Source organism: Cornus florida, unplaced genomic scaffold (genome assembly GCF_030987335.1).
Source record: "Cornus florida cultivar Cherokee Brave unplaced genomic scaffold, ASM3098733v1 CherokeeBrave_3.0.0_Hap2_Chr10, whole genome shotgun sequence".
Lineage (NCBI taxonomy): Eukaryota > Viridiplantae > Streptophyta > Magnoliopsida > Cornales > Cornaceae > Cornus > Cornus florida.
In genome coordinates, this window is record NW_026775580.1 from 80,903,985 (window position 1) to 81,047,516 (window position 143,532).

General features: G+C 34.7%; 13 protein-coding genes across 22 annotated transcripts; 5 read left to right on the forward strand and 8 right to left on the reverse strand.

The window, feature by feature from the left end:
• Positions 1-7,269: 7,269 nt before the first annotated feature.
• LOC132277959 (uncharacterized) lies at positions 7,270-8,505 on the reverse strand. Its single transcript, XM_059779796.1, has 2 exons — positions 7,791-8,505; positions 7,270-7,613 (listed from the first exon to the last, which is right to left on the reverse strand). The coding sequence occupies exons 1-2, from the start codon at positions 8,503-8,505 to the stop codon at positions 7,270-7,272; spliced, it is 1,059 nt and encodes a 352-aa protein (XP_059635779.1).
• Positions 8,506-16,425: 7,920 nt separating this feature from the next.
• Positions 16,426-17,471, forward strand: LOC132277960 (F-box protein At5g07610-like). Its single transcript, XM_059779797.1, has 2 exons — positions 16,426-16,794; positions 17,016-17,471. Exons 1-2 carry the CDS (start codon positions 16,426-16,428, stop codon positions 17,469-17,471), a joined length of 825 nt encoding a protein of 274 aa, XP_059635780.1.
• Positions 17,472-19,413: 1,942 nt separating this feature from the next.
• On the reverse strand, positions 19,414-21,836 carry LOC132279023 (phospholipase A2-alpha-like). The gene is made up of 4 exons (XM_059780938.1): positions 20,998-21,836; positions 20,850-20,892; positions 20,595-20,720; positions 19,414-19,864 (listed from the first exon to the last, which is right to left on the reverse strand). Exons 1-4 carry the CDS (start codon positions 21,112-21,114, stop codon positions 19,689-19,691), a joined length of 462 nt encoding a protein of 153 aa, XP_059636921.1. The 5' UTR covers positions 21,115-21,836; the 3' UTR covers positions 19,414-19,688.
• A 148-nt stretch (positions 21,837-21,984) lies between these two features.
• LOC132279024 (phospholipase A2-alpha) lies at positions 21,985-24,297 on the reverse strand. The gene is made up of 4 exons (XM_059780939.1): positions 23,941-24,297; positions 23,805-23,847; positions 23,534-23,659; positions 21,985-22,291 (listed from the first exon to the last, which is right to left on the reverse strand). Exons 1-4 carry the CDS (start codon positions 24,052-24,054, stop codon positions 22,116-22,118), a joined length of 459 nt encoding a protein of 152 aa, XP_059636922.1. The 5' UTR covers positions 24,055-24,297; the 3' UTR covers positions 21,985-22,115.
• Positions 24,298-25,976: 1,679 nt separating this feature from the next.
• On the reverse strand, positions 25,977-27,667 carry LOC132278997 (protein neprosin-like). Its single transcript, XM_059780913.1, has 5 exons — positions 27,481-27,667; positions 27,107-27,268; positions 26,948-27,001; positions 26,632-26,778; positions 25,977-26,502 (listed from the first exon to the last, which is right to left on the reverse strand). Exons 1-5 carry the CDS (start codon positions 27,649-27,651, stop codon positions 26,128-26,130), a joined length of 909 nt encoding a protein of 302 aa, XP_059636896.1. The 5' UTR covers positions 27,652-27,667; the 3' UTR covers positions 25,977-26,127.
• Positions 27,668-30,366: 2,699 nt separating this feature from the next.
• On the reverse strand, positions 30,367-36,985 carry LOC132279022 (sodium transporter HKT1-like). Its single transcript, XM_059780937.1, has 3 exons — positions 35,479-36,985; positions 32,667-32,894; positions 30,367-30,837 (listed from the first exon to the last, which is right to left on the reverse strand). Exons 1-3 carry the CDS (start codon positions 36,705-36,707, stop codon positions 30,639-30,641), a joined length of 1,656 nt encoding a protein of 551 aa, XP_059636920.1. The 5' UTR covers positions 36,708-36,985; the 3' UTR covers positions 30,367-30,638.
• A 10,023-nt stretch (positions 36,986-47,008) lies between these two features.
• LOC132279128 (protein SMALL AUXIN UP-REGULATED RNA 51-like) lies at positions 47,009-47,932 on the forward strand. Its single transcript, XM_059781058.1, has one exon. The coding sequence runs from the start codon at positions 47,249-47,251 to the stop codon at positions 47,723-47,725; it is 477 nt and encodes a 158-aa protein (XP_059637041.1). The 5' UTR covers positions 47,009-47,248; the 3' UTR covers positions 47,726-47,932.
• A 2,237-nt stretch (positions 47,933-50,169) lies between these two features.
• Positions 50,170-53,154, forward strand: LOC132279027 (uncharacterized). The gene is made up of 3 exons (XM_059780942.1): positions 50,170-50,564; positions 50,905-51,160; positions 52,377-53,154. The coding sequence occupies exons 1-3, from the start codon at positions 50,457-50,459 to the stop codon at positions 52,733-52,735; spliced, it is 723 nt and encodes a 240-aa protein (XP_059636925.1). The 5' UTR covers positions 50,170-50,456; the 3' UTR covers positions 52,736-53,154.
• Positions 53,155-53,778: 624 nt separating this feature from the next.
• Positions 53,779-64,638, reverse strand: LOC132279026 (ethanolamine-phosphate cytidylyltransferase-like). Of its 2 annotated transcripts, XM_059780941.1 has the most exons (11): positions 64,514-64,638; positions 64,226-64,308; positions 63,387-63,812; positions 62,461-62,696; positions 61,891-62,069; positions 60,041-60,112; positions 57,175-57,242; positions 56,974-57,094; positions 55,943-56,008; positions 55,735-55,857; positions 53,779-54,294 (listed from the first exon to the last, which is right to left on the reverse strand). In XM_059780941.1, the coding sequence occupies exons 3-11, from the start codon at positions 63,737-63,739 to the stop codon at positions 54,223-54,225; spliced, it is 1,290 nt and encodes a 429-aa protein (XP_059636924.1). In that variant the 5' UTR covers positions 63,740-63,812; positions 64,226-64,308; positions 64,514-64,638; the 3' UTR covers positions 53,779-54,222. The 2 variants fall into 2 exon arrangements, with proteins under 2 accessions (XP_059636924.1, XP_059636923.1); XM_059780940.1 differs by lacking the exon at positions 64,226-64,308.
• Positions 64,639-68,577: 3,939 nt separating this feature from the next.
• Positions 68,578-78,816, forward strand: LOC132279030 (2-methoxy-6-polyprenyl-1,4-benzoquinol methylase, mitochondrial). Its single transcript, XM_059780944.1, has 9 exons — positions 68,578-68,687; positions 69,069-69,176; positions 69,403-69,529; positions 69,629-69,690; positions 74,201-74,359; positions 74,501-74,645; positions 76,073-76,144; positions 76,422-76,530; positions 78,355-78,816. The coding sequence occupies exons 2-9, from the start codon at positions 69,083-69,085 to the stop codon at positions 78,454-78,456; spliced, it is 870 nt and encodes a 289-aa protein (XP_059636927.1). The 5' UTR covers positions 68,578-68,687; positions 69,069-69,082; the 3' UTR covers positions 78,457-78,816.
• A 3,292-nt stretch (positions 78,817-82,108) lies between these two features.
• On the reverse strand, positions 82,109-96,902 carry LOC132279032 (pumilio homolog 5-like). Of its 5 annotated transcripts, none has more exons than XM_059780950.1 (12): positions 96,764-96,894; positions 95,267-95,351; positions 94,449-94,604; positions 93,395-94,050; positions 91,244-92,712; positions 91,014-91,155; positions 90,800-90,907; positions 87,989-88,201; positions 87,766-87,876; positions 85,043-85,237; positions 84,224-84,395; positions 82,109-82,744 (listed from the first exon to the last, which is right to left on the reverse strand). In XM_059780950.1, the coding sequence occupies exons 4-12, from the start codon at positions 94,040-94,042 to the stop codon at positions 82,722-82,724; spliced, it is 3,081 nt and encodes a 1,026-aa protein (XP_059636933.1). In that variant the 5' UTR covers positions 94,043-94,050; positions 94,449-94,604; positions 95,267-95,351; positions 96,764-96,894; the 3' UTR covers positions 82,109-82,721. The 5 variants fall into 5 exon arrangements, with proteins under 5 accessions (XP_059636933.1, XP_059636932.1, XP_059636935.1 ...); XM_059780949.1 differs by having other exon boundaries at positions 94,449-94,611; XM_059780952.1 differs by lacking the exon at positions 95,267-95,351 and having other exon boundaries at positions 94,449-94,611.
• A 2,640-nt stretch (positions 96,903-99,542) lies between these two features.
• LOC132279034 (mitochondrial outer membrane import complex protein METAXIN-like) lies at positions 99,543-109,756 on the forward strand. 2 transcript variants are annotated; one of them, XM_059780955.1, is made up of 7 exons: positions 99,543-99,688; positions 102,743-102,964; positions 105,466-105,800; positions 105,991-106,067; positions 106,262-106,322; positions 108,291-108,456; positions 109,349-109,756. In XM_059780955.1, exons 2-7 carry the CDS (start codon positions 102,802-102,804, stop codon positions 109,537-109,539), a joined length of 993 nt encoding a protein of 330 aa, XP_059636938.1. In that variant the 5' UTR covers positions 99,543-99,688; positions 102,743-102,801; the 3' UTR covers positions 109,540-109,756. The 2 variants fall into 2 exon arrangements, with proteins under 2 accessions (XP_059636938.1, XP_059636939.1); XM_059780956.1 differs by having other exon boundaries at positions 109,352-109,756.
• A 993-nt stretch (positions 109,757-110,749) lies between these two features.
• On the reverse strand, positions 110,750-117,844 carry LOC132279036 (protein ALTERED PHOSPHATE STARVATION RESPONSE 1-like). 4 transcript variants are annotated; one of them, XM_059780957.1, is made up of 5 exons: positions 117,742-117,844; positions 114,753-116,038; positions 113,192-113,403; positions 112,054-112,277; positions 110,750-111,661 (listed from the first exon to the last, which is right to left on the reverse strand). In XM_059780957.1, exons 2-5 carry the CDS (start codon positions 115,882-115,884, stop codon positions 110,968-110,970), a joined length of 2,262 nt encoding a protein of 753 aa, XP_059636940.1. In that variant the 5' UTR covers positions 115,885-116,038; positions 117,742-117,844; the 3' UTR covers positions 110,750-110,967. The 4 variants fall into 4 exon arrangements, with proteins under 4 accessions (XP_059636940.1, XP_059636943.1, XP_059636944.1 ...); XM_059780960.1 differs by having other exon boundaries at positions 114,753-116,011; positions 117,742-117,840; XM_059780961.1 differs by lacking the exon at positions 117,742-117,844 and adding an exon at positions 117,644-117,735 and having other exon boundaries at positions 114,753-116,011.
• Between the last annotated feature and the right edge of the window lie 25,688 nt (positions 117,845-143,532).

Consider the following 143,532-nt stretch of genomic DNA (forward strand, 5'->3'; position numbering starts at 1 on the left):
TATTAGATGTAAATATTATTTACATTATTCTTGGATTGGAAACTTTTATTTGATTATGATATGGATTAATGCACCATTATGGGATGGGGGCATATTAGGGACGGATTAACTTAAGAGTTAAGTCCTACCTATTTTTAATAAGGGAATGGATTAACCATAGTGTTAAGTCCTACTTATTCGTGTCAGGTCAACGGAATAGTTGGATGACATATTATTAAAATAATAATTGTATTGGTTATTATTTTTTTTAGTTGGATAGGACGGATTTTAAATATATAATTATACGCCATGATATGAGCTTGAGTCTCAAGATCAGTGGTTAGGGTGCGTATATTGCCAGGGATGTGTAGCTAGATATAATATAGTTGTGTACCCTGGTAGGTATAGGTACTCATGCCCACTGTATGTGCGTTTTGCATGTTGCCTACTATTCAGGTTGAGACAACTCTATAGTCTAGTGAGGTTCCTTTAGTGTGTATATATCTATATATGGACTATTTAGTTATTGTTGAATTAATTAGGATGTGTATGTGTATCGGGTCTCTGTTTGGGATGTAGTAGATTAGAACTTGTTTGTGGGCCTGACCCACCATTATTTTTCAGGTGTTCGTCAGTTCCAGTCTTAGAGATTGTTCGTGCCGAGCAGAGACAGCCATTCACTCTTCCGATTCTACGTAGGACTCTTCTTCATTAGTTACTTACTATTTTTATTTCGATTCCGTTATTTCAGTTAGGATATTATTAGGGGTCCACAATATGGATTCCCGAGTTGTAGTTTAATTAATTACTATTATCAGAGATTGGAGGATTTTAGTATGGGATTTTTTTTTTAATTAATTATCATTTATTTGAGGATTTTTAAATGAGGATTATTTATTTAGTTTTCTTTTCAGCTTCTTTATTCATTCTTAATTCATCTTGTATTCCAATGCTTGTTTAAATATTAATTGTTTGATATCCCTTGTATTCTGTTCTCGGACTTGATCACCCGTGGCTCTAGAATCGAGGGGTATCACAATTTCCACTATTGTTGGTTTCAATTCCATTAGTGGTTTTCCTCATGCTAGAACACTCATCATTTAAGTTTTAAGCAAGTGCTTAACTTTAATTAATGTCATCTGTCATGTCTTATTTGTTGAAACTCAGGCTTATCTTGATTAGTGGTTCAGACTGAGGTTTGCTTTACTATTGCTAGTTTTAAATTCCTTTTGAATGGGTCGGTTTCGAATGAAAGGAAGTTTATATTATAAATAGATAAGAGAGTTGGCTATTAGAGTTGGATTGAAGAATCCATGGAGGAGGATCATTTTGGTATGGATCAGAAATAATGCCCTTATAATTTCAAATATGCACATTTAAATGTAAATTTCAGAAGTTTTATCCTTTAAATTATCAAAACCATCCTCTGTTTCGAACTATCTTATCTAAATGAAGTGTTCTAGTTTCATAAGGACCTTAGCATGCCCATGTAGTGCAGGGGAAGTGAAAAATTTGGAAACATTGTCTAAGCACATGATGCATGGAGAAACAAATAGATAGATTAAAACATGAAAATATGAAATGGAGACAGACTACTTGAAATGGTTTACCAAATATTGGGGTTATCTTGACTTGCTGATTATTGCATTTCTAGATGGTACGCGATGAATTTGATATCTCTCACCTGAAGTGTGATGAATTTAGCATACTTTTAATTCTTGTGGATGGAAAATGAAGGCAAGTCAAGGCTTGTGTTACCAATTCCAGGTAAAATGATCTCGTATGGTCTTTGTGACATGCTATCAAGGAGCTTCCTGAAATAACATCAGGAAATCTTCCTTAATATCACACCATTTTCATCAAAATACAGACTAGTGCTTTAGAGTTTAGACATAGGTTGAGACCCGCGGCGGCACGGAATAAGGAAGGGTCCTTAAATTTACCGGGGGAGTAGTAGGAAGGGTCCTTAGATTTACTTTATCGTGAATTTTTTATAGGATACAAATTTCAATGTTTAAGTTTTTTAAAAAATGTAAACATGTCGAAGTTTTGAAACTTGCACGGAATAAGGATTGTAGATCTTGATATTGGCTTATAGAACTAAGCCAAATCACTGTATATTGTGTTTAAGACCAACGGATTTCAACATGAACGGCAGAATGTTACCCTTTTTGTATTAGTTATGAAAAATACTAGATCAGGAAGACAACAAGTATTTTGTGGTTTCCGTTTGACTCGGTAGCCTAGGGCGTGTTGGTCTATTCTTCGTATGATATATTGCTAGTGCAGTTATGTGTGAATGTGGAAGGTGGTACTTGTTTGGTCTTGTATATATTTTCATAAGCTCGGTATTTGGTTGAAATAAATGTTTTGTATGCACATGCCTTCTACTGGTTGCATTAGCTAAACCCTTGGGTGCCCTTCCCCAATATAAAGTCTGAGAGTGGAGTCCGGCTGGCTCTGTTATACAATCCTTGACAGAATTTACATGCTCAATTCAGTTTTCTTTGATGGCCTAAATGAAGCTTGCTTTACTCTTTATTGTTGTGTTTTCAAAAGATGAGATTCTGAGTTTTTCTGTGCTTACAGTGATTCTACCTATCAGGACTTTCTCTTCTCCTAACAGGGAAGGTCACCCACCTTGCTCCATTTTACCTTTTTATTTTATGTTATATACAAAATTATCCTTATTGTTGGAAGAATGTTAATATTTATTTGGTATAATTGTATAAATTTGGATTAATCTTTATTTGGTTTATATTCTTAAATATGAGTTTTGGAAAATTAGGGGGAAAAAATTTGAGTTTTGGGGCAGGATTTTTTTTTTGTTAAAACTGTTTTGGGACAGGATGCAACAAAGATTGACCTTTGCCCCAAGTTCACCCCATTGCCATCCCTACTTTTTACATCGTTTCGGCTCATATTTTCAGGCATTCAAAGCATTTCCCATGTTAAAGAGTAATGTTAACTAGTTGAAATGAAGACTCATGTTGAAAGATTTAAAATAATACAGCTGCACACACTAATTTTTTTTTCCGCATTAGCGAATTATATTCAGGTTGCAGCTGAACTGAATTTTTTTCAATTTCAATTCCATGATTTTAAGTATTTGTTCTAGGAGCAAATTTGATAACTTTTCGCATTAGCGAATTAGTGGTGTTCAAAAATTCAAAATTCATGAACATTTACTCATTTGACCAAATTCATTTTTACTGACCCTGAACATGGGAAGTGAATCTTTGTTTTGCCAATCTTATTTTTAGTAGGATGAAAAGAAAAAGTTTTTGAAAAGTAGAATCCCTTCACATTACTTTTACTGGTTTTGTCAATCTTATACTGCTGCTATGGTGTTGATCAATACATGGAGTCACTGTCTTGTGTTTAGTTACATACTCTTGTGTATCTGCTAGACTTCTTTTATGTAGAAATTTTGAAAGAATATTTATATGAATTATATTCTTAAATTAGGTAATGAGTTGGAATTTAAACGGGCGAGGCGGCGAGGGAATTTAAACGGTTGGAGTTGTTTGCTACAAGATTTTTAGACAAAAGAACTTTAGTACGGAAACACAAGAATGACTGCTGCTTGTCCCAAACTCGTGGTGTTGCCATCCCTACTTTTTACATATTTTCGGCTCTAGTAGAATGGATGCAAAGGATATTTTCCTTTGTTAATTAAAGGAACTCAAAGCATTTTTCATGTTAAAGAGTAATGATAGGTTAATTGACAACGTAATGTTAGAGTAATGTGATTAGTCGATTTAACCGGCAGAAGTGTAGATTCATGCCGGTTAAGTTATCATGAAAATTGTTTTTCCATGTTAAATGGTGTGCCCTAAAGGCATCAAGTCATAATTAGTGTAACAACTTTGCTTTGATTTGAATATTGTATTTTAACGAAAAGAAAATACAAATACATTTTTCATGAATGTGCCACAAGAATTAGTAATTTTCTTATAAAAAAATAAAAAATGGTACCTACCAAATTTGTTTACTCTTTTGAGTTTATTTTTTGGGTCTATTTTTGGAATTAATAATTTATCCATTTCAATTTTGTTTTTATTTTTTTGGGCATTGATTTGAGGCCATTGTTATGGACAATGCTTGTCCTAGGCCATATAATAAGGAAATTTCCTTTTTATAAGTACTTGGCCCAATGAAATTTAACCACGTGTGTAAATTTTTTTTTAAAAAAATTACCATTTTTTTCTGGATAAAAATTAATCCCCAACATCTTTCTCTCTCTCAAACTCTTCCCTCTTCCCTCTCCACTTTCATGGTTTCTTAACGCGAAACTACTTTTGGGTGTAGAACTGAGAAGATAAATATCAGAGAGGATAAAGAACGGAAATTGCTTCATCTTCTTATTGCATTCACCTAATTAAATAGAGGTGTAAAATAACAAACTGAACACAAAAGCTGGAAGTGGTTCCGCATATCTGTAACAGACTTGCATCACTACTAGGATACTCCTAAAGACTAGATAAACCAACAAACTCCTAAAGACTAGGACTAATAGAGATTTATTCAAAATTAAACTCTTAACACCCTCCCTTAAACTAAAATGTATTGCTAACATTTAGTTTATAGAGTTACATCACACTGGATCCTCCATCAAACAGACACCAAGCAATTGTCGTAGCTTCATGAAAAGGGGTAACTTGAGGGCTTTGGTAAGAATATCTGCAAGTTGTTCTTCACTTCTACAGTAGATTAGATCAATGTCTCCATTGTTAACAAGATCACACAAGAAGTGGTACCGCACATCAATGCGTTTACTTCTTCCATGCATAATAGGATTCTTTGACAACTTGATTATAGAACTATTATCACAGTAGACTGAGGTGGGGCTATTTGGATGGTTGTGTAGTTCTTCAAGTAGCCTCCTCAACCAAATAGCTTGACATGCACAAGAAGCAACAACAACAAATTCAGCTCCGGTAGTGGACAGAGTAACAATTTGTTGCTTCTTTGATGACCAAGACACAGCACCAGACCCCATCTTAAAGACATATCCTGAAGTGCTTCTTCTATCATCTGGATCACCTGTATAGTCACTATCAGTGAAGCCAAGTAAATCAGATTTTCTTCCAATCTTGTAGAGTATGCCAAAATTGATGGTCCCTTTCAAGTATCGGAAGATTCTTTTGGCAGCAAGAAGATGCAATTCTGTAGGATGTTCCATGTATCTACTAATGAGACTGACTCCATACATTATATCTGGCCTAGTCGTAGTCAAATACATAATACTTGCCACGATCTGCTTGTATAGAGTGCTATCAATCTTCTTACCTTCATGATTTTTACTTAGCTTCATGCCAAGTTCGACTGGTGTAACAACCGAATTGTAATTCGCCATTTGAAATCTGTCCAAGATTTCTTGAACATATTTCTTCTGTGAAATAAAGATTTCATCAGAAGTTTGTGCTGCTTCAATGCCAAGGAAGTAGTGCATAAGTCCAAGATCAGTCATATCAAACTCAGTCATCATTGACTGTTTGAAATCAGCAAACATAGTACTATCATTACCAGTGTAAATTAAATCGTCCACATATAAGCATACCATTATCAACTCACCAGCAGATCCAGATTTAATAAATAATGTGGGCTCATATGGACATTGTTGAAAGCCTGACCTTGAAAAATATGCAACTATGCGACTGTACCAAGCTCGAGGAGCTTGTTTTAGTCCATATAGCGCCTTCCTTAATTTGCATACCATTATCAACTCACCAGCAGATCCAGATTTAATAAATAATGTAGGCTTATATAGACATTGTTGAAAGCCTGACCTTGAAAAATATGCAACTATGCAACTGTACCAAGCTCGAGGAGCTTGTTTTAGTCCATATAGCGCCTTCCTTAATTTGTACACTTTCTTCACATTCCTTTGTTGCTCATACCCCGGGAGTTGATCAACATATACTTGTTCTTGCAAATCGCCATGTAGGAATGCAGATTTTACATCCAACTGGAACATGGGCCATGAGTTCTGTGCTGCCAATGCAAGTACCAATCGAATGGGATCAAGTCTTGCAACTGGAGCAAAAACCTCTTTGTAGTCGATGCCAAATTCTTGCTTATATCCTTTTGCAACTAGGCGAGCTTTGTACTTGTCAACTTTTCCTTCCCCATTCAGCTTTGTTTTGTAAATTCACTTGACCCCAATTGACTTTTGCCCTTTGGGAAGATCTGTCAATTCCCAAGTGTTATTTCTCTCAATGGATGCAATCTCCTCATCCATTGCCTTCTGCCATTTTGGGTCTTTGACAGCATCTTGGAATGTAATGGGATCACAATCTGAAAATAGAGCATAATGGGTAATGGGGTCATCAAATTGATTAATCCCAGTTACCTCATAATCTTGCATCCATGCTGGTAAACTCTTGGAACGCTGAGGTCGTGACTGGTGTGACAATGTAGGTTGATTTCCTCCGAATGAAGATGCTGATAAATGAGGCGAAGTTGGAATTTGTTGTTGTTCTGTAGGAGAGGATTGTTGTTCTGAAGGAGAGGACTGACTTTCTTCATTCTCAACATCAAAATTGACTGGAATGGACTGCCCTGAAGTATTAACAGCCCATGTCCATGTTCTTTCTTCATCAAATACAACATCTCTGCTGATGACGATCTTCTTGCTGATGGGATTGTATAATTTATAGGCCTTTGAATGTTCGCTAACACCGAGAAAGATACATTTTTCTCCTTTGTCATCGAGTTTCTTCCTCTTTTCATCTGGAATATGAGTATACGCTATGCACCCAAAAATTCTAAAGTAGTCGATGGCTGGTGTGCGTCCAGCCCATGCTTCTTCAGGTGTCATGTTTTGGACAGCTAATGTGGGACTCCTATTCAATATATGAATACTCCAATTCACTCAACATAGTGATCATTTCCCGAAAGGGAAAGCATGGAGAGCAAACAGGACTTTGGAGCTGGTCCATTCAGATATTTGTGGGCCTATAAATCCAACATCTAATGGTAACAAGAGGTATTTTATTACGTTCATTGACAATTATAGTCGCAAAACATGGGTTTATTTTTTAAAGGATAAATCTGAAGTTTTTTCATTATTCAAAAATTATAAAGCTCTTGTTGAGAAAGAAGTTGGGAGAGCTATCAAAACTTTTCGAACTGATCGTGGTGGAGAATACACCTCACGAGAATTTGTAAATTTCTATGAGATGTATGGCATTAAAAGGCAACTTACAGCAGCCTACACACCACAGCAGAATGGCGTGTCCGAGAGGAAAAAACGTACAATCTTAAACATGGTGCGGAGCATGTTGACTAAGAGAAGTGTCCCAAAACAACACATTCTTCACAAACTTGTGAAGGAATATCAATCTGTGGAAGGCCCGTCACCATATTTTTCTGATATAAAGTCTTCAATCCAGTGAAGTTCAGATGCCCATAGCGAAAATGCCATAGCCATGCTGAATCTTTCACCTTAACAGAGAAACAAGAATGAAAAGCATTCTGGATATATATCGGAAACATCCGATTTGCCATCATGTTGACCTGAGCAATTAGACCCTTATTTGGATCTTGAATTCGACACATTCCTACTTTAATGACGATCTCATATCCCTTCTCTTGTAGCTGCCCCACACTAAGCAAATTGCTCTTCAAATCTGGAACATAGAAAACACTAGAAATTGTCTGAAAAATGTTTTCTTTGGTCCGGATTTTGACATTACCTTTTCCCATGACAGAGACTTTTGAGTTATCTCCAAATTTCACCGTATCTCAAAAGGATTCATCCAAATCAGAAAATACTGACTTGTCGCCACACATATGATTACTAGAACCTGTGTCTAAATACCACAAGTTATGGTGTGTTTCTTCCATGGTATGACACGCCATCAGAAGAGTGACTTCATCTTCCTTCTCTACAAAAATTGATTTTTCACCAATTTCTTTTTGTAATTTTGTCCGACATTCATTACCATAATGGCCATACCTATGACATCTGTAGCACTCGACATTTGATTTGTCAAATGGCTTTGATTCTTGATCAAGTGATTGCTGATTATCACGCCCTCTACCTCTGCTTCGGGAATCAAAAACATGGTGATCTTCTGATTTGTAATGTGTGAGTCTGCCTTCTCTGCTACCTCTACCTCTTCCTCGTCCTCGGCCTCTTCCTCTGGATGTTGAAGAGTGATTGTTAGTTGTGACCTGCAATGTTTGCTCCTCTTTGACATCATGATTGATTCTTTGCTCATGAACCAACAGTGAACTCTGCAGTTCATCAATTGAAAGTACATCAATATCATTCGATTCCTCAATTGAACAAACGACATAATTGAATTTTGAGTTCATCGATCGAAGAATTTTTTCAATTATTGTAACATCTTCCATCTTTTCACCATAGATACGCATCTTGTTTGCAATCGCCGTCGTTCTTGAGAAATAGTCAGAAACGGACTCTCCCGGCTTCATATGAAGTGTTTCAAAGTCAGTGCGAAGTGCTTGAAGGTGTGCACGTTTCACCCTTGCATTGCCTTGATGCTTCTTTTTCATCGAATCCCAAATTTGCTTGGAAGTATCTTTCGAGAGAATAGTTTCCAGGATCGAACGATCAATTGCTTGGAATAGCTAATTCTTCACTTTAAGATCCTTCACTTTTTGTTTTTCCAGCTTCATTTTCTGTGCTTCCGTCAACGCCGCTCCACTCAACGATTCAGCAACACCAATTTCCATAAGATGCCAATATTCTTTGGATCTCAGGAAATTCTCCATCAACATACTCCAATGGTCATAGTGACCATCAAAGCGAGATATAGCTGGTTGCACGAAATTTTCAGATGCCATTAGTGATTGCTGCTGCAACACAAGAGTGAGTAGAGAGAGGCTGCTGCTCTACTAAGACCCACTACACTCTTTTGAACTTATGGCTCTGATACCACAATGTAGAACTGAGAAGAGAAATATCAAAGAGGATAAAGAACGAAAATTGCTTCATCTTCTTTTTGCATTCACCTAATTAAATAGAGGTGTAAAATAACAAACTGAACACAAAATATGGAAGTGGTTTCGCATATCTGTAACAGACTTGCATCACGATACTCCTAAAGACTAGATAAACCAACAAACTCCTAAAGACTAGGACTAATGGAGATTTATTCAAAATTAAACTCTTAACATTGGGACGGTCAAAAATTGCCACAACAAACCACCACCGGAAGCCCACAAATAAATTTTTTTTTTTTTTTGAAGTACGAGACACTATAAAATTATTTATTAAGGTTCGCCCATGATTTGGACATATAATATATTTTTATTATTTTGTAACTATGTAAGATAGATATTATATTAATATTATATTATTGAGAAGTGTTAATTACAGTCGCACATGTTAGTCTCTTTGAACATTTATTTCATTTGTTAATTGTCTTTTAGTTATATACGAACTGTGTATATAATTACTATATATATATCGTAATTATACATATATATATATATATAAAGCGGCTGTTATGCAGGGAGAGAGAGAAATTGAGTATCTATATATATACAGAGAGAGAAATTGAGTATCTATATATATACAAACAGCCGCTTTATATATATATATATATATATATATATATATATATATATTGACACACACACACATTTCATTCAAGTGAGGAGAGAGAAGAAATAATTAAAAGGGCACTTTTGTCCTATAAATTTAATTATAAATGTCTCATAACGGTGGAAGACATTTAATTACTTAGCGTGTAATTTTAGGAATCCTGACTAATTAGGGTGCAATTGTGCAAGACAATATTATTTTGTCAACTTATAAATTACTTTTTTGGTAATTAATTATTGGGGAATTGTTCCTTACTTTGATACAAATAGCAAATTAGAGTTACAATTGAAACGCTATTAATTATTGGGGAATTGTTCCTTATTTTGGTAAAAAGAGCAAATTAGAGTCGCTTTCGCTATTGTCCGGATGCACAGTTTTGCACGTTGTTCGTTCCGTTCCTCATAAAGGATTTCGATGTTTGGCTTGATCTCTATGATGTTTGCTCTCATAGATTGCATTCACATTTATATCATGGATCGATGTATTTACATTTAACTATTTATTTATACATTATAGACATGTGAAAATAATGAAGTTCAATTTCTTGGAATTATAATTTGTGTTTAATGTACCACAAATATTATAGCATGTTTACTTGTGGTATGAGAGCTTATTGTCACGCCCCGCCTATGGAGGTTGTGCCACGCAGGCGACACGCAGACGCTGAGGAGGACGCTGCATGACAACTGCATGGCAAGTGGAGTTTCTAGAGTCTTTCGGAGTAGTCTAGAGTTGTGTGGAAGATTCTAGATATGTGTAGTATATTCTAAAAGTGTGTGGAAGGTTCTAGAATTCTCCAGAATTGTGTGGAGTAGTATGGAGGGTTCTAGAATGTTGTAGATATGTATGGAGATGTGTAGAAGGTGGAAGAAGATTCTAGATAATTAATCTCCACCGTTGGTTAGAATGCATCCTAGCCATCCATTAGGGATGGGGATGCCTATAAATAGGAGTAGGACTTCATTTTGCAAACAACAAGTCCTAGAGTGAGTCTTGAGAGCCTTGTAGAGAGCTTGAGTGCTAGCCTTGTACAAAGCATTCTTTGAAGTAATAGAAGTGTTCTTTCCTTGCCAACTTAAGTGCCTTAGTGTGTGTGAGTGTGCAAGCCAAGTGAGGAGAGGGCGAGGGCAACTACAACACTAGTAAGTGCACGAGGGGAGTGTGTTGGCTAAGGTGTGCACGGGAGTTAGGCTGACCAAGTACTTGCGAGAGTGAAAGCAACGTCTTGGTGCCGCACGGGAGCAGCTAGAGTGGTGCTGAAACTCTAAGCCCGTGACAGTTGGTATCAGAGCCAGGTTCGTCAAGGGAGCTTTGTTGGAGTAGACATGGCTAGCGGAGGAGACCACCAAGTCCACGTCTTGGAGCAGAGCTTGGAAGAGAAGCTTGCCACGCACTTGGTCTACACGGAGACCAAGTTTAACAGGCTCGAGAGAAAGATGGCAGAACTCTACGAGCTGATTGACGGCATTGCCAACAAGGCGCGAGAGAAGGAAAGGGACTTGTATGATCAGGTAGACGACTTGCGCGTGGAGATTGCCGAGTGCAAGAAGGAGTTCTCTCAGGCGCGCGAGGTCGTGGTGAAGCCAAGGAAGAAGAAGGCGCCAGAGCCCAAGGAGTACGATGGGGCAAGGAATGCGCGCCAGATTGACAACTTCTTCTGGCACATGGAGCGGTACTTCGAGTGCATGGAGATTGAGGATGATGAGGAGAAGGTGCAGACAGGCACCATGTACCTCACGGACACTGCCGCTTTATGGTGGAGGCAGCGCTTCACCGGTAGAGGCGCAAGAGCAGTTGACACATGGGAGGAGTTCAAGAGGCAGCTCAAGAGGCAGTTCTATCCCGAGTGTGTTGAGGACCTCGCCATAATCAACCTAAGGCGCCTGAAGCAGAAGGGCAGCATAAGGGAGTATGTGAAGGAGTACTCCAACTTAATGCTGGAGATCCCAGAGATGCCAGAGCGGCAACGCGTGTGCTTGTTTATTGATGGGTTGCAGTCTTGGGTAGCCACAGAGCTAAGAAGGAGGGAGCCTAGAGACTTGGCATCCGCAATGGCTATAGCGGAGCGCCTTGAAGACTTTAGGCGTGATGATAAGAGGGCCACGTCTCCCAAGAGGGACCACGGCAAAGGTGGGGGAGACCAGCGCTTCAAGAAACGGGGCTCGCCCAAGTCTAGTGATGATGAGCACAGCGATGAGGAGAGACGCCCACGCCATGATAAGGGCAAGGACCATGGAGAGAGGTCTAAGGCTAGTGGCAAATGGGAGCGCCGCGATAAGGGTAAGTGGGAGCCGAAGTGCTACTTGTACGAAGGGCCGCACATATTGCGACACTGCCCCAACAAGAAGACCATGAGCGCCCTTGTGAAGGATAAGGGCAAGGGCAAGGTGGATGATACGGGCAGCGATGAAGATAGGTGCATGGGGGCTATGCAGATGCTGAGTAGCATGGCGCATGACACCAAGAAAAAGGGTAAGGCGAAGAAAGTAGCTGGGGTGCGCTATGTGGATGCGCAGGTTGGTGGCAAAGCCGTGCAAGCGTTGGTGGACATGGGCGCCACACACAACTTCATTACCCCAGAGGAGGCGCAACGACTTGGCTTGGAGATGCGCAAGACGGAGGGATGGATCAAGGCCGTCAACTCCGAGGAGGCACGCGTGAGTAGAGTGTGCAAGGAGGTGGAGCTATGCATGCAAGGATGGAAGGGCAAGGCTGACTTCCAAGTTGCGGAGATGGACGACCACGACATGGTGCTGGGGCTGGAGTTCATGGACAGAAACAACGCCGCGCCACTACCATGCCTGGGTGCGTTGATGATACTTGGAGGCGAGGAAGGCAAGGCCGCATGCATGGTGCCGCTCGTAGGCAGGAAGGAGAGTCCAGAGGTGGCAGTCAACACAATGAAGCTCGTGAGGACTTCACATCTCCCAAAGGGCGCTCGTACGTTTGGGCCAATGACATATGTGCAAGTGCTGATGACCTGTGAGAGGCTGGGTCAGCTGAAGAAACCGTGACGAGGGCGTCACGGAAATGGGTGGGGGAGAATGTCACGCCCCGCCTATGGAGGTTGTGCCACGCAGGCGACACGCAGACGCTGAGGAGGACGCTGCATGACAACTGCATGGCAAGTGGAGTTTCTAGAGTCTTTCGGAGTAGTCTAGAGTTGTGTGGAAGATTCTAGATATGTGTAGTATATTCTAAAAGTGTGTGGAAGGTTCTAGAATTCTCCAGAATTGTGTGGAGTAGTATGGAGGGTTCTAGAATGTTGTAGATATGTATGGAGATGTGTAGAAGGTGGAAGAAGATTCTAGATAATTAATCTCCACCGTTGGTTAGAATGCATCCTAGCCATCCATTAGGGATGGGGATGCCTATAAATAGGAGTAGGACTTCATTTTGCAAACAACAAGTCCTAGAGTGAGTCTTGAGAGCCTTGTAGAGAGCTTGAGTGCTAGCCTTGTACAAAGCATTCTTTGAAGTAATAGAAGTGTTCTTTCCTTGCCAACTTAAGTGCCTTAGTGTGTGTGAGTGTGCAAGCCAAGTGAGGAGAGGGCGAGGGCAACTACAACACTAGTAAGTGCACGAGGGGAGTGTGTTGGCTAAGGTGTGCACGGGAGTTAGGCTGACCAAGTACTTGCGAGAGTGAAAGCAACGTCTTGGTGCCGCACGGGAGCAGCTAGAGTGGTGCTGAAACTCTAAGCCCGTGACATTATGGTTTAATGTCATTATTTTCCACTAATGTTGCATAAATAATAATTAATATCATGATTTTCTGAAATGATTTCGAAACAGAAAAATCTACTCAAATCAATCTTCCATATTTGCATCGATTTACAGCCTAGTTTTGACTTATTTGGAGCCTGATTCACAAAATTACTGTTAGACACAATGAAAATATCTTTATATATATATATATATAATAAAACTTTTTTTTTTCCGGACTTTGAGATCTCTCCATCATGTATGTCTCTATGGCTACAAAATAATAATTTATTTACATGTTCAATAAGGTCAAATTTTCAGATTCACATATTATTTTATAAATTCATATTTTTAATAAAATAAATAAATACATGTACTACGAGCAGTAATTTATTTAGAATATTCATGTAAAATCATAGGTTGGACAAAGTCAATCAACCAAGCATCGGTTTTAGTGTTTTGGACATAGCTTTTGACCAGAAACTGGGAATTGCTCAAACTTAGTGGGGAGGGAAAAACCCCCTCCAATAAGAATAGTCCATGTCATCACACTACAAATTTATATTAGATATAACAAGATCCCGATCATTATCAAACCCAAATTGGGAGAACCCAATCCAGAACAAGCCCAGGTAAAGTCTTGCTTCCAAATAGACCGCTGACTTAGGCCATTCGGCCCATTTACTAAGCCTAAATGCATACAATCTCATTCAAACCCATTGAAAGCGTCAACAGCCCGAGGAGCCAAGGTTAAACTCTAAGCCCATTTACCGAATCATTTGGATCAGCCCACACGCAGCCCAATCTCAATTAAAGGTAGACCAGTCCTGCTAGACAAATGATTCAGCAAAGAAAGCAAGTTCTGTGCAAGGAAAGTTTTGCATGGAAAGAATTGTAAAAAGGAAAGAATTATAATTGTAAAGAATGTCATATATGGAATGGGTTGAAGGACAAGCCATGCGAGTCCTACCATAATTCCACCACCTTGTTTCTTATAAATAGAGGCCTAGACCTCCAATAAAATCATCGAGCATTATATGCTTATCTCTGAGTATTATATTAATAGAGAGAAATTTTGCACCTACACTCAGTCACTTTAGAAAGAACACTTAAAACCCATAATTTTTTAGTCTAATAGTAATTTTGTGAATCACATTCCAAATATGTCAAAACTATGTTGCAAGTCGAGATTTGGACTTATTTTTCTTTTCCAATATTATTTTCAAAAATCAATCATGCATATATTTCTTTCCGATATTATTTTCAAAAATCAATCACGCGATGTTAGTGAAAAATAATAAGTTCTTAAACCATATGTTCTGATACTACATGTAAAACTATAATTATTCGTGCAAACGTTAATTACAAATAAAACATGAATCACAGATATTTTAGAACTTCATTATTTTCACATATCCATAATGTATAAATAAATATAAATCATAAATATAAATGCCTCGTTTCATGATAGCAAACCTAGTAAAGATCAAATCAAACGTCGATGCCTTATATTGAACGAATAACGTACTAGGACAATAGGCAAAGCGTAAAAACCGATGTCTCCCTCTTTTCAACTTTTGCACACATAAACTACTTTTGGGATCGTCTAAAATCGCCACCACAAACCATCACCCCCACAAATAAAAACAACTCTTTTTTTTTTTAGGTACAAAACATATCAATGGTAGTGTTTTAAAATCAAAGATTCTTTTTTCTATTTTTTTTTTTTTTTTTTAAATATTATAGTTATAGTTTGTGACCTACTGTAACGGATATGCGCTTACTCATTTATCCAAAAGTTCAAGTTATTAAGTAGTGCTCCATATCTATCCATTTATACTCAATTACTTTCTCATTCAGATTTGATGTAAGACAAATATCCCTTTGTAATACCTAACCTCTACCTTCAAATAACAGAGTTCACACTCAACGTCAATGAGTTAACTCGGTTTATCCATCTATCTACCAACAACTTCACAAAAGAGAAGCATGAATCTTGGGTTTTGGATAGTAGGGGATTTGCTTCATGATAGAAATAGAATCATGATCTCCGTTCTGTCTTTGTTTATTGTATTCTCTTTGGTACTAAAGTTTTTAGTATTTGTGATTTTAAAGTTTTGTTCTTTGATCAAGTTTGATTTTGGAGTTCTAAGAACTTTTTGGAACTAAAATTAAAACTTTACTAACATTTTATTCATCTTAACCAAATTCATATATAATAATTAATAGCAGACCTGAAGATGACAAGTGAATCTATTGTTTTGTCACATTTATTTTTCCTTGAAAAAAAAAATTTTTGTTTTTTATTTTTTAACATTCCAGAATTTGAACAGAACGAAAATAAAAAAGTTTCCAAACAGTAGAATCCCTTCACCATACTTGTAGTTTATTCATTTTTCCTCCTTTTTCTGTCTAACGGAACACCAGAGATCCTACTTCTAACCCACCCAATTGTGCATGATGATTGATTTATATATATACAAAATTACAAATGTCATAGTGGAGAGCCAAAAAAATGTCATTGGCGAGATAATCATAATTAATGTCATTAAAAATATATTTCTTAATATGTATAATCAAATGGACTCTTTCTTGTTATTTTTTCTTGTGCAATAAATGTATACTTATACACAAACATTAGGATTTCAACTTAGGTTGTTGGATGTACAACTTGAAATCTTCAACTTCAACCCAACTCTAGCATGACGTTTAAATGTTTAATCAAAACTATTTAACTCAAACTCAATTTATCTTTTTATTGTTAAACTCAAGTTAGGAACTTGAACTGAGATTTTGGATTAAAAGGTAAGATAATTCAGATTACCCATATAACAAATTTGAAAATTTAATGTGATATTGAATTAATTTCAGATTAAATTATTTCTAAACAAGAAAAAATTTAAAATATTAATATAAATATTTAATAAATTACAATCAGATTCTTTAAAAAATAATTTTTCAAAAAAAAAATGATTATAATTTGAATATTATATATAATATATTTAAAATTATACATATATATATATATATATAAACAATATTAAAATTGGGTTTGAGTCGGCACCAGTTGTTAGCATCTCAATCCAAATCAAACCCCCCTAAGGCAGGTCACAGAGTCTCTGAACTCTGAACCCACTTGCTGCTCAGCCACTGAAGTTTCAGCGATGCCCTCAGTCAAAAGAATCGGTAACACACCATCGGTTGATGTGATCGCCGGCAACGAAGACCTCTTATTCGAAATCCTCGTCCATTTGCCTCCAAAATCCCTCCTAAGATTCCAATGTGTATCCAAACACTGGCTCTCTCTCATCTCCAACCCCCAATTCCGCAGCCACCACTCCCGGCGAAACCCTAACTCCGTCGCCACCGCCCTCTTCTATTACAAAAAATTTCCATTTCCGGAGTTCGGCTTCCTTTCTCTAAAAGCCCTAGAAAACCCAACCAATAACACCCCCTTCCATTTTCTCGATTTCCTCAGCACATTCAACGAAGTTATTTACGCACATTCTTGCAATGGCTTACTGTTTGTCGAAGTAAGCGTTGGTTATCTCAGGAGTCGTTTCGTCTGGAACCCCACAATCAATCAATCTATCAAACTTCCCAATGTAGTTAAACCTATGTATTCTTGTATTGCACCTTTCAATTTAGGTTTTGATCCTTCAAAATCACATCACTACAGAGTTGTTTGCTTTTGGTTCATGGTTTCGTCTAAAAATTATCATTTTTCAACTTACAAATCGTTTTGTAAACCCAGCTGTGGAGGGACTCCGGTGAGTCTCTGACGCACGTAGGTGATAGAGTATCCTATTTTTACAAGAAAGGGGTGTATTGGAATGGTGCGATTCATTGGGTCTCTACATCTCAGCCTTTCTTGTGCTTTGATGTGGATGAAGAGCACTTTAAAGCAATGCCCTCGACTTTGATCCCGAAGGGGAGAAGCGAGAGGAAGATTAAGTATTTCGGGGTGTCTGGAGATCATTTTCATCTGATTGAGATATATGGGCCTCGAAGGACTGTGTTTGATGTGTTGGAGATGGAGGGAGACTACTCGAAATGGGTCGCCAAGTTTCGGGTTGATCTTGATGCATCAATTTCCATTGATAACTCACCAAGACCTGGTGGAAATTTTAGTATACTCTCTCTTTTTCTGGAGGAAAAAGAAGGCCGTATGCTTTGGAAGAAGCTTGTACAGTTTGGGAAGGGGTTTTGATTGATCAAAAAGAAGAATCTACTTCAACTGATATGCCCTTAGGCACGGCCATACATAACATAGAAATCACACTTGAAGGCTTGTGTTATCAATATCTGGTAAGTTTTTCTTGTATGATCTTGGTGACATGAGTTTTAGGGAGCTTCTTGATATAACACCTGTAAATTTTCCTGATCATGAGACACCTGGAATTCTTAGTGCCATAAATTTTTGTTTTCGGTCAGGATACAGATGGCATTGTGTTTGTCAATACATTGAGTCACTCTCTTGTGTTTAGTTACACACTCTGTGTATCTACTTCCGTACTTTTATGCCAAATTACTACTTTCTAGTTTGTAATCAAATTTTTTCTGTTTGTTGTTTGTGTGTTACTGTAAAACTTATGGAGCCCTTCTTGTCCAAAAGTGAAATCTTAAATTACCTTGGACAGAGGTTCCACTATTGTTGGTGTCAATTCCATTTGTGGTTTTCCATTATTGGTTTTCTCTGTTCTAGACTACTTGTCATTGAAGTTTTAAGCAAGTGCTCAACTGTAATGTCATTTGTAATGACTTATTAGTTGAAACTAGGCTTATCTTGATTATTGCTTCAGACTGAGATTTGCTCTACCATTACTAGTTTTAAATTCCATTCGTTTGAGTGGGTCGATTTCAAATGAAGGGAAAGTTCATGTTACAAATATATTGGAGAGTTGGCTATTAGAGTTGGATTGAGAGTTCAGAGGAGGTGGAGGACTAGAGGGGGATCCTTTTTGGCATGGATTAGAAATAATGCCCTTGTTATTTTAAATATGCACATATATACATGTAAATTTCATAAGTTATATCCTTTATATTATCAAACCCAAATCTACTGGTTTCAAACCATCCCATCTTAATGGTGTGTTCTAGTTTCATAAGAACTCGGCGTGCCCGTGTAATGTAGGGGAAGTGAAAATTTTGAAAACAATGTCTCAGCAAATGCAGCATGGAGAAACAAATAGATAAAAACATGAAAATTGTGAGATAGCGAGGGACTACTCGAAATGGTTGACCGAGTATTGGGGTGATCTTTAATTGCTCACTACTGCATTTCCAGATGGTATGTGATGAACTTGATATCCCGGCCTGAAGTGTGATGAATTTAGTGTACTTCCACTTATTGTGGATGAAAAAGAAGTCAAATTAAGGATTGTGTTATCAATTGCAGGTCAAATTATCTTGTTTCGTCTTTGTGACATAACTATCAAAGAGCTTCCTGAAATAACATTGGGTAATCTTCCTTAAATCACACCATTTTCATCAAAATATGGATTGTATTTTGTCAGTCAATACTCAATACATTGAGACACTATATTCTTGTTTAATTGTTAGGTAACTACTTCATTTTCATGCCAAATCACAATGTAATAACCCCCTGTTTGTTTTTCAAAACATATGGAGCCCACATATCCGAATGTGGAATCCTTACCTCGGATAAACATAGTTAATCTCTACTATTGTTGGTCTCTACTCGATTATTGCTTTCCCTGGTGCTAGAATAATCATCCTTGAATTTGTAAGCAGTTGCCTTGTGCGGACATATGGACCATGCATCTTTGGTTGGTGAGGCCAATGGTGTAATGTCTAATTCATTGAAACTGAGGCTTGTCTTGATTCATGCTTCAGACAGAGATTTGTTTTACTGTTGCTGGTTGTAAACTGAGGCTTGGCTATTACAGTTGGATTGAGGGGTTCGAGCAGGAAGATGGAGTAGAGGAACATTGACATAAGGGAGATATATTTGGTTGGGATTTAGGAATTAGGATCCATGTGTAGTTTCGAATCCTTTTCGGCATAGAGTACAAATAATGCCCTTCACATTTCTTTTTCAAATTTGCACATATAGGTCTAGGAGGATATGAGTTTGGCACCGGACAAGTGATGTTATTTCACAAGTAGAAATGTGATGTAGAAATGTGGAGTGCGAAAATCATTTTCTATTACTATCTTATTACTAAAAGCACAACATAGATACAAAAAAGTTGTGTGTTTTATCGACTTTGTTATAGATAATGGCAGATAGGTACTTAACAATGTATCATTGAGGTAGACCAGGTCTGGGTGGGCTTCAATTTCTGAAACCATCCCAACCCGAGAATTGATCAGGCAATGATGATAGCTTCGCCCAGCCTGTAGATCAGAAAAATATGACATTTCACGGACCACTCGAATGCTTGGTTTAGTATAAAAAGGGAAATCAAGGCTTATGGAGGTATCTTCCAGCAAGCAAAGCAGCATCCATGACATATATGATGAGTTTAGTGACCTCTTCAACTGAGCATTTGTTCCCTTCAAATGTTGGGCCTTTTTCTTTCTCCGTCTTAGCTACACACTTTAGGAAGTTCAGGCTGCACTCTTGGCTTAGATACTCCTCTGCACCACCATCACCACCACTTAATATATATATATATATATATATATATATATATATATAATATGAATTACATTCTTTACAAGTAGTAAGTACACAGGTGCACACACATACCTATGTCTTTTGTTCAACTAAAGTAATTGTCTATTATCAATTTATTGTTTAGTTGGTTTAATTAATTTTTAGATTTTTTGTCCCATGATAGAAGGTTGACTGGTTGAGGTCTGCTTTCAGGCTAACATGTATTTATAGGAATACATATGTTTACAGCAAATGCAGAAATGTCAAGAACACCCTTATCTTGTAAGTTAGCTAAAAAAGATTATATGGACAATGTGGCCTACAGTTTTCCAAATAACACATTTCTAGATCGGAGAGGATCCTTATTCGAATAAATAGGGGTAAATATATTAGAACCTTTTGTCAAGTTGAATAACTTATCCAAACAATTTCCACCACTTATTTTGAGGAAAATCATTATGTTTTTTAAACTAATTCAATTTCTTCATATATTCTTTTTTAACCTAAATGAATAAATAAACAAATAAATATGTATATATTCCTCTTTATAATTGAAATACCCTTCTTTGAGAAGGACCAATTTGCCACCAAGCATGTATATTTCATTAATTTGACTAATTTAATTGGGGAAATTTAGTCATATAATTATGAAGTGTATATAAAAAAAAAAAATAAAAAAATAAAAAAAAAGAGTGAATGTGTAGGACTCACGTTTTTTAATTGCTATGCAGTTATCATGCTCCATACAACAAGCGTCAAGGCCATCACATGGTTTCTCCCCTGCGCACCCGGTATACAAAACTCCACAGTATTTCCCATATCGTAGAAGTGGAGGCACTATATATCATCATTCAATAATCAAATAACAATTTTTTATTTTTTCTCACAAAAATAAAAATTACTATAATTAACTCATTAATTATAATTCAATCAAGTGCCCCAAAAAAAAAAAAAAAAAAAAATTACCTGTGCAAAATTCTGATAAACATGTTTTACTGCAATTATTAACCTAAAAAAGTAAATAACGAGAAAGAAAGAAAAAAATTATTCATTGGAAAAAGAAAAAGGAAATAAAAAAAAATGGCGGGATGAAGAATGACGGTGAAAATCTAACCAGAGGGAAGCTGACGTGAGCTTGAAAGCCCTGGGGTTCGTGGGCATGAACACAAATAGGAGAAAAGTTGAAGACAATGAAAAGAAATGAGAGAAGAATTAATTTCAATGAAGCCATTAATCTTCTGTGAAGGCGCAAAGAGAGAGGGAGAAGACAATCCCTCAGTCCTCTTCTGGGCTTCAATTACATATTTCAATTTTCTTCAACTATTCCTCCTCCCTGTGCATATGCATCAGAGCCTTCAAGCAAAACCAGGCTTCTCCATTTTTCAGCGTACATATACACCTATATGTACTATATATAGTTATATAAATCCTATATATGAAACTATATATATATAAGGTATGTGCTATATTTACAAAAGCCAACGGTTTCCAAGAGGATTAGCACAAGATAATTACAATGAAAATCATAAATCCCATTAATAGTTGCTTTCTTCAAGTATGTTTTTTCTCGGATGATATAATAGAGATGATTTATTGCTTGTTTTGTGATAACATTTCTTAGTTTATTCTAGACGAAAAATTTGTGATAACTTTTTCATGATTTGGATAATATTATGGTTTTGTGAAAAGTGCTACCACTCCAAATAATAATAATAAAATAAAAATATACTTTATATATATATATATATATATATATATATATATTCTGAAGGGTCACCCACGGCTTAAAACAAGTTGTTATTCTATTTTACACTCCTAAATTTATATATTTTTACATTTATATTCATAAAATTTTAAAATTATCCTACTAAAATTATAAAAAAAAAATTCCCTCTAGATAAATTTGTCTCTTCTAATATAAATTTTTAGATCCATCCCCGACTCAAAGGACACTTTCATTGGAAATTTGCTCGGGGGATGTATACACATGCATGTTGCAGCTGATGTGAATATAAAATCCAATACAAGTTTCATTTGCCATACATACATATATATATATATATATATATATATATATATATATATATGTATGGTGGAGGAATTAAAGTAATGATTGGTTTATTAAAAAGAAAAAGAATTGAACAAAAATAGAGAGGAATTCCACTTTTTTTTTTTTTTCTTTTTCCCCTTAATTTTGTGCATGAAAGGAAACAAGAATAAAAGAGTAATAAATCAAGGTTTGTGAAGATATCTTCCAGCCAGCAAAGCAGCATCCATAACAACTGTGATAACATCAATAACATCATCAACTGAGCATTTGTTCCCCTTAAATGACTGCCCTCCTGCACTCTTGAAATTGCTTGTGCAGTTTATTAATTTCTGGCTGCACTCTTGGCTTAAATAGTCATCTGCATCCATCACAACCACACCATTTAATTTATATTACTTCAATATAGCTTATATATATATATATATATATATATATATATACACACCCTCCACTCCACTAAATCAATAATTGCTGTTCAAATATATAACAATAATTTTTCCTAACTTGCATCACATGACCATGATATACATCTTTCCTCACAAGAGAAAGGTCACTGTCCTCATTAATTGTAGTAGGGACATTTGACTACCACAACCTTTAACTAATATTAAATATAGTTTCTTCTTTCTTACTTTCTTTTTTTTTTCTTTCTTTTAATTTTTTTTCAAAGTAAATTTTACGTTTCACATCTTCCGTATCATAAAAATTACATTTTTTTGTCTGAAACTTAACTTTTTAAGAATATGATGTTTAGTTTTATACTACTTCCATTCTATATTAGATATCTACCTCAAAAATTTTGACTCATTATGTGAATTAAAGTTTTCAAAATGAATATTTAATTTAATACACAGATAATATATAAGTATATAAAAAGAATACGATTAAAACTGACTTCAAACCTCAAATGACTCGAAAATAAAAGATGATAGTAAATTAAAATTTTCGACGTGGACAACTAATATAAGATAAAGGAATTATTATTATAATGGTAAGATTTACATAAAGTCTTATTTTAAATTTTAATTATTTTTATAATTTCAAGACAAGAAAAATAAATTAGGAATATTAAAAAATTAATACATTAAATTTTGAGTTGAAAAAAATGATTTTAGGACACGGTTTTGCGAAAAGGAGAGAAAATCATTTTTTCTGTTTTCTTCCTGATGCTTTTCTATTGTATGATTGTATCTATAAGACTATAGAATATAAAAGAATAAAAAAAAAAAAAAGAAGCTACCTTTACCTTTTATCACTTTTTGTCTACCCTCACTGAATGTTTTTTCATTTTGATAATTGAAATGATGATGCCCTTGTAAGGAGGGACCAGATTGCCCGGCCATCAAGCGTATAATAATTTGACTAGGGCAATTTTGTCATTTACTTACAATTGTTGCCCTATCACCTAATGCTCTATAAAATAATTACTCTGTATGTATTAAATATATTCATGATGTAGACTTGCACATAGATTTATTAAGAAGTCAATTGTTATTAGAAGTGTAAAATGTTTATTGCCAGCTGGAAAAAAAAAAGAAAAAGAGAAAAGAAAAAAAAAAACGAATGAATCTGTAACAGTAGTAGTCATAAATGAACTCACTGTTTTTAGCCTGTATGCAGGCATCATGCTTCATACAACAAGCATCAAGGCCATCACAAGGTTTCTCTCCCGGACATCCGCTATACAGAAGCCCACAGTACTTCCCATATCGTAGAAATGGAGGCACTATATATACATACATACATACATATATTAATATATATATATATATATATATTATTCAAAAATGAAAATCTATTTTCAGTAAATATCATAAAAATAAATTGACACATTAGCTAGCTACAATTATTCAAACACATAAAAGCTGTACCTTTACAGAATTCTGATTCACATTTTCTACTGCATTCTTTACTCTACAAAAATGAATAAAGAAATTAGAAATAATAATTTGTTGAAAAAAAGGAAGAAGAAAAAGGGGAAATCAAGAATGATAATGAAGAACTAACCAGAGAGAGGTTGGCATCTGCGTGAAGGCCAACGTAAAGGGCATGAGTGGAAATTGAAGAGAAGTAGAGGACAAAGAGGGAAAATGAGGGGAGAGCTAACTTCAATGAAGCCATTGATGGAAAAGAGAGAAACGCAGAAAGAGAAAGCACTGAAATGTGAAGAATTAAGCTTGGGTTTGCTTGCAGGGCTCTGATTTATAGGAAAGAATGGTTGGATACAAGAGGGAGAGGTGTGTGTGTGACTCTGTGTGAACCACTGTGGGAGGGACTCACTCCCCGTGGTTGGCTTTTGTCTTGTAACGTCTCGTGACCTGTTTTTGTAACGTTGTGTGCTTCACACTTCTCTTACTCTAGTACAAAAGAAATATATATATATATATATATATAGGAGTATATAATTAACATGTGACCTGTTGGTATTGGGTTCCTTTTGGTGATTTAGGACTTTGAACCAACTCATTTAAATTGAAATTGAGTCCCAATGTGGTGACAGATAACTAGACGAGCTTGTTTAGGTTTATATAAATGCTACTAAAGGTTGTCTAGTAACATGAAAACATATGAAACTAGTAATCTTATGATGATGTCAATTTATAACTTCTTAAGAGATTATAAATGTTAAAATGCGTGTCTAATCTGTTTGAAAGACGATAGTAAAAGAATTTTATATTTTACTTTATGCAAGTATAAAATCTTCTATTAAGAAGACTCCAAATCGAACATATTTTTCATATTTTATTAGGATAATTTTCGTGATAAAAAATATGGGCTGAACTTGAAATTTATGTTATCATGACAAGTTGCTAAGATTAAGATATACGGTTTTATTTTTAATTTTAAATTATTTTTCAAGTTAAAAACATTTTGAATATTTTTGACTGAAATTAAAACTTTGAAATTGAAATTGAAAAAAAAAAAAAAAAAAAAAAAAAAAAAAAAAACTTATAATATTAAATCAATTTTTATTTTTATTTTTATTAATTTTTTTGTGTCCATTCTACTGATTCCAAAACTACCCTCATCAATTGCAACTAAAAGACGGCCTACAAATAGGAAGGGAAAAGCTTGAAGATATTTTCAAGCATATGTCGTCTACCCTCAAATCAAATTCTTTGGCAAAAACTGAACCCTTCAAGATATTTTGGCTTTGGTGTTAATAAAAATATTAAAAAAAGATATTTTGAGCATCTTGTCTCCATCAAACTGTCACCTACTACCATATTACTAATGTCCTAAAAAGTAAAAACCCTGAACTCATAGGGCATTATTACAATAAGTTCTAAATTATGCTCCTTTCATGCCTTCTTTCTTTATCGACTTAATTTATGGAAAACAATAATAATGACAAGATAAAGTGAAATCTCTCATCACACAATAAATTAGGCACGAATTAGAATCATACAAATCATGTGGTAGTTATCATTCCTTTTCAAACTACATCACCATTCGAACTCTAATTTGCTTCTCTGACGATGATATTTGGAACCTCCTCTTCTTTTTCTTTATTTTTAGGTGGTCTTTATGGTACTCACTCCAACAAAGAGTATGCGAGGCATAATCTAAATTATATTATTTTTCTAAATGAGTATCACTTTCTAAATTATATTATTCTTCTAAATGAGTATCACTTTCACGTTCAGCGTGTGTTTCTATTTTTGCGTTTTGTGCGTTCTTTTTCTCTCAGTTCCTTTTGTATGATTTCAATTTTGTCGATTTCATACTCCCGCTCCTACACACGGCGTGACATAGGACCTAACAAAGGAAGAAAGTGGGGTTTTAATTTCTCTCCCACTGTATTTTTTACTTCAACATACTTTAAATTAATTTTGACTGGTATCACTAGGATGCTTTTCTGATAGCATTAATGTATACCTAAATTGAGAGAGACGACATTACTTTATGGTACACAGACTATACATTCGTGGTAGAGGTAAATCTCGATGATGATGATCATATCCTAAATTTGAAAAACTATTCAATGTGACATCCATGTGCGGGTGTCATGTAGGGTACACAAATGAATCACGATTTGGATATCATTGTCAAGCATAACATTGTGTTGTTATCACAGATGTACTGAAAATTTCCAATTTTCCATCACAAAGAGTAAATAATAAAAATTAATAATTAATTTCTAACTCTGGTTTATTTAATTATTTTGGGTAAATTAATTATTTCTATGATTTATCATGGACATCTTGCTGAATACCCTGGACCCCCATAGAAGAAACTGATGCCAAAACCAGTGTTGTTCATGAACTGTAAATCATAGCACTGAGGATTGGACACATACTGAATTAAATCTACCGGATCTCTGAGTGTGTTTGAGCTGTCTATGAATTTAACATTGCGAAAATAACTTGATCTTTCGTAACCTTGAGACGAAAATCGGCCACTTCCCATTTCAGTTGTTGTGTGATGCCCTGCAGATTTTCGATTGATGATCTCCCCACCCCAAGTTAGCCTCGAAGCACCGTCCGCGAAACCTTTGAAGAGGGAGGCAGGCCAGTATCCGACTACTAGGTTTTGCACCATCAGCCACCAATTCCCAGTCTTCTTGTCCTGAAAAATATTTCATTTTTGCAAAATTATACAATAAATTCATGTTACATTTTTATTTGGTAAAATATTAATTCGTGTTACGTGAGGAAGATATCAAACATGTATATATATATATATATATATATATACCTTGTACACAGTTATGGTTATGTCGAATGGCATTCCTCCGTATATGGAGGTACCTGGTATGGCAGAACCGATGGCGAAATTTCGACTTGTTTGCACAAAACCAGGGCAATCAAGATCATAGCAACCTGTGCTTTTGTAGTTGTCTCCCTGATTAATTGCGACAAATAAAAATATATATATGTTCTAAATCAAAACATATATGAAATATGTACCAACACTTTCAAAAAAGAAAATACATTGCAACACACATTTAACACAAGTATATGAAATACACATTGCAACACAAGACTCACAAGTATATAGGAATTAAACTTACTGTCCAATATATGAAGAACCTTGTCATATTATCGTGATATCTCCGAGGATTAACCTAAAAAAAAAAACTATGATCAATATTTTGATTATACTACTTTAATATTAGTCTCTCTTTCTATAGATCATTGATCAAATATGAGTGTCCTTGTGCTAGACTTACAGTCCATCCAGCTTCAATAGTGTTCGATCCTTGTTGACTTTGTGATCCAACCCAAATTTGAGAGAGGCTAAATTCAGTCAACTCTGTTTTAGGGTTCCACACACTAACTGAAGCTTGCCCCCCATAGCAATTTTCATCGAGTACTGCGTCGGCAACGGCATACTAATTCATGTACAAAAATCACAAAAATATTTCAGTGACTTTTTTTTTATCTTTGTATGTATTTCAAAATGAAAAGGGATACTATTGTGGGCGTGTTCGTATTTGTTTGAGCTTTTGAAAGAAAGAAATGTGTATATAAAAGTACATGAGAAATGTAAAAAATTATGAATTATGTAAGAGTTCGGAGAATTTAACAAAAGTACCGTGCGTACCTCATGTGTGAAGTTACCTGCTCCAACAAGCTTGTTGTGAAAGAGTGATGGATTGTTTGGATGATAATTATAATGTTTTGGAGTTCGTCTAATGGGGATTGTTCCTTGTGGGCATTGTTCATTCTTATGCCAAAGTTGAATAAGCTCTGGTTGTGAGCTTTCTGGTCTCATTCCACTTGGATAAGAGCTAGGCTTCATCTATTGATCAATAACCAACATATATATATATATATATATGAGCATTTTCATCCTTTAGATATTCAATCCAAGTGTATTAAGCTATTAACCAAGTGGTTAAACACTATAAAAAATCTATGTAAATTAAAATTGGGAGATTCTAATCCAATAAGTTTCTTTTCAGGTCATATGGTTTAATCACGAAAGTAACATCTGTCATAAAATGAGATAGAGAGGAATCCATGTGAGTCCCTCTCTATTGCATTCCACGGCTGGGATGCAATTGGCCAAGCATTTCGGCTGAAATACTGAGCCTAACACTTTTTAACTTTTTTATTACTAGTTGTATTTTCGTCATGAAAATAAAGAAACTAATTTACATGTAAAAATATATTTAAACTAATTATGTTTAAATAGTTTTCCAATTTAAAATTTTGAGTCAAAACTAATATTTGCAGTGGTCTTCTTATAAAAAAAAAAAAAAAAAAAAAAAGATTTTGTTTTTTCAGAAGAAGACGTAATCCAAAAATAATATGCAGGAATAGGGGCACATTTTATGGGACCTATCACTATTAAAAAATAAATAAATTGAAATTTATTTGGTAGTTGAAAATGGATTGAGTGAACAACGAAAGTAAAACAAGCAGTTCTAGCATTTATAAATGAAAAACATTCCAAATGAACCAAAAAAAATCTAAAATGCAGATAGGCAAATTACAAGTTAAACCTGTATACTATCAACAAGGGGATGATGCAGTGTAGGTTGTCTATAAATATCGACACAATCGATCATATCCCCATTTTCGGTCTGCATAGAAAAATAAGAAGGTATATTTAGTAAAAGATTCAATGGACACAGAAAAAACACATATGTAGAGATTTATATGTACATATATGACCTCTATGGTTTTAACTGTTCCATTATGCTCCAAATCCAAGAAATTTAGAGCCATTACATGTCTACCTTGGGTGAGCATGTGAGACTGTATGCATAAAATGGCTACCAACGCAAATATGCTGTTCACAACTACAATTTTAGGGTTCTTATTAGCCATTAATGTTCAATCTTGCACAACAACTATGCCTATATTCTCTCTTATCAATCACTATATATAATATGCAGAGTTTAGAATGGACAATAAATGTATTAATTGACAATACTTAGGTGATACTTGTTTCCTACCCGTTGGTGTGAACCAATAATAAAAGAACATGTCTTCTTTCATTAATTATAGATGGTGCATGTACCCATGAATTTGAATATGTACACCATCATTCCTAATTTGGTAATTAAATAAGATCTATTCATTTATTATTGGTCCACATTAGCGGTGATGAAAGCGTACATTCTCACTAGTGATGTGTTAGGGAGCCATGGCCCTCCAAAGCTTTTATAATGCCCCTAAAAAAATTAGTTAATTCACAAATAAACTTCACTTATGATCCTAAAATTCATTAAAAATTTTAATTCTTCCCCCAATAAATTTTTTAAAAATACATATATTGGCCCAAAATAGAGAGTTTGAAAATAAAATTTTAAAAATTTAAACCATTTTAACCATACTCGAAAGAACAAATCTTGTGAAATAAAATTTAAGTTTATTCGTATGGTAGTCCTTATCTAGAAACATATACTAATACTTTTAATTGTCACTTGCTAAATGACAATTTATGCATGTACTTCTTGTATAAGATACGTGTACTAAATTAATAATTTTGTTTTCTTAAAACCTATGAAATTTGTTTAATTAAAATTATTTTGTATCTTAATCTTTCATCAAAGTAATAATGATATATATTTTTCAATGCAAAATCAGAGTACTCAAAATGTTTTTTCAAAATTTAAGTTTTTGAAAAAATAAAACAATTCCTGAAGAAAATTTGATTTAGGTTTTTTTTTTTTTTTTTTTTAATTTTTGGATCTTTTAAGGTATATGTGACTATATATTATAAATACAATTATATTACAATTGGTTTTAAAAAAAAGTTCAAATTTTAATTATATAATACAAGTTCAGCCCCCAAAGTAAAATTCCTGGCTCCACCGCTGCTTCGTTTTTTTTTTTTGAAGACAAGAATGTCATATTTGAAGTTAGATATGCTAAGGCTCGAAGTCGAGTTCCCAAAGATATCGGAGAGCAACTCAACCACTGAGCTACGAAGGTGTTGGATCTCTATCCTACTCTTCTCCCTTTCTATATTGAATACAACTTTTAAATCTTTTTAACTAACTAACTAACTAACTCTCCCTCACTCTTTCTCTCCTCAATTAAGTGCCTAAATTAAATCTGATATGTGATCTCCCTCTTATATAGCTTCCATTAAATTCATATTCTACTTTTTTACTTACAACACTAAGCTTGTTAATTAGTTAATCCTACTACTAATTAACATAGATAATATTAATACTGTGACAAAAATTGAAGCAAAATATTCACTTCTTGAGTCCACATATATTATTTATTCAAATGGATCCTGGAGGTATGTAGACTAGTATATCATTTCATTAATTAATTAAACAACATTTGTGATTATTTATCATTGATTGTAAACAACCAAAACCTTGCTAGCGGTATTTTCTCACCTCCTCACATGTACAATGTGAGTGTGAGTTTTTTTACCTGAATAAATATGTACAGAGAGAGAGAGCCAAACAGAATAGAAGTACGGTTTATCCTTTCATTTATACCATAATATATATATATATATTAGTTTGAGAGATTGATAATCAAACTTTATGGTACACATAGCAAACTTTATGTATATTACACTCAATAATTTCTCCATCCATATGCTTCAAACTTGGAACACTATTTTCATAGACTAACCTCTCTAAACCCTAACCACCACGTACTATATATCCCATTCCCCATTCCAAGAAATTAAGAAAAAGTAGAAGAAAAATACAATATGGTACGTACACAAAGGCCTACAACTTAGTACTTGCATGCACCTGTACAACACATTAATTAATACTTTTGTTAGGATAAAATCCAAGCTCTGCCACCATTCATGTTGAATTTCTTCAGCCGTCCAAAGAACATGACCAAGATGAGGATCAGTTTTCCCTTGTTACTCCATTTTCCGACGAGTCCAAACCATGCATCTTTGCAATAGTTGTCTGGTTTGAGTTGCCGTTTACAGCTGTAGCCGGTCGAGAACCCAACATTTCCATATGCACTACAAAATCATCATACAAGCTTGAGTTCAATATTGGTGCCTTGAATTACAGTGTATAATACAGCTAGCATAATCTTGTAATTATATATGTATATATATTTAATAACACAAAATGTAAATTAATCAGCTTCTTAAGAAGTCATTGTTTACTACTGCATATATACTGGTCTTCTAACAAGTTTTGTCAAATACTACCTAGCAGGAAAAAGAAAAAGGACCTTTTCAAATATCATATGCATATAGTCACCGTATGATATTTCTCAATCTACAGTATCAGAATTGCTTTTTTTTTTTTTTTTTTTTTTTTTTTTTTTTTGTTTGCAAATATCATAATTGCATTTTGAAGCATTGCTTCTTATACAACTTTGATACAAGGCTTGTTTGGTTTGGGCTTATGCCATATTCGGATTTATAGAATGGGCAAAACCCAATTAAATGAGGGTTAAGCCATGCTAGGCCTTAATGTGTCCAGATCCACCGGAATAGGCTAAACCCAAATAAATGAGCTTTGGGCCATGCTGGGCCTTAAATGTGTCCAGACCCACTGGAATTTGTTAAACCCAATTAAATGAGCTTTGGGCCATTCTTGGACTTAAATGTGTCCAGACCCACTTTCTTGTGATTTCCGCCGATTTCAGTATAAATTGGACTTTAACCTGCTTAAGTGGTGGGCAATGGCCCATATAAACAGGGACTGAGTCATGCTGGCCTTCTAAAACGGGTTACACCCATTAGAGTGTGAATTGGGCCATGCTTAGCCTGCACAATTCAATACAAGTTTTTTACTTTTTTTTGGGGATGGCAATTTGACTCGCCCCGCCCCGTCCCGCCTGGCCCTGTTTTTGACAATTTTGGGAGACCATTTTACTTATTTGAGCGGGAATGATTTGAAATAATAAAAACCCAATCGGGTTTGGTGCGGGGGCGGGGGGAGGTCTCCCCACACCGCGTCGCCCGTTTAGATAGATAAACTACATAAGTACCCTTATTTCATTAGTATATATATTTACCACTATATATTAAGTATCCCATACAACAGTATTAAAATAACCAATGAATTTGATTAAAAGGAAAGTTGCAATGGTGAAGAATTGAAGATGAAAAAAAAAAAAAAAAAGAGTAAATCTATTTCAACAATAAATAAATTATGATTTTAAACGGGGCAGGGCGGGTATTCGCGGGATAGAAATGTTAAACGGTTACGGGGATGGGGTGAAAAATTCCCCCGTTTTGCGGTTTTGGGAGGAGACGAGACCGGGATTTTTAAACGGTTGCGGGAAAAAGAAGGGTACACTTATCCAAACCCACCCCCGTTGCCATCCCTACCTCTTTTTTTTTTTTTCTTGATATGATGGCTCCGGGGGCCATTCGGTCACAAGGATTGATAAGGGAGTCTATAAAATCTTCAACACTGCATTAGTTAATCCACAGTATACATCCTTTTCGATGTTATTGCATCACCTAGGAAAAAAAAAAAAAAAAAAAAAAGAAGTTTGGTAGCCTTTTTATATATTATTTGAATGATTTCACTTGTGTATTATATATATTTTTATATATATAATATATATATATATTAATCTCTTGTTCATCCATGAACAAGAAATTTTCTCCGCACCAAACATGGTGACCATTAGATATGATTTAAGTCTAAAAAGTATAATTACCAAAAAATATACAATTATCATATGGGGAGAAAATTTCTTACTTACGAATTAACAAGAAATCATTTATGCTTTTATATATATATATATATATATATATATATAGAAATATGTGTTATTAAGGTGGAAATTAAAAGGAGGCAGATTTGGGAAAAATTAAAATCTCACCTAATGACTTCTATAGTGATGCTCAACAAATTAAAGTTGAGGGGGTCTTCCTTGAGCTTCTCGCTTTCAGTGATACAAATGAGAACGATGAAGATGGCCAAATAAGAGAGTTGTGAGAATAGTAAGTTGTCTACAAGCTTCTTGCTTTGCTTTATGCTGCCTTTTTCATTTCTTTGTTCCTCTTCACCGTCCTTGATTGGTAAAAATGAAGTATACGGTGGAAGATACCTGTCAAATAAATTTTTTTTTTTTTTTTTTCAATTAGTCATTAAATATATTTAATGCAGTTGATTTTATGATTGCTTCATTTCACTGAAAGAGAGTATAGCAAGCTTTCTATCAAAATTAAACAGGATGCAAAACAAGTATATATATTGATCAGTTTAGAAGGACTACAAATTAAGTTATGGATAAGAGTGTAAAATCACAAGTCATGAAGCACCGACACGGTTGTTAGTGGCTATGTATCGGACAGGTATCCGACATGGACACACTTATCCGAAGTTCGGATACGTGTCCGACACTCCTTTCCCTATAACTAGACATTCTTATGATATACGAAAAAACGCTCCAGGAACACGAAAAAAGACCTTTACTATGATTATTCACCAACCGCACTCACCCAACTAATGCCTATCATTAATCTTGCATAAAAAGAATTTTCCTTTTTTATGAGTTGGAGTTATGCTCTTTTCCATTAATTATGCTAATAATATAGTAGGGTATTGAATTATTGATTAAATCAAATCAGAATTGACATATTTGTCTGGCCTAAGAGGTTGTTAGCCTTGGATTAGGCTTTCTATTGGGCTCGTGGAAATTCAATTTCATGAGCCCAATGTCCAATTTTCGCAAACCGCATGAATCAGTGCTGTTGTGAAAAGTGGGCCTGAAATTGCGGCTCGCGGAAGCTATCTCTATTTTTAAAGACCAGACACTTGATCGCGGGCCTGACTGCATGACTTTATTTTTATTTTTATTTTTTGAATTGGTCGTAGTATTGTGACATATTCGTTAGCCAAAGTTAGCCAAAAATTAAAACGCTTCGTTAGCCAAAGTTAGCCAAAAATTAAAACGCGTAATAAATTTGAAGAGTTAAAAATTTGAATATGGCATTAGAGACGTAGGGGTGTGGTAAGTGCCAATTAAGTTTCATGACTTTAAGGGAATCAGTACCAAAAATGGGGTTAAAGGAAGCTGATTCAAAGTCTCACTTCCATCCACTCATGGAGCAACAACTCATACTGCCATTTGTGTTATATCTATGTCTGACATATATATATATATATATATATATACACGTCTGAACTCTGAAATAAAGAGAATATTAAGATCCGCCTTAACCACGTATTGTCATAAAAAGGAAAAATAAATACGAATCAGAGACTCACATTCAAAACTGGTTTCAGAATTTATACTATATGTATTGCCTACTAGCGTTGGAATAATTTGAAACCCTTTGTTGGAAAGATACTTGATTTGGTTATTCATTGAAAGAAAACTAGATTTAGAGACGGGGTTGGTGCATGTGATAAAATCATAAAATAATTAAATATTATGTTTGAAAGCACGGATTTGAATCTTAAATCTTTGTAATTTCTTAAATAAATGAAGGAAGTTGTAATAAGTAACCGGGTAAAGATTTAAAGGTAATTTATTACAACATCTTGCAAAAGAATAAATCTAAAAAAATTTCACGTGACATTATAGAGAACTTGAAGATTCTCATGGTGTTGAATATTATGAATTGACACTATCACATGAAAACATCCCTCTTATGAATTGGGAAATTTTTTTTTTTGGCTAATATAAAATAAATAATTCATTGTTTTCAAACATAAATACCCATAAGGCCATCAGTGTAATTAAAATACATATGATATATATATATATATATATATAACATAGTATTTAGAATAATTTATTAAATTTTAATTTCAAAATACCAATTCATGAACTAACTTTGATGTATTTAATGTGTAAGTATCAATTAAGTTAAAAGTGGAGCATGAGACACTAGCCATAAGGCCAATAAAAAATGAAAATTAATTTGTGAGTGAAGCATGAGTCATTAGCCATAACAAATGAAAATTGATTCATAGTCCAACCGTTAAATTACGAGGGATGTTTCGTTGTCAAGCGAGGGATATGGGTCCCACGATTGCCGTCATGGCATTAGTGGCGAGACCCCTCAAAGCTTCCATAACAAAATCCATGACCTAACCTGCCAAGAAAACAAAAAATCATCTATGACCTAACCAACTAGGAGACTGCCATTCATAAAGAATCATTAAACTAAGGACTAATTAGGTGCGGTGAAATGAAATAAAATGAAGTGAAATAGAATAATTTTTTTTTTATTTTTCTATTTGGTTCTAATTTTAAAATTGGAATTATCATTTTCCACTATTCTTAAAGAATGGTCATTTTATCAAAATTATTCACCTTCTAATAAAATGAATGACTATTCCATTATCTTCTTATTCCATTTCCACCTCCAATCTCACTTCATTCCGATTCATTCCATCACACCAAACTAAAACTCACTTCAAATAGGGAGGTCAAAAACCAACAGTCGACTATGTGTTTTTTTTGTTTGCCTTTTGATGCATGTGTAATGGCCAAAAACACACTAGCTAGGTTAGCCACTCAAGTTCTAAACTTCATATATATATATTTATATAGAGAGAGAGAGAGAGAGAGGTTAGCCATTCAAGTTCTAAAGAGAGAGAGAGAGAGAGGGAGGTTAGCCATTCAAGTTCTAAACTTCATATATATATATATATCTCGAGAGAGAGAGAGAGAGACTCACATCATGACCACGAACACCACCAAGATTGCTGGAGAGAGAGATGAGATATCAACAACAGATTCACCAGAATGCCTTGAATTCATAACCACAAACAACGAGCCCACTATCTTCTGATAAGAACTCAGACCCTCCATAGCTTCTGAGTTCCACTCCATGGAGCAAAACAATATGAACTGTACCAACACCAACCCAAAAACAGTGACACCCAAGAAACAACAACGCATCCAAGAAAACAAGTGACCATATCCCAAACTCCTATAATTTTTCAACACATAACCAAACTCTTCTCTCCTTGTAATTCTCTCCAAAACCCATATCACAAATCTCAGGCAAGTTGGATATAAAGTGTTCCCGAGAAGGATTTGAGTAATGAGAATTAAGAGAAGACCCGAATTGTTTTTAAAAACAATCATGTTTTCATTTGTGGGCACAAATCCACAGTTTGCAAATGTAGAGACTGTTGTGAAGACTGAGAATGTAAGTATGTGAAGACCTTTGTTTTTTAGCACTTGCCTTGCACTTGGGACAAGGCTTGTATAGAGAGAGATTAAAGTAGAACCACTTATATGAACCACTAGGAGGTAACACAACACCACATAACCCAAACACTTGATAGAGTTATACTTGGTGTTTTGTTTTTCACCATCAAATTGGGGATGATTAGCCAACCCGGACTCGATTCGATCGACACAAGTGGGAGAGTTTGAAGAATCAGAGTGATTGACAAGGGTGTCGACTCTGTTGTTTTGTGTATTTTCTTTTTTGTTGAACTTGGTCCTCATGAAGTGAAGTCCAAGCATGGAAGTGAAAACCTCCCCACCCAATAACATCAAGATTGTTAAAATCACGAGTTGGGTATTGGAGAAAACCTCCATTTCAACCGTTGACATGCTCGAGACTGTGGCTGCAGAGACAGAGGTGAAGAACACATCCAAACCCTTGGGCCTAGACGTGGCGGTTCTCGGCTTCGAGACCTCCAAAGCCAAGAATCCAAACAAAGACAAGATGATGAAGTAATTGAGCTGGATCCAAAATGGATTTATTTGAAAGATCAGTACGCGGAAGGCTGATGACACGAAACCATGACAAGAGTGATAAAAGCGAGCTAACTTAGTCCACCAATGATGTTTTTCAAGACCAGAATGTTTCATATTTTGAGTATAAGGATGGTGAAAACAAGTTGATTTGGTCAGTGAAGACTTGAAGAAATGACCAATGATGTTTTTCATGAGTAATGGGAGTGACTACAATCAACTGATAAAATTAACCTGAAATGCGATGGTGCTTATAAAGCAAGAGAAGCTGAAGCAGAGAGCTCTCGAGAACGAGTGGGATTTCACTGTACAAGAGGCCTCACCGAGCAGCTGTAATCGCAGTGTGCAGCAGTAAAGAGGAGTGGGATGGCATGGCAAATATTTAAAAATGTGGAAGGAACTTTGTAAAGGTTCCAAAGCATATGGCGAATATAGGAGTAGTGAAATGAAAAGAGAAGACACTTTGTTGAGACTTGTTAGAGAAAAATTCCTTTTAAAGGAAAGTGAGATGCAATTACTTACCAACCATTAGGCACAATACAAATGGAAAAACATAGTGTGTATTGCAACATATTCCTAATCAAAACTAAAAAATTCGGTGCGTGACAAGTTACTCTCATCCTAGCTCTATTCGATGTGAGATAAAAAAAAGTCTGAATCCTCTATTGTGCAGGTCATCGTTGTAGGATTTTTTAACACATTAAATCTATCTATTTCAACCAGATTTAAACACGGAGTAAACTAAAGATTGCAAAACTGATTTTATAAGAGGTTGATAGCAGAAGGAAGACATGATAGGGAACATGACCATGGACAAGTACGGATGGATGGATATGTGGTCCATTAAATGAAGAATGGTTGGGGTTCGTTCTTAACAGCTTTTGATTGTTAAGTTGATCAATTTTTATGATTCATTGTGAAGGATGACAAGATTCGCACTTCACCCAAACTGGGTTGTGAATTGTTGCCATTTTTAGTTGACTTACAAAAATGTTGGCTCCCCACTTCATCACCCTATCCTACATGGCATGGGTAAGTGGACTTATCCTTATTTCTCCCTCTTTTCTTTTATATTGAAGAACTGTAAAGAAGAAAAAACAATTTAGTGTTCTCTATTTCTTAGAAAAAATTTTTTTTTAATTTTTTTAACCAAACAAATTATATATATATATATATTTGTTTTGGTAAGGTAAATACTCACACACTTTTCACAAATTGTCCACTACTCTCTATCCAATAATCTTGTACAATCAAATACCTACTATACTTTGTATCTGTTTCGATAAAGATATTACATTTATGGCCATTTCTTTTGTGTGTCCTTTTGTTACACATATAATACATATAACATTAAGAATGCAACACACTTAACACATAATTATTAAATCGAGAGTAGAATAAATGCAATACCTAATACATAAAGAATGCAACACATAAAATTTTACGACACTTATCACATTGAAAATGCAAACACTTATTACATAAAAATATAACACAGCAACAACATTATTTTGAAGGATGCAATACACAAAGTAATGATCACTTGAAAGTAAATGACAGAGCCTTGTCCTGGAGAGGATTTGGGTTTTCATTTATCGGCAAATGTGTATCTGCAATGGCCAAGTACCCCAGTAATGGCGATGTTTTTAGAGAATTAAAATAGGGTAAAGTGCATAAAAGAAAGAAAAAAAATTTGCTATATAAAAAAAAAAAAATTGCAAATACAATATGGTATTCAATTAACTCTTTGAATTTTTAAAATTGGGCAAATAAGGACATTTTGTCCATTTGCCGTTACCGAAGTAATAAAATGGGAAATATCCACCAACAGAAAACCCTCTCACCTCTTTCTACCTTTCTCTCTCTACACTAGCCTTCGTTTTCTTCCTTCTACCCTTTATGCAATAAACTCAGCTTTCTGCAATAACCTCGTGTTCGAATAAATGTGTTATGCGGGTATTTTTTACGTCGTTTTTGTTTTTGTTCGACTAGATCTGTTCATATTTATTTTGTTTTCGGCTTGCCTGGATAGATATGTTATTTTTCTCTGGCTAGATCTATGATCTAGGCCGATTTGGGTTTTCCCCATCTAGATTTGATATTTTTCTCCTTGATTAGATCTTGTGCAGGGTTTTGTGTGCCGGAGCGCCTTGCGGTTGTAACTTTGGAGCGGTCGTGCTGATAGCCAGACCTTTCGATCTCTCTAGTTTGTTGTGTTCTCCCATGGTGGTTCCATTTGCAGAGTGTTGGGTTTTGTTTCCTCCACAAATTTGGAGTCTATTCTTAATTTATTTGCTTTGCTGCAAGATTTGTATGTCTTTTCTGGTTTAACTTTATACCTTTGTACTGCCATCTTGACTTTAGGCCACTGTGCATTTGAATGACAAAAAAAAAAAAAAAAAAAAAAAAAAAAAAAAAATTGTAATAAAATGACAAAAATGTCTTTATTAAAAAAATGAATAAAATATAAAATTGAGATGATGTGAAAAGACGGAGAAAGGATTTACTCTTTTTCTCTCAACAAACACATTAGAAGTTTAAAGTTACCATTGTTAGGGATTTTATTTAAATTTTATATATCAACTAATATAGAATAACTACAAGATTAATAACTAATTATAGGAGGCGAGTGATTACAGAAGAAGAAGAAGAAAAAATAAATAAAAAGATTTCATGGGTCAAGCTTAAACAAAATTATTCTAAAGTGACCAGTTGACCAATTAAGGATAAAGTAAAGAAAAAATAAATAGTTACCAAAATAATTTAAAATTTAAATGTTGATAAATGACCATTTGAGATTAATTTCACCCAACCATTTACTACACATGCGCGCCCCGCCCGCCCGATCCAGCTTGGGCTTAATTGAAAAGTTCGTTTAATATTTTATTAAACGAAATTAGGCCCGTGTTTGGACTTAAGTTGATTAACTGGGCTTATTTAAATGGGTTTTCATGAAAGGGTGTGACTGGTCCGAACTAGTGCATTAAATGGTTGCACCTGGTTTGAACCAGTGCTTCAGTTTGAACTAAGCCATCACATCCAATGCAGGTGATGGTTCAGGCTACCCGAAAAGGCACCTTGCTGCCTATAAATACCCTGCTTGAAGTCATTTGCAACTCACTTCAAAATTCAATGTTCTTCTTCTCTGATTCTAAATTTTCTCCTCTTCGATCTCTCTTCTTGCATACATATAGCAATAGTGTGAGTTTAAGTTCGGTCTATAGGAAAGAGTACTACACTGAGTTGGTTCGTCCATTTCTTCGATTTGCAGTGCTACTACCGAAGAAAGAAAGGTCGTTGTATCCAGGGAGATAGACAACACCGAGTCCGTCAGCACCATAGCGAGGCGAATCTATCTTAAGGATATAGAATCAAATTTTATCATCGACCTATTATCAAATTCTTTTATTTTTATATAGTTAAATTTTATTATATATAAGTATATTTTATTTAAAAATTATATATAGATTATTATTGTTTTATAATAATAATTATATATATATATATATACACACACATTATATTTTTACATAATATTTAAATAATAATATTATAGTATATGATACAATATTTTATACCCATTAAGCATTTGTACAAACCAAAATCTATAAAACCCAATGCTCATGCTTTGATCATATATCAATTCTCATTTTCGCTCCTTGCCCTAGTTCAGGTAGTACCATATTTCATAACTTAAATTAATCCCACATTATTGCAAGATCTGAGAACTTATATACTTAGTACTGACTAAACTTATTTTTATTATAAAGAAAGATACTAGCAAGAGTTGGACATGTGTGAGATGATGTGATGCAATGGACGATAACAAAATTCTACCAAAATAAAGTAAACTCATAATAGAACCAAAAAGTTGATATATGTGCTTAAATGCAGCGTTTATAGTCGTCTGTTGTACCACGTTATCATTATTACGGTTGTAATGAATAATTTCTCGAAGATCACACCCCGAGTCCAAAGGGTTGGCTCAAGTGGGTAAGTCACTTGACCCTGATGTCTCAGTGAATATCAGGTCTAAGATTCAAATCCTCTTCGGTGTAAACAATTTCTCAAAGGGAAGGTGTGTGAGTACACTAGGAAGACAAAAATATATATGTGTGTGCGTGCGTGCGTGCGGAACCTAGCACTTACACACACTCTCTACGTATAGGGGCTCGAACCCCTCCCTCTTCCTTGAAGATGAAAAGGTTATACCTCTAGATCAAATAGTGGATAACCAGACGAGCCCCAGTGAAACAAGGGTCATTCGTCCCGTATCAAATCTGGATGAAAAAGTGATTGGGTATAAATGGGTGGGTATGCAGCACTACCTAATAACTTGAACTTTTGGGTAAATAGGCAAGCGACTACCCGTTACAGTTAGTATCAAATCGATAAAGTCAGACGTAGTCCTTAATCCGATATCATGCCAAACGCCGACTCATAAGACGACCGAGTTTGCAACCCGGGTGGCCCACCTGTTACCCCTAGCTACCACTACCAAAAATTAATGAAAGCATGTAAAATATGGTTCTTAGTCTGAAAAGTATATATTCAGTTCTATAATATATAGTACAGTGCTCATTAGAATGAGCTTCAACTGTAAACAGTTTCAGCATGTTAATTCTTCTATATTACATTTAAAATAAATAACCTGATAAATAAAATTCTTTGAAGTCAAAAGGAAGCAGCAATATCACCTTATGTGGTAATTAAAATGCGACCTTGACAAAAAACAAGTCATTCATCATACGGCATCTAAGAACATCGATCACATGTCAGGCATAAGACCAAAACACGGACAATTTCAACAGGCACAAACTAACTCAAAACTAACTAACACCTCTTATAGCGAACATCACCTGTCTTGACAAACCAAAAAAAGTACCAGTTCTATAAGGAAACCCCACGATTACAAAAGAAAACATATCTAGATAAAGACCCTAAGACCGAAGCAGACGCCACCACAACAACCATCCTAACCCAAAGAACCCCTACTAAAAACACTAGGACTATCAGAACAAGAAGAAGACTAGACGGTATCAATGAAGGTGGGAGTACTAGCACCCACATGGGTGCAACACTATCACTATCTTTTCAAATATATATATATATATATACACACACACACATTCCTGTATCTATGATAATCAACCTTTTCATTACCACGCATTGTTTGTGACTCTGATATTGCCACGTTATTGGTATCCCTTAATTCCCTCTGAAACGATTTTAATAATATTCGTCACAAGATATATATATATATATATTCCCTCCGTCCCATTCATTTTTTTATTTTAGGATATTTCGACAAAACATCTCATATTTTTAAATTAAATGTACTATTTTTTTATAACATTTTCAAATTATACTTTTAACTAAACAACTGCACTAATTATATAATACTATTTTGTCTTTTAATAAAGATATATTTGAAACTTCACTCTTACTTATAAAATAAAAAATTATTAAAAGTTCACTATCATAAAAAAAAAAATAAAAAATAAAAATGAATTTTCCATACAAAATATGCATTATGGGATTGGGGGAGTATTCTATATCAAACAAACCAACCTTATCTATAATATATGGTCCCACTTTTTAATGAACACAAGCATATGCTAATCATTGGTAGTGAATATGTGCTTATAGGTATTGATCATATATGTCTTCCAATTTTCTGTGGAAGGATTTAAATATTCCTCGAGCTCCATCGAGGTCTATATATAGAATAATCGTTGTCATAAACAACATGTTCAAAATTTTAGTATGGTTGAGGATTGCAAAGCATTATTGTAATCTATGAGAGACCTCTATCAATAATATATGGTGTTTACTTTTATCACTTGGTGCTTTGCTTTTTTATATTAATAATTTTATATTTGTGGTTAAGAAAGTAATAGGGTCACCGAATGATTTTTTCGAATAAGTCTAGAATCTGACGTGTTTTTGTTCACCTTATTTATTTAAACTGTTTCCAAAATATAATTATTTGACACGTAATAAGTATAACCAACTACGTCAAATTCACTATTAATTCGAAAATATCTTTTCAATTCCCTTATCATTACTCTTATGGTTATACATGTCATGGAAAGTTATAAAAATAGCTAGTGACAACCGAAAAAGAATAATATTAATTTATATAAAAATATATATATACTAGAATGACACTTTTTTAAAATATTGGTGAGCGGATATTGTATTTAATTAACTGTGCAATATGCAACGCTGGCCATTATTTTCTCAAATAATGTTGGGTTAGAATTTAGAGTATCGTTGCTCTTTGAGCATCATTCTAAAATATTTAATATTTTTTATTCTTGTGTATTAAAGTTGTTGTGAATCGGATAGATTATAGATTAAATTCACAATCTACTCATTAATTTACAAAAACTTTCAGGAATAAAAATACTTGAACTACTTATCAATTTTGAATAAAATTACCATTTAAAATTTTTACTTCTATTTTCTAACCAATTTTTTAAATTCTTTTTGGTAAGAGTATAAATGAATGATTTAGTGATTTAGAAGTTCAAAATAAAGAATTTCAAAAGTAGATCTTATTGAAAGTTTGCAATTGATAGGTTTTTATTTGAGTTTTCAAAGAAAAATAGGACTTAGTAGTTTTTGTTTTTCCAACTATCTAAAAACAAAAGTCCAATATATTTCTTCAAGACTCAAATACAAACCTTTGGGAAGGGCTTTGCGCCCTAAATAGAACTTCAAAAAATATAAGAATTTTAAAAGTAGAACTTGGTGATCTCTTTGAAAGTTTGATTTAGCGATAATTTTTCCAAGTATATAGACGGTCTATAATAATATGTTGGTTAATTTCAGTGACCCCAATATCGTATTGAAACATTTTTTAAAAATTATTATCATTTATACTATAAATGTTTATTTTGTCTTTCACTCAGACCCCAATTGTCACTTCACAGACTCTATTCATGTAAAATTACTTATATACCTTTTGACTTTGTCAAAAAAAAAACTCTTTAATCTTAAAGAATTATATAAAAAGACTAATATATCCCTAAATACTTTTTAAATTTACAAAATATTTAGGGTTATTTTAATCTAATATCATATAATACCGGGAAAATTGTAATTCTATTTTCTACTAGTAACTCTTTAACAAAACAGAACGAAGTCAACCCAACCATATAAGGGAAAAATTTAATCCATTTTTGTTCTGCCATTGTTATCAAACAACTATGTTGACCACATTAATTTTCATTATTATATCAACCAACTATTTCTCTCTCCAACCCCCTCGTATACTCATATAACACCGGGAATCACTCTCCCTTTCTCTCAAACATACGAAACAGAACACCAATACAATTTGAGGGAAAGGGAAGAAATATTTATTGGTGGACAAACAATGTAGTCCATTATAAATATCAAACAAAAATGGAACCAAAATAATTTCAAGCCTTTAAAGAAGGCTTTTAGCCCTAAGTGGGTCCACAATCATTTCACAAGAAGGATGAAGCCCAACACCATGCATGGCCCATTTATGAAGGCTGTGAACCCCTATTTTGTCCCACAAGCATTTGAGAAGAAGGCCTGCTCAGGCCCAATACCACACCTCTATGTTAGGCATCACATGAATGAAGCACTTTATCGGTCAGCAGGTCAGATCACAGGAGTTCATTGAGAGCCGTCAGATGGAAGGACCACAATGTGAATCAAAGGTTTATAAATGCTTGAACGTTAGGATGTGTGCCCATATTGATTAGAAGGACCATGCTACTAGGCAAGCTTTTTGTATTACACTGGAGCAAGAGCAAAAGGCAAAGGGCAAAGACTTAGCAAATCAAGGTCTGTCACGCACTGGAAAATGGTCTCAGCTTAGGGAACCAAAATCCTAAAACCTAAAGCCACGTTGAGAAATTATACAATACCCGAGCTTCTTTGATGTTGGAGAAAGATGTAATTAATCAATTATAATTAATTTTTTAATCATTTACATAGGTATGTGTGGGCTCCACCATATTATGGTGGTCATACACTCACTGATCCACGCCTCTGTGAATAGTTAATCGATTTTTAGGGTAGACTCTACCAAATTATGAAGGCCACACACTAAATAGTTGAAAGAAATAGAGCAGTACCCTTTTGACACATGGTATCCCTTTCAATTAAACTTTTTATTTTTTTCTATAATAGAGAAGAATTTTCAAGAAAAATGAGAAATTTTCATTGAAAGAGGGCATCGCAATCCTCTCATAATATTGTATAATTTCTCATAAAGGAGGAGATGAGGTCCAAGAGCCAGAGTACCCCAAGGCTATGATCCTTGTTGGCTGGTTTGAGCATAGTGTTTCAGGATTCACTTACACATAAACGATCCTTAGTGCACATTTTTCTACTTCAAATCTCATGCCTAATAATTTTAAAATTGACAGAAAAACCTTCAAAATTACAAATTATCTGTACTCTACATTTCTTTATGGACTTGACGTGACGAATAATGTTATTTATTGAAACTGTAAATTGAGTATTTAAAATTTTAGTACGAAATTTTAAGTACTAATTATAAATTTTTAATTCTTGTTTAAATTTTTAAATGTTTGGTGGTAATAAGTGAAGTCTCTCCACATAACATCTTATACATTCTAAACGAAACTTAATCCCTTTAATGGTATCTAAATTTGGGTTATCAAATCGATTTGTAATGCAAAAGGAGCAGGAGGTTAGATTTATGCACAATTTATTTCATACTTCAAATTGGGATAGAATTAATTAATGGGTTTGCAAGTTTCATTCTCTCTCAAACTAACTTCTTACATAAAATTTAATATATGTGTATTTCTCAAGTAAATTTTTTTTTATCTTTCTTTAAAACAAATATCTAAATTTATTTACTAACCAAGCAAGCTAGGTTAAGTATGCATCTCTTTCCCAGTAATAATCATGCATGTGATATTGTCAATATAGTTAGTATAGCATTTGTAGCGTTATAGATTTAAAACTGTTGTGCCTGCATCAAAACAACTCGTTTTGATGTACTTTAAACTACATAACATCTTTTTGTAATGAGAAAGATCCAAATAGACTTGTCAACAGGTCTAGTCATGACTCGATATGACTTGACCTGATTAAAAATCAATAAGAAATATAAATGATTTGTTAAATAACCTAATTAAATTCAAATTCATTCTGATTAAATGGATTATTTATTATTGAACAACATGACGGTGGTAACTTATGTTAAAATTTTCAAAATATAGATTAGAAAAAGTGAACCCAAAAAATGTGAACAGGAGAAAAGAATAGAAATTAGATATTTGATTTTTATAGTTGGAGTAAAAAAACAATAAAGCGAGGAAAAAAATATAAATAGGAAAGAAAAGAATTAAAAAATGAAGCATAATTGAAATAACTAAGAGTAGGTGTGCATGATAAATTATTAGGTAAATAATATTTTTATAGAGTAATGATATTGCGAAAGCACTCTCGCAATAACACTAACAAGCTCTCTCATCTTAGTCACTTAATTTGTGTGCGTTGAGATTCAAAAGAAAAAAAACAAGCAAAAAGTAATTCACGGCGCACCACTCTTCTCTCACAATTGTTTTCTCTCTCTTATCTTTTCTCTCTTCTCTCTCTTATTCAATCAATTCTTCACGAACTATAATCATCTTCATCCTCTTCGAAGAAAACCAATAACATTACTCTTAATGAAATAAATCAAATGATACAACGACAGTGAGTACGAGAGTATTTTTTTTAAGTTATTTAGAACATACTACATTAATTTTATTTTTCTATTTCATGAATAATATATATATATAACATATTATTTATATTATAGTATTTGATTGGATAGGATAATGGATATTTGATTTAAGAGAGGTTATCCAATTTGACTATTAATACATTATCAAATTAAATATTCATTTCATATATAAGTTACCGGATAGATTGACATCTAATCAAAATTCCAACAGAACAAAAAGGCAAAGTTAATTTAGGTCAATTAGGATCAATGCTCCAGCCTCGAGCTGAAAGTGATACTTCAAAAGTACCACGGATGAGTGTCCAGAGTGTGAAGTGCCATCATGCCTCATGTACCTTCACTTCACTATAGACACACTTCTTATCATTTATTTATTTTTATTATTATTAGGGATTGGGGAATCGACGTTGTTTGGTGAGAAAGTAAAATTGTCATGTCTGCAATTTCTACACTTCAATTCGCGACTGGGATGACCTACAGTGGATATGCATATCTTCAATGGTTTATCGTACTGGGGAGAACAAAATGAAAAAAAATTTTGCCTCAAAAAGTCTTGGAAGAGGATTGTTCTTGTCAGAATTTACTCTAAATATTTAGTTGCTTAAACTTTCGAAAATAAAAAATAATAAAAAAGAAAGAAAAAAGAACAAAGATGACGTTACTAAGTATGAAAAATTATTCCATCATAATAATTATGTCGACATATATTAAAATCAAATCAAATTAAATAAGTTAGTCAAAGATAAATATTTAGCATATGTGCATACATTTAGAATCAGATGCTATTTTAGTAACTTAATGAGTTAATGATGCTTTATTAGGTAAATTTAGTTAATTACAGAAATATAAAACTCACTTTAATTTGAATTTAATATTATTCCTCTTTAAGCTTTTTCTCTCCCTTCTCAGAGTTTAAATTCTAGTGTATCTCATCATCTCCCTCTCTCTCCTCTCCTCTGTGGTCAGTGAGCTTTCTCTCTCTAGAACTGCAATGTCTTCTGCCATCAAGACGGTCAACAAAATTATCCAAATCGTGCGCCTCAAACGGGTGGTCCAACGGTGGAAGAACGTAACCCTGAACCACCGGGCCATTCTCCCCCCCTCCGATTCGGACTCATCCTCCGATACCAGGTCGACCCGTCCCACCCCACCTGGGTCGCTGGCTGTTTACGTCGGGGCCGAACGATGCCGTTTCGTGATCCCGACCCGGTTTCTGAAACTCCCCGTCTTCGTGTCTCTGCTTGACAAGGCCGAAGAAGAGTTTGGGTATCAGAGCGATGGTGGGTTGGTTTTGCCCTGTGAGGTTGGGTTCTTTAGAGAAGTGTTGAAGCTTCTGGAGAAAGACGAGCACAGGTTCGGTAGGTTAGGGTTGGATGATTTCCTCAGTGTGGTATCTCTCGATTCTTGCAAGGATACCAACAACGCTTCTACTGGTTTCTCACCCCTGTTGCAAAAAACTAGTGTTTAACGATGATGGCTAGGTTTTTTTTTTTTTTTAGTATATATGGTTTTGTTTTTGGTTTCAACCATCTTTGATCCCTCAATCTTTAATGTTGCATTGATGGGTATCAATGAGATGTTGAATTTTTATTTTAGTTTTTTAATTTGGGGTCTTTTTGGATCATGACATAGATATTAGAACAATTTTGATAATGATGATGAAAATATTTCCCAATTTAATGAAATTTTAATCTTTGATCTTTATTACTATGGTTGTGTGCTCAGTTTGCTCTTTCTCTTTATTTTTGGTGGATCTAATTTGGATTTGGGGTATAAAAAACTTTTTCACTCATGGGTTGCTCCTAAATTTGATTTTTTCAATTTTTGAAAAATAAAAAATAATAAGAATTTTGTAGCGGCAACTTACAGCTTATTGGACTTGAGATTTCAATTGTGATCATAAAAAATGGTCCGTCAAACAAACTCATCTCTTCTTTGTTTTTTAACGAAAATCTAACTAAATTTTGAAGATTTTCTTTTAAACTCTTCCAAAATTGTGTAGAGTTGTATCATGTAGGTATGATTCTAAATTGTTGTAGTAGATCTTAGAAAAGGTTGTTTAGAATGCATCCTATTCCTCATCCATTTTTAACATAAACCATTCTAGATCTGTGATAGACTCTTACAACTGAGATAGACTAATTAGCAACAATTTTTTGTTTTACTAAATGGTATTGTTTAAGAAAATGTATTTCTTTCTTTTCTCATACATCAAAAGTCTCCTTCTTTCATGCCCCTTCCTATATTTATATGTCACACTTTCTACCCTAATTTCCTTTCTTCATCTCCAAGTTGGGCTGGCTTGTTTCCGACTGACTTCGTGTTTGTGGGCTTCTCAATGGGCTGTTCGGGTTGAAGCCCAACACATGTCATTTCAGGATGTGTTGGGAACAGATTTGATATTTAGGGGCAATTCTGCCTTTCACCTCTCCCTATTTTGCATTTTAATTTGTTGAGTTTTTTTTTTTTTTTTTACAACTGTGAGTTGAAAGATAAGCCGTGTTAATTTTTTATATTTAAATCTATTTAAATATAAAAAGGATGGATTAAAAATATCACAAAATTTTCATATATATGGGAGTATTTGCCCAATAATCGTTTCTAATCTAATTAATTAATCAAATGATCTGAATTTAAACACACGGAAATAGTTATTTGACATTTTTCTCTCAAATATCAATTATATTGTTTTTTTTTTTTTAATGGAGGGTGTGTTTTCATAGTTTTCTTAAACACTTACTAATTAACAATTAGTATATGGCTAAAATATTATTTTATAACAAGTTGCGTTAAGTTTTAAACTTGGAAATGCTTTCAGAGGATGTCTTCTACTTAATTATCTATTTCATATGAGGTAATGTCAAATATTAAATATGTTAATAGTTTGTTCATTTTCTTTTAAAACCTTTTGTCAAGTCGCATTGACAAGGGTTATCTCCCCAACTGGAACCTCTTAGTTATTCTTTTTCAAGTCGCATTGATATATATATATATATATATCAGTCTCACAATATGATGAGGTCAAATGTGCATAGAAGTCATGCAGTCACTGGATTAATTACATATATATATATATATATATATTATTGGCATTAATTAGCCATTTACTTGGGTTCTTTCTTAATCACATATGTGGAGAAACAAGCAAAGGCTAGCCCTATTTCTCTCCTTTCTCATTTTTTATTCCCACATGCATTTACATTATATATATATATATATATATATATATATATATTTGGTATTTAATTGTCGTAAAATATTTATGAAAAAATAAAATATTAAAATTTAACAAAAATAATTTATTCATCAATTTTTAACAAATTATTTTACATGCCCCGTCCAACTGACTCAATCTCAATCTTGACATAAAATTTGCTAAATACGGATAAAATAAAAATAAAATAATATTTTATTTAAAAAAAAAATTTTAAAAATATTTTACATTGAAACAAACAAAACTTTAAAGTTAGATCACATTCACTTTGTTTTTTTTTTTTGGTCTCAATTTGTATTTTTTTTCTTAATCCAAACAAACACAATAAAGAACACAAAGAGCAAAGCAAACAACATCCAATAGTTCGTTATTATAAAATTAGAAAATCCAATATCTTGTGTTTTATGACAATTTTATTTTTCATGGTCTTTTTTTTTTATTTTAAATAATTCTCGAATTATTCGTATAATTAGAAAATTTTATAAATATAGTATAAATAATAAAATAAAAAAACCTTGCTGATAAAAGCACGTGGCACCTGTCTGCAAATCTTATGTAATGACAAATCATGATTTAGGTGTCACCGAAAATATAAAAGTCAAATCGGTCAACTACTCAATTAACCTAGCTCAGGACACGTGTCATTTCCACTAAGCGAGTACACGGATCAATTTAAGCCCCGCAAGTGACCGTGTATTGGACTCTCTCCTACCCCTACCTTCTGGAGAAATCCAGAGAGAGAAAGAAGTCTCTCCAAACCCCTTCTTTAATTGAACCTCAATTTCCATAATTTAACTTGCGCAAAACAATAATATCATCATCATCTAGATTTTCAGAGAGAAACCACAAATCTTCGAGAGAGAAGGAGAGAGCATCCATTGTCGCTCATATATATAACTTTATATATATATATATATAGAGTACAATCGATCAATAATTTTTAGGGTTTAGTTTAGTTAGGGCTTGTTTTGTTGGAGGTCAAAGCATGGCGGGGTACTTGCCGTTGAAGATGAAGAGGAAGGAACTCGATCGAGTGAACGACGATTTCTCAGATTTCTCTCTTTCTTCGCCTGCCAGAAAAATCCGTCGATTGGTAACTAAAATTTCTCTAATTTCTTCATACAAATTGTGCAATTTCTCTCTCTCTACTTTTTCTTTGTATCAATATTACAATCTCTCTTTCCTTTTACCGAAAAATGCAGTCTCTACCCGTTGAAGGTCTTTACTTATTTTAGGGTTTTCCCGCGAATTTTATTAAACATTAGTATAGATTATCGTTTTTCCTATAATTAATTGGCGATTTTTTTTAGTATTTCTGTCTTCTTTTCCGTTCAATTTTCCATCGCTTTTTCCCTGAAACCAAGCATAGGAGCATAGCCTTTTCGATGAAATCTCTCTTCTCTGACTGATCAAATGGATTGAATTGATTTTAGGATACCGATTTGCCGCCAATAATGGAAGAGGACGAGCCAGAGATACCTCTGGTTTTTCAACACTCAATGCCCCAAACGCAGCACCTTTCAGATAGTATGGAGAAAGTGGGAGGTCCAGTCATAGAGGAATTGCCTTGTGAGCCTGTGAATGAAGAGAGGGCTATTGTTCTCTTCAAGCCCATGAACTCACCTTTGATGCAATCACCTTCAAATTTCTCTGTTTCAGTCAGTCCTGACTTAATTACTGGGTTTAGAAGTAAGTTCTCAAACCTAATTTTTGGAGTTATTTTCCCCAAACATGGATGACACATTCATAAATACTTCCTATTATTGTTTAATGGAAGATAAGGTTAAATTTAACTGTTTTGGTTCCTAAGAAAATCTGAGGCGAGAGTAGAAATTTAAGTTTTAGATAGTAATAGAATGCATATAATATGAGAGGCCCTATGCATGTTCTTTTCTTTTTGATTACTATATAACTAGAAAATCTGAGGTGAGAGTAGAAATTTAAGTTTTAGATAGTAATAGAATGCATATAATATGAGACACCCTATGCATGTTCTTTTCTTTTTGATTACTATATAATTAAGAATTTCAATAATGTTGCACTTTCCGTACCTTAACCTTCTGATTTAATGTAGTCTCTATGTATACAATTGTAAAATCTTGAACTTGTTGACAGTATGAACAATAGCTAAATAGCTGGAAACTAGAGTTACCCTTTTTTTTTATTTTTTTTTATTTTAAGTTGTTACTCTCACACACATGCCTCCATTGAGGCTTGAACCCCTGACTTCCTTTTGGGAAGCAAGGGCCTAATACCTTCTGAAACTAGAGTCACTTGATAGTATTTGAGAATTTATAGTCTCAGCTTTATGAATATTGAAGTTTTAATGTAGTGGTTAGTGTTATTAGGGAACTAAATGGAGATTATTAAGGTCCTAGGAGGATTTTCTTTGTTGCCACTTGCGAGTGTCAGCTCTCTAAACTCTGCAAGCTTGGATGTTGCGATTGAGTTGTGTTTCTCTCTCCATAAGTGATGAATGTCACAACTCGGAATCTCTGATGGAGTGAGGATCTAGTATTTTGAGGTCTAAATGTATTGAGGAGGATTTTTGGCTGTCCTTGTATTGAGTATTAGATGTCTCAGAAAGGATTTTTAGCCATTTAGATGTACTTGTAGTATTCAGGCCTAAGAAATTTCAGAGCAAGCAAGAGTCAGCCCCACGGATGGCTTAGAGCATGAAGAGCCAGGGCTTGCAGTATAGTGGAAAACATGTCTTGATGTACTTGTAGCATTGAGGCCTAAGAAATATCCTACAAATGAAATTGAATCGTGGAAGTTAGATATCACTTCCAAGGATTGCTAGTTTCCCTTTTAGGACAAATTGATTATTGAAAGACATACTGTTCGGTTGCCATTGTTAATTTGTGAGATACGGGAGTATTTATTTAGTTGGTGTGCTGTGCAGATCAAGTTGTTTTCTGGTCCAAGGAGTCTAATCCAATCAAAACAGCAGAGGATGAAGCTGCAGCAAATGGCAATACCGCAACAAGTGAATGCTTGGCTGTTGTTCCATGGAACCCATCTCAGTTCCCCCCAAGACAAAATGAAGCTCCGCATGCACAAGCTTCTGAATTGATGGAGGCTGAAGAAATGGAGGCAACAACAATGGACATTGAAGACGATAACATCCCTACAGAACAAGTGCAAGGTAATGAATTCGGTGGGGCAAATGTAACTGAAGGATTACACCATTGGCCGCAACAGCATTGCATGATTCCGCAGCTTCCCCAGAACACATCAACTCCTGTTGTGTGGTTCCGGTGATGGAACTTCTTGGATGAGCAGCCGGTAAATATGCTCTTGCATTGCAATCTATTCTGTTTTGGGTTTAGTTGTCTTCAAACATAGATTCGATGAGGAGGATGATCAACCGAAGAATGGTGCTAGATGTTTGATGTTGTGACCATTGGCTCTGGAATTGGAAGCTGAAGTTTTTGTAGAAATGAAAGTATCACTCGGTTACTTGATCTCAGCTTGTCTATTGAGCTGCTACTTCAAGCGATGTGCCTATGGAAGGTTATTGTGTTGTTTTTTTTATATTTGTTGGCGAATGTAGATGATGTTTGCCTGTTGTAGTACTTTCCTTCCTCGATTTGCACATTGTAGAATCTCTCTTTAGTGGTGTCGTTGAACATGATTATTCAATCTCAAACAAATATGAACATTAATTCCGTTTCAGGTCACCCTTTTGGATCAACAACACGGAACAATTATCCTAAGAACCCTAATGTCATCAAACTGTGATGAAATTCTCTCACTATATCAATTGAGAGTCCTACCTTTGTTCATTGAGTGCCCCGGCGGCGCGGGCTACAAAGAGCCCCTCCGTGCTAGTTCTTACTCGCACTCGCGCCTGTTTGATTCAGTTTTCTCATTATACATGTCCCTTAAAAAAAAAAAAAAAAAATTGAAAATTAAAACTGATTAGAAACTTGTTTAGTTTTAGCTCTTTGAAAACTCGGTACTAGAACTGCAAACTGTCTTTTATTTAGCTGTTTTCTGAGTTTTTTTATACGTAGTAATTATTTTCGAAAAAGTGATCGAAACCCATTATCCCTTCTTGACGAAGACTAGACATAAGAACTTCATATCCATTTTTACCATGTTTCGAGAGCTGGAAGAGCACTCTTGGCTCTTTACTAGCATTGTAGGTGCGTGTTACCGCTCATTGAGCTTGGGTCAACCAGACCCAGAAATGTAGCTAGGTAAATGTCGTGCCTTTTAACTATCGAAGCGTGTTGTTAAATAAAGGTAAAATTTAAATTATCAAACATGTAATGCTTTATCCAAAGCTTTACATATACACCTACCTAATGGAGTTTTTTTTAAAGGACACTCTCGTATACAAAAATTACAACGTTTCCAAATTAGTGAGTACATGATTGAACTGGACCAAAAGCCAGCCGCCGTTGGAACACAATGTAGTTTCAACCAAGGCCTCAATAAATCAAACTATGGGCATACAGATTCTCAAGATTAGTAAAAACCAAGCAAATGGCAAGATCGCCATGTCAACGTATCTATACTTCTATTCTTAGGGACAGCACAATACAGGAGAACACTACATCAAGCTTCGGATGAGGGAATATCCTTCATTCCTTCGGTATCGGTACTCCTCCTCCATATATCCTTCACGAATAAAGTATAAGGGATGATTTCTATCTAGCAGCAACAGTGATTTCTATGAAGGCTAAAGGTTTGAAGGAAAAACTGTCAATGATACCGCCAATTGAAATCTGCGCTCGGACCTCTCAGTCTCCTGTGACATATTTCTTCTCTGCGTAGTATTTTTTCTCACTTGCTTCCTTTTTGGCATTGCGTTTCTGCAGAAGTGGAAGTGAATCAGTTCTAGGAGCTCCCAAATCAAAATAATCAGCTTAATTCCAATATGCAGAACACCATGGAAAAAACTGGCAAATTAAAGTATAAAAGACGGATGTCTTAACATACATCAACCATGTATCATACAAGAAGGGATGAAAGTAACTTCTTCAATTACCCTTAAAAAACTATTAAAATTCCAACAACAGTTCAGAAAGGGGGGGAAAAATTAAAAGAGAATGAGGAAACTAGAGAAAATTGAGGAAGTATTCGATACAGAACTTTTAGAGCACCTTTTAAAAAATAACTATGAGAAAATAAAAAATAATAAATAAATAAATAAAAGAAACAAAGAATTTGTAAGTGTAGGCCCACTTGCAGATATGATAAGCTGATTTTACTTCACAACAATAATGATAGCACAGCACAACCCAAAAGTTGAATATGATTAAATTGATGCAACCTAAAAGTGCTTTCAAGTTCATGCATCCTCAATACCTGTGTATGTCTTAAAAGGGATTCTTATCACAGTCACTTTCTTTTTAATATAATCAATGATGTGAAATATTTATATGTATATAAAAAAGAAAGAAAGTGCATAGATAACCACTCAAACAGCAAATATGTTGATCTGTTGCTGATTTTGGACAATGTCCCAAGAAGTTAAGAACTCCAACCAATGTTTTTTCAGCCAAATAAGATATACTCCAAAGGTAATGGTTCAGAATTTGGTTAGTGATCATTGTACTAGTGTAATCTATTTCAATATTCAGCGGTTTGTACTCTTTGGGAAAAGGGCAGGAGAATGAAAATGTAATTCCATCTTGACTTCATCTTTCAACCCCTTTCACTCACCCTCTTTCTTATTTCATTAATGAACAATCACACTGGGCTCAGTCAATTTTTGACTGGCTTTCTTTATCCGTGGGAAGTCAAGATTTTATTTTGCTTGCAGGTAGTACTTTTCACCGAGATTTGGATGCAAAGACCCTTGAGAAATTCCATTCCTTTTAGTCAGTATTTATATTATATAGTAGTAAAGTAAGAAAAATGAAGGTTAGCCATGTGAGATCTATACTTTGCTTATGCCCTTTAAAGCTATTGTAGACTTTCGTTTTAGATTGTATCCGTGGCAGAACCTGTAGTTGGTGATTGAGAAAGATTGGAGGAGGATAGTCTAGTGTGTTGCCTAATGTGTATAGGTTCCATGACATAGCGTACTTTAAGATGTAGTTTGCCTTTCCTTTTTCTTTTTCTTTTCTTTTTTTTTTTATCCTCTTTCTTTCTTTCTTCCCTTTTTTGTGTGTGTGTGTGTGTGTGTGTGTGTGTGTGTGAGACGAAAATACACTGAAACAGTTCATGGAAGGGTCCCTATAAAAAATCTTCAAATTTCTAGCAGAAAAGAAATCTTGGAGTAATCAAGTGAGGCATATAGGGATTACCTTGTAAAGCTCATGATTCACAATTATCCTTTGGGCTACTGAAGTGGTAGTTATATCCTTTGGACTTTCAAGCATCCGAAAAATTCCCATGCTCTTGGGAACAGCATATGGATCAGCTTTACCCTGCATTATGTAAATTATCTGTTTAAGAAAATGGGTTCTAGACATTAACAAAGCAGCTTGAAATGATAAAAGTGTGTCAGCTTACATTCAAGACAGAGTCGTTCTCAGAAACTGTCCCATGCACAACCAAAGAGATGTTAAAAGTTTTTATCTGTGCCAGAAAAGCAGACTTCAGAAGCAACAAGAAGAAAAAAAGTAACAAAGCTCATAGAAGAACTATAAACACTGTTTTTGAAAGAGCGAGATGATACTTCTGAAAGGATTATGCATGGGATTTAGAAACAAAAGAGAGAGAGTTATAACAAGCTCCTAATTATTTCACAACAGAAACCTGCAGTAAACAAAAGTTGAACGGTCAAGAAATTCTGAGTCCAATTTTAAGGCTTTACAAGGAAATTCTTCTCCGCTAAATACAATATGTTACCATCTCAAGAACAGAAGTCATGTTTTTTATTTAACGAATAATATTTATGCAAGTTTATGTTCAAAATCTGACAGCTGTGCCAATGACATATTAACATCTCTTAATTCAGCAGGCATTTGTCAAATATATGATAATTGATGAATTGTCCAATTAAGATTTGCACTCTCATAATGACAATAAAGTGCTCGGTATGCACTTTATAAGGACCTAATTAATATTTTGTTGACAAGTTCCTGAAATTCATTAGAAACTTCCCATCATGGGATGTGTATATATCATGGTATTAGTAAACCAGGACGTGTAATGTAGTCTAACAACCCTAACACACTTTTTAAGCATGGTTATTGCAGAAGAATCATGATAGCCGGTTGCAACATCTAATCCTTAAACTATGCACATTATATTCTACATAAAAGCTCACTTCTAAAGCTGGAAGCATAACAATTCTAATGCAACATATTATTATGAAGAAATAAGATTCGTGATTGTTAATCCACAGAGGAACTTCAGGTTCAAATGGCCAAACAAGACCACTAAAGGCAGTAATGCATATACAACTACAAGAGGAAAAAAAAAAAAAAAAAAACCAATAGTTGCCAACTTGCCATTCAGAAAAATTAGCTCCTATAGCTTAAAACGCAATTGTTTATAGAATGGCACTAAGTTATGTAAATATAAAATACTAAACACACCATATCCTGGGTAACTTCCCACGGTGCTCCCATGATGACTTCATCTACATAACGGCAGGCCAGTACACTAAGACTACGCTCATGTAGATGCATTATGGGATACTGAGTCCCTCGATTTTCACTGCATGAAATATCAATGGTTAGGTGCAGCAATAAACCATGAGGCAAAGGAAGATCAAGCATGACGATAAATGACAATACCTGACAGTCTGGTCAGTGTGGAGTCCCACGAGTAGAAAATCTCCAAGTTGCCTCGCATTCTTGAGAATCTGAGTATACAAAGAAAAAGGTGACTTCACTGATGAATATTATATAACATAGTGATAAAGAAGAACTTTGATGTAAACTTCTGAATTACGAGGATATGCTGCCATGACATTCCAAGATCTAAAATTACCGAGAAAAATGGTATGTGTCCCACCTGACACCATAACTCTGTTTACTTTTCGGCACTCCCCATGAATTATGTTATCACTTATCAGGAAACCTTATCATACCCATGCATGCAGAGAATCAACACGAGCATACTAATATAAGCATTGCACTTTCTGATGTTTCAATCACTTTGTAAATATGTGGCCAGTGGTAGTCCTGTCAACCAAGGGTGTTGAGAGGGCTAGATAATTTACAGGTAAACCTCTAATAACAAATCAAAATAATGGATTCATTCCATATATATTAAAATATTCAAAATTTTAAAAATATCAAAATATTTCAGGTGATATATTTGTTGGAATTGATACTTTAGATCAAGATGGATCATATCTTGAAAATTATTTCTTTTGAGTCAATCGACTTTTGTGCTCCTTAGTGACCAAACAATTGGATTTCTTACATAGACTTTATTCATCTTAAGTAATTGCCTTCAAATCAAACTGCATTTTAGCACTTAAGATCTTGACTTTTTACCATTGCAATCTTAAATTTGAGAAAAGAGAGACAAAATTTGAAACACCGGTAGCTCAGATACAAAATGTGAGCATGCACATATGACACTCTTGAGGGATACCACTTCTTGAAGATCATCCACCATGGAATGCAGGCCAAACATCCATTTAGGAAATTCTTTTCTCAAATGGAGAGATCAGGAAAAGAAGCACTAGAACACAACATAACACCCAGATCAACAGCTTGATCTTAAGGCATCGATCTTGATGGTTTCTAATATGGGGAGAGCCAGATTGTACCAGAAGATGGACCCTCATAAAGGTCACAATATAATAAATAAGTTCAGATAGATGATTTTGTGGGGACGTATGGACTAGTATTTTTCACTACAGATACACACTGTCAAACACAACTCCATAAATATTAGACATGAATATGGTCAGGCACTTAGTCACAGAGTAAGGGCAGGAAATTTATTATGTACACTTAGTCACACAGGGTGAGAGCATGAGAGCGGCAAATCCTAAAAATTTATTAAGAGCACTTGGTCACACAGAGTGAGAGCCAGAGCAACAAAAAAATTATATTTTAATAATTTTTAAAAGTGATATAAATATTACGTCATGACATGTAATATTGTATTACACAAGGACTCAATTATAAATTACCTCATATTTGGTGGGTTATTTAGAAAACGAAAAGAAGGAAGTGATATTTTGTTAAAATCGTGTAAAGCAATGATCCACAACAAATTGAACGAAAGCTGACGAAAAAGAGCTACTAAAGAAAAGGATGCAGTCTCTCCCTTGGCCTTTGCAGAGGATATCAGGAGTTGATTTCGGAAGGAAAGACTTTGTTACTTTCACAAGTGCCCTACCACATCATATTTGAGATGGGTTTGAAAAAGGACCCACGAGAGCCTTTTGCACCAAGGTAAGTAATACAAAACCCAGCGTCAAGTAACAAAAGGAACATGTTTATCATATGAAGTCGTGTTACAACAGCAAGCAATGCTACGTATTCTGATTGTTCACGAGTTCAATTCTTTTGAAACACAATCAAACATTAAACTGTTTTGTTACCCTTCAGTAGGTCCCAGATTTCACAGAATATAATTCATTGTTTGTGTGCCTTAAGGTGAGGGGAGACCTGATCCAGAGGTTCATACTTGGGAGTGCTAGGATCTGTCTTCCAAGGAAAGCCGATCCACAATCCTAAAAAATCAATCTGCAGATTCCGCCTTCAGTCTGCAGTGAATTGAGAGCGGGAGCACTGCACATCTTACGCAGACTAGGTGATTTGTGCTATGCATTAGTGTGTCAGTCAATTTACTACGTTAACCATATAATGTTTCTATGTTAAAGTTGGGTATGCAAGCAGAAGAACCAAAGTCGGAAAAAAATAAAACACAGATGAACCAAAGAGAATAAAACAGCAATGAATAACTATATTATATGTTACTAAACAAGCAGGTATATCAGCATTCTACCGCAGAATTTTGGAACACGTGAACTGTGAAAACAGATTAAAAAAAAATTTGTTTCCCATAACAGGTCTTCCATCATCAGAAGCGTAGAAAATTTCATTGAACTTGTCGAAGGCAAAAGTTCTCTGTTCGACTTTTCTCAAACCGAACACTGGCCAGAAAGCAAACTAAAGAAAGACCTTCCTGGGGACTTCCCTCATAGAATAGCTTCTCTGAAACACTCAAATTATTTTATGTAAATATGCAAATTGATGATATGGCACAGCTCTTGAATGCATTGCAGCGTCCTTAGCATTATTAAAGTTGGATCTAGATTGTAGAAGGCAGCAGTCTGTAAAAGAGCCAAAGTTAGAAGCCAAAAGTCCATGGGAAAGGGTACACTCAGCCGTGAAGTCCTAAAACTTGGGTACAATTTTGCAGTACATTAACATAAAATGCACAGAGGTCATGCCCAACTAGAATGGTTGAAGGCTGTTCAAGAAGAAAAATGCTACAAAGATGGATCCACTAAACCAGGGAGGATTACAAACATCCAAATTCCCATAGCAAGATTAAATTTTCAAGATTAAAAATGCAAAAGTGATAGCACAAAATGGATGCGTACATTTTGAAATCAACTCAAACAACTACAAAGCGTAATAATAATAAAGCAAAAAAACGCACAAAACATAAAGTTGAGACTAATAACCATACCTCAACATGTCCAGCATGAAAAAGGTCAAATGCTCCATCAATGTACACCACACGAGCATTTGGTCCAGGCCCCTGAAAATAGATAAAATAGCAGAACATTCACATGAAAATCTTCATAAACATGTGGAAATATCTTTGAAACCATTTAGGATGGAGAGAGAGAGAGAGAGAGCATTAATGCATCCTCCTCCACCACCTCGATCTGTTGTACTATATATGCAAAATACAGTTCCTAAACTGTGAAGATAGAAACCCAATTGCTCGAATCATCCAACTAAACGTTAAAAAATGCTCAAAGTTATGTTAGTTCTTGGAAGATTGAGGATGTCTGATGGAATTATGGGACTGTACTAAAGACAAATGCGAGTTGATTGTAGTGGGTGCCATTATAGCATCTCATCAAGTTTCCCAGTTATTTTGGTAGATATAATTTTATCACATAACATTCTAGATAATATAATTGTAACTCAAGCAGCAGCATCCTGTTCAATTCACCCTCATATGGATCTACTAAACATCAATTTGACTTTTCTCCATTTTACTCCCACTTTTATTAGAATTCAATCCATATAATCTGTTTTATCCCTGCTCATCCTTATCCAGAAGAGTTGTGAAAATATAAGTTACTTACTCAGCTCTTTATTCTCTCTCTCCCTTTTTCTTTTTACGCAATTTATAAGGAAGAAAATTAGCAAAGAGAGTAAGAGGCACACAATGAGAGCTAGAGGAGAGCAACGACAAAATAAATAAATAAATGCCCTAAGTTTTAACATAGAATTTATTCATACTCTAATTTGATCAGTTAATTATATCACCTGCAAACAGAATACAGCATAGAACTTCAATGGTAGATGCTCATCATCCATGATTAAGCCGTTAAGGTCAAATTAGTAGACATATTAAGGATATACCCGGGTTCAACTCCCGGCAAACACATACATCCATAATTTTGAATTATTCTAATATTTTGAATAAAAAGAGAATTCATGTGGCAAACCCCATCCATATGAGATAAAAGGAAGGATGATGATGATTAAGGATTTGATGTGTGATAGGAGGAGGAGCAAGAGCATATACATTAACAAACCAAATAAAGAAAATGTTGTGATTCCATATGATGCGGGAACAAGTGATAGGTTCCTAAATGGCAGACACTATTAAATAACATTGGACTTCTTACATGTGAAAACGATGGACTATATTCATCTGAAAACATAAGTTTGATCATATAGGCCTTCTTGTCCAATATTCAAAGAGTTTTCTCAGTACATTTTGTAAGATTCTCCATTTGGATTATTAAGAAAAGTTAAATCTAAAATAAAACCACTTTGCACTCCATTCATCAATGTCATCAACCAAGTCTTACCGATTGTTTGGATAAATCAATTTTTCTTTTTTTTTACTTTTTATCGTTTTGAGAAGTCAACTACATAAATCAATTAACAAATATTTGTTCTTTCAATTTTATCTTCTCTTTTCTTTTTTCATTTTTTTCTTTTTTTTTCTTTTTTTTTTTTTTTCCTCCTTTTTTGTGGACGGTCTTGCACCATTCCTTCTGCCTAAGGACCATAGACAATTTCCTCAAGTTTTGACCTGATGCCAGTCTTGGGGGCATATGAGTCAAATGCTTATGTAAATCATACATGACTAATATGGATTTATTATCAAAGGAAACAAAAGATGTGCGTCTATTTGTGCAGAAAAGATGAAAAAATAAGGATCTCCAACCCAAATTTTTACTTATAAAAAAAAAATGAAAAGATGAAAAAAATAAAGTTACTGTATTTAAAAAGGTTACCATACGCAGCATCTTTATTATAATGATGTTTGAGAAATAACACAAAACATACCTTGCCATTTGAAAATTGCATAATCCGTCTAGATGTAGGTAGAAAATGAGATATGTGGACACCCTTGGCATGACTTTCCTCATCCTGACTGCTTTTCATTGTACGAGGTTCTTGTGACAAAGATGATTCATGACGATCTTCATAGACTTTTGTATCCTTAGCGGAAGCAAGTATTCTTCCTACATACAAATAGTTATATAGTTAACTAAGTAAAAGTTTGGATCATCTTTGGCCAATGAGTAACACCGATAATAATATATAGAACAACTTCTTTTCTTCTAATACAGTGTGTGAGATCTAGACAAATGAACTACGGTGATGATCAGATGCACTCAACCCCAATAACCTTGAGCACCTGTGTAGAGTGCATTGGTTTAAATCATCAAATTTAAAGGACTGGGAAAACAAATTTGATTTCAAACCAACTCCCAATATGTCCACAATCTCAAATGAGCTTAAGCTTGCTAGATCAACACATGAGATTACCAAATACATATCATGTCTTTTTCCTACCAAAATAGCATTGTTTGACCGAAATGATTCTGTGATAGAATAAGTGAATAATAGTACCTACAATATCTGTGCTGGAGACACCTTCAGTGCGTTTGATCTGCTTATAATGACCAGCTTTCTTAGCCGCAGCATAAGCATCGGTTCCATCCGGAAGAAGGCAAGGATCATCACCATGTATAATATAGTCAATCTTATGCTCATTAAAGAGACGGTGCATGAACTCTTCAGTAATTGCATAAGGAGCATTGGGAATGACTTCATCCACCCACTTCAACCCACTAACAAGGACCAGCCTGGAAAATATATATATATATATATCACAAGAAGTACAAGAATCACGTATGGAACAATCCTATCACATTCAAAGAATCAAAATGGTGATATATACAGAAAAGTTGATCAAATAACTGCTGTGAAAAACTCATCAAATTGGTTCATTTAGGTTCTCTTTAATAGACATCTATCAAATGATAAAGCACAGAACTAATTTATTGCTATCCTACAAATAAGGATCCAATGACCACACCAGGAAGGGCCATCTTAGGTGGAGAGTACAAGTTGCAGAATTTTAAATATATGTGTAATTCCAATCCCAACTCCATGTGAAGTGAATAGAATGCAGCAAAATACCAATTAGTAGAACATGTAGACCTCATATCAAGGGAAATGAATTATCTGCATGTGATAGTTGGATTGAGTTCAAATAATCAGAAAGCTAAACTTTCCTTAATTCGTTTCTATGCATTTAGAAACATATTACCAAAACTCTAGGGATCATTTGCATAGGATATGTAAACGTAAAACATGTATATATTAATTTGTATATATGCATATAGAAACATATTAGCAAACTATCACGGGACAATTGCCTCTAAGAGGGAAGTTGGGAATCAGAGAATGGTAGTTAAACCTTCAACAAATTACTGAAAAAAAGAACTACATGTTTTCGCATGATAAATCAAAGAAATACGCGCCAGAATTACCTCTCATCCATGGATAAAACAGGTGGACCCTTATTGGCTATAATCTCCTCATCACTCACAACTCCAACCACCAATTCATCTCCCAAATCTTTTGCTTGCCTCAATGCATTTGCATGGCCATAATGCATGAGATCGAAGCATCCATCCATGTAAACCCGAACGTGTTTCTTCCCACATTTCTTCTTCTGGAAAATCCTCAAATCGGGCAATAAATACGGCAAACCAGGGACTGTCATCCCACCAAAATAGCTCGTGGACAACCCAAGCAACGCAGCTGTGAGCATTATACCACCAAATAAATGTGGATAGTAATACGCCCCATCCCAGATCCAACTGTTGGTCTCAAATTCCATATTTTCCACCCCCTTTTCTTCTTAAGAGCTCCTCAAAACCTCTTTGCTCAATAAAGAGGAGACACAACACAACCTAAGGAAATAAATTAAATAAATAACTTGGCTGTTTCAGATTTTATCAACAAACATTCATTTTTAATGGATATTTCATTTAAAAAATATATCATACAACCCAGGGAGAGAGACAACAAAAATTTAGGGAAGAGAACAAGAAGATGGATCATTTACGCAACTTTTACAGCAAAGAATATAAAACACAATTACATGAATCGATAGAAAAAAACAGCAATTAACAATTGTGTAATAGAATTTTCTTGGAAATTACCAACAAGATGTGAACTTTTCAACACCGACCAAAAAGGAAACCAGAAATCCCGAAAGAAAATGCAAAATTCAGGGAAATGCGAGATGGGTATTCCATGAAATTAAATTATTTGCCTAACACGGCCTCACAGAGAATTCAGAAGCATAAACAATTGAACTTACATCAATAAATGTATGCAGACGTATGAACAAAGAGACAAAAATATGTAATGGGTTATCACGGAATGACCTGATTCTGAATCTAGCTGAAGAATTGAGAAAGATAATAGAAATAAAACAAAAATGAAAGTAAAAATTAGATTGAAGAAACAGAAGATGGGATTGTGAATTTCAAAAAAAAAAAAAAAAATAGAGAGGCAATTATAGGAGGAATTAATGAACATTGAAATTAACGCCCCTCAGAAATCAAAAATTCTGCAGAAAAGAGCATTTGCCCAGATCGAATCTTACCTTCTCCTCGCTTGTGTTCGTGTCTCCTCTTTCTCTCTCTTCTCTGGACGTCCACTGGCTTGAAATTGTCAGAAAGAAGGACCCTTCCAGGTTCCTCCTAAAAGAGATGAAAAAAATCGAAGAAAATCTAATTTATTTTGAGATATGTTCGTATGGTGGCGAGTGCATCGGAGAAAGGTGGTGTGGGGCCAGTCAGATGAGGGGAAATAGGGACCTTTTTAATTACAAGTGGCATGGAAATTTAAGTCCACATTTTACACGCATAGAAGAAACACGAAAAGCATGTTCCCAGATATGGGTAATACAAACTTGTGCGTTAAGTAACGCGTTAAAAACACGTCGAGGGTGAATTTATATCATCCTTCACCGTGTATGCAACGTGTTGTAGGGCTTTGGAGCCCGAGAGCGATATTGGTCAAGAAAGATAGTGTATATTCGATCATTCTATTTATCTTTTTTATTATGCATTCTATTCAACTAAAAAAAAAATAGGAGGGAGATACATTTCATTTTCTAGGGTTTTGTCATCCATCCTCTCCCTATCTCTTCCATTAATTTTCCAAACAAAGCATTTGAGATGTTTGTTATTTTTGTTTTTTAATTTTATATTATTATATTTAACTCATGATATATTTTAAATTGCATTGAATTCTAATTTTTTTTTCTTTTTTTAATGTGCCACTATAGTCTCTCAATCTCAGGGCGAAACTATTCATGGGCTAACCTAAACTATAGCTCAGGTCCAATTAAAAAAATAATAATAAATTAATACTACAATTCCTATAAGCCCATGTACTACTCTTCCTCTTCCTATCTACCATTCAATCTAGCCCAATCCATAGTAAAATATAACAGGCCAACCCAGCAAACCAAACACATTTTTAGTCTATAGAAAAAGACCTAAACTCTTCGTGTGTAAAGCATACATTGATACACAAATCACAATCCAGTGTAATAAAGGCAAAAACCCTAAGTCGCATGATCAGGTGGTTCCGGCGACAGTCGTTTGAACAGTGGAAACTACTATTCCTCTTCCACTTCCTCTCAACACGCAATGAAAACTCCATTTACAGGTGATTTTTAATTTTCATCGTTACTAAATTGAGTACATTTTAATCTAATTTTCCATGTCTAGAGGTGGATGGATATCATGGATTATTATTGTTAATTTAATGAAATATTGGTTTTTGTTTTGTTAAAAAAAAAGGCTTAATTTGTTGATCGGTTGATGACTTCATGAATTATTATTGTTAATCTATGAGCACTGATCAAACAGTGTATCACTACAAGATGCATCAAACCTTACTTGGTATTTGGTAATCCTATGAGCTAAATTTGTTTTTGTTTTATGAACTGAAAGATGAAAAATCTGAAACCGTGGCAGCTTCTACGAGTACGAGTACCCGTCGTAGGACTACAAGCTCTAACGAGCAGCGACAAGGGCCTCCTTCACAATTCCAAGAGTTGAGCAAACGGAGGTTGATGATATGTATTTTTATACGAGATCCTGGCTTGCGTCTTCAAATATGGGAACACCCCGTTAATTTACTCCATCATCTTAGTTTTCATAATTTGTCCACCATTTATAATTTATGCAAAGTGTTAGCTGAAACAAGAAAGAAAGACACATATTATCCGATTAATAGATTGATTCGTCTTATATTAACTCTTCCTGTTTCTACGGCAACAATAGAACAAGCTTTTTCGGCAATGAAACGTGTCAAAACTAAATTTCGCAATAAATGGCTGATGAATTTCTTGCAGATTGCATAATTCTCAACATTGAAAGAGAATTTACTGAATATATTAATATAGATTCAGTAGTCAATGAATTTGACTCTCTTAAATATTGGAGGGTTCATCTTCAATAACTTATGTTCATTTTTAATAGGTTACTTCAGAAAATGTTATATCTGTTTATCATTAATTATTATTATTATTATTATTATTGAATTTATAATATATTTTTGTGATAAGAATTATTGGGTTCACCTTTTAATTTTCTAATCTTTAACCCCTTTGCAATCATAAATCCGTCCTAACGTAATCTTATCCAATATATATATTTAAATTTCATGACACTTTTAATCATTTCAAATTGTGTCTGCGTGACTAATACAACACCCCTACATAAAGTGTCTATAGATGCTATCTAAATAAATTATATGTATTACATCAATAAGATTTAATTTAATTTAATTTAAATTTTTATTTAGGAAAAAAAACTATAAATTGCTAATCTACCCACATGCCCTCCTCATCCACTTTCCCAATCCTAAATCTACTTATTTTCGTATATATTTATTCTTCTTTTGCAAAAGACTACACACAGGGAAAAAGACACAAGATCTATGTGACAGAGAGAAGTTAACTAAGTGGGCCCAACTGTCTCACTCGGAATCCCCCCTCCTCACATGTGGCTAGATTAGGACAACGAGAAGCCCAAACAAAACACAAAATGTTTCCAATCTGCAAAATGAGATTAGCTTCCAAGTTTTTATTTTAGTGTTCCTTTCCCAAGTAGAAATTATAGGGATACCGTACCCAAAATGGGGTAACTATATCCTTCCTTCAAATAAATAAAAATATTTCTTTTGTCCACATAGCACCAATCATTTTTCAGACTCAGTATCATTGTGTTTTTAGTCACGGGACAACCATTTTGCGAATAAGGTAATGACCCCTTTTTTTTTTTGGTTTCTTTTAATTTCCATTTGCAAGAATATTTTGCAATTCACACTAAGTATAAAAGAAAAAGATAAAAAGAAGAAGGCAGTATTGATTTGGTTAACGTGAATTAGCCTGAAAGGAAAATTTTAAAAACTTTTATAGTTTTGTTAGTGGGAAAATAAATATTTTCAAGGAAGTAATATTCCTGCAATTACTTTATTTTCCTTAAAATGTTTTTTTCTATAAAATACACGACATTATATGTTAATTTTCTGTTATACCCATATCCGTTTTTTCTTTTTGTTTTTCTTATACTCATGAAATAATAATTTCTTTCACAAATTAAGACTCCTAATTAGACTATAACTATGACTCTTCAAGTTAAAATTCTTCACTATACTTGGGGGGAAAAAAAAAAAAAAGGTAGACTAATCTAATAGCATAATATAATGCAAACTCCCCAAAACAACAACACAGCAAAAAGGAACCACACGAAACAACTAATTATCAAAAATTTATATATACACACACACACATATATATACACCCGCACATATATATATATATATTTATTATTCATAAACCAACTGTATTTGTTATTTTATTACTATTTTTTTAATATACTTATTCCATAGTGTATATTACTTACAATTGAATTCATAAGGATATTTTTGACATATAAAATTATTTTATTTTCATTCTCTTACTATCCAAACTAATGAAACAATATTTTCTTCTCACAAATTTCTTTAAAAATTTTCATGTTAACCAAATACATGATAGAAACTTAATTTTTTCTTTTCTTTTACTTCAATTTCTTTTTCCTTCACTTTTCATCATCAATTTCTAAGGTAACCAAATGGACCTAAACTCTATTTTTGACAAATGAGGGATAAGAAAAACACTAAACTCTATTTTTGACAAATAATTTTATGATTGGAAATGTAACAATCAAATTGCACAACGAACCCAAGTTGCAAGTATGGTGAATATTATGTTCAAATATGTCCCTTTCATTCCTGGGTTTAACTTGAGTTGAAGCTTGACTTATTGTTTTCAAAAGTTCATACTTTAATTAAAAATAAAAAGAGTTATTCATGAACTCGATCTATTTTATTGACATATATATCTAACCTTAAATTAATCAGTCCATACACGTTTATTTGTAGAAGTCTAGCGTCCACAAGCTGCCCTTCACAACTTTTTTAACTCAGACGTGTTCACTAGAACTGGTTTACTGGATGAATAAACTCTATATTGGGTTTTTGCTAGTGTATTTGTGAGATCAGGGGTAAAGTAGTCATTTCACATTTCTATTAATTGCCCCTTTGGCGGCGACCATAATTTCCCTGTTTAATTGAAAACGAAGGAAAAGTGAACAAGTACTACTTATATTGAATAATTTCTTATAAAAATTAAATTTTCTACTGATACGAAGCAAATGCGCTGAATCAAGATTCACAAAAATATCCGATTTGCAACTTTCTCCCTCTCCCCGATTCAGGTATTGTCTCTTTTTCTGTTCAGAAATCACTACTTGTTTTTTATTTTTAGATTGAGTTTTATCTTTTGTCATTTGAATTTATTTTTAATAAAAATTTAATCTCTTCGGGGCATGAATTTCCCCGACACTTTCAATTTTAGGGTTTCTTCCATTTCTCAAACTGTAAAGTCCCAATAAAACAATCACAATGCATTTGGGTGTTTGTGTATATCATCTAAAAATCCCGTATGTTGCTCTGCTATGAAACTGCAAAGCATTCCAGTTTCAATTGTCTGATTTATATTCTCAAATAGAACAAGTTCCATTAAAGAATATACACACACACACACACACACGTATATATACAAACTCTTTTGTGAGAACTGAATGGTAATCAAACAGGTTTATTCGCACCTATGGCACTGAGAATGATTAGTCGGAATTTAAGGAGTAAACTATTGCCCAGGTTTCCTCCTGCTTCTATGTTGCATTCTCATGCTACGAGCTTCGGTATGTCTATCCATCTCTCTCTTTCTCTCCGTGTTCTGTTGCCCTCTGTGTGTGTGTGTGTTTTTTTTTTTGTATATGAGTAGGTTATAACTTTCTCATACTTTCATCGGCTGTGTTGAACCTATTATATGTTTTATTTCTAAGTAGGTTATGATGTGCCACATTGTATCAGTTTGTTTCACATCATCAAGTTTGGATGATATGTTGACATTCCGATTTCTTTCAGGATTTAAAGACGTGCCTGAAGAAGAGAAAAGCCGAATGGTTGGCAACGTCTTCAGCAGTGTTGCTTCAAACTATGACCTCATGAATGATCTGATGAGTGGAGGACTACATAGATTATGGAAGGAGAGGTTATTTTTATGGTGAAGAACCTTTGCAATTTTTTTTAATTTGCAATGCGTTACTCTTTGTTTTTTTACAATCCATATTATTTGGTAACTGTTTTTCAGATTAGTTTCCAAATTGAACCCATTTCCTGGAATGAAGCACCTTGATGTGGCTGGTGGTACTGGTTAGTTATTTTTTATTCAATAATTGTATGTAATGTCATTCTTAGGTTAGCGTGGATGAGACGCAGGCAATACATTATGTGCTTTGAAAGAGAAACTAAAACATAGTCTTGGAACAAAATGATTAAAACTTTTTTTTGGGCAGCAGGGAAACAATACAACTCATGAACTACTCCATTAAGGAAGTTCAAATGTTAAAGTTTGTGGATCAACAACTAGAGTGAAACAGATAATTAAGTAGCACGGGCTGCAATAAGATTTATTTAGAAATTAGCTTTTTTATATTGAAGACTTGTGGTTTCACTTCATTTGGATGATACAAGGTTGTAAATTAGGATTCAATATTGACTTTCCTCTACCCCCAAAACAATCAAAAATAAACCTGTATGTACATGTATATGTAGTTCTAGTAATGCCCTAATGCATCTGTAATTTAAAGATTCAATTTTTTTAGATATATCTTGCACAACATATAGGTCAGTTATCATATTTTTGTGAAGTTAAACATAATTGTGAAGTCTTTGGGGTGGGAGATTTGTGGAGTGGATTGCTTTGGATGCTAATGGCTCCTTGGGGGCATCTTGATCATGTGGGATAACAAATGGGTGTCTAAAGTGGATGCTTAGGTTGGGCACTTCTCCGTTTCATGCATTCTTGCTTTGGTGGAGGATGGTGTTCATTGGGTCTTTTCTGGTGTTTATGGTCCTTCGGAGGACGGTGAGCACCACTTGCTTTGGGAGGAGTTGGGAGAGATTAGAAGTCGATGGTGTTTGCCTTGGTGTCTTGGAGGGGACTTCAATGTTGTTCACTCTCCGTTCGAGGGGTCAACGGGAGGTAGGTGGACGTCTGACATGGAGGCCTTCTCGGAATTTATTGATGAGTTTAGGCTGGTCGATTTGCCTTTGGTTGGAGGACCGTTTACTTGGTCTAATAGCCGCTCTCCCCTTACTCTTTTTTGGCTCGATAGATTCCTTGTGTCGGGGGAGTGGGAGTAGTGGTTCTCTGATGTTGTTCAAGCTACTTTGGCTTGTCCTATCTCTGACCATGTTTCGTTGATGTTGGATTGTGGCGGGTTGCGTAGTAGACGTTCTCCGTTCAGATTCGAGAATATGTGGTTGCGGGCTGAGGGTTTTCTGGAGAGGGTCCGACTTTGGCGGGAGGGGTACGGTGTGGTTGGCACCCCTAGTCATGTGCTTGCAGGCAGATTGCGTCTCTTAAATGAGAATCTTAAGACTTGGAATAAAGAGGTCTTCGGGAATCTGGAATGGAGAAAAAATCGGGTTCTTGTTGAGATTGCGGCTATCGACTGGATGGAGGGTCAAGGGGATTTGGTGGACTCTTTGAAGGTTAATAGGGCGGAGTGTAAGGCCGAGTTTACTGAGATTGCAATCATGGAGGAGATCTCGTGGAGGCAAAAATCTAGTGCCTTGTGGCTTAAGGAGGGCGATAGAAACACAAAAATTTTCCACAGATTGGCCAATGCCCATAGAAGGGGCAATCATATAGGGAGGATTCGGGTTGAGGGGGTTATATATTGTAGGGAGGAGGAGATCTGCAAGGAATTTTCAGAGTTTTTTGAGAAGTTGTTCATAGAGACTGTTGGGTGGAGACCTTTGCTTGAAGGGATTCAGTTTGACTCTATTTCTAGTGAAGAGTGTTCGGGTTTGGAGTTGCCTTTTTTTGAGGAGGAAGTTCTGATTGTTTTGAAGAGAGTTGCAATGGGGATAAAGCCCCAGGTCCAGATGATTTACCATGAGATTTCTTCTGGAGTGCTGGGAGGTGGTTAAAGGGGATGTGATGGACACTTTTCATGCTTTCCATTCTCGGGGATCTTTTGAGGAGAGCTTGAATGCCATGTTCATTGCTCTCATTCCAAGAAGGGGGGGGGGGGGGGGGGTTCGTCCTATTAGCTTGGTGGGATGTATCTACAAGTTGATTGCCAAGGTGCTTGCTTCAAGGTTGAGGAAAGTTTTGGATGGCATCATTTCGGACTCTCAAAACACTTTTGTTGGAGGCCGTCAGATTTTAGATTTAGTCCTTATTGCAAGTGAGTGTGTGGATTCCAGGTTGCGTAGTGGGGTCCTTGGAGTTCTTTGTAAGTTGGACATTAAGAAGGCGTATGACCATGTGAGTTGGAGCTTCCTTCTTTACCTGATGGAGAGGATGGGGTTCGGTGATAGGTGGAGGAGATGGATGCACTTTTGTATTTCCAGTGCTCGCTTTTCGATTCTTGTGAATGGTGCTCCTACGAGTTTTTTCTCTAGCTCAAGGGGCTTGAGACAAGGGGATCCTCTCTCCCCCTTCTTGTTTCTGTTTGTGATGGAGGCCCTTAGTAGATTGATGAGAAGGGCTACTGAGTCGGGTCTTTTGAGAGGCTTTCGGGTGGGCAGGGATGCTGTTTCTCAGTTGGAGATCTCTCATTTGATGTTTGCTGATAACACTTTAGTTCTTTGTGATGCGAATGTGTCCCAGATTAGATATTTGAGATGTGTTTTGATTTGGTTCCAAGTTGTCTCCGGCCTTAAGGTGAATGTTGGTAAAAGTGTTTTGGTGCCGGTTGGGGAGGTCCTTGAGATTGAGGCTTTTGCTGACATTTTTGGTTGTCGTACTGGTTCCTTTCCCATTTCTTACTTAGGTTTGCCTCTGGGAGCTCCTTCGAGGTGTGTGGGGGTTTGGGACCTAGTGGTGGATGGGTTTGAGAGGAGGTTGGCGGGTTGGAAGAAGTAGTATCTTTCCAAAGGAGGCAAGGTCACTATGATTAAGAGCAATCTCTCTTGCCTTCCCACTTATTTTATCTCTCTTTTTCAGATTCCCTCTTCAATTGCGGAGAGGATTGAGAGGTTGCAGCGTAATTTTTTGTGGGGGGATAGAGGTGAAGAGTTTTAAGTTTCATTTGGTGCGATGGGAACAGGGTTGCAAGCCAATTCGGAATGGTGGGTTGGGTCTCCGTAGATTGGTGCCTTTTAATAAGGCCCTCCTTGGGAAATGGTTGTGGAGGTTTGGTGTAGAGAGACATTGGATTTGGAGGAGGGTTGTGGCTTGTCATTTTGGGGAGATGAGAGGAGGGTGGAGTTCTTTAGAAGTGAGGGGTGGGGGTCTGGAATTTTATTCGGAAGGGTTGCGATGAATTTTCCAAACACATTCGGTTTCGAGTCAGGGATGGGAGGAGGATTTGTTTTTGGGAGGATGTGTGGTGTGGGGATGTTCCTCTCGCTCTCGCTTTTCCTCAGCTTTACAGGATTGCTTCGGATAGGCAGGCCATGGTGGTCAACTGTTATCATCTTGATAGTGGGAGACTGGTTTGGGATGTTTGATTCAGGCGTTTGTTTCAGGATGTTCGTTTCTTGGAGCTGTTGTATCGCTAGAGGATTGTGGAGGAGGATTCGGATTGTTGGTCTTGGGTTGTAAACTCTCAGGGGCGTTTTGAGGTGAGGTCTTTCTTTAATTGTCTCTCGATTGATCCTGGAGTTCATTTTCCTTGGAAGTTTGTTTGGCGCTCTAAGGCTCCTCTCAAGGTGGCTTTCTTTGTGTGGACTTCGGTTCTAGGAAGGATCTTAACCCAGGATAACTGGAGAAGGAGAAGCCAGGTGGTGGTCACTCGTTGTTATATGTGTGTTCGTGATGAGGAAATAGTGGATCACCTTTTCATTCATTGCTCTTTGGCTAGAGAGTGCTGGGATTTGATGATTGGCTTATTTGGGTTTTCTTGGGTTATGCCTGGATCCGCTAGAGGGTTGATTGAGGCGTGGAGAGGTTGCCCTATGGGGGCTCATAGTCAGGATGCGTGGAGGGCTACGCCGCTTTGTGTGTGGTGGTGTATTTGGCTTGAAAGGATTAGGAGATATTTTGAAGGGAAGGTGATGTCGATTTCGGTGCTTAAATTCTCGACTCTTTCCATTCTTTTTTGTTGGGTTTCAAGGAGAGATCATATAGATCGTTGGAGGAGATTGTTGATTTTTTGGCCTCGAAGGCTTGAGGCCCTTTGTGGTCTTTTGTATTTTCTTGGGATCCGCTCCCCTTTTGAGCGTTTTTTATAAAATTTTATTTAAAAAAAAAAAAAAAAATTTGTAATGATCGGGGACGGACCCATTCTATAGTCAGTTGGGGGGGGGGGGGGGGGGGGGGGGGGCAATTGCCCCACTGATTTTTTTTTTTTTAGTATTATATATTACTGAATTTTATGTTATAGAATTTTAATGTTGCTCTCGCCCCACTTTAATTTCTGGGTCCATCCCTGGTAATGATTACTAGAATGTGGTGCTTTCTTGAAGTTCAGAGGTAATTAATGCTCTGAGCTGCAAATTATGAATGATGAAAATTTTAAAGATATTATTTATTCTCATGTAATCTTATGAATAAAACTCGACTCCTATATTAAAATGCTTCATATTATGTTGATTAAATGTGAAACTTGTGCAGCAGAAACCTTTTTCATTGTTTATTACTTGATTTGAACACCCATATGAGTTCTATATATGAGTTTGAATTAAAAATGATGTCTATTTTTTTCAGGGGATGTTGCTTTCAGGATTCTGGAGACTATGAACAGTGTCGACCGAAGAGCCATGCATGACGTTCTCGAAGATAATTTACATGAAGATACCCGTATATATGTATGTGACATTAACTCAAATATGTTGAATGTTGGTAAAAAGCGTGCCCAAGAGAGAGGTAATATATGAGGAATGAACTTGACATCAAGTGACACATTTTTTTGTAGAGGAGTGGGATTGAGAATTGTAGAGCCATTTTTTGCTTGACAATATATCCTGTTTCTGTTTAATAATAAGAGTTGTTTTCTGACATATGTAGGACTTGGAGAAGACAGATCCCTCGTATGGGTGGAGGGAGATGCAGAGGCTCTGCATTTTGATGACGATTCGATGGATGGTTACACAATTGCATTTGGGATTAGGAATGTAACTCACATAGAAAAAGTTCTTGCTGAAGCTTATAGGTAATTCTTACACCTTGGCCTGGTTGTATTAGCAGCTTATAAGTTTTCTTTCTTCTTTTTTTTTTTTTGGTAAATTGCAGCTTATAATTTCTAACAGTTTATATACGAGCAGAGGCAGGTGACCAATATGTTAACTCGGTACTCAGAACTAGCGCATCACTCTCATATTCCCGTATATATCCATGACTTACATTTTTTTCCCTTCAATTTGGTTCTATTTATTTAGACGTCAATTTAAACATTGATGGTTTTAACATATAGTAACATTCAAACATGTCAAATTTCATCATCTTTAGAATAATGCTTCCAGAAATTTCAAAAAAAAGAAAAGAAAAAAAGAAGGTGATATTAGAATTGTATCACATCACATGTCAAATTTCATCATCTTTAGAAAAATGCTTCCAGAAATTTCAAAAAAAAAAAAGAAAGGAAAAAAAGAAGGTGATATTAGAATTGTATCACATCCTTCTCTTTTAGGTGTTTGTTTGACTCTGCGTGTATATCACGGTCTTGCTGTGATTAGAAGAGGTTGGAACTACCGACGAATTGTCTACTTGTGACTTATAAGATTCTGTAGCCAGCTGATTTTATATTCATGCTTTTTATCTTTAAGACAATTGTTATCATTGTTTTGGGTTGATTTTTCTATTTATGAAAATTTCCTAGCTTGGAATGTGCCTGCATGTGCAATGTGCACACCTAAATATCTAAATTTCAATATGCCTCAAGGCTCACAATACCTTTAGAGCATCTACTTATATAAGTTTTTTTATACAATATAGCATGAAATCATGAATGCATGTGAGTGTGCATTGATACATTTAAATGTTGATATATCTATATATAGATAGTGTTTATATATAGATATAAATTTTGTGTGTATGTATGTATACAATGAATATAATGACTAGAAAATTGCATATGGAGTACTGGTAGGCAACCTAAGATGTAATGCCAGGTGAAAATTTGCTCTAATCCTCCATTGTCATATACGTTTTTGAAGAAATTGTTGCTAATCCTATGGGAGCTCCCTAAAAGATAGATCCTCACTGGTGGCAGATCCTTTCAGCTAAACAGTGTGTAAATCTAGTATAAGTTTGCTACCTTTAAGCAATAGATTTGGTTACTATTGAGAATGGAAGCCACATCGATTTTCACAAAATAAGTGTGTTCATTTTCTAAACAAATTGAGAATTAGTAAGTAAATTCATGTATTTGAAGAGATGTAATGTTTTTGATTGTAAGAAATAACATTGCTTGGACTGCCACTATGTAATACCTAAAAAGGAATCATGTCATTAAATTTTGTTATCATGTCCGTTGGGTTAATTTGTGTGATTACTTTATTTTTTCCTGTTTGTACGATGGTTGGTTGATCTCAAATAATTGTTGGTAGGCTACATCCATGATCTTGCTTTGTTTATCAGGGTACTTAAACGGGGGGGAAGATTCCTCTGCCTCGAACTGAGCCATGTAGAAGTTCCAGTTTTTAAGCAGTTGTGAGTACCTCTGACTAAAATTAATATTAAAAATGTATGGAATTATCAAACTTCAAGTTTATCATCCATATGAAATAATTTATGCGAATACCCTCCCTGCAGGTTCCCATGTTTATGAAACATAGAAGGCAGATTTTTTGTTTCTGCAGTTTACTGTTCTTAGCTTACTTACACTGGAGCATAGCTTATGCTTGTGTGTATTAAATCTTCTTTTATTTCTGGATATTTTTTTGCTCTATAAATACTTTAGCGATAATATTTGGTTATTCTTTTGCAGTTACGATTACTATTCATTTTCGGTCATTCCAGCCCTAGGAGAGCTTGTCACAGGTGATCGGGAATCTTATCAGTACTTAGTTGAGAGTATTCGCCGCTTTCCCCCTCAGGTTAGTTCTGCCATAAACAGCATTTCAGTAGTAATCTTATTGCTGATGTCTAGGCATATGGGGCTGTCTGCCCTGCCAGAACCTATTCAATGTCTGTGTAGTACCTAGGCAGCTGAGAAGATAAACAAAGGTTAATACTATCTTAATCCCTTGAGACACCTTTTTTTTTCTTTTTTTTTTTCATGTAGGGGGTGGGTTCATCTCTAGAAAGTTGTATTGTGTATGTCAATTATATATGTCAGGAACTGAAAAAACATAATATAATGTTAATAAATAGAAATGAAGAGGAAAAAATTCTTTATCCAATCTGAAGTTTGTGTCAGAATAAATAGAAAAAAAAAACAAATATAATCTTTAATTGTCAAGCAATTGTTGAAACTAAAGAACGCAACTATTGGCATTATTTGATCCGCGTAGTTGGGGTTTCACTTTTTCAGTAGAACACAACTATTGGTCATTTATTCGATCCTTGTAGTTGGGGTTTCTTTTTTTTTCAATGGAACTTCTAAAAGTGTAATAATTATTCGTGCGCTTAGTTGGGGTTTCTCTTTTTCAGTAGGACGCAACTGTTGGTCATTTATTCGATCCGTGTAGTTGCAACTATTGGTCATTTATTCGATCCGTGTAGTTGGGGTTTCTCTTTTTCAATGGAACTTCTAAAAGTGTAATCTGCGCTTAGTTGGGGTTTCTCTTTTTCAATGGAACTTCTAAAAGTGTAATCATTATTCGTTGCGCTTAGTTGGGGTTTCTCTTTTTCAGTAGAACTTCTAAAAGTGTAATCTCTCTCTCTCTCTCTCTCTCTCTCTCTCTCTGTCTGTGTGTGTGTGTGCACACGCATAGTTTTACTGAATTATCCATGTGCTTCAGTTGCTGTGGGGTTGAGCAGTGTCATAATGCTTGGCAACTTCGATTACACATCACATATTAGATTCTAGTAGGAAAATCAAATAAGCATATAATTAGATAAGCATATGAACAATTAAGGAAAAAGAAAAAAGATAAGTATATGAACTTTGATTTGTGCAAATTTGAAATATTTATTTATTTCTGAAGCAGAATGTGATAATTTCAAATATATATAGATTTCATTCGAGGACAGCTTAATAGGATCATCAAGAAATATAGTCGTTCTTGGAACTAGATATGAGTGTCAATATTTTTCTTAACAAAACCTAATCTCAAATATTTGGGGTGGGTAAAGAAAACTGTGTAGAACCTCATACCGAAGGTGTGTTGTTAATTTATTCATAACTATGATAAAATATACAGTTCAGAACCTCATACTGAAGGTGTCTTGTTAGCCTCTAGTGACAATTCACTTGTTTCTCTTTCAGTTTTTTTGTATTGTAGTTACAACTTCATCATACATGTCCTTGTCGATCTACTTGCTCCCCATTTCTTTTATAAAAGCCAATATCTTATTTCTGTAGGAACATATCATGGGCTTTCTTCATGTCTATTGAAATTATATGCAGATCCCTTGCATCTCCAGCAACTTTCTATTAGTCTTCTTAGTAATTAGATGCTTCCATTATTGACCTCTTATGGTATAAATACAAATGGATTTTTTGACATTGTTTTTGTCAAGTCCAAGTTGCTGCTCAAACACTTTTGTCCTACTTACTTAATACGTCTAATTAATGTAATACTGCGCTAATACATTCAATTAGTCTAGTCCTAGAGGTGCAGAACTTGACTGGTAGTTTTTTAAACTACTCAATGGAGCATAACACGACCTAATGCCTGGTTGTGTATTTTGGTTTTATTGTGCTAGTGCCTTTCTTGTATGGGTACTTCAATAATCTCTATAATTTATGATTGCAGGAGAAATTTGCTTCGATGATTGCAGATGCTGGGTTTCGGAATGTTGAATATGAAAATCTTGTTGGGGGAGTCACTGCTATTCATTCCGGGTGGAAAATTTGAAGCCTTGATAGTGAAATCTTAAGTTCTCTGATTCATCAATTCTGAATATGAATTTATGCATCGAAATTGACAGTTAGCTTGCAGGAAATTTTGTTGAAGTTCACTTGCCCCATTATGTGAAATCGAGTTCAAGGATAAATGCACATATTATTATTCAAAATATAAACATCGTCTAAGTTCGTATTAGAAAGCCCAGAAGGAATATTGGATAATACACTAGAAAACAACTGTCAGTTTTGCTGCCGGCTACATTTTGTTTTGCATGTAACATCAAGGATGATCCAAGATATGTGAACTATGTGTTCTTTTGCAGTTATGACTCATTTCAATAACGGGCATAGAATTTGATTGATGGTTTTAGTTTTTTGGTTTGTGATTGACAATTTGATGGGTCATACCCAGAGATTTTTATATTACATCCTTGGCAGGTCAAATATCAAAGGAAAGGGGATTGAATTCTAGAACAATTATCAATCAAAAGGGTGCTTTATGGTTGTAATCCAGAGTATGCCATATGCTCGTATGTAAACATCTTTAACAATAAAATGATCATCAAAAGTATATTTCTAAAAGAAAAAAAATAAACCTATATTCTGAAAAAACAAAAAATTCTAGATCAAAAGATGTTGTCAACTTCAAAAGTTGCTTGAAAGATGCATGAGCTTTGTTTTCTCGTACCCACGTTCACTCCTGGAACGTGTCTTCAGTCAAAATGTCTTCAACAATGGCAAAGAGAAAAATGTTAGGACATCTGTGAAATATATAGTAGAAATGGTGGACTAATGGATTATGGAAACAATAATAATATTAAGAAAAGGGTTACATGAGTATAATTTACTTCCCATTTGAAACCATTGGTGTATTGGTGTTTGTATAATTTTGTTGCTCAAATTCCAGTCTGCAGCATAGTACTAAACAACAACTTATGCATGGAACAAGACTTCTTCATAGGTCTCCGGAGGCTTACATGAAAAGCAAAGAGCCAAAGGTAGCCGAGAACCATTTGCCGGTTGTGTGCGGAACCAAATGCTGCATGCATTGCAGCGGTCACCAGCAAATCATTCCCGGCTACAATCCACTCTCTGCCTCTTCATGCAAGACTCCTAGACAAATTTAACATCAGTATATGGACTGGTCACACCTCTAATTTATGACTACTTGTGCATGGAACAACACCTCTTCATAGGTCTCCGGAGGCTTACATGAAAAGCAAAGAGCCGAAGGTAACCGAGAACAATTTGCCGGTTGTGCGCTGAACCAAATGGTGCCTGCATTGCAGCGTTCACCGACAAATCATTCTCGGCTGCAATCCACTCTCTGCCTCTTCATGCAAGACTGCTAGACAAAGTTGACAACACCAATATATGGATTTGTCACACCTCTAACTTATGACTACTTGTTCAATATTGTTTATACATCCACACACACACACGCAACATATATATAGGCAAAGATTGGTGATACAATAACAATTCTCATTGTCATAGATTCTCAACGTGACCAAATTCCACAAAAAAATTAAAATAAATAAATAAATAAAAATCCCAAATAGGAAAGTGACTGTTATCCCTCTCAAAGGGCAAGATCAAGATATGGGGGTCCCATTAATGCAAGAGTGGAGTAGTAAAAAGGGTATAATTAGTTGGTTAAAATGCTCTTGCATTGTTGTGGGAATAGAATAATTTGAGGATGGAACTGGTGTTGAACTTGTGAGGAAGTTGTCGACTGTGGTGGCATTTGCAATGTCAACGAGGATAGATGCATGGAATATGATATGCAATGGGGATAAGGTCTTGGAACTTTTGAGGAACCCACAAATGGTTCCGACTCATCTTCTAGGCATGCATGTTGCAACGAGGACATTATCTACAACTTAGAAGTCTTCAAAAGTTTCGTAAACATTACACTTAAAAAATTAACTAACGTGTTGGAAGGCAATACTCGCACAACATTTCTTATTTGTTCTTACTAGAACTTGAACTCTCAAGCTCGTAGCATTTATCAAATGGAGTGTGCCACAAATGGTTGCAGCGAGGACATTATTTACAACTTAGAAGTCCTCAAAAGTTTCGTAAACACTCCACTCAAAAAATTAATTACCATGTTAGAAGGTGATATTCACACAACCTTTCGGAACTTGAACTCTAAGCTCGTAGCATTTATGAAAAGGAGTATTAACGCCACAAATGGCTCTTACTCATCTTCAAGGCATGCATATGGCTCTTACTCATCTTCAAGGCATGCATATTGCAACAAGGACAATATCTACAACTTAGGAGTACTCCTTTAAAGTCTTTCAAAAGTTTTCTAAACACTACGTTCAAAAATTTACCATGTTGGGAGGTGATATTCGCACAAACTTTCTCATTTGTTCCTAGCATAACTTGAACTCTCAAGCTCGTAACTTTTATCAAAAAGGAGTGTGAACGCCAAGGTGATTCTAACTCATCTTCAAGGCATGCATGTTGCAACAATGACAATAACTACAACTTAGGAATCCTTTTAAAAGTCATACAGAAGTTTCCTAAATGCTATCCCAAAAAATTAAACTCCATATTGGGAGGTGATATTTGCACAACTCTTCTCATTTTTTTTTTTTTTCCCTAGTTGGTACTCACACACACGTCTCTTCTGATACTTGAACCCTCTAACCTCCCTTTGAGAGGTAAGAGACTGATACCACTAGGCGATTGGCCAACTTTTCTCATTTTTTCCTACCAAAACTTAAAAGATTCAAGTTCGAAACATTTATTAAAAAGGAGTGTAAATATCACCCTTCTTTAAAATATTAAAATGATGTTAACGAGGGCTGTAACTCTTCTTCTTCCTCCTCATTTTTTTTTGGACACATGAGCTCTTTTGATCCCATTAAAACAATTATTTTCATTGTCAAATATTGTTAAACCCTTATTTTCATTACAAGGGGAAGCATGCTTCCCAAATGGGAAGATGAGTTTTAGAAATTTCAAAGAACAAATGTACTCGGGGATCAAAATTTAGAAACTTTACATAGTTGAGCAAGCAACAGGAGAGAGAGAAGTAATTAATAAAACTAGTTAGAATTAAATATATTTCATGTTTGTTCCTTGTCAAAGTACTTCAGTGTAGTTCCAAAAATTGAAAAATGGAAGTCATTATAATTAAGACTCAACAATAATACCAAATCATATAAATTGTTACCATTCAGTCTCTAATGTAGCATTTCTATCAAAGAAAGAGGAACACTGAAGTCTGAGCAAGCACCAAAGATGAACCATGGAAAAATACACATAGTTCTATCGAGGAGAGAGGAACACTGACTGCTGCATAGGTGACGTCAAAAGCACCAATAATTCTCCTTGCTCTTCACCAACAGCAGAAAGTTCATAGGGCTCCAGTATTGATAGTCACCGGAAAAGATTACTCAGTGACAAAACAAGCTTACGAATGTGTGAGAAATCACACACACATACACAGAGACACAGGACTGCCTTATTAATACCCTCCAGTTCACTCTACAATTGTAGATGAAACTACAAAGGACTTGCTTATGAGATCCTTTTAGTTTCAATATGCAATTGTAGACGAAAATATTGAATGAATTCCAATACATTTTAAAAGCCACAAGAAAGAATCCGGTAAATAGTTTCACAGCATCAACAAAGATCTCTAATTCTCTAAAAAAAAACAGTGCTTTTATACATAAAAAGTTACATGTAGATTGTCTAGAAGTATATCGTACATACAGAGAGAACCCATTTACACCAATCATAACTTACACCAATCATAACTTTATGTAAGATTCATCTGTTGACAACCCAATTGTTGGATTGGAAGTCCCCTCTCATATTTATCACACAATGCCAAAAATCAAATTAATCGGAGAACTACAGATGGCTGGTCAATATACACTTTTAAATTAGAATTTTATTCTAATATATTATGAAGGTAAATATCAGTTCATGGATCGAACCGTCCGATTAACTTGATATTTGACATGCATGACAAACATGATTAAAGTATACAGTTGGATTGACAAAAAACAAACTTCAAAGAAAATTATTATGCGGTTTAACTTAATCCTATCCTATTCATATTTACTGAATTTACAATATCAACCGAATTACCATGATAGAAGCTCCTCATGGCAGAAGCTCCAAAGTAGACAAATTTGTCAGAGCTGCCTTGAAAACAGGCTTGTAAGTGCCTGCATTGCACCATATGATTCTTCAATGAAATGCCTTCACAAACTATAGCTGTGCTGGCAGGACACCTCGGTACTGGCATTATGATCCAGGTGTTTGGATTTCTGCATAAGAACAAACAGCAAATCATTTAGAGAGACATTGGATTACGAAATTTCTAAGCAGACACAAATCATCACTGAACCACACTGAACTGAACTTATGTTTCATTCACAACTTGCCGCCAGAATCACATTCCATCACCATCCCTTAATGCACTGATATATATATAAATAGTATGTATATATTTTAACTTTAACTCCCATAATATTGGCGGATAATAGCAAGTGCTGCATCATTGCATCCAGATGCATCCAGAAATGATGACAATGTGACAATACAGTCAAATAGGGCAAGGGATTATTGCCACTACACAGGACGTCAATGGAATTAGAACATGGCTACAGCCACAAAGACCATGCCTCCAAGCAAATGAGAAGATTTTATATCTACTTTTCATCTTTTCTTAGGTGGTATACTGTATAAACCCATATAAGGGTATTTATATAGTGATCATCAAAGCATTTCAAAGAAAGACCAAACTTTAATATTTCTGGTACCAGATTGAATAGTTCTGATGTTGTCCTAAGCTTTCATGACTTCCATCGTTTCCAGCCGGATAGCATTTGCCACTCGTCCAACCTGAGCCTTTTTATTCTCCTAGACTCCTAGTTTATCATTATCTTTTCTTCTCTTATTTTTAATTTTCCCCCTTGAGAATTCAAACAAATCCTCAGATCCCTATTGTCTTTCTTTTTTCCTTTTTTTATATGCTCTTATTTTTGAGGCCTTTGATGACAAGAGTATATCTTGTCGTCCAATTTCGGTTGTTGAATCTCAGACTTGTGGCTAAACTGAAAGAGGAAGAAAAAGTTCCGAGGAAAGAAGTTGCTTCAGGACTTATTATATCAAAAGCCCAAGCAACTAGTCCATTGAGGTCTTATCGTAGCTTAAAGAGGCTTGGCCCGTGGAAGCATTCTTTGTAAGTTACAATCTCAGTTTTGCATGATTACTAAATGCATCTGAAAACATGGATACTCGGGACCAAGTCTATGATCTAGGAAATGATAATTTAAAGATGATGCATTAATAATCCAACTTTTTCTGTGGAGGTGCAGTACTACAAAGCAAACTGAAAACACATCACTTAATTGCTTACATAAGTTTTGCATGTATTCAGAATTAAGCAATTTAAAACTAGTAAAAAAATAAGTTTCAAGATACAAGAAGAGGTTCCTCTTAAAAATTGTAGTTGACCATTCAAAAACTGCGTATAAGACAAAATAGCAACAACTATGTAGGCGTATTAGCTAATGCTCCAGGTATACTTGAGATTGAAATACTGAAGACACTTTTTTTGTATTACAGAAGATAAATTTATTTATCCTGCCAGAGATAAGAATATCTCCATAAATGCCAAACATCTCATTGTAGATATCCAGAAGAAAAAATGGTAAAAAAAGGGAAAAAAGAAAAAGAAAGGTGACACCAGCAATACCGGACATGTATGCATGACAGTATTGTGAATATAGCAGAGAACACACCTTCTCCATATAGCTGTTCAAACCGAGCAGCAATATGTTTTCCGTAAGTGTATTTCTTCAAAGCATTAAGATGAAGACTTATACGACTAAGCAACATTTCCCGCTGATTATCAGTACATGTTTTGAGAATCTTCTGGATCACATAATTTGCATATTGGTCCTTCATCATTGCCTAGGACAAAAGAAAAAAATGAAATAAAATATATAAACTGTGAGAGCTTAGCAAGTCTTACCAGATGCAAAACAGACCCATGCATTCACTCACGCAACATCAAATATGGAAGTATCAAATAAATATGCCCAAAAAAAACAACCGGTTAGTATATGCAGTTTACAGGGGTCCTTGCCCTCTCAATTATGTTTTTGGTTTTTGGCTGGCAAGAGTGTACACACGACTAAAACAAAGAATAACTTCTGATGGAGTGGTACTTACCAGGAAAAAAAAATGTAAATATTTTGATAACACTCATCATTAACATATACTAATCCAAAAATAAAAAGATCAAAAAAAAAAAAAAAAATGGCTACCATGCTATTGAACTTAAACATCTTTCAACCCTTTAAAAATTATTTTTTCTTATAGTGATCTATAAAACAGATCTTTTACAAGAACACAAATAACTCACGGAAAATGGACAGATTGAAACCAGATGAGATAATTAAAGGCTATTTATATTGAGAAAGCTTGTAGAAAATACTTTGAAAACATTAATAGATCAGACAGGAACACATGATCAACTATCAATTTCTTTTCTTTAGGCAGTGCGTTCTCAGTAACTATAAACCAACAGTTGAAGTTCAGCTTTCAATAGGACTTACCAACAAACAATCATTTGCATCATTTTGCCCAATAATCTCCCCAATCAAAATTTCCTTTGAAGTAGAATCACCATACTCCAAACATTTCTCAACAACATTTGATGCAAATTTATGTTGGCTCATTTGTACGATATGCCCTGACAACTTGTTAATGATTTTGCTTCTTTCATTAAGCTTTCCCCTCTCCAACACATGCTGTGAGCAGTACAACCAAGTGGCATATTAGCATCTAGAAATTGGAACTGGATGTTACATTTGAAAAATTAAAAATTAGAAATGAAAATAAAATCTAGGTTCACAATTGGAAGAACCGAGTACATTCTAAAAAGAAATATGAGATAGAACAAAGAGTCAAAGACAACGCATTATATAAACCCAACTATTTAAAAAAAATGGAAATAGAAAATAAAAGAGAACATGGTGGTATCCTTGGGCCACGAAATCAGCTTTCCAACATTTGCATTGTTGTGGAAGCGGAAGAAACATTGAGATCCAACAAATGCAATAAAGCAATCACACACAAAACACAAGATTTACGTGATTCATCCAAAATCAAGGCTACGTCCGCCAAAAGTGGAACAGGTGTTGGAAGTGTGTGCGAGGGATTTGAACCCACATACATTACCCACCGCTTTGAGGTACCCCATTAAATGAGGCGGATGAGAAGAGATTCCCTATAATCATGTAGAAATATTACAAAGTAGAGAATTTCCAAAACCAGACCACGTACACAAACTCTCGACTAAGTTCTTCTCCATGAGACTCCCTCTCGATATCAATGTTCACTCTACCCAATGTGTAACTACACCTCTACCCATAAACCCAATCCTAATGAGACTACATCTCTCTCAAGTCATAAGTCTCGACCACAACCTAAGAATCTATGTATAGAGCCCCAAACCCAATTCCTTGTTGGAGAAAAATTACAATTCCTTAAGAGGCCTAGACTTGCCAACAAAAAAAAACCTAATAAAATAGAAACCTAATTAGAATAGGAAGGCAAAAACAAACCAACAGGTTCCTATAAACATCAATAGCCTTCCAGGTGATCTACAACTCTGTAATAGCCAGGGTGGTCTTTGAAGGGGTCGCAAGTTATTTCTTTTGCAAACCACCTTTAATAACCATAAAATGAAAAAAAAATTAACCCCCCCCCATCCCCCCCCCCACCGGGCGCGGTTTCTCTCTCTCCCTCCACCCCCGGTAATAGCCCACTTCAACTTATAAGTACTGCCACAATACCCTAATACCAAAATATTTGCCACTTTTTTGCAACTTTCTTTCACACTTTCAGCTTGTAAACCAACTGAGAACACCCTAAATACCATATCCACTCTCCAAAACAATAGTACAAAAGATCTAAGCTTAGATCTTCAATCAGGAGCTGAAACAATTCATTTGATCACTATGGTCAGTAAGTTTTAGGAAAATTACCTTTTTATAACTCTATTTATATTAAAATCCTATCTAAATTTGTTGTTTGACGTTAGATCTTCAAATATTGTTGGTTGATCTTGTTATGCTTGCACTCTTGACGGTTAAGAAAGGAGACAGAGATGAACAGTCATGATTGGCTTTAGCTGGGGCAGTGGGAAGTGGTATCAATTGTACCAGAGGCCATTAGAAAGGGGCAAGATGGATTCTTGTTTTAAGAATTGTGAGGGAGATGAGATAGTTTAAAGGCAAGAGAAATCAAATCTTGTAAATATAACTACTGATTGGTAACTGTAAGGGAATTTAATGTATATAAATTAAAAATAATTAGTATATGACTCATTGGAAGACATCCATACATAACTATTTAAACTAGTTTCATTTCTACATCATACAAACTCATTTGTAAAGTTCAATTATAAATAGATCCTAAAAATATCACAATGACTATTAGGCCGTCATCACTGTTATTTAAAACATTGAGATACATATATGCATGTGAAAAAGAGTATATTGGAATGCATATATAGGTATATTGGCAACACGGGTGTGGATAGGTGCATATGAAGGCATTTATAGGTACGTAAAAATGTTAATATAAACATGCATAGGCACATATATGTATATTTAGGTGTGTGTATAGGAATACATGCATATGTAGGCCTATATGTCACATATTTGCAGACAGGCACGTATACAGGAGTATATGTAGAAATAAAACTGTGTATACTGTATAGGAGCATATATATACATATATGTGTAGATGGGTACAAATGGGATTATAGGTGTATAAAAATTGCATGTATAGATAATTTAAATTTGTATACGCTTGCATATATAGGCAAACTATACATGCGTATACATCAATCTATACATACACATGCATAAACATATACTACATTGCATGCGGATTGTGTGTGTAAATATGTTGAAATGGTGAGGGCAAATCATGAGCTCCTTTTAAGAGATTCTTCTTCTGACATTTTTTTTGGGGGACTTGTAACACAGCTGTTTCATTACTTTTTCATTATGGAACAGGCTTCGCACACAAATGAGATTTATACCAATCAATAAAACAGATTTTCAGGGGGATAGATGGAGTAGTGTAATCTTCAATGACATATTGAAGCTCAATTTGAATTCTGATATTTTTCTTCTTATTCTCCTTTACAATGAGCATACACTGCCACTTTTTTTTACATTTTAAAAGATCACGTTACGCAAAGGATTATAACTTGAGAGCCATAAAATAGAAGATAAAAATGTTTATTTTTAAAAAAGGAACAAACCTGTGTGACGTAATTGCCATACTGGTCCTGGGCAAGATCACAGACAGACTCCAATATCTCATCCACTATAAACTGACTTTGTAACTGGTCCGCACAATGCTCTAGTACTCTCTATTGTAAACCAAAATTGAAAAGTTGCTTCAGTGTCATCAATGGAAAACAGAGACTGAAGGGGAAAAAGGGAAGAAGAATTGGACTCCACCACTCAACTGTATTATATTACCTGTATGACACGGCAACCGTAAGGATGTGTTGAAAGTGTAGCAACGTGACCACGAAAAGCAGAAATTATAAATCCAATTTTATCTGTTGGAATGCTCTCAATGCACTTCTGTATTACATGGTTTCCATTTTGATCACGTACGCATCTTGTAACATGTCCATCCAGCTCCCGGACAAGCTTTGTTTTCTGCTCCGGCTCAATCACCTCAAGTGCCTACACCAAATATTTAGTTATCATGTTTCATTTCTTGTGTGTATATATATATGTATATATTATATCCTGACAAGACATCAATGATATTATCCATTTAATATCCCACCTCAACTATATATTTTCCGCTTGGATTCAAGAAAAAGAATTATATTTTTAAATTATATGACAATATGCCAAATATCCACAAGTACACCAAATGCAACAATATGCTGGAGCAGCTGTTCAACATTATAGTTCACTCCTCCTAGGATCCTACAATGATGATTCTGATATTATATATCAAGCACCAACAAATGGCTAGAGTCAATTATAGTCAACGAGTATCCAGAATGCTACATTTGAAACAGAACCATAACTCAGTTCTCTCCTTGTAGCGAGGGCCAACAAGTCAGGCCTTAACTTAGAAGGTTCATGGTTGCTCACAACTTAATGACCTGATACACGATGTCGTAATGCTGGTCTAACTACGATCATAAATTCTAGACCAAACACGTTCCCAAAGATAAAGACGAGTAAGAATAAATGAAAAGATAAAATTACAAAGAAAATAAATACTCGTAAGGGAAGTCCACATACAAGCAGTCACACACAGCACATGTTAAATAATGCAAGAATAATGTGGTTATACTACATACGAGTAGCTGACAATTTATATACACAAAGAGCCTGGAGGGGGGTGCACAAGAAGCACTCAGAGAATCCAAATTCCAGGATAAGGGGCATTTCTGCTCTCGATAAACCATTAATCACTACTGTTGGAGAAGTTGTGGAGAGTCCGAAACAAGTAGATCTGAGACAAGTTGATCCTAAGATCCGATACGAATTGATCTGAAGATCCAAGACGAGTAGAGTATAGAGGAGGGTATGATAAACCTTCTTTGATACCATGTTGAAAGATATAAAAATTGAAGAGAGAAATTAAACATGAGAATACACATGAAGAACACAAGGTTATAACGTGGTTCGGCCACTACGCCCTACGTCCACAACACACAAAGCCCAAAGGGCTACATCACTTATATTATATTATCTCTTAATTTTTGTATACAACAATCGCCTCTATTTATAGGTGAAAGAATATAAACATGTAACATGTGATAAATATGATATAGGAAAGATTCCTAAAATCACTCCCATGATTCACTCGTATCAATTTTCTGTCAAGGAGTGATTTAAGGGCTTTAATCACTCCTATATTGATATTCTCCAACAACTACCATTCCACACTTTTAAAAAAACTGCCAAATAGTAACCTTTAAACATTTCCATATGTACGTATAGATCAAATCCTATTCTTTTTTTTATTAAAAAAAAAAAAGAAAAAAGGAAAAAAAAAAAGAAAGAACAAAACAAAAACGGTTTACAAAGAGAATGCACATATCATTTACATATAAATGTTATTTCACACATGAGAAATTTTTAGGGAGATGCTCTTTGTTCTAAGGAAGGAAAAGTAAAGGAAACTAAAGACATGCACAAGTAGAAAAAATTATGAATTTTAAACTACAAATAAGGAAAAAAAATTATATTGATAAAGAAAAGCAACATAATTCTAAATGCCACATGGTATCAGCCAAATGGGAAGTTACCTAACCTTCCAAGCTCCAACTCCTCACTTTTAGTCAAACCGATTCAAGAGTTAACACTATACAAGAAATTTTGAAATTTTGAGATGGAACATTATGTGCTTCACGGTGATTGACTGTGGGGAGGGGTAGATGAGGTGAGATGGTGTGCTTCAACGACAGGGCAGTTTGATGTTAATACATACTACAGAGTGCTCATGGGAGATTCAAATAAGTCTTTTCAAGAAATGGGTGTGGTAAACGAAAAAGTCACCTTAGGTGGCTCTATTTTCTTGTGTGGACGGTGGCGCATGACAACCACCTTACCACTGACAGCTTTGTGAAGAGGAGCAAGTGTATTCCGAAAGGGGTGCAGTTGGCGGGCCATTTGCTCCTGCATAGCAATTTTGCTTGGGAAGTGTGCCCACTGTTGCTGAACTTGTTAGGGATGGTGCAAGTGTTAGCTAGATCTTTGGCCAAAGTGTGAGCCAGCTGGGAAGAAGGTCGAATAGAAAAGAGTAGGAAGAATGGCTTGCAGCAGTCATCTGTTTGATGTGGTTCATTTGGAGAGAGAGGAACGGGAGATCTTTTGAATGCGAGGAGGAGCCCCTGTTTTAATTGATGAGTAACTTGTTGGTTATCTGTTTTGATAGATGACTGGATGAATAAACTCCATATTTTTAATATATGGATATAGTTAGTGGATTTTTGTGTTGGAGTAGATATTCATTTAGTATACATCCTCTATATATAGGTTGTGCCTCCTTTACAGTAAGTGACAAGCACAAAGCGTCTGTCCATTTCTTTAGCTCCAGGTAGTTCCAGAGTGAATTCAGGAGTGCAAGGGAGACACATTAAGGTAATCAATTGGAGGAATAGAATATGGGTCTTGTCCTGTCATCTGTTTATTCACCATCTGTTAATGAATTACTTCCCCCAGCTAGATCTCCCTTCGCTTTAACAAACGTTTGCTTTGCTTTTTAATAAGATAAAAATAAGGAGAGCACTGATACACCACAAGAATCATACTTACCTTTTGGATTACACGACAGCCATACATCTGCAAACTTAACGGCAAAATCTGACCTTCAAGTTTATTCGCAAGCTCCTTCCTCTGCTCAGGGCTCCCATACTCAAAAAACTGTAGCTCACCAAAGACAAGGAAAAAGAAAAGAATGCAACTAAGAGAACCCGCAAGAAGGGTAGGAAATTTTTACCCAACAAAGCTGTAAATTTCAGTTAGGTACCTTTTGAATAACATAGTTACCAAAAACATCAGTCATTAGTTTTGAAGCATGTGGGAGAACTTCCTTAAAAACAGATGCCTTCTCCTCAACGCTACAGTTTTCCAACTTCTGTTGAATGAATCGACTCCCGTGTTGATCAGCACTGAAGTTCAAAACTCAAAAAGAGTTATTTTCACAAAATAATACAATGAACATAGATGAAAAGAAAATTGAGCTCAGTTAGAACTCGCCTGAATTCAATAATATGTCCTGCAATATCAATTAGCTCAAATTTTCGGCCTTTACCGGATCTCAACTCTTCAAGAAAAGAATGAGTTCTGGTATCATCAAAAATCTCAAATCCTCCTTGACCTTGCCATCCAGAATATATGCCTGCGTTTCTACCAGAAACTGGGGGAAACCTCACTTCATTTCTTCCTCCAGGAAAATTGGTCCCACCTACTGGGGATCCTGGCAAAACTGGACTAGCAACAGGCGATATAGGGTATTGCATAAAAGGACCAGTACTTTTAGGGCTCCCAAAGTAATAAGGACTTATAATTCCACCTCGTCTTGGATTCAGATTACTTGGGCCTCCACTTCCCTGATGTTGCAGTTTCTGATCGACGGAGCAAGCAGTAAGGTCCGCCCCTCTCTGCAAGTCAAAATTACTAACCTGGTTCCCCATAACCATATCTCTGGATACCAAGGGATCAAACTGACTAGAAACACCATAGGCATCCCTGAAAGGTTGTTGAAAGTATTGTAAATGAAGAGGATCAGTGAAAGAAGGTTGCATGGCGAATCCTAGTTGTCCATAGAACTTGTTTAAATCTTGTACATCAACTCCATCTGCAGCACTTCCCCTGGAAGAAATCCCAAAAGTTCGAGCACTAAATCCCAGACCGGCAGCACCATCAAAAGGCACAGGAATATTAGCACTGTGAGGACCGTATCCAGCTACAAATGGTGGAAGAGCTGTGGTATTTAGAACATATCCACCCACATTGTATTGTGGAGAAAAGTATCCCGATGGCTGCAGATTAGGGTAAATTGGATTCAATGAAGTCATATAGGATGCTGCAGCGGCATAGAGGGAAGGTGATAATCCAGAAGACTGGAGTATTGGCTGTGCCTCTGCTGATGAAAAGTTTGATGGACCGTGAATTAACTGATTTGTGCCAATGTATGTGGGGTTCGCTCCTTGAGAAAATATATTAGACATGCCACCTTGAACTTCAAATGTATGGCTTTGTTGTTGGCGTGCCGGCTGTTGCAGCACATTATTTTGACGGTCATGTCTCTGGTCCTTTTGATGTTTGTGACACTCTGGATTTGGCAGGCCAGATACATTAATAGCCTTCATTTCAGATTCAATACGAGTGACATCTGAATCAGAAACACCACTAATTGAGACCTCATCCTCCAAATGAACATCTATAGTGTTTGAATGTCTTATGTAAAGGGGTGGCATAACTGGCGTATCCTCAGTATTGTCAAGAGATGGTGAGCTTGAAACAGGGGCAGTTGGATAATTAACATTCGATGATAACCCCATATTATCTGCACTGGGAGTAAATTTAATGGTATTTGCTTTGCCAACAGAGTGGTTATGCAAGGAACTGGTATCAGAATCACAATAAACTGCTTCCTCTACTAATCCATGGCTAAATGAACCAGGCTGATTATATACAGGTGGTGAAGTATGGGTATCGTCTTTCTGCAAGGTAATATACTTCCCATTACAATTATACAAAAAGATGAAATAAAGGAACAATCAACTACTGATTATATCAATCAACTATGAGTTTGCCTCATGGTCTCAATGAAAATTGTTATCTGTGAGGGGGGGAAAAAAAACTCCTTAAAAAGGGTGGGCCATGTCGGAATAGTAACGTTGCTCCATTGTGACCTAGAGGTCACGGGTTCGAAACAGCAAGCATTCTCTTTGCATGCAGAGCTAAGGCTGTGTACATTTGACCTTCCCCAGACCATGCAATGGCGGGAGCTTTGTGCACTGGGCTAGTCCTTTCTTTTTTAAAAATGTTGTCTTTTTATTTTTGAAAGTAGCAAACGGGAAATTGACTACTTCATGGAGAAACAAACATTCAAGATACATCAAAATGCAATAATTGAAAACACATGTTCAGTAATTTAAAAAACTAGATACAAAGAGAACTGTTTGATAAGCCTGTAAAGCGCTGAAAACTGAGAACTTTCAGTGATTCTTTCATTAATATGAAATGACAAATTTGCCTTTAGATTTCAGTTCAAAATCAGCTGCTTAAAGTTTTCAGTACTACTAATTTAGCACGAAAGTTCCCAGAGCTATTTTACTTTTTTTTATGTCAAACAACATCAAAGTCACCTTCATTAATTCTTCAACAAGAAACATACTTTACCTGTAACCAATCAACTGAACTTTTACGTTTGCCTGACAAAGCTGCATCATGTCCAGTACAAAACCCACTACTCCTATCCGCACAGTCATCATAAGCCTGTTGAGTCGACCTACGATCATCAAACTCTTCCTCATGAGTAGGAAGGTTACTCTGAGACAGGGGCAAGGATCCATTGTCTGAGTCATCAACAGATGTCAAATTCCAATTACCAATATGATGAACCAAACGCCGATTCTCCAATGAGGTAGGAGGTGGAGGGAGTCTAGGGTTCAAAGTGACATTGGAACAGTGATATGGCAAATAAGCTGGATCAGCACGAAATTGTTCGGACACAAAGCTGCCAAATCTAGGGTTCAAGCTAGAGTCCCTCAGGGACATAAGGTTTTCAATAGCCGCAAATGAACCTTCGACACTTGGGGGTGCACTTTCACTTCGATTAGGTACAACATCCCTCCCATTGCCTAGAAATCTTTCGCCCTTTGAACCCAACTCCTCCGTGTCCATGTTGGATGAGGATCTTCCAAACATTGCAGCCTCCTTATGGGGCAACCACTTTCCACTTGTTTCGATTATTCTAATGGGGCTTTCAGTTGCCATCTTACTAGAAGAGCAATTTGCCCCTTCTGTCGTATTAACAGCAAATTTCATACATTTTCCTGAAAAGTGGCAGAGCCATCATCCATTTTCCAATTTGTCAATATGAAGCGCAAGAATGACAGGACAAGTTATATGAAATAATAGCGAAGAAAACAACATAAAAGAAATTATTATCAACAGAACATTATATAAATGGTAGCACTAATGCCTATACAGATTAATCAATCCTACAAATAGCAGCACTAATGACTAAACAGCTCAATGAACCCCCAAATTAGAGCATATAAAGCGATTACAATGATTACTAACAAAGTTGGGTTGTCTCAGAAATAATCTCACAACTACAAAAATTAAAAAATCTTCCAAAGTAAGGGGAATTTATGTTTATCTTTACCTCCAAATTAGTAAATATAACTTGTCAAAAAGAATAAAGAGAAATAATGTACTTAATTAATACCTCTCCTCTCCTTTTCTTTTTATTTGCTGAGCAGAAAGAGACTATATCCAAGTTCAAAATCACAAATACACCAGGCGTAAACTACAACAAAACCGCAGCTATGTCCATGTGACATGAGACAAAACAGCACCTCAGGCTTAAACCGTCAGATCTGACCTGAGAACTTCCAGGATAAAAGAAAAATAGAGCACCAAAAATGAAACCATCGACACAATTCAATTATTATTCAAAAGTCAAAAATGCATGTGCATGTCGTATTTGTGACCTTCAAATCTAGATAATCAGTCTGCTAAGTACATGCACATAACAGACATGGAGAAAGAACCAGTAAAGAGTATTTCATGGTTTAGGTAACAAATATTATACAAAATGATCAGATCCGATACAGTACAAAATAAAAAATAAATTTGGAAAAGCAGGACAGTTAGAAGATCATATGCTACCTAGGTGAAGTTGGCCAATTAAGGCACAATATCATGAGACAGGCACTATCTAATACCTCAACAACATTTACTAGTATAGCCCAAAAACCTATGCCAACTAAGGTTACAACTTACTTGTGAACATTAAAAATGACATAAATATACCAGTTTGCTGAAATTTCCTGGTAATATACATATCCATCCATGAAACATATTGCATTTAGTAAATAAATCATTGCTGGCAAAATGGAAGAAAATTGGAAATAGTTCTGAAATGTGACTAAGAGGCTCAAAGAAAAGTGGAAATGGTTCTGAGTAACTGCAAGTGAAAGTACAAAAATAGGGTAAACATTGGATACTATCAATTCTCATTAAGGAATTTTGCTCAGAGGCTACCTATAGGTGAGAAATGAATTTCGCCATTCCTGAAGTTAAGATCACCCACCAAGGAAAACACAAGAGAGCAATGCAACTTCAATGACTATCAATTATCAAAATAGAAAATTACGTCAGTACTCATATAAGTAGAAGTTAGTAGTCCAATAATAAACGATTACACTCTACTCAAACATTAAAAACAACAGCTACAAATGCAACTTGCATGTAAAACTAAACTTCCAAATGAGGACCTATACTTTAATAAGAAAAATTACTTAATATATAAACAGGTAATTCTAAGATATAAAATTGTGCTTCCCTGATATACCAAATCCCCACAGATGGGGAGAAAAGTAATTTTGATTTTAGACTAGAGACCCTGGGAATCGCTACGACATTAGCACATTTAGATGTTACTGCCGTACTATCAAGAGCTGCCAAAAACTTGATTCTCTTGTTTGTTTGGCCTTCTTGAAGATGTTTATTGGGTTTGTGGATCCACAAACTAATCGTAGCGCCCAGACAAATCTTCTTCTAAATTTCTCTTCCAGCTTTAAGCTTTTATGAAAATTAAATACGTTAGATAGCTTAAAGTATGTTTTCCCAAAAGTCTTTATGGTTACAACTAATTTTAATTTTCAGAGGAAAATGAAAGTTTTAGAAAATATTTTTCTGAGGTCTGCTCTACACTTCACAGCAACAAAATTTTCTTGTATCATAATTCATATTTTATGAATTGGGTGTGCACTAGAACCCCATTGTATTGGATGTGATGATTCGATATCTTTTCTTCCTTTGACCAACAACTTGGTCGTCCCTATAATTAAAAAACTGCTTATTCTACAACTAACCTTTACTTATAAGTACATCAAATTTTCTTAGTAGAACCTAAATGTACTGTTCTTAATTTCCATTAAGTTATAATGAATATTATCGGTAGTTTCTAACAAAATAATTACAAATTTAGACACAGAAAATTTTGACCTCTACATTCCAATACTTGCAATCGTATCTAGTATCTTCTAGGTATATATAGAAAATAATCAATATCGTCTAAATCAATAGCATGGATCATAAGACGAGATTAAATTCTGCAGAGTTAGTGCATAATAAGAATTTCCTAGCAACCCAATTTTTATTTCAAGTGATCCAAAACCCATTCGCTGACCTAGACTACACAACAATTAAGGGTAGTTGACTTTAAAATTGTTTCATTTTTTACACCAAAACAACAGGAAACTTCAAATTTTGGTTTTTTGTTTTCTTTTGTCAGTTTTCCCAAAACCAAACATATAAAGAAATTCTTCCAACACTGAACAGGCACCATGAGTCATCGACCCATTTCAACAAGAAATTCAACTACACATACCAAAAAAAGAAACAATGAACAAACTACGTAAGCAAGCAAATTCAGCTCTACAAGCTAAGAAGTAGTAATTAAGAAAAAACTCTGCTTTTGAAATCATTAGTAGAATTTTGACTGGAGTGAGTTGAGGAAACGATGAAGGTTCTTACCAGGTAGTTTGAGAAACAAGTGTATTCCCACAGTTGAAAACCCTAGATCCTTTTTAGAGAGAGAAACAGAGTAATTCTAAAGACACAGAAAAGTCTGCGGTCCCCCCAAATGATCCTGGGAATTGGCCAGGACAGAAAATTTATAGAGCTGCCTAAAAGAGGAAAAAGCGCTAATTCCAGACAACTTCTCTTACGTATCACACCTACTTCTACTTTTGTCTTAATTTGGGGATAGCTACTTTTATTGCACAAACAACAAACCAAGAAGTGGCAAAAGACATGGAAATATTTTATTATTAATCACCCAATTGTACACGTTACACGTATGCATATGACTATTAGATTACTTATCATGATCGGAAACCTTAAAATTTGAGAAAAATATTTCAAATACTTGTACCGATTTATTACACAGATATGTTAAATTCACTTAGTATAAACAATTAATCAAAAACATTTAACATATCTGTGTAATAAATCGGTACAAGTATTTGAAATATTTTTCTCAAATAATTCACTTAGTATAAATAATTAATCAAAAACATTTAACATATCTGTGTAATAAATCGGTAGAAGTATTTGAAATATTTTTCTCGGGCTTCACTTATTTATTTGTGTATATATAGACTAATTAAAAGAAATAGGTCTACAATTTATTACAATAAATGGTATAAATAAAAAAGTGAGACCTTCCACCTACATGTACTATACATAAATAACTTATTAGAAACATTCGGTACAACAAATTGGTGCAAGTATTATTATTCTTCAAAAAAAAAAAAAAAATTAAATTATTTTTAAATTCTACCTATTTCATTTTCAAAATTTCAATTCTATGTCACACCCCAATAGTTTTGTTAAAATTAGTGGATGGTTTTAATAAAACAAAATTTCTAAAGAAGAGCCAAAAAGAAGTAGAATATACCAAACTACAGGGTAAAGTCCCATGTTATTTGATACGGATTGATAGTCCAAGTTCACACGACAATAACCTGAATGTTTGAGTTTTTTACTATATAAAGTAAAGCGACCATATTTAATCCTAAGATCTTTTAAGTCTGGAAAAAATGTCACTAAATTTCAAGGTTTATTTTCAACTACAAACGGACAATTCTTAATAGATTTTTTTTAAATTTTAAATTCATTGTGTCTATTAGGTGTTGTCAAACACGGGCGGATTTAGGGGTGGACAATTCCTGGATCCGCCCTTGGCCAAATATAACGTTAAATTTACAAATCATGTAATTTTGAAAAAATAATTAAATAAATTCAAAATTTTTAACACTGAGAAAGTATTAAATATCCCTAGTACTCGGGATAGTTGGGGCCTTTGGATCATGATGTGGTGATACCATACCTCGGGTATTTAATATTTTCTCCTTGTTATGTTTGAAACTACCGAATTATAGTATTGAAATTAAAACTGAAAACAAATTAGTTGAAATTTTGAACTAACTTCAATTTCAATTCTAAAGAGTTGATTTACTATTCTAGAACATAATTGTAAAGATTAAACATTATGGCTTCGTTTGTTTCGAAGTAAAATATATATTTTTTAAAAAATATTTTATTTTTTCAAGTAAAATATTTTGAAATTAAAACTGAAAACAAATTAGTTGAAATTTTGAACTAACTTCGATTTCAATTATAAAGAGTAAAGAGCTGATTCAGTACTCTCGAACATAATTGTAAAGATTAAACATTATGGCTCCGTTTGTTTCGACGTAAAATATATGTTTTTTAGAAAATATTTTCTATTTTCAAGTAAAATATTTTTGTATTTTTACTTTTTCGGTGTTTGGCAAAGGCCTACGTTGAGGTTGAGGTCGAGTCCATCAGATGGGGGATGTAAAATAACTTGTCAAAAATTTATGGATAAGTTATTTTTGTTAAATTTTAATATATTTTTTCTTCGTAAATATTTTACAACAATCAAACATTAAAAAAAAAAAAAAACTATTTTATGAAAAATATTTTACATCAAAACGAACGAACCTACATCAAATAATGAGTTTACCCCAAATCTTTCCTTGAAAGTATGTGGGTATCCAAATCATAAAACAAATATGGTTCAAAACTTTGGATCACCCTTTATTCCATTTTAATCTTGTCCCTTTACTACATACTTTAGAGACAATGTTATTTGTCACGTTGTTACAACATGCAAACAATTAAAAACGTTAGCACTGATTATTTATTAGGGGTGCATAAAATGAATGTGAGAGTGCCCATGTATTTTCTCATGACCTCATTAATTTCTCTAATTAATTGCTCTTATCGACAACCATGATTAAACAAGCATTGGAAAGTAGGGCTTTGAAATTTCAAAATTACTCTCACCTACAACAAATTAGTAGGGATATTTTTATATAGGAGTATATATTTTCGCATGTAAGGACATCTAAATCTTTCCATAAATGTAAATAAGTTAGCTTTATTCATGTCTAAATAAAAATACCCCGTAAATAAAAAAAAATGAAGACCATTTTATATAGTCACAATTTAAAACCTTAGTCCCCGCCGGCCCTGGGCCGCCTGCGCAGGCGGTCGCCTATGGGCTCCAAATTTGGGGGCGTCAAATTTTGGTCCAACCTCTATAGTTATACTAGGCCTCAAAATTTGGCCCAAAACAAAAGTTGATTCTACTGAAAAAAACGCTGATACAGAAATAAAAAATGCTGGCCCATAATAGAAATAATACGTTTGGGTTTATGGGCCCAATTTTGTTCAGTTTGGCTGTCTTTTTAGTCACTGAATTTCTTAACCCATTGTTACGTTTTTCGAATCAAGAAAAAAAATGAAAAAACTAATTGTGTTCTGGGGCTCCTGTCGCTTGCTCGAAGTCGAAGGATTAGATTTGGGTTTGTGTTTGGTTTTGGGAGATTAGCTTCAGTTTCATCAGGAGCAGCACCGAAAAGATTACAAGTAAGTAACTCATCCAATAATTCGAATATATTGTACTGGGTTCCTTTTTCGCTTTTTCCAATCTGGAATTGAACTTTTTTTTTTTTTTCCTCGTGTTTATGAATCTTTTATCTCCTTTTTGATCAATTTGAATCTAATTTCATTGGTCTGCTTGATTATTGAATTTTGAAAATTTATGGGACGCTTGAAATAGAAGATTTACCCCTTACCTTAGAGGCTTAGAATAAAGGCAGGATAAATTGGATAATCAAAGTGGAATTATAGCTGGCCACTTGTTATTCCACATGCTGCATTGCTTGAAATCATGCAGGTTACAAGGCAATCATTCTGGCTTCATTTATATTAATTCTTTCTTTTCAAGGAATGTTGATTGAACCTTGCCTTAGACTTAAAATGATTTTGCAGAGAAAACTGAGAAAGGGCCGTTATATATATGAAGAGAATTTAAGTCATACCTAATATTCCAAGAAAGAACTATGAATTGAAGATTGTGTTAATAATTCGAGGGTTTTTTTTTGAGGTGGGTATTTGTCTTCTACTATGCATGTGAAAGTGAAAGAAAGAGTTAAGAGTACTAGTGTGAATTGGGTGTTTAATATTGAGATTGTTTGCTTTGGTTTTGACAAAGTTCTACATCTGTATAAGAGGTCATGAAGTTGATTGGTTAGAGTTTGTCTTGTTTAGAGCTGCTGAGTTGTATGGAATAATGGATTTAATTGATAATTAGTAACATCTATATACGGAGGTCTGATGAGCTGCAGAGAGGTGTTAATGAAGTTTAGAGGGAGTAAATGACACAGATGGAACATGGGGGCTTCGGATGACCTTTGTGTGTGTGTGTGTGTGTGTGTGTGTATATGCTACTGCGATGAGTACTTAATATATATATATATGTGTGTGTGTGTGTGTGTATATATAATATATATGCACATCGAATTTGGTAAGGGAATGGGGAATTATTCTCAGCTAGTGTGGTTTCTCTGTTTAGGGTATTATGTAATTCCATAGAATTGATAAAGGAATAATGAATTCCAAAAAAACATATACCAGTACATTATTTATTTCGATGCCTTGAAATAATTGTTTACTATTGTTTTGACAACTAAGGGTATATATGCATGGATAATCAAAGTGGAATTTAGTGATCCGTACAGACTAAAACATCCATTCTTTTTCTGATTATGCACACTGCACAGGCGCACAATTATTTATTGATGGTGATAGTTTTATAGTTATTAATTAGTTGTCTTATGCACACTGCACGTGCACGCACAATTATTTATTGGTGGTAATAGATTATAGTTATTAGTTAGCTATTTTATGCACACTGCACGGATGCACAATTATTTGTTGGGGGTGATAAATTGATAGTTATATTTATAGTTATTAGTTAGTTGTCTTATGCACATGGCACATACACATAATTATATTTGTTGTAGAATTTGAAAATGTCGTGTGAAAATTTTGCACTCTTATAATTTTTTTTGAGCGTGTGAAACTTAAAGGGCCTTGCATTTGAAAGTTTACCTAGGGCCTCTCAAAATTTTGGGAATCTCAGGGCCGGCCCTCTTAGTGGCTATAGTAAGTTCCCTTGGGGTGAGTCTTTGGTAAAGATCCAAGATTGCCGGTCAAATAAGGTAGCATATAATTTTTTTTTATTATTATATATATATATTTAAAAAAGTAAATTTCAAGGGGTTGGTTCAAATTGGTAAGTTTTTTTTTTTTAGTTGGTACTCACACATACTTGTCTTTTTTGAGACTTGAACCCCTGACCTCCCTTTAGGAAGTAAGAGGCTGATACTGCTAGGTGACTAGCCCGTTGTTAAGTTACTTGGCATTAGTGTCTCAGGAAGCATGAGAACTGCAAATAATTCCTTGAGGGGGCAACTATATATATATATAAAAGAGAGGTTATTATGAGGTCTTTCTCATGAGATGATCAAAGTTAAGTGTAATTTTTTGTAAATGAATTTTAAGAAATTTCAAAGTTAATGGTGTAACTTTTTGTAATATTTTGATAATACAATCTTCATACAAATTTTTTCGATGGTTAGATTGATGCCTTAATATTTGCACACCATCATAATAAAAAGACAAAAAGAGTTTAGGAAAAGTTTTTATGTGAGAGACCTCGTGCTAGCATCACCCTTTTTTTAAAATGAGAACTTTCAATTTTCAAATTGACCAAATTAAACAGGTAAAACTATTTGACTACAATAATAAAAATAAAAATAATAATTATGGTAAGTTCAGGAGAAAGACGGTTAATCTTACCATACAAAATGCAAGGAAATTGTCTAATGACAAAGACTCTCACCTCACAAATTGTAGGTCAGGAGTTCAAATCCACTAGAGGCCCTGTGAATGTGGGATGGGGGAGGGTTACACGTGGTCGGTGATAATTTATTGAATGCTCTAAGAGGTCCAACACTACCATAAAAAAAAAATATAATAATAATAATAATAATAATAATAATAATAATAATAAAATCCTACTACCACCTTATACGGTGGATAAATTAACTTTAAAGAAAGAAAAAAAAGGTTGGATAAAATTGGATTAATGATGTTTTATACTACTTTTATTTTCTCTTTATTTTACTTTTGCCACCAAAGAAAAGAAATTGAAGTATTGTTCTGGAATTTTTTTTTTTTTTAAAAAAGAAAAAGTTTTTTAAAAAAAAAAAGTAAAGAAAACTGGGATTGGGTTGAAATAGTAAATAATTTTTAAACAAAAACGTGTTTATTTTATATTTTAAAATTTTATTTGTTTATTTATTTTTTAACCAAAGTAATTTATACATTAGGGAGGCATTATGCATAGGCACATTTTTTGGAGCCTAATTAAAATAATTCGAAATCTGACATTCAAAGACCCTCAATTCAATACGTAATTACCAGCGTACCATCCAACAATTCCCAAAATTCTACAAGTGTTTACCCACAGTCACTCCTCGGTCAAGAAACCCTACAAGTGATTGCATCAAAACCCTAGGGTTTAACATCTCTTTCTTCTCCAATTGAACTCCTTTTTTGCATTATTCTGAATAGATTTTAGCGAATCAGAGAAAGGAGGAGAGAGCTCAGTGCGGTCATTTATACACATATACATGCACATGGATGAAGTGAACAACAGAGAACTGACTCTTGTGACTAGAAAACCCTGTTTTGGTTTGCCAACTGCGTGCCCGTCATGCTTGCCCATTTACATTTATCTAAGATTTGCGAAAGTTCCCTTTGATTTGGATTACAATCTAATTCACCCTGATTCAGGTACGTACTCTATACATATGTGTGTGTATTTATGTATCTCAAATATGTACTTGTGTAATTTCTTATTGTGTTCATGTTTCTATTCCTTCCCTGTTTGGTGCTATCTAGTTCTCGAATTGTGTTCTGTTTGATGTTAATTCATCCCGTGTTTTGATGTGTTTTTTGTTATTTGTGACATTGTATTGTTTTTTGAGCTATTATTATTTTGTCATATTTGCATTACCTTGAAAACAAAATACGTTTTCAACAAAATTCTTCGATAATAGCAAGTCAGAATGCACTTATAATGAGGGATGGTTGTTTATCTTGTTTTGATTATGTAAGCATGGATAACCTAGCAGTTGATTGATGTGATGGACAGATGGAAGCTTTGTTGGTTACATTTTCGCAACTATATAAAAAAAATATATATTTGTCATCACGTCTGGAGTGTGACAGGAAGGTGTCTAGGAGTATTTGAGAAGTGTTGATGTTTGACACTAATGTGTATCTTTCTTAGAAGTGTTTTGTGCTTCTTAGACCATTCATCGTGGCCATTTTTTTAATTTTTTATTTAATAAAAAAATGGCACTTATCTGGAGAGCTATTTTAAATGCTTGGCTTGCAAGAAAATGTGATTTTCTAATGGAATATGAATAGACTAGGAACATAACAACTATACATAAGCTAAAGCCAATACTAAATAAAGTATGACAGACATAAACTTACAACTAAAAGTGCCATCAACCATTTAGGGCTCAGCCATTAGGGGTGGTAATATGAATAAACGTGTACAAACCAAACCTATGGCTTTATTTGTATGAAACAGCTTCTCTTATGTGCTAATTTGTGTCATGACCTAGTGGTTCTGCTTGGCCTTATTGTGTCAAGTGGACTGGTTGTCCTGATTTACACTCGCCTTGGGTGTGCTTGTATCATTGGACCAATCTTTCGAAGGGGTGACAGTGTAATTTGACAAAATTTCCCCTTCCCTTGGCACATATAAATTCTTCAAACATGTTATAATCTTACAGAGTGTTCTTTCAGAAGTAAGGCTTTGTATAATGTAGCCAAAAAAAAAAAAAAGAGAGAGAGAAGGGAAGAGTTTAAGAAGCCTGCAACAGTTCAATCTTAAGAGGGCATTTGATGATCATTGGATTGTTACCAAGTTTAGTGCTTCCTCCTTAGTGGGATATCTGTTTCAAATTTACTGAACCGGTAATCTATGGAGTGTTACTTTGCTACAACTTCTGGTATATGAGTGTATCTCTTATGTAGCTGGGTTTTTTTGAGTAAGCCAATGAATCACATAGTTTAAACTGAGTTGGGGATAATGCTATATAAGTTAGGAATAAGATTTTGGAATTTGAGAGGGATTAAGATAGCTAGATAAGGGGAAATATTTCATTTATGGAATGAAACTAGCAACCAGAAGTAGAAAAATAAACTGACAAGAAGAAAAGTAATGCATAAGCAGTTAAGATCAATGGAAAATAGATACTAACAAATGAACATTTCCGTTATCTAGGCTTAGTTATTCATATAGGCGGAGGAGTGGTGTAATTCTGGAGTGCTTTGCAATCCACACGCATTTGGGAATCTGAAAGAAAAGTATTTTACAACACCATTATGAAACCAACCATACTTTGTGGAACCAAATACTTTGAATTTAATACACAAGGAGTTTGTAAACGGGGGGTTTGATGTGGATACTAGCAAGATTGCAAGGAAAAACTTTGAAGTGAACTCATTGATGAGAAGTTGGAAGTAGCATTAATCGGCAATAAAAAGAAAAGTTAGAAAACTAATTAAAATGATCTAGTCATGCGAAATAAGGACCAATAACTGCATTAGTGACGAGGAGGAGTGACATGGTTCAATTGGTAGGGCGAGAGGAAGACCAAAATTGTTAGGGGAGATTTGTCTCTCATGGTTAGCTACTTATCTCAAATTGTTCCCTTGAATGGGATGGTTGGCAAAACATGATTGATGTAGCAAACCCTAGATATTTGCACAAAGATTCATTGAGTTGAGTTGTGAGGCTTTATTGAGTTGAGCTGTATCTCTTCACTCACTATAATTAGAAGCCGCATGTTCAGATTTTCATCACTCCTTTATCTTGTCTATAATTTATTCTTTTGATCTGACTTATATTTATATATTGGCTATTGATAATGCAAAATGGCAAAAAACTCTATATAGTGGTTTAAAGATTTTTTTAGTTGACGTACACTTCGTAGGAGGACATTATTTTTGTTCGACCATGTTTTGTAGCATAATAAAGGAGTGGCTAAACTCGAATTTAATATTTCTCACTAGGAAAGATGATTGGGTCACCATGAATTACTCATTTATTGTTTCAATTGAAATGTGTAGTTGTTGTAGCATGCATTTCTGTAAATTAATTGCTAATTTAATTTCAGCATGAGCTAATGATTAGTGGTCCATAATTTTATTATAATCAATAAATACGCACAATGATCACAGTTACCATAACACGTTGGTTGATTTAATTTTGCTAGATCAAATTCCGTATGTTGAGTCTGGTGTTTATGTGGCCTATAACAATGAGAAGGGTGGAGTTATTGAGAGCTTAAGAGAAGATGGTATTGTTGATTTGGATTCTGAAGTCCATGCTATTCCAGAATGGTTATCAATGAAGGCAATGATCAATTCATGGCTTGCAGATGCAATAATGTATGAACTCTGGGTGGGTTCTGATGGAAGTTCTGCACATAAGATTTATTATTCAGATCTTCCATGGCCAATTGGAAAATTTCTATATTTCAAGCAAACTTGCGTTGCAAAGCAACAACTTGGGATAACAAAAGAAAATGCTGAACGAAGAGAAGAAGAGGTAGTATTTCCATCACTCTTCTCTATCCCCCTCTCTCTTATAAAAGTACGTTTCTAGGGGTTTTCTGCTGCTGTTAGGTGGGTACCCACTAGGAGAATTGATTATTTCTTCTTCTTTCTTTATCTTTTTATTACTTACACAATACACAAATGCCTTAAATATAAAATTATCAGTGCTTTTTATTGGGCAGATTTACAGGAGAGCAACTATTGCTTATGGATCCTTGTCAACTAGATTGGGGGAACAGTCCTTTTTCTTTGAAGACAGGTGACTCCTGAAGAAATGGCATTATAAATTTCTTTTCACCACAAGTCAAATGGTTCACGCAACTTTTATGGTCTTAAATGGTTGTCATGAGCTCACTTATAAAAATAAAAAATAAAAAAAATTTGTTGTCATTAGCTGATAAATGATATTGATGCACTATTGACGTTCCCACCTTTCGCTGTTCTTTAATACAGGCCAACAAGTTTGGATGCAATTTTCCTTGGGCATGTGCTTTTTACACTTCAAGCATTACCTGTGAGTACTTTATGAACTGTACCGCAGTTCTTATCTTTCTTGTATTCAATTGTGGTTCATTGAAGATGCATTCATACTAAAAAGAACCAATTTTTGTTGGGTTAGAAAGTACTCCCTCCGTCCCAAAATAGTTGGGTACTTTGGGAACTGTGACTCACAGTTTGTGAGTCACAGTTCCCGAAGTACCCAACTATTTTGGGACGGAGGGAGTACGTTGTTTTTTTTTTTTTTTTTTTAATTAGAAATAGAAACGTTGATCCCAAGCATGAGATTGCATGATATTTTGGTCCCTAAGGCTGTTAACGGGTTCCACAATTAGAAAATTTAGACCTCAATAGGAGTCTACAAATCAACTCTAGTTTTATACCATCTGCTGTCGATCTGTATGACTCTAAATGATTTCAAGTTTTCAAACTACTATAAATTGCTGTGAAAATTTTAATTTAGATTCTGGCTTCTTCATCCTCTAAAAATGAAAGGTAAATTCTTTGAAACAATGATTAGACCAGGCATACTTTATGGGACATATTGTTGAATGATGAAGAAACAACATATTCATAAATGAGTGTGACTGAAATATGAATGTTGAGATGGGTGTGTTGTTAAGACAAGAAAAGTCAAATTTTGAAACGCACATTCATGAGATGGTTGAAGTAGTAGTGCCAATTGGTAATAAGATTAGAAAAATCCCGATTAAGATGGTTTTTCCATGGGCATCGAAGACCAATAACTGCCGACACAGGGAAGAACATGTGGTCTACATTGAGGGTATGGTAGAAAAAGGGACTAAAACTAACATGGATTGATATATTTATGGAATATATGATAATGCATGGTTTGTCTGACGTTATGGCCCAAGATAGAGCAGATTGATGAAACAAGATTCATGTTGCTGACCTCGAGTAGTTTGGAAAAGTTTTGTTAAGTAAATATCGGCTTCCACATGAGCTTTGGTTAAGGAAAGTTTTGGTTAAACCATCTAATTGAAGATTGTAGGCATTTTGTTTTGGTGAGAGATGGGCTTTGGTGAAATGTTGCAGTTCGGCAGTTGACGGACCCTAGCTTTTAACAGTTCATATATGTGCAATTTTGTACACCCTTCCTCTTCTCCTGCTCCTCCGTCTTCTATCATCACATGTTGGATGTCTAATTTTGATTATTGAAGATTTGTTTAAAACTGGGTAGGGTCAAATATGGGATGTATGACAAATATTTTCAGCTTTTATTTATGTGGATCCACTTTACTAGAAACATTACATTGTCAACAAAATATTCATCAGTCTCTTGGGTATCCATTTTCAAATACTGACAGCCCCAAGTTTCGGTTAATCATATTAAAGCTGTTAATGGAGGATTTCTGCTGCTAAAATAGTAGAATTAAAAATCTTCTAATGGGATCTCAAGATCTGCTGACAATTGAGCCAATCATAGAGGCACACTGTTACTTGAAGTAGTGAATAGGTAAGTAAGAAACTGGCTTGGAGCCATTGGGGTGTTGTTCAAACACAAAGCCTTGATGACAACTAAGAACTGTGTCTATGTCTATGCGTAAAATCTACATATAACTTCAAAGTGTACTTGACCATAACACGCGACATTGAGCGTCAGAGTTGTTGACATTCTTGTTATTTTTTTTTTAAAAAAGTAGAATTGTGTGATTTACCCAAGAGGATTGTTTTTTATTAGAGAAAAGAAGAAAAAAGTGTGATTTTGACTAAAATGTACCTGACCATGATGTGTGTCATTGAAGAATGCATCCAATCATCTATATAGTGGTCTTTTTAGTATTATACGTATTGGGTTTTGTAACAAACTTATTTGAACGGATGAAACATTTTTGTTACATATTTGTGAAGATAGTCCAGTTCAAGCTTTCTGATTTCCATCAAATTATTGAAATAGTCTGAACTTCTTTTACCTGTGGTATATTAAGAATGGTTGCCGCAATCTTTGATAATGTGCCAATAGGAAACATCAGTTCTGCGGAGCAAGCTCTTGGAGTATAATAATCTTGTGCAGTATGCTGAAAAACTTCAGATGTCATTCTTAGAAGCTGGTTCCTCCTCTTCTTCTATCCCACGCGCTCGCTCAGATCCATCATCATCTGCACCAAAACGAGGTCCCTCAAATTGGAGTAAGTTACTTTCAGTTTTCATGCATGGACTTTTTCTTCTGCTAGTTATTCTTTTAGTTGTTTCTATTTTCATGGGTTGATGGATACCATAGACTAGTAGGGTATGGTTTCATTTGCCTAATAAAAATTCTATTAAGAAAACAACGCCCTGAATCATAATGGCTAAGGCATGAGGTATTCCTTCAAACATTGTTGGTTGATTTGAGCTTTATCCCCATATCATGGCTTTGATATTCAGGAGCTTTTTTTAAGCTCATGTTTGTAGTTCTCTGTTTTTAATGGAAAAAGTGAGTTCATAATTTTTTTTGGGAGATCTTGTCAACAGTTGGCTAGTGCGTAGGGATGCAACTTGGGTGGGTAATCCGAGCTTAGCCCAAACTCAATTCAAATTTTCATGATCTAGGACAACATTTATATGACTTGGGTTGGGCTTCTATTGAAAAACTATAACCCAAATTTAAACTGGGTTTCACTTAGGTTGAGATGTCGACAACCTGAGGCCATCCAAAGTCTTGGGTGTGCGCAGACTTGCTTGCTTTGGAGGGGGGTTCTGCTTCCCAACTTATCCAACATTCTTTTTTGAGTTTTATAAACATCAAAGAGGTTTTACTAAATCAATGAGAAGGTTATAATTGCATCTGTAATTGAGCATTTTTGGTTGACATTAGAGTTGATGTGATTTAATGTTGAGGTTTCTTACAATTGAGAAAATTTCATTATAACCGTTCCTTGCACTTTGTGGTGCTAACTTTTTACTTGCACATTCTGTGGTTCTCTCTCTTTTGGATTAATTTCTGTTTGTAGAGTCTAATCCCAACTATCTACTTAAAGTTTTCTTTTCTTCCCCCTTCTTCGTGCATGGTTATAGAATTAACCTAGTTTATAATCCCAGCAGGTTCAAAACCCAAGAGCAAACCTAAGAGGGAAAAGACGGAGGAAGAGAAAACCTTCAGAAGAAGAGCCAAATACTTCTTATTAGCACAGCTGGTAGCGGTCTTAGTCTTCTTGTCGCTCGTAAGTGGGTCTGATGATACTGAAGTAGAGCTTGACGACGATGATGATAGTCTGAGTTACGATGATTAAAACAAACATTTATCAATTGAGTTTATTTCTTAAATCCTTCTAGCTTTTCTTGGTTATGGGCCAAGCCTAATGAGATTTCTTTTCCTTCTGCATGTAAATTTTGCAAATTATGCATGCACAAAAATTGATTGGATATTATTGTGAAATAGATCAAACTATATTTTGTGGGGGAATATCCAGTTTATTAAATAAATGTCTTCTTTTACATTTTTGGCTATGAATGTCAACTTGTGCAAAATGCCAAAATCTAATTGCTCAGATCATTTTAATTCAGTCTTGTTATGGCTGACTTATTTTGTAGAAGACTACATGGATCTCTTTTTGTATCCTAATTTGAGGAAAGTGTAGTATCTCACTTTTAGCTCTTTTCGTTTATAATCCATTATTCTTTAGGTTCTGTTTCAGATGCATTTTATCAATAATGTTATCGAATAACTTGTATATATCAGTATGGCGGTATTTCTGTTGTGGGATGCGCATATTAGTTATCTGCACAAGTGGGATGACCAGGTGGCATGGTGGTCTCTGAAATAAGAATTACAAAATGCCAAGCTTAGCCCTAGCCTTGATGTTAATGTGTTCTGCAGTTTAGACCATTTATTTGTTCAATATCCCTAGCCCTAATAATGTTAGTTTTGTTTTACCATCTGAATCATTTCTGTAAGCAATTATTGCAATTATTTATTGTTTTTCTTTGAAAGACGAGATTTTAACTAGTGTTTGGATTCAGAGTGGCCTAAGTTAGCAGTGGATCAAGATATGAGTTTCTGTTTTGTGTAATTGCTTTGTTTATTTCTGCAATGTAATGCTGGGAACCTTTTCTAGTTGCATCACTTAACTACTACTACCTTACTGCAAATATTTTCATTTTCCATCAGCATATAGGAAGTCCTTAGCTTATTAGTATCACATGCTTTATTGTTTGTAGCCTATTGGTATCAAGGAACTTGTGTTATCAAATTATATTTTCTGTTTGGTTACCAAGAATGTGAAGGAAAGGGAATTGGAATTATAAATGAAATTACTTACCGCTAGCATCCTAAACACCCACTAGTGTGTGTTTCTTTCTTTTTTCTTTTTTTTTTTTTTTTTTTTCAGAACACCCACTAGTTCTATGATCTTAAGTTTCTTTTATTTTCTCCTTTCTCTTCTCAGCAACTCGAAATCTCAAATTAGATAGGAGAATAAGATAGCAACTCAAAATCCCGGATTAGATGGTAAGATAGCCACTTCTATGCGTGTAGAAACTTACGTTAAATTTACATGGAGTCCCATACTAAATTACCTATCCCCAGCCAAAAAAAAACCAGAAATTACAGAAATTACCGAACGAAATACCAGAAATAACCAAAAAAAAAAAAAAAAAACCTACCTAACAAAATACCGGAAATTACATCCTAGTCTGTTGGACTATGACTTGGCATTCTCTCATTTCTTGACCAAGTTAGCATATCCTTCTGCTGAACCAACAGCAAACTCTGTGAGCGAGCTCACAGCAACTGACATTCCAGCACATAGGACCCTAACGGCAAATTCAGCCATTTTCTCAACAGTCATTACATCCTCTTCCAACTGCCCAATCTCCATCATATCCATTTTCCCGCCAGATTCCGCCAGAAACCCACCTCCAAATCTCTTGGACCCAACCGGAGTCTGCCGGGAGTCTTCCTTTAGCTGCTGTGAATACAGAGAACCAACACCATTTGCAAAAAAATCGAGTCCATCAAGCACCGGGTCCTCATGAATGGCATCAAGGAACTTGGACCATTGTATGCATAGTCCAAATATTGGTGGTGTCCCAACTGATCGACGAGGGGAGAATGGTAACTTTGAGGTATCTGAATCAGAACGGAGGCAACGGAGGAGCCAACTTGCTAATGCATGCATGTAGAATCGTTGAGAAGTGATCCATGACTCAAAACATGCTCGCCAGTTTCGGAGCTCTGTCTCAAGGTTTGCAGCAGAACTGGCTAGCCGGTGTGGCTCAGAAGGTGAACTCATAGTGTGTTTCTTTGCGTTACCCTTTTTTGAAGGCGTGCCAGCTAGTAAGAGCTTAGCTTCGTCTAATGTACGCTTCTGCGATTGATGACACTCTGCCATCACTTTCCACATCCTTGCTAACCTGTTCTTCATCGTCATTATATTTAGTTAGTGAATGATATTCTCACAAGAAGTTTTCTTAGATTAGATAATGCATAATTCAACTCATGCGTCTGATAATACAGATACATGACTGTCAGAAGAGCTTTCGCATACAGATACATACTGTCAGAAGATATTCTATGTGATACGTGAATATCGTGCCACTATTGGACTGAAAGAGGCCACTGTATCCCTAAATGAGAATAACATGTACTTTAGAGGATACTGTCACAATGATATAACGTGTGGGTTTTCTACCATCAAAGTTCGAATCTTCATAAAGATTTGGTTTTTATTCAGAGAATGATTGTATATGGTATAAGCAAGGCTTCATATAGTAGGATACATTTGGGATAATGATGAATGACATACCCTTGTATCAATTCTAGAAGCTGAGGCTGCAATTCTTCATCCCTTAAAGTTTCAATTCTCTTTGAAATAGATTCGACCGAGTGAATTGAGACCTTAATCTGGGTATGCAAATCTCTAATGGCTGCCCTTGTTTTATCCACTGAAGAAGTATCGTCTCGTTTCACATCTTGGTTCCTGAGTTGCATGCATTTCTTCTCATACGCTATGCGAATCCGTTCTCCAGACTATATAAAAGAAAAACAAACAGAACAGTTAATATTGTATGCAATGTCAGAAGTCACAGATACCCGATATTTTTGTTAGCAAGTCACAGATACCAAATTTACCCAGAAAAAAGTCACAGGTACCCAATATTGTATGCAATTATGTCAGTGTGTGTTCATCAGGAACATTAACTAAAAAATAACGACCAAACAGCTGAACATTGCACAACTACCTAGGCCATATTTTGTTCAATTACTTCAAGCAAAATCAACATTGCTTATTGTAGAAGTTAAAGAAAGCAACTTTGGAAGTTGAACGATTACTTCCCAGAAATGTTAGCTACTGGGATGATCCGGAGTAGGTATAGGGTGTGCCGGGTATACCAAATCATTGGTATGCCCAATCAATTAAAATGCACTAATCAAGTTGGTTGAGAGTAGTTTTTATGAGTATGTGGGACCAACCAACTTGAATGGTGCACGTGGATTGGTTGGCATACCAATGACTTGGTATGCCCGGCGCACCCTATATCTACTCGATGATCAGTGGTCATCTGAAGTCTACCATCTATCATCCCAGGATGTCAACAAAGGAACTTAATACTATTATGATTTCCACTATCCATTTTTAAGTGGGATCATTTTTAGTGAGGGTTAATCAAATTTCTATGGATTCCACATTATAACTAGATCATGTTCCCTAATAAGTGACTTCAAGCAATGACTTATAAAAGAAGGCATAAACTTTAGGTTGGAGTAGGTGTTTTATTGAAATAACAGTTTATTGTTATTCTGCTTTTTTTTCTTTTTCTTTTTCTTTTTTTTGCTTCCTTCCTTGATCATGTCATCTAAATTGGGTAATAAAGATCACATTATTGGTCATTAGAAGTCAACCTTTCTGAAGGTTGTTTATGGAAAGAAGTTTAGAGATATACCCTAACTTCCTCATAGAGTTTCTTCTCCCAAGCAAATAATCTGTCCAGCGTCGATTGGTGATTACCCAAAAACATAGTGGATTCCTCTGAGAAGTCACTAGTACTCTCATCACCCTCATCTCTGGAGCTTGTAGAGTTGATTAAAAATCTTGATGAGGATGAGCGAGATGAAGCTGACCGGAACAAAGCTACTGGATTCAACACTTTCATAGCTACAAAAAAACAAGAATCTCATAAATTGATATTCTAAAAGTTTTAAACATAAACGTACACTTCAAGAGGAAATATAAATATCGCGGAAGTTATAGGATAGAAATTAAGACCTCACTTCCCGAAGAGCATTTTTTTTTGGTTAGCAAATGAGGTAGTAACTAGCTTGTATCATTGTAAAGTTAAGGCTGCATCTTTTATCAGATAGAACTTGAATCTTAAAAACATTATAAGTACCATATTTGCAGCACAGCAAGGTAGTGTCAATTTTCCAAATTAATGGAAAAAGAATTAAGGCTTCATCTTTTATCAGATAAAACTTGATACTTAAAACATTAAAAGGATCTCATCTAAGTACCATATTTGCAGTACAGAAAGGTAGTGTCAAATTTCCAAATTAACAGAAAAAGAATTCTAGAAGTATGCTGGTTTTCCATGTCATATTCATCTAAAAAAATTGGCATCATAATCAGAATGATATGGACCTACTTTGACAGCAGTATTACCCTCTTTGAAGCGGTAATATGCTGGTTTTCCATTTCTCATTCATCTCATGAAATTGACATCATTATGAGAATGGTGTGAACCTATTTTGACAGTAGCATTACCCTCTTTTTTTCGAAAGGTTTTATTTTTTGATGAAAGTAACTTGCCTAAATCCCACTTTATTCAATTTAGGCTTTATAGGTAAATCTCCAGCACTTCCTCTTCAGAATGATTTTCTCTTTTGACAATCTATGGTTGAAAAAAAAACTTAAATGCGTTGCTCTGTTAGCTTTGGCCTAAATATAAATTGAAGAAGAACCTAATGGTAGAATCTTAACCTTTGGCACATTCTTATCATGCTTTGCCTGGAATCATCTTCAAATAAGAGCTACTTGTAATTTATTTATTTATTTATTTTTTTCTTTTCTTTCAAGTAATGGATTTCACATAATGTTTTGGAATAGCAGTTTTCAAGGAAATATCCATTTTTCACATTTCTAAAGAAAGCTTGTATCAGCTTGAAAAAAATGATAACTATTCTTTTAAACAAGAATCAATTTATTGAAATGGCACTAATCAGATCCTTGTATTCTTTTTTGCTTTTTTCTTTTTTGATAACCCCTTTAAAGAGCCAGACAAGCTAGTTGCTCTTAAGTCAATCCCTTAAAATTACATGCACTTCTAATCCAATTTCAGATCGATTACTGCTTTCCTAAAATATAAATATTGAATTATTCTTTTTTATACATAAAAAATTTAAATTGTGAATGAATAAAACTATGATAGATTCAGAGGGACAAACAGGAAAGGAAAAAAACAAAGTGGTGGCAGAATAAATAAAGCTCTTAGTGTTGAATTACCACACCTGTGAGTTCATTTGAGGTTGATGAGTATTGAGCTCTGCTAGCCTCCAATATAGCTGATATCTCACTAGCTGAATCACAAACAATCATGAACTGATCTTCAAGATCCTTAATAACTTCCGCCATGCATGTTGGCCTTCGTTTTACATAGACAGTAAACCCTGGTGTTCCTTCATTACATTTTTGATCAGCAACTGCAGTTTCTTGATTTGTAACTTGTCCTCCATTTTGTGCTTTTGATACTTCTGTGTTCTGCCTACCCTGAGATTGTAATCCTTTCTCTTCATTTTTGGTTTCATTGCCACTGTCTGTCTCGCAGTCATCATCATCATCGTCATCATCCTCATCAACATCTTCAACAAAAACTTCTTCTTCAGCACTGCTGACATTATTGTAAATGTTCTCTTTGGTCATATTTACCTTCTTATTAGTTTCTTCTTGTTCAGTTTCCTCTTCTAATTCGGGAATCCCTTCTTCTTCTCGAACCTGCCTTAGTCGAGTGTATTCATCATCCAAGACAGTCTGGTCGAGGCTGCTCCTCGTGGGATAACCATAATAGTCCAATGAAGAAAATGGATTCCAGAAGAAATCCCATTGGGAATTTTGAGGTGAAGGGGGAGGAAAATTGGGTCTCTGGTTGGGGGAAAAAGAAAAGAATGAGGAGGAATTCATGGGTGAGGACTGCATTGCGAAAAACCCATCAATCCCATAATGTTGCATTGGAGAGTAGGTTTCAATTCGAACTGTTTCAGGTGATTGTGGTCTCTCCTCTACAGCAACTGATTGGTTCCCACCTGACCTAAGATAATTTATTTTGAAAGATGAGTTGTGTTTGGATTGGATTGGTTTTAATGAGAAGGAATTTGGTGATATAGAGATGAAATCTGAGCTCATTTTCTTTATGGGTGTAAAGGGTGGGGTGGTTGTGTATGAATCTAATAAGAACTCACGGGGCTCATCTCCTTCGACATAATCACGAAGAGCAGCAGAAATTCTTTTTAAGGACTGGATATAGGCAATATGTCCAGAGGCAAATCGCATTCTATACTCAACGGCTTGTTTAATGAACTTTTTTCGATCCTTACATAACTGGACAGCCTCTTCATCATCCAACTTCGATGTAGAACATCCCATTTCTATCTCTTACCTCTCTATCCCTTTACCTCGCCAATCTCTATGAATTTTTCATGCTCGAGTCGAAACAGAAATCGCGAGGGAATGGTTGCTTATTTCTCACCAAATTTGTAAGGAACTGTTCAAGCTGTCAACAGAAGCAAGTTTGAGAGCCCTGATTCATCAAGGAGAATCAGTAACATGTAGAGGACAAGAAATAGAAAGAGAACATGAAAATTATTCCTGGTAAGCAAGCTGACAAGAAGTAAACAATATAAAATTGGGATTTTAATTGGATTCATACAGAAGGAAACAATTTTGAAAAGATATGGTGCTTTTCTTAGTTCTCAAGTCACAGGCAAGAGTAATACCAAAAGATTTCACAATTACATATAACAGAAGAAAGAAATGGAGATTCTTATATGCTTTCTCTTAGATTTTTCAACAGTTCATGGACTAGAATTCAAATCATCCACAATAAGCAACAATCACAATCTTTTTTTTTTCTTTTTTTCCAAGACTAATATTTATATTAAGCAGAACTGTTAGTTTAAAATTGTGAACTAAACAACTTGCAAAAATACCCAAAAGGAGATTTATCTCCTAGCATTTTGAAATGGTATAAAAAGGAGAATCTGAATAAGTTATGAATTAAAATAAAATAGGAAAAATGGTAGAAGGATATGTTATTCAATTAGTGAAAGTAATCAACAATAAAAACTGGTAAAATTAAAAATAAAAAACAACAGTGGACCACTGGCGCATGGGTGTTATCAGCTCATCTTTTGGGGAGGAAGGTAAGTGGTTTGAGGCCTTACATAGTGCAGTGTGTTGTGTGTGTGCGTGTGTGAAAGTTTGCTCAGCTACTCCAACAAAATAAAATAAAAATAAAAATAACATTGAAAGGCCAATATAGAGAACCAATTGAAATGAAGAGACTGAAGATCAACTAGGCAATGAAGCAAAAGATGATTAATAAAGGAACTCTCAGATTAAAGACTGGGGCGGTGAAATCTTTTTGACTGGAAAGTGCTTCTAAAGCGCGTGAAACTAAAGAAATTTGTATTCAAACTCTGACCATGAAAGAAAATCATACAAATATGAATTTCCAAAAGAGTAATTGTGAACAAAGCACCAAAATTAAATATTCAATAAAATTGTAAAAACTCTCCATTTCTCGAAAGATCAAAATTCAGTCTTGGGCCATTTCCAGAGAATTTTCTGAAAAATTGCCCGGGAATGAGGACTATTGAGTGCTCCAAGAAACAGGCACCATCATCAACAACCGAAAAAAAATAAAAATAAAAATAAAAAACAGTAAGTTTAAAAGAGAAACACAGTTGAGGGTATTAACATTTAAGCTCTAGTAAACAGAAAATTAAGATGAAGTGAACTCAATAACCCAAAATCCAAATAATAAAAAACAAGTTTTATTTTATTTTATTTAATTCAAACCAGTTTCAGACACATAAGGGTTCCAAAACACACAAAAGCATCTAAATTGAAACCCAGTTTTGGAAAGAAAAAATAGTTAAAACGGAAATGAAACCCATTTAAGCTCCGGTGAACAGAAAATTAAGATAAAAGTGGACTCATTAATAAATAAAAATCTAAATAATAAAAAAGATTTCTTTTTTATTTTTATTTTTAATTCAAACCAGTTTGAGACATATGAGTGTTCAAAAACATACATAAGCATCAAAATAAAGAAAGTATTTTGTTGACGAAATTAACTGTGAAAGCAACCAATTCAAAAGCATGAGACAGATATTCAACAAACCTGTTTGAGTAATGAAAGGTTCATGATTTGCCTGAGAAGATGTGTTTAAGAAACTGAAAGACACGAGTTTGCAGTGTGATTAGTGTGAAGAATCGTACCTGGTTATGGTGGGAATAAGGTGAAGCTTGATGAGAGAGAGACGTTGAGAAAAGCAACGGTCGAAACACAGGTGAGCCAAAGCAAACTACCAAAAAAAAAAAGTAATAAAGTTTGAGGTTGGAGACCAGATATAAAGGAAAGCATAAGGTGAGGTTAGCGAATATGACGTGTCAACTCTTTTGTCCCGTTTATTCCATTATATTTCCAAAATGCCACCCGTTGAGAATGCTATTGTTGCTCATTTTTTTCTTTTTAATAATTTCTAGAGGATTCTCCAATTTTCTTTCTTTCATTCCTCGTGATTCGCAAATCAGATCTTCTTCTTTTTTAATTAATTAATTTTTAGGGTGATGGTTGGAGGTTTAATTTAATTCATTATTCTTTCAATATTTATAAATGTAATTAATTATGATATTAACTTATTGACTGTCGTTAGAGAGTCAAATCAATATCACAGTTTGATGATTTGCTAACGATATTCCAATTAAAGCAACGGTTATTTAAACCTCACACTCTCTATTCTTTACCACTCTGGAAAAAGCAAAATATCAGTAGTTTATATTTTGATTGTTAGTCATTATCCTCTCTTTAATTTCATATTAATAAAATTGAGTGTAACATTGAACTTTTTAAAATAATTTATAGTGACTTTATTAAGGGTTGCAACTTGAACATTAGTTCAATATAAAAAATGTTCAACTCTGTCATAATTATACTCTGACATCCAACCTTAACTATTCAACGAGAACTCAATCCATCATTCCATTTTAAACTCAAGTTGAAAATTCAAGTTAGAAAGTCAAATTAATTTATGTTACCCATATGATAAATTTTCACACTAAAATTTCAATGTGATTAATTTCAGATTAAATTACTTTTAAACACAAAAAGTTTTTAAAAATTATTACAATTTTTTTTAATGAATTACAAACAAATTATTAAAAATTTAATTTTTCAAAATATTAACATACAATACATTAAAATTTAAATAAAAGAAGCTGAAACAAAAATGGTGATGGTAATTTAATTATTATATATAATTTATTTTTAAAATATATTTTTATATAACTAATATTAGAATTTAGATTTGGATTGATTCATGTTGCCAACACCTTAAACTAAACCCGATTCTAATAAAGTTTAGGTTAAAAAATTTCAACCCAAATTCAATCTTAATTATAATTATAAATTTATATATATATATATATATATATATATATATATATATATTTTTATGTCATTAGCAAGCAGATGCCTCGATAGCCTAGTGGTTAGTGTCTCTGGTGAAATTTGGAAGTGCCAGACTTCAACTCTTTGCACCTACTAATCTAACTTCTAACCCTTCTTATCTTTTTTTAAAAAATAAATAAATAAAATGTCATTAGCAAAAAATTCACATACACCACACTCACACACCCACTTTGTTTATTTGGAGACTCGAATCCTTATCATCCACATAATTATAAATATAATTATACAAACATGCAAAAAATAAAGATAAACTCAAATGCAATTCAGGTTGCGAAACCCAAATTGCACCCCTAATTTAATCCCGCATTAACGTTGGATAACATTTTTCTTTACTTTTCATGAGGTGTTACGATACCGATTACTAATACTGTAATACACAAGCACAACTAGGCAATCTGCAATCGGCATAATAAGAATAATAAATTTCTCTAAAAGAGAAGGATATTCTGGTAATTTTTGCCAACTTTACTGTGAAATGGATGAAATTTTGGGTAAGAATTTGAAAAAGCAAAATAAAGTCACCCACTAAAGTAAAAGAAAGGAGCAAGGTCCCCACATGATGCCTCGGTAACGAGTTCCCTAGGAATTGCCCCTCACTTTACGTTGCAATTTCCAAAATGACCTTGTAACGTTTCAAATAGATTTTTTCATTATGATTTAAAACTTTCCAATTCATAGTCGCATTTCAAAATTTAAACTTTTGTTTTAAAAAGTTTAACGTTGATTAATCAATGATGGCATTTTTGACTGATACAAAAAGAATGCTATAATTGTAAAAAACTATTCCTTTCACCAACTTTTGGTAAGTAAAAAACTTTTACGTAAATTATGGTCAAAAGGATTATAATTTGGTTAAAACAACAGCAAAAAAACAATTTTCTCAAGTTTAAATTATTTTTGGTCTAAAGCCTAGTTTTTTTTATTTTCTTTTATAATTGTTTTATTATTACATTCGGTCAACTTAATTCTGTTTTTCAAACCAAAAATTGCTTTAATCCAGTAAAAGTGATTTAAAAAGATAAAATAATCTAATAACTTATGATTTTCTTTCTAATGGGCTTATTTTAATAAGTTAATTGTTGTGTAAAATATGTGTGAATCTAATACTTTGACTAGCTTTATTTTTTAATAAACTTATTTTGTGTTTACTTAAATAGCAAAAGAACTCATGATTTCGTCAAATTATTTTTCAATACATAATGATTGATTAAGGGAACATGCTAAACTAACCCAACAGTGGCTTTAATAATTTTTTGCATTGATGTGGCCAAATCCAATCCGTGTTGATGGACCAATTATTGTTGATGGGACTTATGGATTGAGATGGCCAACGGGCAAGGGCTAAGCTGCCAAACATGGATTAATGGGCTCTAGGTAAGATTTAAGAAGGTATAATTTTTTCTCCCAAAATGTTCGAATTCAATCTATTATCATGATATGGTATATATTTTTATTTCTAACATGCATTTTGTAGTTCTCGAATACTTTTAACCACACATTTAATATTTTTTAAATACTTAAAGAGTACATTTTAATAAATTTAAACATTAAAATATAACTACACATCTTTCTTTGTTTCAAAATTAAGAATGAATGATTTAATTCTCCCCAAGAGCATTGATTAAAATTTTATAAATCTTAATTCAGCTAGCTTGTTTGTCATAATTTCTTATAAGGAAACGTTAGTAACAATATATATTGATGTAAATAATTATTATTTAAATTTATTCATAGATTACATCCAACAGTAGAGTCCCAATGCAACTTGAAACCAACATATATTTATAGAGACAATACCCCCTTCAACAAAAGGCGGAAAAGTCCTTGCCTTATTGTCAAAATAAGTTTTTTAATAAGATTCTGTTTGTTTCGATATAAAATTTTTTTTAAAAAAAATATTTTTTTTTTCAAGTAAAATATTTTTTAATTTTTATTTTTTTCGTATTTTGGCAAAAATCTACGTAGAGGTTGAGTCCGAATTTATTGAGCGGGGCTTGGAAAATAATTTGTTGAAAAATAATGAATAAATTATTTTTTTATAAAATTTTAATATTTTTTTCTTCGTAAATATTTTACGTCCAAACAAACGGAGCCTAAATTAAAATATAAAACCTTAAATTTTGATGAATAATATTATAATTAATATGTTTATGGTTGTCCTCAAAGAGTTTCTATGGGTTGAACAATAATGTCTTTTCATTTATTGTTACTTCTAATAAATTTCAATACCTTATTGTAGTTTTAGTTATTTGAAATCCCAATTCACAAAAAGATAATCCATTCATGTTAACAAAATCCTATTTACCGGGATTTTTTTTTTTTCTTTTTCTTATGTTTATATTTTGTAATTTAAATGAAATATTTATTCACAAAGAGTAAGATTGAGTTGAAAAAAAAGAGTAAAAAGAGATTTAAATTTAAAAATATATTAAAATAAGACTTGTGTGGCTCATGTCCGTTTTGAAAAAAAAGAATGAGAGAGTAAAAAGAGTTATATCGGTGGAAGTGATAAGCCAGATGATGATGACAAGTAACGGTCTTTTATTTGAATTCTGGGTTGTGCTTGGGCCTATTGGGTTTATTCCATTTTGGCCTCCTTGGACTTCTTGTAACTTGGTTAGCGTTGGGCTAACTTGCAATTTGGGCTGTACATTTGTCAATTCATATATAAGAGTATATATTTGAAAATGTAACTTTCCAAAAAAAAAAAAAAAAATCAAACTTAAGGAAAGCAAGTGTAAAGAAAATTCTTGCGTATTATATTATATTTTGTGGACCAGGATTACCTCTAGTTGTATAATACAACCATTTCCACCATTTGAAATAAGTGGCTGAGAATGTGCCACATCAATTAAAAAAATTGGGTAACTAATTTTTTACCACCCTTTTAAATATTATTTCTAAAATACGCTACGCACAGCTGTCTCCCTCTCTCTCTCTAAAAGGTATGCACGGCTGTCTCCCTTTCTCTCTCTAAAAGCTACGAAGTAAATAGTACCAATGGCGATCTAAGGCGAAGAAGAAGAAGTGAAGAACGGAAGTTTGAGGCGAAGAAGAAGAAGGGAAGAAGGAAGGTCTGAGAGAAAGAAGAAGGAAGGTCGGAGGGTTAGGGTTTGAATTTTGAATAAACGAAGATGAAGAAGAAAGGAAGGGAAAACGAAGAAGAAAGGAATAAGGTCTGAGGCTAGGTTGAAAGTTGGGATAAATTGTGATGCACCTTAGGAAAATGTTGGGATTCATCGTAGGAAAATATTGGGATGTACCAGAACGGCGGTGAGGTGAAGAAGAAGAAGGAAATAGTACCATTTTAAATGGTACATTAACAATTAAAATGTTGGGATGCACCTTAGGAAAATGTTGGGATTCACCTTAGGAAAATGTTGGAATGCACTTTACAAATAAGTTGGGATATTTGTACGAAAATGTTGGGAAGTACTTTAGGAAAATTTTGTGATACACCACTTTACAAATACGTTGGGATATATGTTATGAAAATGTTGGGAAATTATTGTGATGCAACAAATGAGGATAATTTAGGATACAACTATAATTTTCAGATTTTATTTTCAAGGAAATCCTTTTATTTTCATAAGAATGGCATAAACAAAGTGTAATGTTTCAAATATATGTATATATTGTTAGTTAAAGAAAAAGATATTTTTTTCAAAAAAATTGGTGGGGCCCACAATTGTTTTAAGTGGTCATGAGACCATATGTTGATCTCTGTTTCTTTATTCTTTCATCTCTCCCACTTTTTGTTTCTCTCTGGCTTCTTTTTTTCTTTTTTTCCATTTCAAAGCTTTAATCCTTGATTCTTCTCTCAATTCTTGGTATTTTGAAGTGCCGTTTGCGGCAAATTGAAGCCCACGATGAGGTCTTCAATCCATACCAACAATTTCAGCTTTTGGCTATTCTAGGGAGTCCAAAAATTGAGACTCATTTTGAGGGTTTGAGATATAAATTGAGGGTTTTGCATAAAAGTGAAGTAGGGCTTCCTAATCCATGAGATTCTTGCTCCCTTGTGAATTATTCTTTATTAATTATAGTTAAACATGCTTAATTTGAGATGAATACCTCTAAAATGATTTGGTTTTGTATATGGAATTCATGGTTATGTGTATATGTGATTTGTGTTAAAAGCATACTTAAATGTTGATGTTCCATGTTTATTGTGAAGTTCTTGAATTCTATATATATATATATAGCTGATTTGTGTTACAAGCATACATAAATGTTGATTTTTATATTCCTATCATGCTAGATCTCGATTGTATGAAAGCATGTTGTAGTTTTACTTGAAATTTTTTGTGAATCATGCTATATTAATTAAGTTTGAGTTAGCTATGGAATGATGAACTTGGACATGGCATGATGTATCCATGCACTAGCATTGGGTATGAAATGGGATTAATGTGATTTGAAATATAAAAGGGTAATTTTGGGAAGAAGTTTTGATTAAAATGGTTTTGAGAAAACCTGGTCGCCGCGGGGTTACCAAAGGCCCGGTGTGTTAATATAGCCTAGAGGTAATTAGGGAGATTGACCTAGCGTGGTTGAGCTAGCTGGGTCCAAAATGACGCCGCTGGGGTACCAAGGGTCAGGGATACTAGCCAATCATTCTCTCGTGTCGCTGCGGGGTCACCAAAGGGCGGGTTATATTAACAGTTTGAAAGTGATGGATTTGAATGTTGAAAATGGGGGCGACATCGGCATGCATTGCATTTCATAACATCATATTGTGTATGCTGAGATTGGATTTAATGTTGTACTTTCCAACATAGTATGACCCCGATTCCTATTATCATATTCCTTGTTTGGATTCACGGGGACACAAGAGATGTGTCTTAGGCACTACCTACTGAACAATTTTGCTTAACCTTATTATTTAACATTTTTCAGGGCTCGAAAAAGAAGTGGCGGATAACAATCCCCCGCAAGCTTGAAGGAGATTAGGAGTTGTATTTTGTTATCTTTTATATCTTAGCCCATTTTTTTTTTGTTTGTATTGTCTCAAACTACGTAAAAAAGTATTTATTTTTGCAAATCATGGCCCTGTAACATAACTAAGATACTTGATTATTTTTGTTATAAACTGAGACCATGTAAATGCTTAATTTGAAGGGGATGACGATGATGGGCTAATTTGGGAAGGTTGTTGATGTTGTGGTATTGGAGAATGTATTATATTTCTTTTGTATTGTGTGTTGGAGTAGGTTGGATAGGTCTTGAAAGGTCGTCGTTTTTTTTTTTTTTTTTTTTTTTTTCATTTAAATAGGTTGTTGTAGGACGGTTTTTAGCGGAGGTTATGCCGATTTTTTTTATAATTATTTTTGGTATTCAGTTTAGGATCGTTACACAAAGAAATCGTACCTTTTGCTTCGATTTGGATAATTTGGGATACAACTATAATTTTCAGATTTTATTTTCAAGGAAATCATCTTATTTTTATAAGAATGGCAGAAACAAAAAAATCATATCTCTTGCTTCGATTTGGAGATGTCTGATTTGACCTTCAATTTGGAAATAGAATCGCTTATTCTATTTCAAAATAAAGCCTGCTTCCTGTTTCTATGTGGAAAAAAATCAAATTCTAAACTGGGTTGATTGATATTTTGGGAGAGAAGAAGGGTAGCTGGGTGGCGGGATTTCAATTTTATTTCAAATGGGTTGCTGAAATGAAGGAAAGAGGGAAGAAGAAATAAAGGAGGAAAGAAGAGTATATTTGAACAGTGTATACATATATATATATACAAAAACTTTGTATAAAGCAAATATAATTTTTTACCCACCATGGTAAGTACTGTTGGTTCACAAAAATGGAGCAAATGGTTGCACTATTTCATTGGAGGTGATTTTCCACCACTTTGTGATAGTTGGCGAACGGGTTTAGGAAATATCAAAATAATATATAATAATATATGTTAAACGATTTATTATGTGTAGTTTGTTCAAATTTCAAAGAAGGTTAGTGTAGTTTACCAAATTTTAAGAGTTGAATCCATTTGTTTGAGCGTAAAACATTTTCCTTAAATGTTTTCTATGTAACACCTTTTCATGTATGTTTTTTTTTTTATTTTTTTTATTTTTAATATTCAGTGTTTGGCAAAGGTTTTGAAAATAGTTTTAAGAAAATATTTTTGGTGTCAGACTTCTAAAAGTATTTTTGAATTAAAATTAAAATTATTATTTGAATCATTGATTATTCAATTTTTCTCTTACTTGGTCCAATTATTTTTATACCAAAATAATAATAATTTGACAAGAAATATCAAAAAATAATTAATTGATTTTTGAAAAAATGATAAGGTAATCAAAAAAAGTCGCTATTATCGAATGCAACAAGTGAGGTTTTTTTTTTTTTCACCTAGCGCGTCAATTTTTTAGGATTTTAGAAAGTAATACTACATGTTAATCACTAAGTCAATAATGATGACAAAAAATTATAATAATAAAAATAAACCAAAAAAAGGAAATTGTATGATTATTGTTAAAGAAGAGATTGGTCTTGTGCCTCTTGCCCCACAATAAGTATTTTGTTTATTGGCTTTTTTATCTTAACAGTTGTTTTGTTTTGGTCACTATACCACACCACATGTAAAAAGTTCCTCTTTTTCTCTCTAAAAACTCTCTATTTTAAAGGTCTCCTTTCTTTCTCTCTCTAAACTCTCTCTTTATACTGCTTTTTGGTCACTATGTAACTCTTCCATGCACTTGATTGATGCCATATGCTTTTGTTGAGGAGATCGAGAGTGAAATTTATAGGCTTGGAAAACGACTTTCGAATGATTAATTGGTAAGTTGTTTTGGTCAAGTTTTGGGAAATTATTTTCATTCGTAAAAGATTTTCTTTGAATTTGGGACTACCAAACACCGTAAACATAGAAAAATGTTTTTCAGAAAATATTTTACGCTCAAACAAACAGAGCCTAAATGTTGAAGTTTTTAAGTGATAATTAAAAAATAAATATTTTTATATCTTTTTGAATTTTAAGTATTCAACGATAAGTGATATCCTTGACTTGATTTTCTCAAAGGAGGGAATGTTGCTTAGAGGAAAAAAAAAAAGTGATGTCCCGTTACTTGCTCCTTTGTCCCATTTTAATTGTCCTCTTTTAATATTACGTTTGAAGTTTTAATATATAATAGTACTATCGGAAATTTTCAAACACTTAAAGGGGATTATTGTAAAGACTGCTTTAACTTATCTTAACTTTTTATATAGACATCTATTTTGGTACAATCAAACAAGGAAGATGGATTATTAAATTGGGACAGAAAGAGTAAATTTTTATTTCATTTTAAGTGATGTTTAAGATTTTAAGTAATATTTAAATTACGTTATAAAAAATATTTAATTAAATAAACACTTAATCATTCAACATTAAATTTGAATTATAAAAAAAAATACCTAAATGTAGAGTTCTGGAAGAGTTTTCTATTGACTAAATAAAAATATCAGTAATAGTAGCACAAGATAAAAGTTGGTTACGTGAACAAAGTTCAATATAGTTTTTATATCAAAGGTCCCAGTTTCGAATTATGATCAGAATATTATTAATTTTCTAATAATACCTAATTATCACATGTCAATATATATGTCATTATCTCACCCCATTTTGAGAATGTAGATAAGAGAGGATTGAAGTTCTTTGGGGGACGGTGAGGTGGGGAAACTTTCCTTGGTTTAGGAGGATGATGAGTTTTCCTAGGGAGGGTTGTCCTTATAGGATGTGAAGATGGAGGGGAGAAATGGTCTAGGGCTTTGCCATTATGGGAAGGTGGTAATGGGGGAGGATAGACAACTTTTGGTCTTTAGGAATTGATGGTTTAGCAGGAATAGTAACTGGTTTGGGGTGTTGTCTGGTGAGTAATCTTTTTAGATTGGAGTGTGTAATTGTCTGTTGGGAATGGGCAGGTTTGGAGGTGGTTAGTTTGGTGCCATTGTTGTGTGAATGAGGAGGTGTGAAGGGAGGTTTTAGGTGGTTTGGGATGGGGTTCTTGATGGATGCTTGCGGAGGAGGAGGAGGAGGGTGGAGAGGGGGTTTCATGGTATATATTTGCCACGCCTTGTTGAAGAGAAGTAACATATGATTGCTTATGAGGACTCTGTATCCGTATGGCATCTGCTTTGAATTCTATAGTCTTCTATATTTGTGTAGAAATGTGAAATAGTATTGTAAAAAGAGTGAGAATATTCTATAAATTTGAAAAGTTTGTAAACTTTGTATAGTGTTGAGAAAATTCTAATAGAATAGTAAAAAAGTTTTATAGAGTTAACATATATTTAGTTAGAATATTTTAGTGGGTAAATCTTAATCCTTCATTGTAATGCATTTCAGTCGCCCAAGAAGAATGATACCTATAAATAGGTGTCATTAGAGTGTCACTTATAAAGTAAGAATTTCTATAGGTGACAAATTATAAGAAGTAGGAAATATAGGTGACAGATTATAAGAAGTAGGAAATGACAACCATGTATTATTTGAATGATAATAAGTGTTCTTTGAATAGTAATGTGTCCCAAAGCGGGTGAAATTGTTTTTTTTAATGCAATGTTAATTTGCTCTCCATCCTGGATGCTAATGTCTTCTAAAGAAGAAACATCATCTGATTGATGAAAAAACTTACCATGAACCATCCGGATTTTGTGTGCCTTCCATGTATTTTATTGCTCTAGATATGCAGCTTTCTATTTCCTTTGTTCGGTGTCTAGGGTGAAACTTTTTGAAGAGTGACAAGCCCTGAATTACTAATAAAGTGCATTCCACATACCTAAAATGACACAGCCATAATTGTCAAGTAGGAAAAGGAACACCCAGTAGTAGTGCAAAAAAGGTTTTGTGATTAAGAAATCATATTATCTCTCGATGAGAACATCCTCAAAAAACTCTATGGGGTTAAACTTCTGGAATAAGTACACAAAAAAAATGTCAAAGTTTACTCTATTCTCGATGCACAAAACACTATAAGATCTTAAATCCCTTAGAAATTGATCAATATTTCATAAAAATATCGAACTTTACTCTATATTGGACACACAAAACACAATAGGATCTTAAAGTTAGCATCCCTTCGAAATTGATCCAAAGTGGCTATAGCTTATAAAAAAGTAATACCTCTAACCAACGAAACGCTCTTTGGGTTCCTATAATGACCCAAACCCGAAGGTTCAAATCGCTAACTGCATTTTTACCCAAACCGAGGTCATCTGACAATACCATCATATCCAAGGTCAATACATCATTGCTAATCAAATTATATAATGTTCAATGAATTTAAATACATAAATGAGGCTACCATGGCCATGGCCATAAATACAACGTTATACACTACAAAGAATCCTAACGTCATTTAGGTCCGTAAATGTGAGTCATATGCCCTTTCTCCTCCGATTCTCTGAAAATATTAAGATAAGGGGGTAAGCTCAACATCTCAGTAGGTAATGCCTAAAACACTGATTTTGGAATCCCTTGAGCCAACAACCAAAGAACGGGAATAGAAAAGAAGCTGGAGTCATGCAACTGGAGTCCGTACAACATTTATAATATAACAATCAATACACGCAGTCATATATCACAATTCTTTTAAATCATGCACATGATATGAAGTATGATGTATCCCATCCCAAACTTGGTTTATACTGACCCAACACTCACTTTTTGAAAACCTGCTAACTGACTTTACCTGCTAACTCACTTTTTAAAGGGCCTAGTATCAACTTTTTCACGCCCTACACTGGGCCGCGCTCCCTTTAAGTCAAGCTAGTACCGGACTTGCGAAGGTTCATTTCTAAATCTTTTCTAAACACATTTATTTAAAAAGAATCATTTTAACTTCACTTTTCCCAAACCATGCCCATACCATATGTGACGACCCTGGTTTTTCCAACCAGTGCGTCATGTGATGAACCGTAGTTTGACCCTATAACAGATCTGAAATGCGAAAGCGAAAATAGAAAACAAGTCTTTAGGGATATACAACATCCCTAGGGCACCAAAGTGACCTTTCATAAGGCCACGGAATTCCACGAGAATCGACGCAGAAGAAAAGATTAAAAAAAAGACCAAATAAGTCCCCAAGGGCAAAATAGTCGTTTACATGAAAACAACGTCTTTGGAAATGTACATCATTCCCAAGACACATTCGTGACTTCTCACGAAACTCATAAGAAATCATAGCAGAAGCAATTTAAAAAAATAAAAAAAGAAAACCGGACAAGTTTAGCCCCAAGGGCAAAATAGTCATTTAAGAAAATATGAATTCAGGTGCAACCGAGTACACCGCTGAAAAAACAACGAAAAACTAATCAAAATGGACTTAAGAATCGTATGATTCGGAGTCCGGACGAAGGAAAAACAGCAAGACGAAGAAAAACGAGCACTTAAGGCTAAAAGGGTAAACTGGTAATTATCCAAAAAGATCTGGTACAATCGAGCACACCGTTGGAAAGACAGCGAAAAATTAGTCATGTTAAAAAAAAAGTTCACTCGATTTGGAGTTCAGACGAAGGAGAACGAGCGAAAACAAAACTCGACGTCAGGACGTCGAGACGAGGCACTGCGAGCACCCCACGAGCATCCTGACAAGCACCATTACATGCTAGGGAAAAAAAAGTTTAGCCAGAACTGAGAACCGAAATGAGGTCCGAAACGAATTATTTTGGAAAAACACGAAGAAAAAACCCCCCCTAAAATTGAGCTTTCTACCCAATTGCGCGGAAAAAAATGAAAAAAACTCACTGTAAAATCCTCAAAATAGCCAGAAGAGGTTAAGGGGACCAAAAAGCTACTGCATTGATTTTTCTGAATCTGTCCACATTTGAGAGAAAAAATGGACCTCGAGACGATTTTTTTTGGAAAAACACAAAAACAAAACCCCTCCCGAAATCGAATTTTCTACCCAGCTAAGCTAGAGAAAATGAAAAAAAAAAAAAAAAAAAAACATATTAGGAAATGGCCAAAATGCCCCTAGATCAGTAAAGGGTTAAAAAAAAAAAATCAGAAAATGCAACTTTGCACCAAGTATGCATTTGACCCTAAATGCATTTGTAGGTTGAAACGAATGTGCACGCAAGTGTAACAAATGATTCTAAGCGTGCGGGAATGGTCCGCAACTCCCAAGAAGCCCCGACTCAAAATTCGACCCCCCGACAGTCAAAAATGATAAAAATGAACTTGGAATCGAAATTTTGAAGACTAAAAATATAAAATAGTATCAAATTACCGTTTGGCCCTTGGCCACACTTCATATATGATTAATGAGACCATATGGAAGAAAAAAAATGGAATTCCCATACCCGATGCAACCATGGTGAAATAATGACTTGTGATTTTTCAATATTTTCATAATATTTCATGAAGTCGAAAGTTACATAGGATACAAAATACATATCGTTGACTTCCGGCCTCATCTCATACATGTTAATTACATTACAAAAGGTGTACTTTTGTGCACATTACACATTTAGAATAAAATATACACATTTTGACATATAAGGCTACAAGTGGCATTTCAAGCCAACCTTTACAAGAATTGAAACCTTCAAGTTTACAAATTATCCAAGCAATATGAGAATCTTGAACCTTGATTCCTATACCTGAAAAATGTCTCCACTACGTGGGTAAGTAACATAAAGCTACTCGTAGGAAATTAGCATGCAAAGACCTAACGTTTTACAAACCTATTAAGTTGCTATAGTTTAACTCAAATGGTCATGCTACCTAGCGTCTATGTCAAATGTGAGACTCAGGGAGCATCATAAGCTACCTTAGAGCATTTCTAGCATAAACCACATCATTCATGCAATTTAAACAACATAGGAGCATGCGGTATAACGCAACAAGATAATCAATTTACAAGTATACGAACACAAGTATACAATCAATATTGAAATATATTTAAGACAAGTATACAAGACACAAGTATACTAGGTTAACTCGAAAGTAAATCATCAATATACAAGTGTACACACCAAGTACGCTAAACAATATTGAAATGGAAATGCAACATATATATTCAAGTATACATATCTAAGTATTCTAAGCAATGTTGACATAAATGGCATACAAGTATACAAATCCAAGTATACTAAGCATTTTTGATATATAAGACATACAAGTATATAAATCCAAGTATACTAAGCAAGAAATCAAGTATCATGCATCCAAGCACAAGTTAAAAGTAATCCACGATTACAACTAGAAATTGAATGCGAAATCAACAATTGGTGGAAAGACAAAGGACATAAGGTCTCAATGACCAAGCAAGTAGTTCCGGGTTACTAGCCCGCAAGATATTACTTAGTGCACAACTAAACCTGGAATAAAACCGTTATATTGATGATTTTGGGTTACTAGCCCTCAGGGAACCACCCAGTGCGCACTATATGAAATAGAGGGAACTCTCATCCCCCGTACTAGAGCCATGCCCTAGCCATAACAATTTCCAATGTCCATACAAGCTTTCCAAAAATTAAGTTGTGCAACAAGTATATTATATATATACAATGCACCAAAATCAATTACCACGCACAACCAAGTCATGGAATACATACAAGCCATGCCCCAGGCATTCAAGTTACAATGACATATTAAATGTCATATAAATAAAATGTGAATACTTACAAGTTAAATCATAACTTCAACTCATGGAATACTATCATGTAATCATATTACAAGTTCCAAACTACAAATTAAGCAAGAATACAACATCAAAGCCTAATTACCTCAATGGAAGCATAAAAGGGAATTTAATTATCTTAAGTAATTATATTCTCAAGATTACAAAGCAATTCTAAAGCTTCTACAAAGCATATATGTCAAAGGTCATATCAAAACCTATTTTAATTTCATGATACAAGTTAGTTCTACACTAGGCATCACTAGGTAAATTAAACTTTATATAAGAAAATAATTAAATAAAGTATTCAAGGCTCATTCAAATATTCTCAATTCAAGGTATGTTAATGAATATATCAAGGCCTACATTAAAATCATATTACAAGCTAATTATACACTAGTTACAACTAGATAAATTAAACTTAATGCCAAGAAAATAAACAAATAAAGTTCTCAAAACTTATTCAAATATTCACTATTTAATATATATGATAGAACATGCCAAGCTCATCAATAATATCAAGTCAAAAATCCAATTAAGTGATTAGAACACTTAAAGTAAAATTAAGTAATCTAATCTAATTAATTTTCTCTAAATTTTAAAACAACTCCGAATATTCTCAAATTCACATATGTTAAAGAACATACTAAAGCCTAATTTAATATCACATTACAAGTTGATTCCAACTAGTTACAACCATGCGAATTAAATTTTCATTAAAGTGAAAGATTAATTAAAAGTTGCAATAGTTATTCAAATCCTCCCAATTTAATATATGTTAACAAGCATATCAAGGCTTAATTTAATAGTATACTACAATTTAATTCCAAGCTATATACAACCATGAGAATTAAATCTTAAATATAGAAAATAATTAAATTAAATTCTAGAATTAATACAAAGGCATGCTTACAAGTTGTATATGCTTATAAAACCATCAATACAACACATATATAAATCTAAAACATCCCCTATCTCATTTTGTAATGAAATCATAAATCCCCACCGAAACGAAAACGCTCCGAGTCCGACAATAATCTTAGGTTATGTTGGGGACTACGAGGGAAACAACTTTAACCTTTGAGGCACCATGAAAATCTAAACTAGAACTCAAAACCTGAACTAAAAAATGGTTGGAATTGGCTTCTAATAAGGGGGAAATGTGCGCCTCGCCAAGGCCTACAATAAACGCTAAGGCATTATGACATTTTATACGAGTGAAGAAGGTGAAAAAGAAGAAAAGAAGGTGGCAGCCCAGGAGCTACCACGGCTGGTCTGGAACGTGGGGAAAAGAAGAGGAAAAATCTGATTTATTTTTCCCAAGCCCCTATTTATAGAAAATCTCAAAAACTGTCTCGAACGGGTCCCGCTGGGTTAAGAAAATTGGAATTTGCACAGACGCGCTCAAACGGTAAGACACCATCAATGAAAAAGAACTGAAATGAAAAAAAAATGAACAACGAAAGAAACGGAGTCCGAAACCGAGTCCCAAACAGGAAGATATGCCCCGAACAAGTTCGGCACTAACTGGGGCCGAAAACCCTAAAATTGGGGAAAACGACCGTGAGGAAATTCTAAGAGTACACAACTCAACGAAATGTGAAAATGAATTCCGTACGAAGATCCAGACTCAAAATGAGGCATTTTTGCAATAACTTTCGTTAATTGCACAATGGCCCCTCCAAGAAAGGGTAACTACAAAACTGCACAGAATGAAAATATCTTCCAAAAGATATTTTCTTAAAAACCCCTGAAATAAAATATCTTCAAAAGATATTTATGAAAAATACCCCAAGAAACATCAATATTTTTGAAGAATCCTTTCATCCACGCCCCTACGGGAGAAAGAAACAACCAGTGAGCTTTTCTCTAAAGTAAAGCTATGCCTTTCGAGGAAATCAACTGGAATAGAAACTCGTGAAGTCAAAACTCAACTCCGAACATGAAAAGTGAGGTTATGCCAACAAAGTAACAAATGGAGAAAAGGACGAAAAGTGCACAGTGTCGAAAAATAAAAAATGTGGAAATGACGCAGTTCTTTAAGGAAGTTTTCAATCCAAAAGAAAGAGTCTCGAAAATCATTTTTGAGCACTCGAGATGACACTAAGTGATGAGTAACCATACTCAAAAAAGAAAAATCAATGGAAAAAATTGATCTGTAAAAATCTGAGAAAAATGAAAGGAAGAAAAATGATCGGGTCATTATAACCTACCCTCCCTAAGGAAATTTCATCCCTGAAGTTAGAAACATCACCGGAAGAACTGAACAAGGACTGAACACAAGGTTACACCAAGGAAAGGATCATAAATCACTAAAGGATATCTCAAGAAGCCTCAAGATCCAACTGAAGGACCGCATAAGCACAAACCGAGAGACAACACCTCACTAAACGAATTGACATAAAACCCAATGCCAACTTCCCAAAGGAAACCAAGGCAACAACACACCGAAACCAGAACACGACCAGAAGCAACATGGCAGCATGAATAGCGACTAGAACCTGCCCATAACGTACTCAAGGTGCGGTAGCATCGACAGCGTCTAGTGCCCGCCCACACGTACATTACTAGCTAGGTAATGCAAGGTAGCATTGATGGCAACTAGCACTCGCCTACCACACACAACTTGTACGGTAGAATGATAGTATAAAGCCCTAATTCATCACCTATCCCAAACAAGCTTACCTGTAAAACCTACCAATACAAATGACATCAATGTCAAAACGATCATTACCAAAAGCATCACGGAAACTAGGCATTTTGTGAGAGTTGAGATATAGTCCAAGATGTCCGGCCGGACTATCCTGGCCAATCCCAAAACTCTGACAACAATGCCATAGGTACCGCTACGCTTAAGGCCTCAAATCCTCAATATTAGAAAATTGACAACCCCAAGTCTTAAAACACCATTGTCAACAACACCAGTCACGAATCCAAAGCCTGACAAGTTTGTGCTCTCAAGCCAATCGATTGGACTTTATGAATTCAAACAACATCATCATCGCCCTAGTCACAACGACTCATAACAAAACAATTAACCCAAAATCTTCTACGTTGTCCTAAAGCTGACCTACGCCTAGGAATGAAGACATCGGATTAATCTCACACACGCAATCCTGACAACCAAGGTCACACAACCCCAGGCACAATACATGAATGATAAAAGCATGAACTAAACAAAATAATCAGTCATAAGACATACATATATAAGGTGACCATGTCACGACTCAGAAAATCAAATCATAAAAACCAGATCGAACCATCCAACTAAACACATAGTGTACCAGGGCAATCAAATATGCTACCTATCACATAGGGGTCAAGCATCAGAGATACACTACATAACGCCTACGGCGCTAGCATGCTGAATAGATATAGTAAATGGAAAATACATCATTTATATTATCACATAACTACTAGATAGTCACGTATCCCAAATATGTTTCTACGGCATGCTAAGGCATACAAATATGTAAAAATGATTATGCAAATAACAATCCCACAAGTTGTGATACCTCCGGATCTCCGGATGCGGGTTGGCCAGGCCAACGCCCGATAACCAGAGGATATCAAATCAATTAGCAATAATCGAATACAGAATACAATTAAAACAAATGAGATAAATAAAATTTGCAGAAATGAAAACTAAAAATGATAATCCAATAATTGAAACCTCAGAATAAATGATTCCATTGATAAATAAACTATTCTGTTACAACCGTTCTTCCACGAATACAAATCGTTTTCCAAATTATACAACTCGGGAATCCATCTAGTGGACCCCTAAAATATCCCACTGAACTCAAAATGATTGGAAATAAAACCAAAGCTTAAAACATGAAACAAAGTCCTACAGCATCGGTGGAGTGAAATGACTGCATCTGTTCAGCAGGATCCAGCTCTAAGACTGGAACTAACCAACACCTGTAAAAATAAGAGTGGGTCAGGCCCACATGTAAATTCTTCTCTAACTACAATCCAAACAGTGACCTGATACGCAGATACACCCTAGATATCTCAACAATAGCTATCTAGTCCATACATATATATATATATCCACACTAAGGGACATTCACTGGACTACAGTAGGGGTCTCAACCTGAATAGAAGGTAACATGCGAAAACGCACCCAAAGGTGGGCATGAGTACCTAGACCTAACAAGGTATACCTCAACCTACTATAGCCAGCTACGCATTCACTGCATATACGCACCGTAATCAATGAGTCTGAGACTCAAGCTCATCTCGTGGTACCATAAACATAAAGTCCGTCCAAAACCAGGGTATGTAGTTCAAATATTTATTAAACTGACATACAATAAACCAACTAGTTAGTCACTCAACTTATTCAGTTGATTTGACTTAACTACCATCCATTAATCCAGGAAGTCATCCAACTTAGTTGCAGTTGATCTGACTTAGTCACAATTAGAATTTAATATCTTTCAATCCATTCCATTAATCCATTAGGTTAGGTTTATGCGTTTTGAGCTAAACCGTCCCCAGTATGTCACCGTCCCATACCGGTGCATACAATCCTCCATATCCATGTAAATTACAAAACATAAATAATAGGCTAGTAATTTACAGTCTAAAACCAATATCCAAATCATTGCAGAAAAGTGTTTAAAGTTTCAGTAATTTAAATCCAAGAATTAAACCACGTAATTGCTGGAAACGGTTTAATAATTCACAACTAGCATCCAAAGCAGTCATAGATCAAATCTAATATATCAATGACTCTATCATGCATTTAAAATGAATTTTATAATCATATTATAGTCTAATAAATTGCTAAATTAATTTAAGCAACTTAGTTCTTTTTATCGGGTAACAGCGTACTAAGTTGTACACTAGTACCACTAATTTTCTACTATTTGTACCAAGTGTTTAGAACTGACTTTTAATTATTTTAGAGTCTTAATGATACCCAAAACCACCCTCTTAATCATTCTGTACAGTCCCAGAACAATTAGATACACCTATGCTCCAAACAGTAACACACAATACGTAGAAAAACTAAAAAAAAAATAAAACAGAACATAAATTGAAGAGGGAGCCTGCTCCAAATTTTGGGAGCAGGCTCTTTCAGCCTAGAGCCGGCTCTAGGAGTCCTTGGAGCCGGCTCTACTTGTGTGGGAGCCAGCTCCCACATCTAGGGGGCTGGCTCTCACCCCTTTTGAGAGCTTTCGGCCTCCTGCTGCTCTGTTTTAGTCCGTCTGCTTCATCTCTGGACCATTCCTACCACTTTGTTAGCTTCCAAAACTCATCTTCAGAGTCTTATAACACCCTAGTAACATTCTCATGATTCGTTTACAGTAGTGGAAATCAATTGTAAAGACTAAAGTTACAACAGAACAACATGCTTAAGGAAAAGAAAACTGAAATTAATTTGCAACAACAGTTCCATTCCAACCCCTCTGTTCTTCCTCTAATTTAAAATTTTAAAGGTTTTAAATCTCATCTAGTATTAATTTAGACCTTCGTTTATAGCAGTCAAACTCAATACCATGTTAAAACAGTGACGACCTTTTTACTCTAAAACGAAGACGATGCAACCATACATGATACAATTATTACAGATAAATTTCACGGATAACAGATAATCAAACTTAACATATAATAGTCATGCATGGTTAAATTAATGTCCAATTAATCCCTAGAGATTATCTAGGTGCACAGAACACAAGCCAAAGGGAAGGAGAAAGAAAAGAACTTGCCTGTGATTTCAGTAATGAAATCCCGGCGTCGTCTCTAAGTTTCCGGCAACTATTAACTTCCTTCAAGCCTCCTATGGGTTTGATTTAATCCACCACCATCCTCCCTTGGGACTCACTGTTCTTCTCCTTGACAATTCTTACAGTGCCTCCGTTCATAACCCTCTGTGTTATGAACTAACCTCACGTTTATGTAATAAGAATTATGATCGTAAATCCTAGACTAAAGCATAATAATTGTATTTATAGGTTTAAATTCTAAAACCCTAATCCTTATAATATTAGAGACAGAGCTCTAATCTTAATCCTAGTTGGCCCATATAACAAAACCTACGATTAAATTCTATGTCAGCTACACTAGGTGATGTCCAAAAGAACTGTATTTTAAAAAAAATAATGTATATTTAAAACTCACGTAACTTAATGATAATAATTAAATCCAATATAAATTAATGCAAACAAAAGAAACAAAAGAAATTTCAATTTCAATTAATTCAAAAATGTCATACAATTAAATCAAATACTTCAATTAAAAACAAATAATGCAACTTAAATCAATTAAATAATAAAAATGTAATTTAAACAATAAATTAAATACCAGGACTATCCTTTTGAAATTAGGGATATTACACAAGTCAAAAGCAAGAAGGGATGAAATGCCTCTCAAAAGGATGAACTCACTGAAAATGAATCCCAAAAACTTAGATGGTTCCAATATCTCACCATGAGGAAATGAATCATCTCCCAGAGTGAACACTAAGGCTCCTGAAACAAAAAGTCTACAAGTCTTTCCTAAGATTAGCTCAAACCCAAGATGGAATCCCAACGCCACACAAGACGAAACAATGACGCAATGGATAGTTCCAACACTAGCCATTACGAGACATCAATAGAGAACTCAACTCAAGATGCCAACGAGTTTAATGAGAACTGGATAGGATTCTAACGGAACCCTAAAACACCACCCCAAGTCTTAAATGACAATGAATAGTAATTAATTGCACTAATGCAATTAATTACACGAAACCACGCACACCCCAAGAGTAGCTCGTAAGAGCTATCTGGGCAGTACCAGAACGATCCTAGGTCAACACATCTATCCAGATCCCGAAACCATTACCCTAAGAAGGTAAGACACGAGAACCTTACCGCTGAGGCTCACAAAGCAACTTCCCAAATCCCCAAGGAAGGACTCGAGTCAATCCCGACTCATCGCCCTATGACGATAAAAATAAGACCCCAATAATGTCATCACATCCAGGTTACCACGAAACCCCAAGAGATGAAACCAACACCCCGGACACTCCTTGACCACGTCGTGAAGCCACGAAGGAAAATGGAAATGAAATGGTGCTTCCCTGGCCCACGTCTCACTCCTCTAGATAAGGACTGCGATTCTACGCTCACATGAGCCTTACTTGCATCAACTGTCAGACCAAGGTCTCGAAATAACCAAACCAACAAGAAGAACAAGAAGGTTCCTGTCGTGGGTTCCTTACAGAATGAACTTCTCTTACCCAAGGAAGAAACTCAGCAAGACAATAATGCATCCAAGGGATACGACAGACCTCAAGAGACAATGCCCTGACATCAATTTTTACCAACCAAGCTGGGACAACATGCAATGTCAAAACAAGACATAAAAAGTAAACGGCTAGAATACAGCATAGCAACAGGCTACCTAATCACACAAGTAGTAAAAATCACATAAGGCATGTTAGTGTATACAGGAAATGGACGTAAAACATGATGATATGCTACATATAATCATGCTAAGATGAACAAGCATACATAACATGTTAAAACAGATAAGCATAAATAACATGGTAACTTAGATAAGCGCGTACAATGTACTAAGGCCGACAAGCATATACAGTATGCTAAGGCAGACAAGTACATACAACATGCTATGATAAATAAGCGTATATCATATGCTAAGATAGACAAGCATAAATCATATGCTAAAGCGGTTAAGGTAAGCTTCTAAACAAGTTACCACATAAGCAAGCAGACATGTTATTAATTCAAAGCATGTTATCAAGAAGCAATTAAACACATAGAGCATAACAACACAAGCATGATATGCACCCAAAATCCATCGTCCAAGGTATTCGAATCTAGGAGCTCTGATACCACTTGTGATAACCCTAGTTTTTCAAGCCAGTGCGTCCTGTGATGAAACGTAGTTTGACCCGATAACGGATCCGAAATACGGAAGCGAAAACAGAAAACAAGTCTTTAGGGATATACAACATCCCTAGGACACCAAAGTGACATTTCATAAGGCCACGAAACTCCACGAGAACCGACGCAGAAGAAAAGATTAGAAAAAGACCAAATAAGATCCCAAGGGAAAAATAGTCTTTTACATGGAAACAACGTTTTTGGAAATGTACATCATTTCTAAGACACATCCGTGACTTTATAAGAAGTCACGAAACTCATAAGAAAGCATAGCGGAAGTAATTTAAAAAGACAAAAAGAAAAAAAGAAAATCGGACAAGTTTAGCCCTAAGGGCAAAATAGTTATTTCAAAACATATGAATTCGGGTGCCACCGAGCACACCGCTAGAAAGAAAACGAAAAACTAAACAAAATGGACTCAAGAATCGCATAATTCGGAGTTTGGACGAAGGAGAAACGATAAGAAGAAGAAAAATGAGCACTTAAGACTAAAAAGGTAAACTGGTAATTATCCAAGAAGATTCGGGTGCAACCGAGCATATCGTTGGAAAGACAGCGAAAAATTAGTCAAGTTCAAAAAAAAATTCACTCAATTTGGAGTCTGGACGAAAGAAACGAGCAAAAACAAAACTCGATGTCAAAACGTCGAGACGAGGCACCGCGAGCACCCCACGAGCATCCTGACAAGCACCATGACATGCTAGGGAAAAAAAAGTTCAGCCAGAACTGAGAACCGAAATGAGGTCCGAAACGATTTTTCTGGAAAAACACAAAAAAAAAACCTCCCCTAAAATCGAATATTATACCCGACTACGCAGAAGAAAACGAAAAAAACTCACTGTGAAATTCCCAGAATGCCCCTAGTTAGAAGAGGTCAAGAAGGCCAAAAAGTTGCTGCATTGATTTTTTTGAATCTGTCCATATCTGAGAGCAAAAATGGGCCCCGAGACGAATTTTTTTGGAAAAACAAAAAAACGAAACCCCACCCGAAATCGAATTTTTTACCCAGCTGCGTGAGAGAAAATGAAAAAAAAATGCACTGTGACATGACCAAAATGCCCATAGATCAGAAAATGCAACTTTGCACCAAGTGTGCATTTGACCCTAAATACATTTCAAGGTTGAAACGAATGTGCACGCAAGTGTAACAAATTATTCTAAGCACGCAGAAATGGTCTGCGCCTCCCAAGAAGCCCCGACTCAACCGATCCCCCGACGGCCAAAAATGATAAAAATGAACTTGAAATCGAAATTTTGAAAACTAAAAATATAAAATGGTATCAAATTACCGTTTGGCACTTGGCCACACTTCATACATGATTAATGAGACCCTATAGAAGAAAAAAAATAAAATTCCCACATCCGATGCAACCATGGTGAAACAATGACTTTTGATTTTTCAATATTTTCATAATATTTCATGAAGTCGAAAGTTACATAGGATACAAAATACATGTCATTGGCCTCCGGCCTCATCTCATACATGTTAATTACATTACAAAAAGTGTACTCATGTACACATTACATATTTAGAATCAAATATACACATTTTGACATATAAGACTACAAGAGGCATTTCAAGCCAACCTTTATAAGAATTGGAGCATTTAAGTCTACAAATCATCTAAGCAATATGAGAATCTTGAACCTTGATATATGTACCTGAAAAATGTCTCTACTACGTGAGTGAGTAACATAAAGCTACTCGTAGGAGATGAGCATGCAAAGACCTAACGTTCTACAAACCTATTAAGTTGCTATACTTTAACTCAAATGGTCATGCTACTTAGCATCTATGTCAAAGGTGAGACTCAGGGAGCATCCTAAGTTACCTTAGAGCATTTCTAGCATAAACCACATCATTCATGCAATTTAAACAACATAGGAGCATGCAGTACAACGCAACAAGATAATCAATTTACAAGTATACGTACACAAATATACAATCAATATTGAAATATATTTAAGACAAGTATACAAGACACAAGTATACTAGCTTAACTCGAAAGTAAATCATCAATATACAAGTGTACACACCAAGTACGCTAAGCAATATTGAAATGAAAATGCAACATATATATTCAAGTATACATTTTTAAGTATACTAAGCAATGTTGACATACATGGTATACAAGTATACAAATCTAAGTATACTAAGCATTTTTGATATATAAGGCATACAAGTATACAAATCCAAGTATATTAAGCATTTTTTATATATAAGGCATACAAGTATACAAATCCAAGTATACTAAGCAAGAAATGAAATATCATGCATCCAAGCACAAGTTAAAAGTAATCCACGATTACAACTAGAAATTGAATGCGAAATCAACAATTGGTGGAAAGACAAAGGATATAAGGTCTCAATGACCAAGCAAGTGGTACCAGGTTACTAGCCCGCAAGGTACTACTTAGTGCACAACTAAACCTGGAATAAAACCGTTATATTGGTGATTTTGGATTACTAGCCCTTAGGGTACCACCCAGTGCGCACTATATGAAATAGAGGGAACTCTTATCCCCTGTACTAGAGCCATGCCCTAGCCGTAACAATTTTCAATGTCCATACAAGCTTTCCAAAAATCATCAAGTTGTGTAACAAGTATATCATATATACACAATGCACCAAAATCAATTACCACGCATAACCAAGTCATGGAATACACACAAGCCATGCCCTAGACATTCAAGCTACATTGGCATTTTTAATGTCATATAAATAAAATGTGAATACTTACAAGTTAAATCATAACTTCAACTCATGGAATACTATCATGTAATAATATTACAAGTTCCAAACTACAAATTAAGCAAGAATACAACATCAAAGCCTAATTGCCTCAATGGAAGCATAAAAGGGAATTTAATTATCTTAAGTAATTAAATTCTCAAGATTACAAAGCAATTCCAAATATTCTACAAATTATATTTGTCAAATGTCATATCAAGACCTATTTTAATTTCACGATACAAGTTAATTCTATACTAGGCATCAGTAGGTGAATTAAACTTCATACAAGAAAATAATTAAAGAAAGTATTCCAAACTCATTCAAATATTATCAAGTCAAGGTATGTTAATGAACATATCAAGGCTTACATTAAAATCATATTACAAGCTAATTATACACTAGTTACAACTAGGTAAATTAAACTTAATGCCAAGAAAATAAACAAATAAAGTTCTCAAAACTTACTTAAATATTCACTATTTAATATATATGATAGAACATGCCAAGCTCATCAATAATATCAAGTTAAAAATCCAATTAAGTGATTAGAACACTTAAAGTAAAATTAATTAATCTAATTAATTAATTTTCTCTAGATTTTAAAACAACTCCGAATATTCTTAAATTCACATATGTTAAAGAACATACTAAGGCCTAATTTAATATCACATTACAAGTTGATTCCATGCTAGTTACAACCATGTGAATTAAATTTTCATTCAAGTGAAAGATTAATTAAAAGTTACAATACTTATTCAAATCCTCCTAATTTAATATATGTTAACAAGCATATCAATATTTAATTTAATAGTATGCTATAATTTAATTCCAAGCCATATACAATCATGAGAATTAAATCTTAAATATAGAAAATAATTACATTAAATTCTAGAATAATACAAAGGCATGCTTACAAGTTGTATATGTTTATAAAACCATCAATACAACACATATATAAACGTAAAACATCCCCTATCTCATTTTGTGATGAAATCACAAATCCCCACCGAAACGAAAACGCTCTGAATCCGACGATACTCCTAGGTTATGTCGGGGACTACGAGGAAACAACTTTAACCTTTGAAGCACCATAAAAATCCAAACCCGAACTCAAAAAGGGTTGGAATCGGCTTCTAATAAGGGGGAAAGGTGCTCCTCGCCAAGGCCTACGATAAACGTTAAGGCACTACGACATTTTACACGAGGGAAGAAGGTAGAAAAGAAGAAAAGAAGGTGGCAGCCCCTTGGGCTGCCATGGCTGGTCTAGAACGTGGGAAAAGAAGAGG

Excerpts from the sequence above, each read along its gene's own strand:
- LOC132279026 (XM_059780940.1), bottom strand. The coding sequence starts at position 63,739 with ATGGAATTTGAGACCAACAGTTGGATCTGGGATGGGGCGTATTACTAT. Across the intron at positions 57,243-60,040 it reads TTCATGCTGGACATGTTGAG|ATTCTCAAGAATGCGAGGCA; the intron begins GTATGGTTATTA and ends TTGTATACTCAG. Across the intron at positions 55,858-55,942 it reads AGAACGACTCTGTCTTGAAT|GGTAAAGCTGATCCATATGC; the intron begins GTAAGCTGACAC and ends TACATAATGCAG.
- LOC132279032 (XM_059780953.1), bottom strand. The coding sequence starts at position 94,042 with ATGAAATTTGCTGTTAATACGACAGAAGGGGCAAATTGCTCTTCTAGT. Across the intron at positions 90,908-91,013 it reads GTAACTATGTTATTCAAAAG|TTTTTTGAGTATGGGAGCCC; the intron begins GTACCTAACTGA and ends GGTGAGCTACAG. Across the intron at positions 88,202-90,799 it reads GCTGTCGTGTAATCCAAAAG|GCACTTGAGGTGATTGAGCC; the intron begins GTAAGTATGATT and ends TATTTGGTGTAG.
- LOC132279128 (XM_059781058.1), top strand. The coding sequence starts at position 47,249 with ATGTCTTCTGCCATCAAGACGGTCAACAAAATTATCCAAATCGTGCGC.
- LOC132279022 (XM_059780937.1), bottom strand. The coding sequence starts at position 36,707 with ATGAAAAACATCATTGGTCATTTCTTCAAGTCTTCACTGACCAAATCA. Across the intron at positions 32,895-35,478 it reads GTGGTGTTCGTGGTCATGAT|GTATCTTCCACCGTATACTT; the intron begins GTGAGTCTCTCT and ends TTTATTTGACAG. Across the intron at positions 30,838-32,666 it reads ATCACTATAGAAGTCATTAG|TGCATATGGAAATGTTGGGT; the intron begins GTGAGATTTTAA and ends ATGATTTTGTAG.
- LOC132279027 (XM_059780942.1), top strand. The coding sequence starts at position 50,457 with ATGGCGGGGTACTTGCCGTTGAAGATGAAGAGGAAGGAACTCGATCGA. Across the intron at positions 50,565-50,904 it reads CCAGAAAAATCCGTCGATTG|GATACCGATTTGCCGCCAAT; the intron begins GTAACTAAAATT and ends AATTGATTTTAG. Across the intron at positions 51,161-52,376 it reads CTTAATTACTGGGTTTAGAA|ATCAAGTTGTTTTCTGGTCC; the intron begins GTAAGTTCTCAA and ends TGTGCTGTGCAG.
- LOC132277960 (XM_059779797.1), top strand. The coding sequence starts at position 16,426 with ATGCCCTCAGTCAAAAGAATCGGTAACACACCATCGGTTGATGTGATC. Across the intron at positions 16,795-17,015 it reads ATGGCTTACTGTTTGTCGAA|CTGTGGAGGGACTCCGGTGA; the intron begins GTAAGCGTTGGT and ends TTGTAAACCCAG.
- LOC132279030 (XM_059780944.1), top strand. The coding sequence starts at position 69,083 with ATGGCACTGAGAATGATTAGTCGGAATTTAAGGAGTAAACTATTGCCC. Across the intron at positions 69,177-69,402 it reads TTCTCATGCTACGAGCTTCG|GATTTAAAGACGTGCCTGAA; the intron begins GTATGTCTATCC and ends GATTTCTTTCAG. Across the intron at positions 76,145-76,421 it reads GTTCCAGTTTTTAAGCAGTT|TTACGATTACTATTCATTTT; the intron begins GTGAGTACCTCT and ends ATTCTTTTGCAG.
- LOC132279036 (XM_059780957.1), bottom strand. The coding sequence starts at position 115,884 with ATGGGATGTTCTACATCGAAGTTGGATGATGAAGAGGCTGTCCAGTTA. Across the intron at positions 112,278-113,191 it reads AACTCTATGAGGAAGTTAGG|TCTGGAGAACGGATTCGCAT; the intron begins GTATATCTCTAA and ends TCTTTTATATAG. Across the intron at positions 111,662-112,053 it reads CTTCTAGAATTGATACAAGG|GTTAGCAAGGATGTGGAAAG; the intron begins GTATGTCATTCA and ends GATGAAGAACAG.
- LOC132279023 (XM_059780938.1), bottom strand. The coding sequence starts at position 21,114 with ATGGCTTCATTGAAATTAATTCTTCTCTCATTTCTTTTCATTGTCTTC. Across the intron at positions 20,721-20,849 it reads TTTATCAGAATTTTGCACAG|TGCCTCCACTTCTACGATAT; the intron begins GTAATTTTTTTT and ends GATGATATATAG. Across the intron at positions 19,865-20,594 it reads CTGCATAGCAATTAAAAAAC|AGGAGTATCTAAGCCAAGAG; the intron begins GTGAGTCCTACA and ends ATGGTGGTGCAG.
- LOC132279034 (XM_059780955.1), top strand. The coding sequence starts at position 102,802 with ATGCACATGGATGAAGTGAACAACAGAGAACTGACTCTTGTGACTAGA. Across the intron at positions 106,323-108,290 it reads TTACACTTCAAGCATTACCT|GAAACATCAGTTCTGCGGAG; the intron begins GTGAGTACTTTA and ends ATGTGCCAATAG. Across the intron at positions 108,457-109,348 it reads ACGAGGTCCCTCAAATTGGA|CAGGTTCAAAACCCAAGAGC; the intron begins GTAAGTTACTTT and ends TTATAATCCCAG.
- LOC132277959 (XM_059779796.1), bottom strand. The coding sequence starts at position 8,505 with ATGAAAAAGAAGCATCAAGGCAATGCAAGGGTGAAACGTGCACACCTT. Across the intron at positions 7,614-7,790 it reads CTTGTGGTATTTAGACACAG|ATTTGAAGAGCAATTTGCTT; the intron begins GTTCTAGTAATC and ends TCTATGTTCCAG.
- LOC132278997 (XM_059780913.1), bottom strand. The coding sequence starts at position 27,651 with ATGAGACCAGAAAGCTCACAACCAGAGCTTATTCAACTTTGGCATAAG. Across the intron at positions 26,779-26,947 it reads GGTTCTTCATATATTGGACA|GGAGACAACTACAAAAGCAC; the intron begins GTAAGTTTAATT and ends GCAATTAATCAG. Across the intron at positions 26,503-26,631 it reads TAACCATAACTGTGTACAAG|GACAAGAAGACTGGGAATTG; the intron begins GTATATATATAT and ends AATATTTTTCAG.
- LOC132279024 (XM_059780939.1), bottom strand. The coding sequence starts at position 24,054 with ATGGCTTCATTGAAGTTAGCTCTCCCCTCATTTTCCCTCTTTGTCCTC. Across the intron at positions 23,660-23,804 it reads TGAATCAGAATTCTGTAAAG|TGCCTCCATTTCTACGATAT; the intron begins GTACAGCTTTTA and ends ATGTATATATAG. Across the intron at positions 22,292-23,533 it reads CTGCATACAGGCTAAAAACA|ATGACTATTTAAGCCAAGAG; the intron begins GTGAGTTCATTT and ends TGATGGATGCAG.